Raw genomic sequence first — 137,712 nt, forward strand, 5'->3', positions numbered from 1 at the left:
CCACCTAGAAAGTGGTGATTTTTGGTGTTGGGCTGCAGGCACATCAAGAGGCTGGGTACAGATAAAGTTCTGCTTTATTAAAAAAAGCTGTCCGCTGCCAGGCGCTGCCTGTCTGCGCTGCCTCGGCCGGTGACTGCCTGCCCTGGTCCCTACAGCAGAAGGCTAGTGAGAAAGGGCTGAAGTGCAGCAAGTAGAGACGAGGAGGTCCAAAAAAGCTTTTTGGAGGGCCTCCTGCTGTGGCTGAATGCCCAAACTGAGTGTCGCCCAGATACTAAATACCGCAAAGGCGCAAAGCACACTGAGCAGGATAACACCATGCGCTCAGGCTTACGAGGCAAAGGATGCCATGCTGTGACCTTAGGAGCTCTTTGCTCTTTTCAGCAGCATTCCTGGTCACCCATGTTTAACTAATGCGCTGCCCCAGTCTTTGCTACGAACCATTTTGGTGGTCATCCTGGGATGAGCATGGAGGAAGCATACAGGAGTGAAGCAGGGACATCTGACGACGCTGTGCCTCCAGGGTTACAGTTTAAGCTGAAGTTGAACTAAAGGACAAATTGTTTTTCTTCACCACTGATCTTCTGAGAGCAAGGAACAGAAACTCTCGTTGATATGCTGTTGCATATTTACACTGCAAAGCGGCTCCAGCCTCCCCATCAGAACTGAGGTTACGGGTCACTGCTCTGCAATGCCTGGGGCTCTGTTGTTCATACTGCAATTGCTTCAAATGTGCATCAGTTGATTGCTGTATTTCTCTAACCCAAACACGCTCATTTAACCAGTCAGCAGATTTAGTTAATGACCACCATGTGTGCAAACGCTGTGACTGACTATGCCCTACCACCTGGTTAATTAGACCCAGGACCTGACTCGAATGGCTTGGACTTTCCCGGCAGCGGTGAGAGTGGGTGGACTGCTCTGCTGCTGCTTTCACGTGTAAAACTGGAAAGAAGAGTTTACTTTTTGCTTCACATGTGTACAATTTTCTTTCGCAACCTTTCTTTCTTCTCCTTGTCGGGATGCCAACTACTCTTTGAGAGGGAAGACTGTTAAATGACTCAGTCACTAATGTGCTGGCTTCTCTGTTTCAAGCAGTAATTTCGTAGCACCTTGCGTGAAGCTGTAATAGACTGGATGGTGAAAGTAGTGAGGGAGTTGATTTGCTCCTTTAGCAATTAATGCCGCCCCATGGGTATCCCAACTGCTGCAGGGTAGCTGGAGATCTGATCAGTTGTTGCAGGTTGGTGCTTAAATAGTAATTTTCTCCTATGGGGAAGCTGCAGATCCTGAAATCCTCCCTCCCCTCCGAGTTATGCCTGACTGCCGTGAAAATACGTGTCCACCAGAGCCGAAGAGCCAGACTAGCCTTGCTCTCAGAGGGCAGAGCTGTCTCCATCTAACTGCAGCTCACTGCAGGCTGGGATGCCTGCAGCAGGGATGAGCCACAGACAGGGAGTCTCCTTTTTTTCTATTACGTGCAAAAGCTGTTTGGACAGTGAGGTCCTACGAAGTTGGCCAAAGTCAGCTGGAGATGCCTGCAGTGTCAATCTAAGGCGCCCCATAATGCAGCGGTGCGTCCAAATGCAGCTGGTTTTGGTCAAAGCTTCTTTTCTTGCCGATCAGAAACATGAACGTTCATCCTGCTTTAAGGAGAAACAACGAGAGCCACTTCCATGTCTTCTGCCACGTGTGATCATGGGTCCACAGCCAGCGCTGGCCTCCTGTCTGCTCCCTAGCCAGACCCTGCAGTCACCTTGTGGAACTATTTTCTTTACGTTTTCATCTCACCAGTGCTGTTGGGAAACTGTAGCAGGGCAGGGATTCAGCCCAAATTATTAGGCTGCAGGAGGGAAGGGCAAACTCAAACTACTTCTTCAGCCAGGGAAAGAAAGACACAGCAGGAATGGGAAGTCCAGCCAGGATCAAACGTTTTCTGGGGTGAGATACCATCTGACTGAACCACTGTCATCTACAGAGGATAATCAATCCCGTGTGAAGTAAAACGTTGCCAGGGAGCTCAAGACACACACGTGCTGGTTCAGGGAGCAGCATGAAGAGGGGATGAGCCAGGAGCCCCAGCGCTGGCCATGCCCTCCCCAACGGGGCACAGACCGGTGGGGTCTCAGCACGGCTGGTAGAGCCAAGGGGGGGACAGGGTCCATCAACAGCCCCAGACACAGCGAGGGGACGAACCAGGGCCAGGGTCCCTCCGGAGAGCCCGGTCCGGAGCAGGAGAAGGGGCTGGAGACAAAGCTACAAGGCAGGTCCGTGGTCCATGCAGCAGCCAGGGCTGGAGGTAGGGACACATCTAACGCAGCTCGGACAGGGATGGGAGACCCATGCCTGAGCTTAAACGAAGTCCTGGGCCAGAAGGTGCATGGATGGCAGGTGCAGGGTAATTAACACCCAGTAGTGCCCGTGAGGCCCTGACACGCTGTATCTTAAATGAAGTGCTAGGGTTTTACATCAAAAAGTCATTCAGTGGTGCCTGGGGAACTTGGAGCAGGCTTTAGCGCTGGCTGGAAGGCTATTTTTGGAAAGCTTGTGCAGACAGTAAAGGTGTGGGAGTGAAAGCACGCACAGTCACACACTTTCTTCCACTGAAAGAGGAGATGGGGAGACTGGATGCTGTGAGTGATTTGTAGGTAATTACTGAGTGGGTGAAGCGAGGTCTAACACTCGCCTTGCTGGTGTTTCTCTGCCCACGTGGCTGTGTGCTCGTCACGTCCCAGTGGCTCCACAGCTCTGTCCTGCCCTCCCTCCCCCTCTCGGGCAGTTCCCAATGGATTCCTCCCCAAAAGGAGTAAAGAAATCTGCAGAGTGTCCAGGGGAGCTGCCTTCAGCATACAGTACCAGAACTGCTCCACCTTCCTGCACTGATCACTTTCCTCCACTAATTACCTTCCTTCCACCAGCTTTCTCATTTAAACCTAAGCATCCCCTAGCTCCTATCTTGGGTGACTTCAGTTTTTGTTTTTCTGCCCTGTGTTTAGGTGAGGATCCTCTGCACTTTGCAGTTTCAGCAATACAGGAACTGACTCAGGCTTCGACCCCTCAAATCAGCCTGTCGTGCTCTGCACCTCCACCCCAACCTCGCAGCGTTATTTTCTTTGTCTTTGAGCTTTTTTCGTAAGTAATGAAGCTAGTGTAGATGCTGTGTCTGTTGGTCTCTAGGTGCTTTCTGCGGCCAGACACATTTTAGCAGCTTCCTTGAAGCTACAGGCTTGACAGACCCTTTCTCACATCAGCGGTCCTTGGGGTTGGCTGACTCCGGAGCCCAACTTTGAGAGTCCATCATAGTTATCCTCTGACATTAGAGGGTAGATGAAGGCAAGGCCAGGAATAACAAGCAGGAGCTGTGTTTCCTTGCAGCGCAAGCTTCCCTTGCAGTGCTGAGGCACTTGCGTGGCTTGCCTTGTCCGCACTGGGGCTTTTCTCATCTCGAAATATCTCAGGGTGGCTGCATCAGATCTGCAGAAGAAAGATCTCTGTGCCCAAAAGCCTCTTTGGATTTTCCAGCTATATCAGCTGGTCCAAGAAAAGATATCGCCTCCTCTTACAAACCTGTCTTTTCATATTTCCTGAAACTGTTCCAGTAAGAGCAGCCTGGTTTAGTTTCTTTCTCCACTTGCCTTCTCACTTGACAAACGCAGAGTGCCTCAGCCAACGCTGTACCCGGCACCTTGCATCTGACAAACTCGCCTTCCAGAGGACCTCTCATTTTACCAACGAGGGTAAAATGCCCATCCAGCAACCCCTCCTGCTGGCAGCTGGTCCATGCAGTTCTGAAATATTTCTCAATTTCCCAGTTGATGCTGCTCAGCTTTAATTTTCGTCTGCCTGTTCCTGACATGGACTTTAAGGAGCTTCTTAGATCCTGGTGTTTCTTTCTGTGGATTTAGATTCTGTGCTAGAGTCAACTGTGTTTTCTTTTGGCTATAGGACAAAGAATAAAATCTGTCATCATAGGAACATCTTTCCAAGGGAGCACTTATATTTTTTTTCTTTTCTTCACTCTCACCAATTTTTCACAGCTGAGAGGAGCTGATGGCGTTCTCCTGTCAGACTGGTGTACCCAAAGAAGACTAAGCTTTCTGCTGCTCCTCATTGCTCCTTTAGGGATTTCCATGGGTTACTTTCTTCCAACCCGGCTTAGTTGTGTCCTGGAGCTTGCGGGGAGGTTGGCAGCTCTCACCTGTGAACAGTGCAGCTCAGTGTATAAATGTGGAAATAGTGTTCTGGGATGTTTAGTCAAATACTGTATATGATTAGCTATGCAATGTAAAAAAAAAAAGGAAGCCACCGTATTTGCCTGACAAAGCCAACTTCCAGAAAATCACATTGACTGATACAGATTATAATCTTACCCTGTAGTTTTTTTATCATCTGAAATCTCAAAGCACTCGTTTGGTGTGTTAGACCACAATGATGCTAGCTGAGGTATTTTACCAGATACTCAAATGTTTCAAATAGGTATTTCAGTCTCAACCACAGTCATGAAATCAGGACAAAGTGAATTTGAATTTTGTGTCCTCCCCATCTCCTCCTGCTGCTGCCTGGGAGCATTAGTGCCTTGTAAACACTATTTTAATCAGTGATTTGAGACACATTTAGATTATTTTTAATACCTAACCATCTTCACTGGCTGGTGGCCACACTTGTTCCTGCCTGTGCCCCCCCCCCCCTTTTTTTTCTGTCTTTTATTTATTCATGGAGTTGAATATGATTTTACTATTTGTTCTCTGCAAAATCCAATTCTTCTTTTGACTCTGCTTGCTTTATTTCTGCAACATTTGATCTCTGCAATCCATATCAGTGGCTGATGGACTTGCTTTGCTCACTTTTTGTAGCAGCGAGTAAATCTGCTTTATTAATTGGATTGCATTTATCATGTCCTTTAAAATACGTGTTAATGAAGTGGGAATCATGGCACAACTGCCAAGATACTTGCTGTCAGCCTCATGCTCGCTCCTTATGCCTTTGGGATGGCCAAGTGGGACTCTATGGGGAGACAGTTTCCTGGGAGCATCGTTCATAAGAGCAGCTGAGCCTGCCTGGGGGTGACGTGGGCAGGCTCCCATCAGCTGGAGCCTGAAGCATCACCCGGTATCAGTGAGCAGACACCAGCCGTGCTCCTGGATCCAAGAGGAGACCTAAAGAGACATTTTCACAGGACTTGGGTGTGCTGCAGACAGCTGGCTGCAAGCCAGGGAGCCCTTTGAAAACACTAGTGGGAGCGAGCATGAAAAGAGAGACCTCACCACACAGTGAGCTGAACGAAAAGCTCTTTATAAACCCTTTAATTGTTACGCTTCCTTATCTAGCAGCTCTCAGTTTCCTTCTTTTTGTTTCTTTTTGAGGTGCAATGATGTTGTTCTAGAGGCACAAAGTCTTTTTCATGTTGGCATGCTCACCTGAGGGAAAAGGCACTAAGAGATCCACCTCAAAGCACTCAAGTCCTTTGTGTCATGTTCAAATATAATCGTCTAGGGAGCTCTTCCTGGGGTGATTTGTGTCTTCCTTCCAAATATGAACTCCTGATAGTTTTTGTTCCTCTGCTAGAAGTGAGTCAATGTTCATGTTCTTCAGCTCTAAATCCCATCAAACTCACCAATACAGTGAGTTCTCAGAATTAAAACCTGTCTCTTGACATAGTCTGAAATGTAAAACCCTCAGGACAGAATCACTACAGCTGGTCTAAATCTAGCACATGAAACAGCAATGCCTCTTCCTGCAGGAAATTATCACCTCCATGCTATCTCAGCTACCAGGCGTTACATCCAGGAATATTTGGGTCCTACCTCACCAGCAGGATTTGTGAAAACCTCCCAGGCATTCATCTTTCTTACTACTACTTCTTTCCAAATCCTTGGATAATGGCCACGTGGTCATTATTTGGACATTGCCAGGATGTGTCCTCTCCCGTACTGTCTGCCATCCCTTCATTTCCATCCCTCTCAACCTCTGGCCCGGTTAGCTGTAAATGCATGTCCTTTGGTAAGACAAGAAAGGGAACTTTACACAGCTGAGCAGAGAAATCCAGTCCCTGAAGCTATGTGTGAAAGATAGTAGTGTCGATCACGTTAACAGGCTCACATGCATAGAAATACGGGCATAGCTACACACAAGGTGATCTGAATCAGACACAAGGTGGCTCAAAGGAACCTCAAAAGATGGTTGTAGCATCAAGCTGGGTTCACATCCCATTCCATGGGGACAGGATGCATAAATGCCTTTGTGTTTACTGGTGTCTTAGCTCTTATTTTTGCTGGCTCAACTCAAAACCCTCAGACCAGGGTTCAGGCTTCTGGGAGTTAAGGACCAGATTTGATGCCAAACCCTGGTTCGAGTTTCACGAGAATATCCCTAGGTTGTGGGAAAGATCGTTGTGAGAGTGTCCATGAGCTAAAGCAATGCCAGAGAGGAGAACTAAAAACAAAAGCAAAATTGTTGAGATGGTGACACGGAGCAGCACAAGGACTCACAGACAAAACGCTCAAAAAAAGCAGCAGAGAAACTGAGATGGCAACTGAGCAACAGGAGAATGAGCCTGTTTCAGGGAGCAACAGAGGCTGAAACCCACTTGCCAGCAGACGTCTGCTGTGTGCCTGCAAGCTGGCCGTGAGTTTAAGAATATTTAGCCAGGCAACATGTTTGAGCCCCGTACTACCTGCATCAGGCTACAAAGGACGGTTCTCTGCTTGTAAGCTGTGTCCAATCCTGCCTGCAAAGTGCTTGGTAAAAGTGCCCAAGTGAAGGTGGCAAAGGGCTACGAACTTACCAATTGATGAAGATGATCCTTCATTGTGGGAGCAGCTCGGAACACCCGGCATTTGTTTTCAAGAGTGAACGTTAGAATTTGTTGTGCTGCATGTTTGCCAAGCCTTTGAAGAACTAGTTTTACACGGTCAGGTCGGAGGATGGCCTGGTGTATGCCTGGGAAGATGTGGCTGAAGGCAGCCACGAGTATGTCTATGGAATGTTTTTATCTTTAACTGTTCTGAGGACTGGCAAACATCCCAGCCGAGCCAGATATGTGCTCCTGTTTTAGTAATATGTAAGTATACTGTAAGAGACAATAAAGAAGTCTTTTTGCCATTCTTTCGGAATCATCTCGTTGTCATCCTGAGTGCCTCTTTCATAACTGCACTTCATAGCTGCCCTGTTCCCTCTTCCAGCACCCCTTCCCAAACCTAGGTAAAAACCTGTACTCCCCATACCTGGATGTGGTCTGCACCCGACAGCCACTAGGCAACTGGCACGTGGTGAAATGACTGTTGCAGGCCCTGTCCTCAGCTTAAATGTCAGACTGTCAGAGAGTATTAAGTCAAACCGTGCCAAGTTCCTGGTTTGCTTCTGCTCCACTTCCAGCATATTAATGTGCAGGTCCAACTGCAGCCCCAGCTGGCTGGTCTCAGTACAGATGGGATCAGTGAAATATTGTAATGATCCCCGTGGGAAGACCTTATAAAGCAGAAGAGCAAGAGTCCAGTCGTGCAAAACACTGACCCTGGCCAGCTCTGGAGTTCAGCGAAGATCCCTCAGGCAGGTCCCAGATGGACTGCCTGGACCAGCCAGGCGTGGGTCCTGCAAACAACCGCATAAATGTTACTCAGCTGTGGCATCTAGGCTTCTACACTAAAAGCATGATTTTTTTTTTTTTTTGTTAAAAAAAGCAGGCTTTGCTCTCTGACAGATGCTGTTTTGGAAGTGGATAGCTGAGCCTCCTGCCCGCAGTGTGGTTGTGAACAAAATTCATGGTGCAGAAACACTTGCGTGAAAACCAACAGCCCTGCTCTGGTGCATTCTTCCAAGCTGTCCCTCTGACCTCACCTGCTTGCATGAATTACAAGCCACAGGAGAAGAAAGAGTCAGCATTACCACTGCGGTATAGGGAAAGGCTGCCAGCAAATCGGACAACTCTGAGCTTTTGCGTACCTGGTTACATCCACAAGGCAGGAGCCGCATCCTTGATGCTCATATTGAAACAAGGCAACGCTCCTGGTCCTTGCCGGTATGTGTTTGGGGATTGGTCACAGCCAACTGAGTTGTCAGAATGTAGGAAAAAATAACGTACCTTGTGGGGAGATTTTATGGGAACCTGGGGCACAACTCTGCAGGAGGTTTCAGAGAAGGAATGGGGGCCACAGCTGCCACACAGCTGGAATGAAACCCAAGCACAATCATAGCCAAGGTCCCTTGCCAGCAATTCAGGTGGTATTTCTGCTTCATGTGTGGCAACACCAATAAATGGGAGAAGACAGCAATGAAAAGGTAGACAGGCTTTTAATGGCATGATCAAGAATCCCCTTTTAATAACAAATCTAATGACAACTGTGTCTGATATGAACAAGAAATGGCATCATCATTTATTTTTTTTTAAGACGTGATCTTAAAGAAGTTATGACAAATGCCAGGTGGATCTGTACACAGACAGGGCCTCTGTGATGCATGCCAGATTTTATGGCCAAGAAATTTGCCATGCAGTTGAACCGGATTGTGGTTCCTCGGTCGGAGTCGTACATTCTGTTTGCAGTGTGTAAACATTCTCCAGCTGCTTTCCTAAAGAATGCAAAGAAGATATGTAGAGAGATTTAGCCTTGGGACCCAGTCGCATTTCCAGGCAGGCAGTACCAAGGAGCAGAAGTCCTGTCTCCAGGCCAAAAGACTTTGTCAGACTGTGCCAGAGGCGAAGGAAAACAACGTAGGTGTGCCAGATACAATGTCCGAGTGTAGAGTCACATGCTATCGTGTTAAAAGGAGATATACAAAATTATCTGCGTTTCCAGCTCCAATTCCTGTCCGGAGAAGAAGCAGCCCAGGTCCCATAGCACAGCGGTGTCGCTGACACTGGTTTTCGCACACACGCTGTTACACCTGGACTCCTCGCCTAAACCCCCACGTCCTGCGGAGCTCATCGCACCATCTGCAGGCGATGGTCCGAGAGCCTCTGCCTTGCACCCCGGCGGCCATTTACCCAAAGTGCTGAGTAAACGTCGGCCCCTGCCTCCTCCAGCAACCTTGCGTCAGACCTCCTTGCGCTCAGAGGCAATACGAGGCAAAACCAGAGGCAGAGCAGCTACTGGCAAGCCCCACGCCGATACCAGACCAGCAGTATCCTCGCCAAAGCAGAGATCTCCCCCCTGCAGCCCCCTCCGGTTTAGGAGCTAAGAGCAGGAGGAGTTCTCCCCTTGGTCCACACCGGGAACCCACATCTGGATTTGCTGTGGTAGCTCCCTTCCTCCTTTTAGCACAGAGGGCATCAGTGCGTACTTCAAACCTGCTTTCCAGACATTTGCAGCTCCAGAAATAAAAGGGATAATGTTCCTCCCTATAACCCAGAGCAAGAGGGACCTGCAGGGAGTACACAGTGACTTTGAAGACAAGATTTGCTAGAGGAGGTATATTAGGAATGAGGGGACTGGAGAGTTATGGCGTACCCATCACTGCCATCCCATGGGATTCTGGCTGTACTTGGGATGACAGCTCACCACAGCCTGCAACCAGGGCTATTCTCTGGCCTCACAAAGATACCAACCCCAACGCTCATGGAGATGCTGCCAACCTGCCTTAATGTCAGCTGGCTCTGCCGTTACTACCAGCATGGTCCAAGCCCCTCGGAGCGCAGCAACAGGCTGAGGAAGAGCAGAAGAACCATTCAGGGTTTTGTAGAGGACCTTGGGAGCCCACGGACACCCACCCAGTATCAGTGGTACAGGCACGCACCACAAGAGGAAAGGGCCTGGGCAGGAGCCCAAGCTCTCTCCCTTGTGTGCAGATGTCGGAGGAGCTGGCAAACAGATGGAATCGAAGGTGGTTGCAAATTCCCAAGCGGTCCCCGTGTGCTTTGTGAAACCAGCCTAGCGCTGCTGGAGCACAGGCATGTTTCAGTTAAGCCGGAAGAAATGCATTTGAAACCAAACTCGTGTCCACAATGGGACTTTTACTGTGTTCACAAGGTTAATATAACTGCAGTTGATTGACGTGTGGGGCAAGGCCGTAGGTGGGCATCGGTGTCTGTGCACATGGAATAGTGGTGGGATCATGCCATGGGTCAGTAAACTATACAGAGAAGAAGTGTGCTAAGGGACCATCGAGCTGCTACTGGAGCTGGTCAGGCTATCAATAGATACTTAGCCATCTTCTTACAGAGGATCTACACTGAGAAAATACCTCCATGTTGGAAAGGAGAAACATCAAGGATTTTTCTTGCCCCAACACAACTTGCTTTGGATTGAAGCGTTTCATGAGCAAACAAACCACGCTGGTGTTAGTCAAGGGCAGCCATGTGAGCAGGGACTCTCCAGACCCCGATCCATGCCACACAAAGACGTGTGGCAGTCCACCAGTTACTACAACTCTGATGGCGAGCATGACGGCTGCCAACCATCCAAGCTGGGGTGTTTTGCCCCCCGGTTCATGCTCAGGCGAGCGGAGCCTCATAGCTCACATGCGCTTTGGTAGAGTGGTACCCTGTTCCTCCATCCACATCCACCGCACACAGCAGTCAGTCCTGCACACATCAGAAGTCACATAGCATCAGGGCACTTCTTTGAAGGTTAGCAGGATCCTTTTCAACCTTTAGCCGCTATATATAATGGGCACTACTTATATTATATTGTTATAATAATATATATATTATAATATTCTTTACTTAGAAAGGGCAAGCAAAGTCTCCTGCCTCTCACAGATTCCAAGCACAACTGACTCAGAGAGGTCTGCTACCAAAACACCTTTTGCACCAAGACAAGCAGAAGTGTTTGTGCTGCCAACCAGCCGGGTCAGTTAAGCAGCTCCATCCATGTGTCCAAGCCCCTCCACAGCATTAACCTGATTCGTGCCATCGGTCCTTTTGCTCCCTCTGCTCAAATAACCTGTCGTCACACTGGCTTAGCGCTGAGAACTGTCTTTCAGATTTGCCACTTGGCACATCCCTCCCGTATCCCTGTTTCTTTGCAAACATCTCCTGGCCAGACAGCAGCCGTTGACTCATTTTTACCAGCCAGCGTGCCATCTTCTCAGCTGGCAGCTAAGAAAGCAGGCGGGACCTTTGCAGACCCCAGCAAAGTGAAACTCTCAGCAGAGCGTTTGCTTTATCGTATGATACCATGTGCTCCCAAAGACACTTATGGTCCCAATACACACAGGACCCCAAAACGCTCCCCTGAACAAGTCCTATTGGTTCTTGCCACCCATGCGCACGCACGCACGGTGGCAGCCTGTCCCTCAAAACACACACGGGCACAACCATCTGCAGCAAAGACACCGATGGGAAACCACATAGCGTCAGGCTGTTCCCCGAAATTCCCGCAAACGTGGGAAACTGCTGGGAAACCTGCTTCTCCTCCCCTGACCCCAAACAGTTTTCTTTATTCTTCCTAGCCATTTCCTCTGCTCTGGTCAGCTCGATCATCTCTTTGATCTTCTCTTCTTTGCAGGGAAGCAGCCGCACACCACCAGCAGCGTTTGAGCAGCCCTACGTGTCCTTGAGGCTTGACTTGCACACCATGTTTCACGGCAGAGAACAGCGGGGTCTTGCCTCTCCCGCCCTTCTGGGATGGGACAGCCCACCACGTCCTACGATGCCAGACTGGATTGTCTGGCACCCCTTAACCACCTAACTTCTCCCTAACATCACAGGCCTCATCCCTTCCTGCCCCTGGACATGATCTCCCATGTTTGCTCCGGCTATGGCAGGTGCCCTTCCAGCCTCCCTGGAGGAAGAAGAGAGGATGAGAGGGCACAGAGGAGTTGTTGACCCTTTGGCAGGGCTGTTTTCACAGTAACGCTAGCAGACAGCATCACTGCTGGTCCACCTGCCTGCCAGAAAATCCCTCCAGAGAGACACACAAGAGGAATGGAAACTTCTGCAACCAGGGTGTGCTGAGCACCCCAGTGACAGGAGAACCCTGAGGTCACGCTCACCACTGAGCAACTAAAGGGCAAAACCTTGAGAATCGGAGCCAGGGAGGAGATCCAGAGCAGCACCTGCATGGCAGGGGCTTTCCCGAGTCCCTCTGCTGACACCTGAAAGAGGGATCAAGCCATCACCTCCTGCAGCATGTGGGCTGCTAACATGGGAGCTTATGAGCATACCTGGGCCAGGCAGCACCCTGTGACCGGCTCTGCCAGCGAAACACGGCTCTGAGGATCACCTCTTGTTAGCAAATTCTTGATATCCACTTGACTGGAAGAGCCCAGCACCGAAGCTCCTGTTAAAAATAACTTCAGTGAAGGCATGAAAGAGGCAATGCGACACCCAGCCAAGATCACAGCATCACTTGCCACTAGGAAGGGGAGAAGGTCCAGAGACCCAAACCTGTTGGACAGTCAGACCCTGCAAGAACAACCCTCGGAAACCTTTCAGTGGCAGCACCCGGCAGCTCCCGCGCAGACTTTCTGGGGAGAAAGCATTGCTGCGGTCAGCCAACTTTTACTGCCATCACACCTGATGGTGTAGCCCACTCTCATCCAAAATGACCGGGCTGCGGGGCACCACGCTGTTGATGCATTTTCCTGCTCCCCTCCGTGCCAGGGACAGCTGGGAAGCAGGGCTGTGCTGGGGCAGGGAGCCTGGTAGCACAACCACGAGGAGAGACAATTCATGGCAGTCCTAGGTCTCTGTAGACCCAGCTACACCCTCAGCCCAGCCCCGTCAAACAACACTGGGAACGGCTGTTATTTTCTGCACTGGAAATCTTTCCCTGGCTTTCTGAAACCTGCAGGACCCATCTGGTGGCTCTCCAACGTGTGACAGCTTTGGCACGTGTCTGGCAGGACCAGGAATCTACAGCACCACAAAGAGAGAGGATACCTTGGTGTCCCAGCATCCTGCCTGCTACTTGTGGTTGGGTCATGGTAGGAAGACCTCTTAGAAGACAGCTAGATTTCTTAGAAAACCTTTTAATAAGAAAAAGTCCACACGTTCCTCTGAAAGATTTCACTGGACAGTGGCTTCGCAACTAAAAGCCTGCCTGATTTCTTCATCTGCCATTCTTGGTTACTCCGTCTTCCCTGCTTTCATGTGCCAGATGGAAGATCTCTGCCTTGGAGCTTTCTTCCTGACATGGGTATACCTGGACCATGGAAAACTCTCCTTTAAACTTTCTCTTGAATAAATACATTGATTGTGCTTTATTGGCCTCCCATGATAAGGCAGGTTTGCTAACCCCGTTAATAGTCCTGTATCCCTCTTTCCAAGCTCTTTCAATATCATTTTTGGCATGTGCATCTAAGACCTGGATGGAGCATCTGGTAAAGGCTTCATGACAAAGTGTTACCATCTGAGCACTCTAAAATGAATAGTCCCCCAACAGATTAATAGGAGTGCCATTATGGTTTCTATTTCTGGAATTTATTTCTTGGGTTTATTCTGTTTTCTAGTTTCTAAACATGCAGGGCATATTTAGATTGTAGTTTGACCCACAATTCAAACTCACATGAAGTTATAGTGCCACCAGAAGAAGTGGTCACACTCTCTGTCCTCTCCTTCCCCTACTTCTGTTGTGTGACCAGATGCTGAACCAGACTGATGAACTGAACCAGATGAAATCCAAACCAGCAAACCCGAGTGCTTGGTGTCATGCTGGATCAGCATTTCCAGCCACTTCACCAAATAGCTGCCCCAGCGTAAGGGGGTGGGATAGTGCAACGAAGCAGCTGGAACTTGGAAGGACCACTGCTTTTGGTGGCAACATCAGCTCAGTCCATCAAACCACAACCTGACCTTGGAGGTCCCAATGCTTCTCTGCAAAGATGAGGGCATGTTTTTAGACTAGAAGCTGTGCTTCTTACTCTACCAGGGTGAATGACGTCAATGGAAAACAGCACTTTGAGCTAAATGAAATAAATTCTTAGCATTGGTAACACTGAGACTGTCATATAAAGGGGCAATTCCTGTCACCTATTTCTAGACATTTCCCTGTTCAGAAGTCCAAGGAGTACCCTTTTCTCCCAGCCACCCCGTCACAGCTCTCATGCTCCTTTCCAGAACAGTTCCTGTAGATGTGAACAACTTCAGGATTACTCGGACTCGATGGCCATCAGTGTGACTGTATCTGTGTTCAAATGAATCAAAGTTATCACTGTCCAGATTCCTCTATCAAGCTTTGTTGTCTGCAAATAGTAAATATTTGCAGCGAGTTGCAGCTGTGGGAATGGGTGTACAGAGCAGCCATATTTCTGTTCTGCCTCATGCAAAGCCTCTTTTAGGCATGACAATGGTGTGAAGCCCCAAGTATTTGGGTCTGGAGTGTTTCCCCCTGTGAGGTGTGGGGAAAATTTTGTGACTACTTCAAGATCTCATCAAGCTCAGACAGTTATCAGTCCTCCTGGCTTTCATTTTCAAACCCTCCTAATTAGTCTGGGGGCTAAAAAGTTGGTTGGTTTAGTTCTAGCTGAGCGCTAAGCTTCTGCTCTGATATTGTTACTTGCTTTTATGTTCACATTGTTAGTTCTCACGCAACGTGTGGAAGAGCTGAGCACCGAGAAAGACATAAACCCTATCTCTGCAACTCAACCCACTGTACTCTCGGATAGAAATGCGCAAGGTACCCACGGCGTGCCAGCAAACCTCTCCTCGCAAAGCAGCAGCTTTTGAGTATACTACAGGCTAATAATTTCCCACCCTGCCGTGTAGGGGAACTTTCAACCACAGTGCCAAAACTCACAAACACCAAGAGCGTGACAATAAAGCACAAGGAATTTAGGTGCAAGGGGCACCCAAGCTAAAGGCATCCAGTGACTATTCACATCTTCAGGATGGAGCTGTGTTTGGTGGACTACAGGTCTGTGGCACCAACCACACTCGGGTCAAGAGGAACCACCCGTGTTGGGAGATGTGGTCTCCACAGATCACAGTTTGGTATTTGAGACAGAAGCGGCTGCAGTGTGCTCCCTTCTACATCAGTTAGCAAGGGCTCTTGATTTCCCAGCAAGCTAACACATCCCTGCTTCCATCTAAATACCCACCACGCAGGTGTCTGCCGAAACAGCAGCAGCGTCGCCGAGCAGCGATGCCAGATGGCCTCCTCCGTGGGCCATACTGGAGCAGGAGGAGCATCCAGCAAGACCTGCCTGTCTCCCATTCCCACCTGCAGAGGCATCCCTGGAAAGAAGAGAAAAGCCCCCCTCCACCCTGCCCCTGCTCTCATCTCGGCACACAAGGACGCATCCATCCCTCTTGGCTAAGCTGGTGACCATCCCTTGCTAACACAGGTGGCAGGAGGCGAGCCAGCGCTCAGGTAGATGGTGGCGGCCAAGGCTGGCGTTTTCCCGGCATGGAGACAGGAGGGAGCTGCCTGCGGGATGGGAGCCTTCCTCTCCAGCAGGCCTTGCTCTCGTCACCTCCGCTTTCCAAAGCCAGGGTCGGTGTCGGCGACTGGTATTGCTAACAGAGAGAGGGGAACGCCTGGGGAGGGAGGAGGGTCAGGCACTAGGCAGGCTGCCTGGGTCGCTGCTTGGTGCTGTGCATTAGCAAGCGTGAGCTGCGGGCTGGATGTCTCCCTTGAAGAAGGCTCCGTGGCTCAGAGGCTCTCAGGCCCGTGGGAGCTGATTGCGACGGTGTGGGGTGAGAGTGAGTGAAGCATTGAAGTACAGCTACTGCTATACACTCGTGGGTCCAGCATGGAAGGCTGTGCTGCAGCATCTCAAGTGTATACTATATGCAGAAGTTACCCAGTCTGTTGGGCTGGCAGAAGAAGATCATTATCTGGCAGCTGCCTTACTTTCCAGGGACACCTGCTTTCCTTTGGTTGCTGGACTCTGAGTCTGGGTTTTTCCTCTTTGTCGTTTTTTGGCCACACCAGGAGAGGGCAGGGATTCTCCTGTCAGCCCCGGGGCCGGAGCTGGGGGCTGAGGTCGGGGAGAAGGAGGAACTCGCTGAAGAGCAGTCCCTGGCTTATGCTGTCGGCAGGGAGAAGGACTTTCCCTCCGAGGAGGCAGCTGGCTTCTTGGGGAAGCGCTGGGGTTTCTTGAAGGAAGGACAGGGCTCCGAGGGGATGCACAGCTGGACCTCCGCGAGCTGCTCCGCGGAGGAAAAGAAGTGGAGCTCGGCGAAAGAGGAAGCCGACTTTGTATCTGCGCTGTTCGGCACTCGTTTGGGACGCTTCCAGCTGGTCTCTGTGCCTGAAGCCTGCAGGGGAAGAGAAGAGGGAGGATGAAGGGGAACTTCTGCAAGGGGCTCCAGGCAGGTTTGGCATGCATGTTGCTGGGCAAATACAAGGAGTCTCCGGCACCAGGATGCCAGGAACTATGTTGTGAACATAGCAACAATGGCAACTGTGCTGGAAGGTAAACCAACCCACAGGGATCCCCTCCTTTCACCCCACGTCTCTGAAAGAGCAGAATTTGCTGGACCTGTGGCAGAGCCACAGCAGCAGCTCTGCTCCTGGGCTAGACCTCCAGCCCCAAGGCCAGGCAGAAAAGCCAAACACCGGTGAATTCAGAGGGTCCACCTCCACTTACATCTCTGTGCTTATTTGATAAGAGACTCAGGTACCTCCAGAAAAATCAAGGCACAGGGATGTGTAGGGAATTCAGACCACATGGAGGTGGCCCACGGTGTTCCAGGTCACTGCCAAAGCCCATGCGTGTGCACCTCCCTCTCTCCAGCTCTTGGCATGGTGGCCATCTCCTGAGGCAATCACAACTGGCAACCTCGCAGCCGTTGCAGCTCTAATTGCAATAGCCAGGCCAGGTCTCCCTGCAGCGTCACGGCCGTGCCAAGCATGCTGCAAAACTGAGAGCTCGACACTGGAGGGATCAGCTGTTAGAAGGATCAGACCAAATGAAAGAGCTCGTGGAAAGGAAGAAGGCTTCAAAGCTAGGGCAAGTGAAGAGGGGCTTGGCCCTTTGGCCAGATTGAGCCAAAAAAGATGGAGAGGTGGGAATTTCACACACCGGTGCGCTGAAATGACTAGGAAATGGGGATGGACCACACATTCAAGCCAAGTGAAGGGTAAAGCAGTGGGAGGTGAGCAAAGCCCTGGCTGCGCCTCCTCAACAAGTCCAACGTTTTGCATTGCTCATCGTTTTGGTCTTACCTGTAGGCAACAGCCGCGTCCTGCGGGGAGCTACATAGCACTGCCATGGCGATGGCCATGGAGCTCTCAGACTTTGCTGCCTCTACTGGTGTTTTCACTGGCGTGATGGGCCGAGGAATTCTGCTCTTTGTGCTTATGGGTCTCTCTTCCTTCCCCAGGGGGGCGGCCTTCTCCTTCCCTGCCTTCCTTGGGATGGAGTCATCAGAGTCGTGGGTGTCCTCCTCAGAACCAGTGGCCGAGAGCGTTTCCGAGGCGCGCCGCCTCTCGTCACTGGAGGACGCTGAGGAGGAGGCCCCCGAGGCCAGCCGAAGGAGGCGGTTTTGCCTCTTCTCCATCACTAGGCGAGCCAAGTCAGGTTGCTTTGCCCTCTTATAAAGCCTCTCTTTGGCCGAGAGTGAAGTTGAAAGGTCTGAGCCGGTGTCCTCCTCGGAGAACAAGATGGGTATCCGACTTCTATACCTGGAGCCCAGAGGTCTCCTGGGGCCCTGCTGCAGCGTGTCGAGGAGGGTCTCTGCTCGCTTAAGGTGTTCTCCCACCGCCGCTGACTTCTCAAGGTCGGGCTCCCTCGTAACCGTCTTGCCAGGCTCTTCCAAATCCAGCGAGAGCGCCACTTTGTCGGAGAGCTCTGGCTTGTCCTCGGGAGGCTTCGCTACGCCATTGGGAAGGGCCAGCTGCTCCCCCACTGTCTCTGAGGTGGTTTCAATGGGATTAGCCGAAAGCGCGCAGCTCTCGGTCTCTGCCCCTTCTAGCCCCGAATGTATGCTTCCATTCTCTACCAGCGCCAGGTTGTCCTCCAGCTCTTCTTCGACAATGACCTCCTCAAACTGGCCTGGAGGGCAGTATTCCTCATGCCTCATCAGCTGGCCGCTGGAAGACATGACGTTTAAGTGGGTCTTTTCAGCAATATGAACAAATGTGCGCTCAACTTTGGTAAAGGGGGAGGAAGCTGTAGCCACTGCCACGGGAGGCTTTGGTTCAGATTTAAGGACTGAGGACAGGGTCCCTGGCTCGGATACATCCAGTTGGCTACCCATAGGCTGTGGCCGCTCGCTCTGAGGTGTCAGTGCAGCAAGAGTGCCCAGATCAACTTCTGGAGCCAAGTCTGTGGTCATCGGAGACTTTTTCAGATCACCTGGTGAAAACAGCACTAGTGTTTTTGAGCCTTCCTCCAGCTCCAGGTCCCCATCAGCAGTCGACGCTCGACCCTTGGATCCCTTCTGGTCATCAGCCAGGAGCGTGGATGGTGCGCACTCCTGGCTGCGCTCTGTGCTTTTTTGACTCAGGTCGCTGCTGGAACCGCTGTGCATGTCAATCTCATCCCCTTCCTCCTCTGCCTCCTCCTCCTCATCTTCCTCCTCCTCGTCCTCTTCCTCGTCTTCTTCCTCCTCCTCTTTTCCATTCATTTCCAGATAAGACTCCAGAGGTTTGCAAGGAGCAGTCAAGACAACATTTGAGAAATCAACTTTCTTTATCCGCTGGGATACCTTAGGCTTTTCCCAGTAGTCTGGCACATCTTTTCTGAAGTCTTGATAAGGCAAACTTAAAGGCACCGCCTTGGGCAGACCATTCATTTCAAACGACTTCAGTATATATGCCTGCAAGAAGACAGATGTGACAAAAGAAAAGGGTTAGTGTTCAGACATAGCATTGACACAGAAGACATCAGGATCAACAGCAGTGGCAAGCATCAGTGGAAAGCATCTAGTCCATCACGCTTCCAAAATACATGCCTGAGCAGTGATCACTCGATCATTCGATTCGTACAAACCTTAGAAAGGAGAGATTCACAGACACTTATCAATGCAGGCAAAAAAATGTACCAAAGGAGTTCCTTTGTTACCAGTCTTTAACCTGGACCTATAAGAGCTGTTTGCAAGCAATTCCTCAGGATTTTTTCATGTTTCCCAATCTTCTTCAGTATTTATATCTTTATTTAGGTATTTATACATTTACATATTCAATCCTTCCTTACTGGAACCATTCAGGAAATTGCTTTTATGCCCAGGCCACAGTGACCTCATGGGGCCCCTCTGGGCTAGATAAATTTCCTGATCACTTTCCAGTACCATCCAACACTGTCACGGGGGCTATAACGCTTGTAGAGCTCCTGTGTTCCCCTGCTGTCCTATTCGTACCTCCCTTCTGCTCCCACGTCCCTCCAGCAACTCCTAATTCTGTCTTCTACAGGCTTCTGCTTTCACTAAAATGATCAGCAAGTAAACCATGAAAGCTGACATATAAAGTATCGTTATTAGACTCTGGGGTGTCCAACCATTAAAAGCAATGGGAGGACAGGACAGTTGGTGGAGGCAGCGTTTCTCGAGCAGCAGTCTGTGGCGGAGAGACTGCCCGTAAGGTGCCAGGAGTGGGCTGTGAAATGATTGCAAATAATAAGAGAAAGGCAGCAGCTCACACACACATGCAGACACTTGACCAAATAAGCCAAAAAGGGCAAAATAAATAGGAAATGCCTCTCGAAGTTTGGCCTAATTAACAATTGGTTGTAAATGAAAACCACAGCAGCACCACTCCACAAAATGAGTTTTAAAAAAGCCATGTAGGTCACGCTTCTATTAAGAGGGCTGGAAAACAAAAGCCTCACCATAAACTCAATCAGTCAATAATGCACCACATGTTACCCTTGAAAAGTCCTAATCATGAACAGAAGGGCTCCAGACATCTGCGTTTTCAAGCGGCATTTGACAGCATCAGAGGATATTTAGGCTACAGGACTAAACAAGCACCCATTTAACTGTGTGAGCTACAGAGCTGCCAACAGCTAGCACATTCACCTGGCCATGGGAACAGATCTTTTTGTCTCTGAGGGGGGGGAAAAAGCCCTCAATAGCTTTTCAGTCTGATGAAACAATTTAAAATTGTGCTGAAAATCTGCATGTTATTCTGTGCAGAGCAACTACCCTATTAGTATGCCTAAAAAATGAAAGATCTTTATGCTCATGTGTAACAGGGACATTTCAAATAGACTGGTGGGCAGCATCAAGCTGTTATGCATGGTGATAAGTTGTTATCCATTTAAGATTTCTTCTTATATCTTATAAATTAAAACACAGGCTGGTTTTGGCAATGCCTCTGGAGTCCAAAGCTTCTTCTCTTCTTTCATTAAAGATGAAGCCTGGTGCTGAAGATGGCCCTATATTAGCCTGATTTGGGCTTTCACTGACCCACTCTACCTTTTGTATCAGGACGACAGATGTGGAACTTGGACTGATAAGAGGGACTTACCACCCTTTGCAAAGGAAATTACCCACTCGGCTTCCTCCCTCAGGCATTTCTTGGAAATTAGTCCATTCAGCAGCCTAAGACTGGATTCTGCCTGTTGGTTGGACTTGGTTTTCCCAAGAAATACACCCGCAGTGCTGTCCCTGGAGTCCTGATCAAACAGATGTGCTTCCCCAGTGGGACTGGGACCTGATAAAGAAGCCCTGACCAGCACCTTGCCTTGTGCTGAGCCTCCCACTGGAAAGAGTACCCCAGCCCCAACAACAGTTCACCTGCTGCTCCACTTCACCCCATTTTCTAGATGCTGCGGTTGATGGTACAGCTGGAGGATCGCTGGTTTCTCTTTGCATATGTAAACCTTCAAACCTCCTCTCAGCTTGTAGGCGCTTGTGTCATCTCATCTGCTTTCTGGTCAAGGAGAACTGAAGCCAGTCCTGCAGTGCACATCCTATATAGGCCAGAGATATGGTTTCTGTGCCCTGCAGTCTGTCCCACCAGCAGCCCCGTCTCCGGCACACCCCCCTTTCCTCAACAGCTCTTTTCCTTGCAAGACATCAGAAATTTGTCTGAGATGAGACTGCACTAAGCAATAAGATATGCCACGGAGCTGGACAGCATGACGTTGTTGTAATAAAAATACCGGTTCTTTCCTTCTGCTCTGGTTCCCCTTTGCTGTCATTGAGTCGTGCTGGAGTTACCTTTCTAACCTCCATGTTCATCCACCTCTGGCTGTACAAATTCCTTGCGGTATTTGGCAAATGGACTGCCTTTCGGTCTGCCATTTCATTTTCCACATGTATTTTCTATTTCCCTGCATGGACACTGCACCCTAAGCACAACAGCAATTGCTTGGCTTCTACCTACCTTTGGGAGACTTGGACTACTTAACCCATTGCATGCAATACCCCAAAATTGCCAGAATGCATTCCTTAAAGCAGCCCGAGACTGTGCTTGTTTTGCCACTGTAAATGCACCATGGAGAAAATTCAAAGAAAATCCAAAGAAATATGCCAAAAATATGGAGGACGGGAGTTACCTACAAACACAACTAAAAGAAACTTTGTTGAAATGTCTCTTGGGTCAAATATTATTTTAACACTTATTTTCTTACCTTCATTACTATCATCACCTGAAGCTGTTAACAAGGGAGACTGTCCTAGGGCATCAAAGTCTGAGACTGTCTTCACTCTTGAGTTAAAGTGATCAGCAGCTGGCTGCAAGCAGATACCCTGCTGAACAAAGTGTTCCCCGTTTGAACCCCTCACTAGAGATATTTGTGTCCTCTCTTGACAGTCATCATGTGTCTTCTGTACTACAGCACACTCAGCTGCTCTAGGACTAGTCTCCAAAGGTTGGAGAAGAGCTTTGCTGCTCTGCATTGGTAAATGGGGAGGAACTGTGGGAAGATGCCAGAAGATCAGGAGTGGAGAGGCTTATAAGGCCTGTATCTTAAAACTGTAGAGTAACAAAGGTGTAAGGAATCTCTGGAGGTCTCTGCTCCAACCACCCCTCAAAGCAGGACCAACTTAGAACCTGCTGCTCCAGGCCCTGTGCAGCTGAGCTTTGAGTATCTCCAAGGATGAAGATCCCACAACCTCTTTGGGATCCTGTCCTAGTATTTGAGGCTCTTCATGGTGAAAAAGTTTTTCTTTATATCTAATTCCTGTATGTATCTAATTTTCCTTTCATGCAGCTTGTGACCATCACGTCTCGTCCTTCCACTCTGAGAAGAGTCTGGCATCATCCTTTCATCAGGTAGTTCAAGGAAGAAATAAGTTCCCACCCCAATCCTTCTAAGGCGGAACAAACCCAGCTCTCAGCCTCTCCTCATGTCATACGTTTCTAGTTCCTAATCGTCTTGGTGGCCCTCTGCTAGGCTCACTCCACCATGAGCAGGAACTACGCTGTGAAATGAGGCAGCCACCCCATCTTAAAAAGCTACCAAGACTGTGAGTGAGCAGAGTTACACTGGGGCTGGCTGAATCTGAGTCAAAGCTCTGATCTCTGCCTACGTTCCTCACTTTCTCAGAAGACACATTGCCTGTCCTTGGACAGTGAAGCATTTTTTCCCACCTGCTTGGGCTCAGATCTTTACTCCCAGCTCTCTTTTGACTTGTCAGTGAATTGTCCAGGAATACATATGGCAGTATATGTGTCTGAGCGTGCGTTCCCCACAAAGTCTGCACATTTCACCTCTGTCTCACCATAAAACTTGACTGCATTTAAATTCAATTTGGCTAGTAACTACTTTGTGTAACAATATGTATTTGGAAGGCAATAAATATCCCTGCTTTGCACAGAGGCCAGAATTAGAATATAGAGAGGAAGGAGAGTCAGGTGAGAAAAAGATCTACCAGCTCCTGTTTGGCAGAGACCAGCCCCCTCAAGTCCATCTCTGCCCCTGTGCTCATGAACAGCTAAGTGGAGTCTGGGGGTTTGTCATTACTGTAAACTGGTCGGGTTTCAGATTAGCAGGATCCTTGGCACTGGGACATCCTCAGAAGAGACTCATACCACCCAATATGGGCAGCAGTAAAGTTCCTACATCCCAGTGATGCTGCAAATACTGCAAAAATCAGCAAAGATGTAGACTCCACTTTGCTACAGCAAGCTTACAACCACGCATGAGAAGTTCCCAAGTCCCCTTGTAACCAGAAATGTAGCCAGATGTGTTCTTCTCAGACAGCAGCATGGAGCAGACTCATGCTGGTGGGTTCAGGAGCAGTACTGGTATCCAGTTCCCTAACGTGGTCATAGATATCCTGCCCCATGCCAAGTCACACACACTCTGCCCAGGTCCCTACAGCAATGAAGAGTGATGACAGTATCATCTGCTCTGCCTGTGTGACTTTCTGGTGATCTCACGACTCGTGAGGGCACAGAGAAGAGATCCTATAGTTTGCCTATGTCCCCACAGCAGAGCAGTCTGTGGCATGGCACAGAGCGGGGCCAGTGTCCACCAGAATAGCCCACTCTCCCGAGCAGCTCCGCACCGACGTGGGGGAAAGGGAACAGTTTCCTACGTGAGCCTAATCAATTTTCCCTTAGACTGTAGAATTTGGGATATTTTTTTTTTTCTCTCTCCCATCTCTTGGTTTTAAGCATTTTAAATGCAATAATTTGGGAAAAAAGAAAACCAACCAAAAAACCACCAGGTACAGGAAAAAAAAATCACAGTATTTGCCTAACATAAAACCAGGAAACGCTGCATCTCTTTTATCTACTGTTCCATTTCAGACCATGCTCTAACCCATGTCTCAGACCGTGGGTACCACTATGGCATCAGTGCGTCCTTCTGCAGTGTTTGACAGTCGTACACATTTGCCGCATACCAACAGCCTTACAGAGGCAAACCAAAACACACTTTGAGGCATTCGTCATGGAGCAGAAGGGCTTTGGACCCTGCTAAAGGCAGACTCAGGAGAATCCTGACCCTCCATACAATTCACCGGAGAAAAAAGGGACTCACACACTATACAACCCTATAAGTCAGAAACCACAGCTTAATCCTAGCTCTTCCTCCCAGACTGCCCCCTGCCTGCACAAACTGCTCTCTGCCTTGGAGGAGCTGGGGTCTTGTGCTTCTCCTGCAAGGAGGAAAGTTTCCACCACCCTTTCTACAGGTACCAGAGCCTTTGCATGCACCCACGACCTGCAGCCTCCTTCTTCAGCCACTTTCAAAAACCCCACCGAATTAGTAACTGTGCACTTCACACCAAAGCAGACAGGGTCTGTCTCCGTGATTCCTCTTCCAACCTGATCCCAGACAGACCAACAGCAATTGGGTTTGAACCACATGCTGCTCTGCAGCAGAGACTGCTTTCAAATAGGAGTCATGATGAAAGGCAAGCACGGTCAGATCCACGGAGCAGCCCAGGCAGGAGTACGTTACTTGCAGGACAGCCACAATTTTGCATCCATCTCCCTGGGGTTTTGGGGGGGTGGAGGTGTTGGAAGTTTACCAGATGTTCTTAAACACCTTGTCAAATGTCTGATGGGAGACAGCCGTCCACCCACCCTACGCACACTGTGCTGCCAGCCAGGGGAAGATGCCCAGTGTAAGAAACCAAGAGAAATGTGATAAACTCTAGCTTAAGTTTAGCCAGTTCTGCTATCAAGGCAGAGCTCTAAAAACTTAGATAAGTTGGGGCTAGTTGTAACCTGCTGCTGTGATACGACTGGGTTCAAGTCAGTGAAATTGGTACCAGCCTAAATTTATGTAAATTGAACTCACAGGGTGGCCTTCCCAAAGTACACGGAACACATCATCTCTAACAGTCACAGAACTTTGTTTCTATTCCCAGATCTGTCTTAACTGCAAGTTTTCAGTGATCACATTAGGAAACGATAATTAAACTCTCACTGTTCTACCAGAGCTCCTTCATCTCCCTGCCCAGTGCTCCCATGTACCCAAGGATGAGCAGGGGACACCTTCCCAGAGCTGGAAAGCAAAGGGAGTAGAAAAAGAAAGCAAGAAAGCAAACAAAAAACCCAGCCATCACCAAGGTGCTGCCTTTGATTCTTTAATAAGGTTTTGGTAGTATACAAGCTTTTTTTTCTTTTTTTTTTTTTTTTTTCCGATTGTCTGGATTAACATACATGGATTTAAAAAAGGCACAAAATCCATTGCACAGCTTCTGTTTTGTTTGTTTTTGATGACATTGCCTGTTCATTGTGGTTTCAAGTGTAGGATTTTACAGTACTTTGCAGCATTTACAGCATGGTCTACATACAGGTAATCAATGCATGCTTTTATACAGGAGACAGAATTCAAATTCTCTCTCAGTATTTCTATATACACAATAATACAGTGTTTTTCTTCTGAAAAAAGCTTTAAATTGGTCTTGCATGCTCAGTGTGCCAGAAGAATTAGTGCAAGCATATATTACAGTGTTATTGCAGTACAAAAAGGGGTTGACCTTAGGCTCTAAAGGGATTAGATACAGGAAGAATAAAAAGACTCAAGGAAAACAAGCTTTGGATCCCTTTAGTCAACTACGTCCTTCCAAATGGATCCCTACTCAGTACCGCCTTTAAAGCTACAGCAGGCTGCTTCCCCTCCGTCTCCCTGCTGCCCTCCCCCTGAGACGAACTTCCACAGCTTCTTCAAACCTTCTGTCCCTAGCAATCGATGAGGACTTCTGGCAACTCGAGGAAGCCCTTCTGCTCTGCCTCCTAATGCCAGAGACCTGCTTGAAGGGGATTTTCCTGAGATCCACTGCTTCAAGCAAACTCAAGTCCCAGCAGATGAAGTTTCTCAAGCCAACTAGGAAGCACAACAGGTTACCTACAGCTTTTGTCTCCTCTCAGTAGAATTGACTACAGAAACCCACATTCACCTCCTACTTGAAGAGCAGTTGGTCAAATATGGTTTGGATTCTCTCCTGCTTAGCAGCAACAGAAGTCTAACAGGTGACACAAGGTAATGCAAAGAAAGGATATGCTGGTCCCTGAGATTCTTCATGGGAGCTGGAAAGTCCGAGAAGCAGAAATCAAGTTCCCAACATGATGTTAATTGTTCCATTGGGAATGGGAAGAGGCCTTAGTCCTGAGAGATGCAGATGGCACACAGACAGCAAGAGCCATAGTCCAGCCTTCCCTGTAACAGCTTTGATTTGGATACTATCAGGACCTTAGCATATCCTGGAAGTGACATTATCCTCTGCCAACATAGACTAAGCTTGTTTGAGACTGGGAGATCTGGCAGGATTGACAACCGTGAGTGGAAAAAAACCCTAGAATCTGAGTTTCTGAAGCAGCTCTTTCCTCAAACCAGCATCAGATGAGGTAAAAGTAGCAGGGGTTTAGAGCTGCCACACTTGCTTGCAGGTTCTCCATGTTCCAAGAATCAGCACCATAAATGTCAGAGAGATGTTCTTCTTTCCAGCATCTTAGCATCAAATGTTCCACAGCCTTTCTCTTCATTTTTATTTTTTTTACCAAGGTGAATAGGACAGTGCAGTCCTATGCTGGATAAGTGCTCTGCTCCTCCCTATTTGTGCTTTCGTATGTTGTTAGGTTTGTGCCAGTTTTCCTAGCGCCTTGGATGGAAGCAATAGCTCTGTAAAGGTGGTACGCCTGCCACTTAGCTTCCCACCTCTGCACCCACCAGTGTCTGCAGCAAGAGCCAATGCAGAGCTCCCTGTCTGAGCAGACACGGGGACCACCTCATTTTTATCACTCATAAGAGACTCAGGAAATGGCGAGCAAAGTGGAAGGAAATGATAATCCAAAAATTGTTCTAGTCCCTAATTGTAAAGGCAACTTAATAGCAGCAAGAAAGAAGAAGAAGAAGGAGATTCTGAAAGCTAAACATCTTCCTTAGTCATAAAAATAACCAGAAGTCAGCAGTGCTGAATAAGAACCTGATCTGGCTTTTTTTTTTAGGAAGGACCAAGAGGAAGGGGCAAGAGTCCCATGGAAATCCTCCTTACCTGACTTGTTCAGAGGAAATTTGCCATTGCTATGTTTCATGTTGCCAGATCAATTAATTGCACTCATAATTAAACTGAGAAACTTGTTGGAGTTGTTGGAGGAAGCCCTGGGGTTTCTTAGGAGGCAAGTGCACTAGATGAGGTAACCGACTTGAAACACTTTGCATTTGAAAAAATAAAACCTCCAAACATAAAGCAATTTTCTTTTCAAACACTAAAAGACATGCAAGTGAATGTAAAATGGGGATTGCTTCCAATCCCCAGGTTACACGGTTAGCAGCTTGTTTAAAATGTACATTCATTGTAACATCATCTTTTCAATGGCAGATGTAATACAAAGGAGTTGCAATACATCAAATAATACTTAGAATCATTTCCCAGAAATTAATCTTTGCGCTGTCCCATGGAACTGCAAATGCAGGTCTGTGTGTTATAGCGACCCAAACACAAAACACATGGTATAAAAATGCAACGAAAAGGAAGGTAGTACCGCAATGATCAGCATTTACACATTTTATTTCATGTTTTAACATTCCCCCAAATAGGTGTTTGCATACTAATAAATTACGTCCCAAGTGGCAGCACCGTTCCTATCGCCAGAATACTCTGCCACCAGCTGATGGCGAATGGAGGGATACGTATGCTACAAGACACTGAATTAAGAAAACTGGGCTGGGCCAGGTTGCCAAAATCAGACCTGCAACGTGCAGAGGAGGCCAGGTGTGCCATCTGAACCAGACACCACGAGGATACTTTCTGTAACTGATGGAGATTCGTTCTTTGCAACAGCCTTTTGAGCACTTGGATGCGCGCAAAGTGGCCCATTACTGGCCCAGAAACGCTTCTGTAAGGCATGACCACGTGTGGCCGTTCACACTCCACGTGTGGGTCATGAACACATATAAACATACATACATACAATCAGAAATGGAAGCTCCAGCAAAAAGCATCCCAACACCACCCTGGGGACAAGAGTGAGATCAGGAAGCGCATCTGGCTTATTTTGGTCAGTCTCTCCAGAAACTGTCATCTCCTCCAGTCACTCTGGGGAGGGCTGGCAACTACAGGGGAAGTAGGTCAAGAAGAAAAGCACCCCATGTTCTCCAGCTGAGAAACATCTGGGGCAATTTATTCACTATAAACACTAACAGGAGTTTAGGGATTTGCAAATCATCCATGATTTTCAAGGCTTCAGACCTTGTCTGCTAGGAAATGCAAATTTATTTTCTTCAGCTAGCCCCTCGAAGCCCATCTGTTACTGCCAAGCAGAGCTAGACAAATGTACAATAGCTATCTCCAAATAGTTCTTTCCCATTTGTTACCAAAGGAAAAACAAAAGAGGAAAAATAAAAACAAAAGCTTCTCTTTTGAATAGATTGGGATAAAAGAGCCCTTTCTTATTCAATGTGAAAGTCGCAAAATGGTCTCAGCTCCAGGTAAAGTTCTGAGAGTGGCGTGAATAAATCTCCACTGACAACCATTAATAAAATGTGTCATTCATCTAACCCAGCAGTTTACAATAAAAATAAATTAGGTCATTGACGCCGTATTATGTGGCTGTAATACGAATGTGACTGGATATCACAGAGACTCCACGTAGGCTAAGGAAGAGATGCTAGACCCACTGGACAAACACGGTGGGTATCTGTCACCAATCCCTCCAGATGAGAAGTAGAAAATCTCCTTGTATTTTCGAGAATAATCTTGTGCTGCTGCCAAGTTCCACATATACACATCATGGAAGATTAAATGATGGAGGTGTGAGAATGAAGGACATTAGAAAACACGAAAATGACTGAACACATCTTTCCATGCTTTCTGATCTTCAGTCTCACAGTGCATCCTATTGTTGAGCTATTTTACAATACAGGACTAAACTAGCAATGGTTGTATTTTCTTGCCTTAATTTATTTACATAGGATCACAGCACCAGATTCAAATAGTGCATTTTTACATGAGAGAGCAAGTGAAGTTCCTGGTGATTTGCAGTCAAAGAAATGCCTCAATGATATTTGTTATATTTGGTATATATAGGTCCCACCCACTGTCCTGACAATTTCCGCATCATGAAATAATATTCTGCCTCCTGAAATGCTCTCTGTGCAATCAAACTCTCACTTCTGGCTTCATCCTGACATGTTCTGAAAATGCTTTATTTGCTGCTGACTTCCTCCAGCGGTCCTGCATGTCAAACAGCAGGGAAGTGACTCACAGGAAAAATAAAGCACTTGGGGATCTTTTGGGTTAAGAGGCCATAGGAAAGTCGGAGTACTGTGACTATTAGTATTGTTTCTGAATAAACTCTGGAAAGGCTAAAGTGACGTGTTTGCCCTGGTTTCCCACCTGACTGCAGAACGCTTCTACTAAAAAAAAAATTATCAAGTCTCTCGGAAGAGGCCGTACACTTTGGGGCAGTGTAGCCAGTGATAAAGATGGTACCAAAGCCTGGTGATGCTACTGAAACAAAAGACAAATGAGGTAGTTAAACACTCCAGAGTAAACCCTTTGGAAGAAATGTTTGAAGCATGGAGCAGAGAAACATCCCAAATGACATTTGTTTTGCTTCTCATCCTGAAGTGCTCACAGCCTATAGGAGTTAGAAAAGAAGGTTTATGTTAACTGGCTTTAGAGTCACCTTTGGAAAAGAAACGCAGCCCAGCTGCTGAAGAGTCACTCAACCCCTCTGCCTCGTGAGCAGGCTAGGGAAGCTGTTGAGGACGCCTTTGCTTATTATCGCTGCTCACTTTGAAACAGTTGGCCTCTTTCCAGAAGTCCTATACGCAAAAAGAGATATCAAAAATTGATTTTTTTCATCTCAAAAAGGAAAAAAGATTGTTGACTGGTTCTTAAAGGTGTACTGCCTTCTCACGTAACACCCAGGTTTGACTGCCGCAGAAGCAGCTTGGGAGAGCTAGCTGCCAAATGGGATCGCAGAAGAAACACGGAGCTTGTTTAAAACAACAAGATATTTTGACGGCCTAATGCCAGTGGCACAGGCTAGATAAGGGAAGAACTGTCATTATATGGGCCAAAGTGAAGAACACCAGTTCTCAAGGTAAAAATCCACCACTCTGTGATACCTCCAGATAAGACAGGCAATGAGAGGAAACACCAGGGAGTTAAAGTTTACAATTAATGAACAAAGCGTCAGCTCTGTTGCACTTAAAATTGCCGTCCTAGCTGTTTGAAATACCCTATTTCTTTCTGTTTGTATTTGGATTCCTCCCACCCCTAACTCCCAGGCTGGAGAATGGGGACAGCAACTGGAGTTGAGACATTTTCTCACCCACAGAGACCAGGCACCAATTGAAATGGAACGAGACAAGCTCATGACAATAGAAATGGTGTTTACGTGGTTTGCAATCACAGATGGTAGCTGCGTCTTAAGGGAAAGAGCATTGCCAGCTCTCTAAATTTAGCTGCTCATGTACACAATAATCTGGGGGAATTTGCTAAGTCCTAAGGATTCCAGGATTTGAAACTCGTGAAACTGTCCTGAAAATGGAGGGTATCTTCCATTATCACCTTTGAAATCAAACTGCCTTTAAACAACACGATCACTATTCCTTGCACAGACTCCATGTAGAGCTGAGACCGCTCCAAGTGCCAAAATGTGCCATTTTTCACTGTTTCCTCCGAGGAAATCAGAGACGGGGAAGGCAAGAGGCTGATCAAAGTGCTACAGGGACGGTATGGTGCAACATGAGATAGGCAATGGGTAGGAAACGGGTGCAGGAGGCAAGCCTCGCATATTCTCGGGAATGGCAAAGGCGGGAGGTTGTGCAGGTACCCAGGGATGCAATAAGGATGCGAGGGATGAGACACCAGGAATGGCAACAGAGGTTAAACCACAGGGGCAGGTGAATGTATGGAGTGGGACACGCACTGGCAACCAGGGGGGACTAGAAAGAGTTTTGCCATATGGGGAAGAGATGAGATAGGCAAAGGGGAACAAAGAGGCAACTAGATCTAAGAGAGGTTCTTAAGCAGTGAGGTGAGGATGAGGGGGTTCTGCCTCCTCATCACATTGTACGTGAAGCCTACCAACAGCTCAGGGCTACAGCTGACTGCTGTTGTTCTTGCACCCAGATTCAGATTTAAACATAAGCTAACGGGGTGGCAGCTGAGCAGCAATATCTCCGCTTATGGAGCAATGGATGAGATCCCAGAGGAGAATGCCAGCCAGTCCGGGAGTCAGCTGCTTTATCTCAATCCAGTCTGGAGGGCAACTGTTCAAGTACAGCTTCTTCAACCTGGGCTGGGGAGGCGGCAACCGCCTCCCAGCACTGGAAGGGAGAAGGTGCGCTCAAACTCTCACCCTCGGCTGAGCACCTAGTAACTGAGAGCTAGAGCAGCTTCCTATACACTCCTCAAAAGTCATTTGGACGCAGGATTTCAGAGGTGGGCTGATCTGCCTCTGTCCTTGGGGATCCTTAAAGAATCACCCCATGAACTACAGGAAAAGAGCTGTAGGAAAGGTCTTGGAGTCAACATCTGTCATGAGGAAAGGAAAGCATCAGTCCAGGTTGGAAGTCTCTAGGATCCACAAAGACACTTAGCCCAACAAATACAACTTCTGAACCAGTTTGTCCCTGTCAGAGCACCAGTCTTGCAGCAGCCTTGACCACCACAATGTCCAGGTTCAGACCCACAACAAAAAAAAGGAGTGGAAGAGCAAGAGATACTTTTCATCGTGAAGAGGTAGCATAAGGATGGGATTATATCACCCATACGGCTGCCTTACAGGGCATTTCTATCTTACATTCTGTCATCACTGTAACAAAAGAGACTTTAAACAGTGAAAGAGGTGATGCAACGTTAACTCTTCCACTTACCTGCCCCTCAACACTGCCAAAAAAGTATGGGAATGGTGGACAAAGTCAGGTTCACACCAGGGTCTTTGTCAACATGGGTGTATCGACAGGTTACTCCTAACGCAGATGCACTGGCATCTGCAAAACTGTCTCTTTGTCAGTATAGCTTATTTTCAGCCAACCCCCTCCCACCAAAACCTTCTCCACTGAAAGTGAATGTGTGCTGGATAACTACATTCACCCAATTCGTGCTAGCTCAACCCAAGCATTTACAGTAATGTTTTCACAGAAATCACATCTCATTAGGTCCTTCCTGTGGGAAGGAGTCTGGGGAGAGAGTGATAAATTGGAAACATCTCCCATTCTGCATAGAAAGAAGGTGAAAGGAGCCAAGAGACCAAGATATAAAAGGATGGCTTTTGTATGTATATACATTCGATGTGCATTTGCTCACTGAAGTACAGCATGAGATCCTAGCAACAGCTACCTATCCTTCGGATGCTAATGATGTCTGTATTGTAAAGGTGTGGCAAATGCTCATTTCGGTCCTCATTTTGGATTCTGAGGAGAACAAGTGCTATGTACAATGGGAAGTAAAAACAAGAACGTCTCTTTCAGGATGCAAAGCCTGTTCTTGGATCCTTCTGATGAACACAATTTGCCTAAGAGTTTGATGCTGAAAGGGAATTTTATTTCACTAGTATTGATTTACACTGACTTACCCCAGCTGAAGAATTTGAGGAACCTTATCAAACATAAGAGGAAAAATAACTAGGGCAACTAACTTTTCAGCCCATAGCCCCATGATCACTTTTTGTGTCAACGGCCCTCCATCAGTTGCTTTTATCCCTGCTGACCCTGGCTTGCCAGTGCTGTCAGTTGTGCAAATGGACAGTGAACCAAAGCAGGAAAATGAACCAAAGCTGAAAACAACTTTCCTTCTCCCCGTACAGGTCCATGCAGCCACATGAACACGGGCACTGGCACAGGAGAAAGGGCTGAAAGGGCTCGATGGGATGGGGTGGGGGTAGGAGGGTACCTCTTAGAGAACTGACACTTCTGTTCCCCTAACTTGACCATAAAAGCGCAGACTTCAATGAGAAATGGCTGCTTGCCACTTCCTTTGAGCTTTCTGGTTGTTTTGGTTTTTTTTGACAACTGATTTTGGACATATTTACATTTATAATTGCAGTCATTGTAAATGAAACACAATAAATAAATGCAATATAAATGTAACCTACAGAGGTTTTTCAGAATTGCACTGTAACTAGTTTTAATATTAATTTATTACATTTCCATATATATAAAAAGAGAGCTATTTTCACATTTCTTTAATTTGCCAACTGTTCCTCAACAATATGTGGATTCCATAGTAATTATTACAGCATTAGATGAAGATGTTAAAAAGATCTGCAAATTGACTATTTTTAATACTCTTTGCATACGACTGTAACATCAGGATACCAGCCATTAGCACCAATTAATTTGTTCAGAATTAAATTGTAAAAGCCATACTGATCATGAAATAAAACCTCCCATAAAACCCAGGCAACAGCAACATGTCCAATTACTCTGGTATAGAGCCCAAATTTGATGGTTTAACAGGATTGGTTTAGAAATCAATATCCCACCTTATAGAATCTGAACAGTAAAGAATTCAATGTCTTTTAAAAATGTATTTCAGCGGCTTACCACCCACCTATGTCTTTAAAATGAGCATCTTCTAGTTTGACCTTTGTTACTTTATCTTCCACCTAGACCCTTATCTTTGCCTGGCAGATTAAAAACCCGTCTTGCTCTCTTCAGGCAGGTACTCCTAACAGCAATCATGTCACTTTTTAGTTTTGTCTTTAATGACAGACTGCATTTCTTCAAGCTCATTCTACAAGGCAGGTTTTACAGAATCAAACAACTCTTGTATTGCTTCTGCTTTTTTAGGTTTTGAAAATCTTTTAAAAAAATTTCCATACAAGACTTGGATATGATGTCTGGTAGTGATCTCACCAGTACAAAAGATCTCCCCTCTGCTCACATCTTCATTTTCCTGCTGATACATCAAAGAATACTTTTTTTTTTTTTTTTTTTTGCTATAGCAGCATAATGAGAACTTACATGCAGCTAATTATTTCCCTTAAACTCCCACCTCATTTTGGGAGACAGCACCTCCCAGGGCACAGTTTCTCCCCCTCTGTGCGTGTGACCTATATTCTTCGTACTCAAAACATGACCTTGTCCCTGGCTGAATGCAGTAATTAGTCTGAATGCAAGCAACTTATCAAGCGATCCAAATCTTTCTGCAGAGCTGGCCTGCCAGTACTATTTTATCAAGCCACCCATCTTCCTGTCACTGCAAACTTCCTCCTCAGTGATTTCTTTTTTCTTCTTGACAGCCACTAAAGGCAAAGAATAGTGCTGAGCTAAGGGCGGGAGATCAGGAGTCCTGATGAGAAACATCCCCACTTGTAAGAGATACCAACATATAAACATGTTTTGTTTGGTTAGTTGGTTTTCAATTTATTAATAATTTTAACTAGAAGAAAGCCTTATTGAAGTCTATATAAATCAACCACCTTTACCAATCAGACTTTCGAACTTAGAAGAACAGTATCAAGTTTACTTGGCAAGAACAGTTCTATATATAACCATGATGAGTAGAATTAGATAGATTACTGCCCTTTAAATTTCATGTATGGAGCTACTTATTGGCTAGTCATCGTTTTTGTCTGAAATGGGCAGGTTAGAGTTTATAAATACCCAGTTATCCTGTTTGTTCCCTTTTCTCACTGGCAAAACTAAAAATTGTTTTCTAAAAAATAGAACAGTAGAAATTTTTGTTCCTAAAATTGACCTTGAAAAGTGAACATCAGTGTTTTGGAGACTATGAACTAAGAATTATTAAGAGCTACTGATTTTAAATCTACTTCTTTCACAAATTCCATTTTCTCTGCAATCTGCTGTTCTATTAAAGTCTCTACTGAACATGGAAAAAATAACATCAGAGCAGAGTCTGCTTAAGGAAATCCCTTCTCATGTCACTTTGAGAAAAGCAAAGCCTTGCTCTTTCTGGTTTCTGTGCCTGACAAGAGAAGAACTGCCAAATAGGATTAGGCTACCAGTTAATTCAGTCCAAGTTTTTCTGGCAAGACCTAGAGCCTTTTTTAAAAATAAAACTGATCAACAAATTGCAGATCAAAATTTTGGCTGGGCAGTAAAGTGTCCTGTTCACTCACGTTCTTGGGGCAAATGAAAAAGAAATGGATGTCGCTGACTCAAGAATGACTGTGGGAAGAGACTGGTCATGCCTACGTTCAGTCTTCTCAAGGAGGGTGTGTTGACCCCTCCATCTCCATCCCCGCACCCACCGGGATGCTCTGTGGGATGTCCTGCGGCATGCAGACCCACCGGACCAGGTCCTACGAGCTTCAGAAAGCATCACCCACCCCGTCTGGGGTTGCAGCATCTGGGGTTGCTTATGGAAGGGTGACTCTGATATTAAGGGAGCCTCAGGCAGGGCAGATACACCTACAGCAATCAGTGTTTGGAAGGAAGCGTTCATTGTAACTGCACGGGCAACACCCTACCTATGCAGTAATCCCTCCGTGTCACAACTTTCTTCCAAAACCCATACTTATCCCATGGCATTTTCACATCTGCCTGAGCTTTCTATACATTTTCTTGTCTGTATCCTGTGCTTATATGCTTTCTGCAGAGTATTTTACTTTGGACTCGCACTTTCCTAAAGCCCTGAGCACCAGCAATGACCCCTTCTCCTTTAACCCTAACGTCCATACTGCCTCTTCTCCCAAAAGACCAGACCAAGGGCTCATTTCAATAAAAGTCAGTTACTACATTCACTTAACTACAGAAGGTCTTCATACTGCCTGGTGTTTTACACTGCAGCTATACTGAGAAGGGCAATATAACCCTGCGAACCCGGGAAATACTTCTGACAATTTAAATTAACTTTGATCTCCCTTTTCCTCTGAGATTTAAGTCAGTTTTAGACAAGGGCTCCAGGGGCTCTGTACACCAAGTGCTGAGGCCAGTTTATTTCTCGAGTGAGCTCTGTTATCACAGGCATTTCCAAGCAAGGCCAAGAAGCAGGGCTGCTCTGCCACTGAGAAGCTGCAGGTGCCTAAAATTTCTGGAATTTAGAAACAGTGTAATATACAGCTGGATCAGTAAGAAAATTCTTGCTATCCAACTCTTGACAGTCAGCGCCTCTGGGGGAAGGCAGGCAGATTTGGAGCAGCTTAGGAGTGGAGAGCAGACAAACAGGTCCACTGCCACGTAACAGAGGCAAAAGCCAGAGAGACAGAAATATGTGGTCGCTGCATGGAAACCAAACTGCAACAAAAGCAAGGGGATTTCCAAAGCCAAAGCAACAGAGAGATACATGATCGTAACTCCACAAGAGGGACAAATCCTGAGGTCCTGCCTCAGGTGAGCTTCCAGCGGGAGTCTGCCTACATCTAGATGGGAGTAAAACCGCCTGCAGATTTGGCCCAGTGTAAGATACCAACAAAGATGTTCGAACCGCTTTGCCCCCGGGGGAAGGTAACGCTTGCCGATACCTCCGCGGCCTCTCCGCTCCAGTCATAATTTGACAACGTTTGTGGCTCGACGGCGCGCGTTCAGCCCTGCCCTTCCTACCCGCGAGGCGGCGGGACGCGCGAGCGAGTCTCTGAGACGGGCCCTGGCATCCACCTCTTTCACACATCGCACGTTCGCCATCCGCGTTCTCATCTTCGGCCGCGCTGCCGCCCCTCGCCGCCGCCCCTCGCCCAGGCTGCTGGGAGGTTTAGAAAGGCAGACGTTCTCGGTCTCTGCGGGGTCTGGTTGCAGGGGCTTTGGAAGTTACAGTACCTTAGGCCATGTGTTGTCTGGGATTCAATATTGCATTAAAGTGGTGACACACTGTGGGCAGGTGGGATCTATTATTGCATTATGGAGGCTGCTGCTTCCCTGAACAGGCTATGTTTTGTGTGTGAAGCGGGCCCACACCTGCTGGAGCTGGGACCTGGAAATGCGGAGGACGGAAGGCATGAGTCTGTGGTTTCCTGCCGTGAGGGGCATGTGCCTGCGGTGGGGCATGCGTACGGGACTGCTCTCCGCTGAACGGCTGCGCTGTATGAAAGTGCCACCAACGTGAGGGTAGTGTTCTGTCTCCAGGGTTGAGGAGGAGAAAACGGAGGACGCCAGTCTTCTCAGGGGGCTGTACCTCGGGAGGGAGTGCTGAGAAGGCCTGTCCTCCTCCAACTGAAAAAGACCAAGAAGAGTGGAGGAAAAGGTGTCAGGCAAAGACTTGACTCGCCCCTGGTTTGCGATGCGCATGCTGCGGACATCTTCGCTGGCGGATGAAAAATGCTTTTGCTCTACGCGGGGCGTACTTACTGCTCTGCGTCTATAAATTCCCGGGGGTCCTACGGGCACCGCGGGAGCCTGCCATTACAGGGGGCCTGCCACGCTCTCCCCAGCCACACGCGGGCACGAGCGACACCAGGGGTGTCAGGCTCCGCTACGTCAGTCCCCTCCTCTGGCTCTTCGGGCCACACGCCTCACCTCTCTGTTCCTCTGGCATCGCTCATCTTGGCACGTCATTAGGCTATTCATACATCTCACCTAACAGGTAACAGTCAAACTCTGAACGCACTTGGAAACCACGCGTACGAGAAAAGGTGAAACACCTAAATGGTGCTAAAATGATTATGTGTATTTAAAAGCGAGGGATTCTCAGGGGCTCTTTCAAGGAGTCTTACTAAAACTTGGTCCAGGGCTTTGCAAAGGCAACTTTGGGGGCTGTTAGTGGACTTTTCCTTTTCCCACACTTACACTGCCGGCCTCCCGATACACTTTTATACTCAGTACCTGCAGGGGGAGCGTTAATGCTTCCAGTTTGGGTAAGTGAAGTATAAGCAGCAGCTGGAAAGGCAGGCAGAGTATAATTCTCCTTTCAGTGAGAAATTCAAAACACAGAGCCACGGGAGGACATGAGGAGAAGATGCACTCTTAGGTCCCCTTTCTGCTTCTGTGATGCTGGGATGGCCGGGAGAGGGAGGGAAGTATACTCACAGAGGACAGCTTGTGCCAGGAGGAGATCACAGTCCCTACCTTCCCTTTACACACTGAATGGAAGAGCAAGGCGTTACGGGAATGACTTCGGATTCTTCACCCTGAAAATGCTAAGCCCTTCCTCCCCCTTCTACCTCTGCTCTGAAACTAGCACTTTCACAGGGGTCAGCAACCTCAATTTCCAAAACCAGACCATTTTTCCTGGAATTATATTTTTCCTTTCAAATCCATTCCCTTCCTTGTGCTGCATTTCTTTTCAGTAAGCCTCTGCAGGTTTCAAAATGTAATTAGGAAATGTGAAAAGGCAACATTGTATTTTCTTAAGCCAACACTGCTCTCCTTACCTTACTAGAGATGTTGCCCTTGCAAATGATACGAGAAAAAGAGCTGAACTTCATCCAGTCTCATCTCTTTCCTGTCACCTTCAATATCTCTGCAGTGCTTTGAGGCAGGTATCTTATCTTCATAAGCGTCTGAGAACTACTCAGCTTGTGGTGGGCATTAAATGTGAAAAGCAATTATTCACAGTCCTAAAAGTACGGCGTGTCACTGCATAGATCAGACTCTTAGATAATAACAATGTAATGCTGTCATACAGAGTATTTGAGAGACAAATTCTAGACAGCAGCTCTAATTTGTCATATTCTCTTCTTTGCGTAGATGGTGTAGAAATTCAGTCTTGGGTGCACTGTTTGCAGGCTGCACAACTAAGTATACTGGAATTCTTATTACTACTTTTTTGCTCCATGTTTGGGCTCAGCATATTGTATAATTTCCAAAGTATGTATCATCCCAACATGGTAAAGACTTCTCAGATCAAAAAGGATCACTCCAACTACCCAAGTGGACCTCCTTTACAGCACAGGACCAAGGACCTTGCCCAGGCCATGAAGGGGCAAATTGCAACACCCCACCAGCAAGCACACTTAGGTATTGCTGCCTCCTGGCTGAAGCTGAGGTTACATACACGCCACTTTTCTTCACTGATGCTCTAATGCTTAAATTACACGGTCAGCGCTGGAGGTGCTGCCCCCTTTTAGCCTGTTGTCCTTGGCCACAAACAGGCTGAACCACGTTCCATCAGGCCTGTTCTGCTCTTGTTTGGACAGGAGTAGTATGACACCTCTCATGTGAAGTCCCAGAAAAATGTGAAGTTGATAGAGCTCAACATATTTTAAAGATATAAAATGTAATTAGGAATTTCTACTGAGCTTAAGGTTTTCATTGTTGTGACCTGTATATCTATAACGAGCATATGTGAGAATTACTTCTCTTATAGTATCACCCTTTGCTGATCCTTTATTCCTAACACATGGATGGACAGGGAGACTGAATCTAAAGAGCGTATGGGACAGAGGCCAACTCTACATACACCCTTCTCCATCTGCTGGCAAGCTCTTCTCATGCGGAGGGAAGCCGGAGGAGCTCAATGTCAAAGAATTGCATCATCTACAACAGGCACCAAGTGCAGCTCAAGGGGAATTACACCAAGTGAGGGGCAATGAGAGTCTGCCCCTCTTCTGCAAATGCCCATTTCTTACCACTGAGAAATGGTCCCTCAGGTCCCCTCAGAGCAGCCCACAGACGATGCTGTAGAAGGGAAAGCAAACCAAGACCCATAGCACCTTTTCGTATCTCATTTTTCCTGCTGCCTTCTTCCCCCAGCCTACCTCTTCTGCCCAGGGTTATAAACCTGAGGGCCTGACATGTTTTGCTTCTACCTGTTGCTCTATTATTTCAGCCCAGCTTTTCTTCTTTCTGCCTCAGAGCCAGTGAAGTTGTAGTTTCTGTCCTCTCCTGCTGTCTATAGGCACTCTGGGAGGGACAAAGATTTCCCTCCTTACTTTTCCAGGGTCTGGGGCCACAGAGGCCACCGGGACCAAAATAATACCCAGAGAAAGCCCTGCTCAGCGTTCAGTCCTCAGTGCAAATCAGAGTTCCTCCAGGTAACAGACCCAGGGCAACCCAGGGCTCTACACCACATGAACCAGAGAGGCAGTACGGATCACCCGAAATGCTGGAGCCCTGTCCTTGTAGTGAGGCAGCCCCCTCCTGTGTCTCTGTGTCCCTTTCTGAAGAATAATCATTACCAACTTAAATCAATAGGGGAAGAGAACAGCATACTGGGGTTGCTGAAGTGGTTTGTCCTCTGATCAGCTGTGCTATTCCCAAGGGTATTGGGCAACATCACAACTATAGCATCCCTCAGATGAGGCGATGATGAAGTTCAGGAGCATGGGAGCACCCGTGGGCTCAGCACCAGAACAGAGAATATTTTCTTGGCTCAGTGAGGGGCTCAGCACAGTTTTTTACAGAAGAAAACCAGTGATTATAGGTAAAGTTGGACTCCCAGGTGAAGTTGGCCCAGGAAGCCTGTGCAATGTGCTTCTGACTGCCTCCTGTCTTACCCATGGTATTACCGACACAGGTCTTCACGCCGAATATGCTTGCGTGATCTCTCAGCAAAGATGCCAATGGTGGGGTATGGCTGGAAAGGACTTATAAGCTCCACAGCTGCTGCCCTCTCAGGGTCAAGACACGGAGAACTTTAAATAAGTTCATTTTTGGCATTCTCCTGGCTGTGGAAGGCTGGCTGTGGGAGAAAAGAGGCCTAATATAGCACCAAGGGAGATTTTTTTAAGATTGAATCTAACTACGCAGCTAACTTGGTGAGGAAATACACCAGTGCCTTTTCACATTGGGACCTTTTCTAAAAGATGAACTCTTGGCTCTGGGAGATGGGACTGTAAGACATAGTGTAAGCAAAATGCTCTCTGAACTCTGCAGAATATATCCAAGAATAGGGAAGGAAGAGTTAAAATGATCTCCCACTATTGCTTCACTTTTCTTGTGTTTTTTAGATGCGACATCATTTGGACAGGCATGTTTTAGGCAGGCAAGTCTCAAAATATTTTGCACAATGCCAATTGCACTAGCAGCAAGGGAGATTCAGAGTCAAGAAATACCTATGAGCACGGACCTACAGTCAGAAGTAATTGCTAAAACTCATAAACAAATGAACATTTTTATTTCTTTCCAACACAGAGGGCAGCAGTAAGTTGCCGTCTCTGCCAAGTGTCAGTGAATTTACCCAGCATATTTAAGAACTTGACAGGTTTTTAAATTGTATTCCTAGGTGTGGATATAAATAGTTTCCAACAATAACAGCAATCCTATGTCAGGATTAATATGTAAACAGAAGTGCAGGTTCAATCTTTTTTTTCCACTCATTTTTAGCTATTTCTGTAGCTTTATCTGCACATTAATGCATAAAAATAAGCAGAGATTTATTAGTACATTCCTGAAATGCATACATTGAAGTAAGCCCTAAGAGCCCTGTTAAACAGCTTGCTGGGTGCCTGCTGCTGCACTGAGCAGCGCACAGACAGAAGGGCCTGAACAGGACATAAGTTTCATGACAGACCTGTTTTCCCTTTATACCAGGGCTTCCCATGAGGTCTATGCTCCACTGCAGCTGTCTTCTTGTCAGCTGAAACTGGGAGATATCTAATATGTGAGAATATTTGGGTCAGAAATTCCCCCAGGGTATTCAGAGCCTCCTCTGTACTTGACTTTACCCACAGCAGCATCTGTTCATACTGTGTTGCCTCTTACACCCACACAGTTTCATGAGGACACCACCATCCCTCACACTTGTACTACAATATCTTTTTTCCAACAGATTCATATATTTGAACAAACATCTGAGCTCTAAACGAGGGTAGCTCAGGGAACTACAGGCTGGTCAGCCTGCAGAGAGCATGGAGCAAATCATCCTGGAAGCCATTACCAAAGATATGAAGGAGAAGAAGGTGACTGAGAGCAGTCAGCACGGATATATGAAGGGGAAACCATGCCTGATGAATCTGATAGCTTTCCGTGATGAGATAACTGGGTGGGAGGTTGTTTATTTCAACTTTAGTAAAGTTTTTGACACTGTCTCCCATAACATCCTCATAGACAAAATGATGAAATATGGGCTAGATAAGCAGTGAGTTGGACTGAAAACTGACTGAGCTGCGGGGCTCAAAGCATTGTGCTTTGGGAAACAAAGTCCAGCCGGAGGCCAGTCACTAGTGGTGTAGCCAGGGGTCGATACTGGGGCCACTACTGTTTAACAGCTTCGTTAATGACCTGGTTCACAGATGATACAAAACTGGGAGGAGTGACTGACACACCAGATGGTTGTGCTGGTATTCAGAGGTGCCTGGACAGGCTGGTGAAATGGGCAAAAAGGAATTTCATGAGGTTCAACAAAGGGAAGTGCAAAGTCCTGCAGCTGGGGAGGAACAGCACACACTAGGGGCCAACTGTCCGGAAAGCAGTTTGACAGAGAAGCACCTGGAGGTCCTGGTGGACATTAAGCTGAACACAAGCCAGCGAGGTGCCTTTGTGGCAAAAAGGGCCAACAGCCTCCTGGGCTGCATTAGGAGGAGTGTTGCCAGCAGGTTGAGGGAGGTGGTCCTTCCCCTCTACTCAGCACTGGTGAGGCCACACCTGGAGTGCCGTGTTCCAGTTCTGGGCTGCCCAGTACAAGAGACACATGGAGATAGTCCAGCGAAGGGTCACAAAGATGATGAAGGGACTGGAGCACCTCTCATTTGAGGAAAGGCTGAGAAAGCTGGGACTGTTTAGTCTGGAGAAGAGAAGACTCAGGGGTGTTCTTATTGACATTTATAAATACCTGATGGGAAAAAGAAGATGGATCCAGACTCTTCTTAGTGGTGCCCAGTGAAAGGACAAGAAGAAATGGGCTGAAATTGAAATACAGGAAATTCCATTTAAACAGAAGGAAAAGTTTTTTTACCATAAGGGTGATTGAACACTGGAACAGGTTGCCCAGAGAGGTTGTGGAGTCTCCATCCTCAGAGATATTCTGATTGGACACCATCCTGAGCAACCTGCTCTAGTTGATCCATCTCGGAGCACAGGATGGGACCAGATGATCTCCAGAGGTCCCTTCCAACCTCAACCACGCTGTGATTGATAATCCAGAGGTCACTGTCTTTTTGCCAGTAACAAGTAATGGCTTATATATTGGAGCCAGAGAATGGAGGAACAGAAGAAAGCATTAGAGCAGGGATTACCCATTTGTTCTCAGTACTTTACTGACACCAATGGATGATCACCAGTTTTCGGGAGACCAGAATGAGATCCCAAATCGGTACAACAAGGCCTATGACCTTAGTCATGGTAGTTCTGCATTTAGTGACTTTTTTACCTATCTTAAAAGGCTCAGTTCATATTCAAAGATAAGGAAGATTTATTCTCACACACACACACACACAATCTAATCAGAGTTTCAATCAAACCCGGAGGAAGCCCAAGCCTGAGCTACAGGAAACATCTGTCAATGCTAGTGAGGCCTTCAGTATTTTCATTAGTTAAGTCCTTGGTCACCTTCTTATTAGCATCCCAACCAACTGTCCCTCCATCTCTGCTGTACCTAAGGAGAACAGGCTTCTGCTTTCCTTGAGACACCAAGTCATTTTTCCTTTGAGAGTTAGCAGTTGGTTTTGTGACAGCAAATGGAAAAACACGAATGTCACTGCAAAGCTGTGTATATAGAGGCAACTGAAGGGTCCAGACATCAAAGGAAGCACAGCTAATTCTTGGCCAGCCAAAGAATCCAGTGTTGGTCTGTATGTACAAAGCTAGGCCCAGGAGTAACTAAAGGGTATTTCAGAGCACAGGAGCAAAAAAATGCACGGTCCGCTGGAGAACCAAGGCTCTCTAATGTATTAGCAGTGATCACCCACAATCGCAATAATCTACCTGTTTTGCCTGCTTTTTAAGTATCACTGTGCAGTGATAAGGAGCCTTCATACTGTATCACACTCCACTCCCCCAGTCATTTCACATAGCAGTATAACATGCTATGGCCAAGCAGGCACCTCCAGCCTTCTTTAGCTATGCTAAATATGTCAGTGAAGTGTCCCTGCTGGCTCTTACAGCTGGTTCTTACCAGCCGGCTCTTGCCATGTTCATCACATCTTGCAGATCTTGCACATCTTGCACTGACCAGCCCAATAAGTGTACAGACAGAGCAAATTCAGACACAGACCCTTCCAACCCTGCCAACCTCACCTATGCAATCTCTAGATATCTGGGGCATTCAACATATTGGCTTTATGCAGCAAACACTACCTAGGAACCTTGCAACTAGACACAGTCTCCGTGAGAAGCATGGACTGCTACTATCCCGTGCTCAGGAGGACAGTCCCACTAGTGCCTGCTGTCAGAATTTCTATCCTTTCTGTAAATACTGCAGCTTCATACACCTTAGTAAGGAACATCTTGCCTGGCAGGCAAGGATTTGGTTTGATTCTTTTTATATAGTTTCTTGTATCCTTCATGTTTTGCTGCCAAAACTAACAGTCCTTTTTTTCTTGTACCTCTCCAGGATCCAGAGCAGAGAGGAATCTGGGCAAGGTCTGAATGGAGGGATGTTCTTTTAACATGCTCCAGTCCAGTGAACACTCCCTTAGAGAATAAGCTCAAGAGGGAATGGGAGATGAAGTTACCATCTTCTGGAGGGGAACAAGCAACTGCACAAGTGCCCCCTGTAGAAGAGTATCATTGTGTCCATGACCCGAGACTCTCCTGCTCTTTGCTACACTTATGGATCCCACGTGCATGAGAGATCTTCATTAACATAAAAATAGAAAAAGCCCTCAGGAGAACAATTTTATTGTCTCTTGCAGTGAACGCTCTGGGACAGCCTTCTTCTGAATGTCTGAGAAATGAAGATTAGGTATGACAGAGGAACTCTGAGCCTAACACTATATCATGTTTTTCCAGGTAATCTAATAAATTACCTCCCACTAAAAACTGAACTTCTTTATATCTTCAGAGGACCACAGAAAAAAGCAAAACCAAAATTAAAAAGCCCTCTACAACTATCTGGAAAAAACACAGTAGATAAAGAACATTTCTGTGAGTAAATACCTGGTAACAACAATGCCAGTCACTGAAGTAAGTTTGTCGGGATGTGTGTGCTGGTTACTCTGAGCTTTTTATTAGGTATTTAGAAGAAAGTTTAGTTTCAGGGAGTTATTTTATGGTTTGCATTGCTGCAGTCCTGCCCAGTGGTGGTGTGAGATTAGGTCAGAGGGCGTTCTCTTGCCATACACTGCTCTTGCTGCTGAGAAACTATGTGGAGATTTGCTAGCGACATCTCCATACAACTAAGTGGTTATTAGCAAAACACTGTGGGAGAGCAATAAGAGAACTGATTAAAGATACTCACAACCACAGCTGTGCTCTCCTCTTGTCCCTGTACCAAAACGGATGAAAGACCTTGATAACAGCATGTCCTTGGTAGGGGACAACGTTACTAGCTATAGGGAGCACATTTAAGGTGTTCACAACATTTGCAAGCACTGTCAGAAAGAGTTTCGCAAGAGCATGCATGCTTGGAATCACAGAATTCTCCAGCACAGCTGAGGTTTCCTAAGATGATGCTATGCTAGGCAACAAGATACAGACCCAGGGATCTTACCTGTCTCTGAGGACCAGTAGGTTCAGATTCTCGTCTCCTTTGTCGGATAGCTGGTGCTGAATGTAGGGGGGAGTGGGCTGGACTTCCTATTTGCTGTTCGTGTTTACTGTCAGATACTGTTTGAGAAGGTCCTTCATGTCTGTGGGAACTGTCCTCCTCAGTCACAGGCTGCATACCCCGACTTCGCCCATCATGCGTCTTCGGCCTGACTGCAGCATCTGCCCCCAAACGCCTTCTCTCCTCACCCTCTTCAATAGGTCTTAGCTCCTCAGGCTCCTCATCCGTGGTTCCAGAGGTGCTTGGCTCAGCACCTGGGTGAAAGTCCTTCAGCTCTGTCTCCTTGTCAATGATAACCCACTCCTTGCTATCAAAGTCCTCCTCCTCTGCGAGTGGCACTGAACGGAAAGCATTGCTGAGGGCTTCATGTTCCACCGAAGCAGACACATCCATCCGACCACTTGCCTGCCGGTCAGCCTGGCCAGTATCAATGGACAGCATCTGGGCTGGCTGGGAGGAGCATACAAGCCGTGATGGAGAGCCAGGTAAATCCATTCGAGATCTAAAGACAGAACATGAAGCCATTAAAAATACATCAGGTTTGCACTCAAAGTTAGGGAACATAAAAGTTGAGAGAAAACCTGTGTAGTCTATCTCACTCATTTCTTGGTACGCTTCATAAAGACAAGCTTAAGCAAAAATATTTCTTTAGAACCTACAATAGCATAAAGATCTTCCCCCTAAAGTGGTTCAGTATGCCAGCCAATTCATCATCTCTATTCTTTGTAGATGACAGGATGATAAACAGTTTCCCCCAACAACACCAATATACTCTTTCCCCTTTGTTAAGTTCTACTGGTTTGTGAAAAAACCCAAAACCAACCAAAACACCCCTAAATCCTAAATTTACTATCTGACTTAACAGTGTCTCTGCTGGGCTCCTATAATCTCTTCAGCTGCACTGTGCTATCTCTAAGGCGGCCACATGAGTTCTTCGAAGCCAGCAAGAATCTTTGATCCCATTGTGCATAGATGACCCCAAAATACTTTGGAGGAGCAGGAAGAAAATATGGCAAGCATCCTTTTACAAAGGGTAGTATAATGAATGTTCAGTGGCTCGCGGTCTAAATAGCAGCAGCTTCTGCAGACATGCAGAAATACCTTTCAAAGAGGCTCTGGAAGCAACCTGTGCCCCAATGGCCCTGGCAGCATCTCAGCTGGAAAAGCCAGTGGCACTTCTGTCTTTCTGCTCCACAGTGTTACGATCCATGCTTCTCATTTGGCCTGCATCTGCTGCTTGCTTTGCTTCTCTGTTTATCACAAAGCCAGAGCGTCCGCTGCCCAGAAAAAAGACAGCTGCAGTGTGTTTTACAAAAGGATTTCAACAAGGACCAAAGACCAGAGCCTTGCAGACTCTTCTGGGAAAAGCCTCCCATGCATGAGGGGAAACAGAGAAGTGACTGACCATTGGGTGAGGGTTGCTAAGCAAAACTGGGTATCTTTAACACAGTGGAAGGTCAAAGCCAAGATGGAAAGAATTACAAGCAAAAATGAAAAATTTTTGACGAGGGAAGGGGAATTAGAGAAGGACGTGCATGAGAGGTTGATGTAGAGAAAGTTGTGAGCAAAACCAAAGATCTCAGCAAAAGCTGTCTGACGGATCTGAAAGAAATAAGGCTGTATTTGTTAAAGTCTTAAAAATGTATGACTGTGAATAGGGAATACTAAGTATGCAAAGTAAGAATGCAAAATGGCCTACACTCTGTGTGTGAAGAACTGGATTTTAAACAGCTGTTGCTAAAAAATAAAAGAAACTCTGGATTTAGCCAATGTCTTCATCTATTCCCCAGCAGAGGAGAGACTCTGGGAGTGGAAGAATTTACTGCAGAAAGCCAGAAGAATTTCCCACTGCTGGGACTCGGGTCTGTGTTGTAAAAAGACAAAAACAGAATAAAAAGAAGATTGTGTGGCAGAGTGGAATTATATTTGCACCATACTTGGTGCAAGCTACTTGGAAGATGAAAAAAGATCTTGATTTTAAAAACAGGAGTTGAGGGAAGAAGGCAGGAGAAAGGGATGTGTTTGGATAATGCTCATTTTCTATATTAAGTTAGCATGATGCTGAGTAGACAAGGAAGAGTGGGAGAAATAAAGGAAGGAGTTAAAAGCATTCAGTGAATATACAGGGCTAGTGTTGCTGACTATTATATATAGCTTTTTTCCCTTCCTATTTTAAAGAGCTTTTCTTCTGAGCAAGCAAAAGAAGAGGTAGTAAGAACCAAGAATTGTTATTCAAACCCTAAATTATTAACAGCAACACAAACAATCTTTCCTGAATTACAGAGAAGCATTACAGCTTCCCCCAACCACCCAGAATAAAACAGTAACTAACAAACTGGGGGTAGTGCTAGGGGCTCATCCTCTCTCTAGTTCTTTTTGATCCTTCTTCATTTTCAGCTACCGTCTCCTTGTGACTGTTCCTCTTGGTTGAAGTCTGTCAGATTTTCTCTGAGAAGAAGACCTGTCTCTCTCCTACCTCTTTTAGAGGCGCCATTTCACCAGCATGTCCTGCAACTACAGTCCATGGCCCTGACCTTCAATGGGAAGAGGAAGACAGAGTAACAAAGGATGTGAAGGGGGTTACCAGCACGAAGGGCTTATGTCTTGTAACACGTGTTCTCCAGCACGCAACACTTTAAAAAGCTTCTTTCCATTATTTTTATTATTCTTGGTTTTTGTTTATTTCTTTGCTGTGGATCTGAGAGAAGGTATTTCTATTACCCTCAAAATTAGGGTGTAACATGTACTTTTCATGTGCAAACAGGCACAATACTATATGCTGAGAAATGAATACTATTATTACTGTTAATGAAAAGTAATGAAATAATGAAACCCATCAGATCAGGATCTGCCAGCTAGCTCCTAGAATACATGCATCCCTGTATGTATCCTAACAAGATCCATTCTTCCCTCCCACCTCAGGCCAGCCAAAAGCTTTCTGACTGTTTACATTATCTCTGACCTGATGCTTTGCCTTCCCTCTGACAAATGTCCCTCCTTCCACCTGTGGAGTTCTTCCCATCCAGGGACAGGATGAGAATCATTCCCACTAACTCTCCTTATTAACAGACATGAGTGTCTAGTCAGAAAGATCATAAAGCTCATGAACACCTCCACCCCCAAATGAACTTCCAGTGCCTGCTGATCTAGTGATCAGGTTGGTCTCAACAGTCAATCCACAAGACACTGCTAAAAGCAGTAGGAGGCTACAGAGGGTGAGCAAACCTTCTTTCATGTAGATCTGCTTTGCCATCAGCAGTGGAGAGGCGTTCTGACTCAGGGCTGTTCACACGGCGGTATCTTAGGGAGCGCACTTGTGCAGTAGGGGACTCCGGAGGCACTCGGACAGGGGAACTGGGGCAGACACCGTTTCTCTGCTCCTCTTCCACCATGCACTGAGTCTGTAGGGGGTAAACACAGAGAACCTCAAAATCTGTCCAAAGACATTGCTTTCCCATCCCTCACTGTTGCTCTGTGCTTTCTTCAAGGATAAAGTTTCAGCTGCATTTTCACAATCTACACAAGCGATGTTTGAAGGAATGCAAGGGGCCACATGCCCTGGCAATTACCCAGTATTAAGACAAGGTATGGGTTTTAAATTGATTCAAATATTTAAACATCTTTACAAGGTGGCCTTTGCATTTCAGTTACCCTGAACAGTTGATCCAAAGGAGTTATCATGGGCAAACCTACTGCATACACAAACCCTAACTGCTTATCTATGTCAATATTTGTCTATGCAGTGTCCATGCATTATATTGCAATGTACATACTTTTACTTCAGATGAACTTGATATGACTAAGCCATCTCCTAATTCCCAGGGTGGTTTGGGGTTTTTTGTTTTGTTTTGTTTTTAAGTCTTGGTCTTCTAAACAAAGTCCTCCAGGACATATACTCAACCACAACATCTGTAAGAGCCTTCCACAGACCCAAGGTCATGCAGGTACCTGAACATGCTCGTGGACACTTGTGAGCATTGGCTGTTCATACTCTACCAGTACATATTTTCTGGTTTCATATGGCCTTAGTGAATCTGATTGTTGTTTTTTTTTAATTTAGCAGCAGACAAAGGAGCAAAGTAGGTGACTGTAACACAGCTGCCTTCTGCCTTCCACTCTGCTGCTTTCCCTCGGAAGAGGAGACCTGCTTAGGCAAAAGTGTAGAGGCAGAATGGTCCAAGGGCTACAGCAGCAGTCTAGGATTTGCATTCAACCCTGTTGTGCTGCCAGCCATACAACATCAGCTGCTACACTGTGCGGATGTGCATTGAGGTGCCAGCGCAAGTTCCTAGTATGGTGAGTGTTTACCCTTCTCTGCAACATGCCCTTTATTCACTTGTCCTCTATTAATGCCAGAGGCTCTGAATGTAAGCAGGCTTCTCAGTAAAATGCTGCTGGTCAAGACAGTTGCCTTTGTGTGTGTACTGTGTTTACGGCAAGTCAGTCAGTGTCCATAAATTAGCAGATCTAAACCATCCAGGCTGGGTTTGGAATGCATAACTAATGAGCCTTTGCAGCTAGGGAGAGTGGAGGAGAACTTTCAGGCATTACAGGAAAAGCAGAATAGATGATAATGATTTAATCTGTAATCCATTCAGGCCAGCAGAAGGTTAGTGACAAAGGAAGGTCAAATGCGTTTGTGAAAGGAGCAAAGTGCTGATGTAACTGTAGGGTAACAGGCAACTTGGTAAGATCCAAGAGCAGAGAATTGGGGGATGGTGTGGGAGAGAGGGAAGAGGCTTCTGAAAAAATACAGAATGAGAACTTTGATCCAGTGGAGGAATGAGAACCAGAAAGGTCAGTGACAGTAAGCAAGGAAACTGTCCTTAGCACAGAAATGGGAGAAGTGGGACAGAAGGAGGTCTGAACTGTGTGAACAGAGAAATAAAGATGACCTTAGAGAGGTACTGGGGAGAAAAAACATAGCAAGATCTACTCATCACCTAAATACAAAGAGCAAGACAGGGAGAGCCAGAGTTACTTCTAGTGCTACAAGACTGGAAGATGAAGGATGGTGAAGCTGTGAATAGCAGAAGGGTGTTTTACACACCAGCTGCCCTTGTGGTTCTGAAGACACAAGGGATGCCTGAGATAACAAGCAGAGGTGAAGCTGTGCCCTTACATATCAAGTGTGCAGCCTCCTTTTTTCCTCCATGTGATGACTGTGACTTAAATAAAAACTGATTCTCTCTCAGAGAACAGGCAGACGAAAGATAATAAACCTAGCAGAGCAAAAGGACAGGCAAGAGTCAGACTAAAGATAACAACCCTCACAGAAAGAAAGGACAGACTTCTTCAGCTTTGGAGAGCATGATGCCCTGGGCTCTATTTCATAGACTTCTGCGTAGCTACTAAGCTTGTCAGAACTGAAGTGTTCATTGCCATGCTGACTAATGCCCTAAGCTCCTTTGCCAGTAGACTGGCAAGAAATAGCATACCCCTCGGCAGGACAGTCACCTGGTCATGCTGTGGATCTTGCAGAAACCTCTCCTGCCTCTAGCTGCTGTTATGACAGGGCTTGTGAATGACAGCGCTGGGTATCTAAGACATGATGTACAACTAGCACGCGAAAAGGATGTTTAGGACTCCCTTGTGCACATCTCAGTCTGACTGAAGAGCGTCAAGGCACCTGGTGGTTCAAAGGAACAGAAAAACACATAGGAGTTACCAGGATTTTTCTGCAATACTCTTTTTTTGTATGTTGTGGAAACAGAACTGTCCCACTCTACCAGGCTTTTCTTATTTCAAGTGCCTTCAAATGAGAACTTAGGGGAATACACACAGTTTACCAGTGAGAGATGAAGAAGCGACTTGAACTTGGTTTATAATTCTCAGTATTGGGGAATGCCACTGGTAGTGTTCCATACAGATAACACATTGATCCAAATTATTTGCACTGGAGAATTTTAAGCAAGTTAGATGAGATTATTTCTTGGCCATGAATAATGTTTTCTAATAAGACTAAGGACAGTGGAGGTATCTACAGTCCTGAAAGAAGGACTAACTTTGTGCCAGTAGAGACTGAAATTAATTCTGGCCAGACCCAGAAGACTGGTAGATTGAACATGCTAATTCACAAATGTCCATTAAAGACAGGTTTGTGAAGTGAATCTGATATGCCCTGATAATATTTTAAGTCTGTTTGATGAAGGTTTCTCTGCTAACAGATTCTGTATGTATCTGATGTCATGCCATGTGACATTCTGATTTTTAAAGAAGAATTGAGATCAACTCAACAAATACTAATTTACTTACAATATGTAAGTTGATCTAATAAATAAACTAACTGCTAGATTCTTGTACTTAACATTTACTATAGAATCATCATTCAGTGGGAATGCCTCCAGGAAATTAGGTAACATTTACAAGAAAGGACTCAGAAACATCTTAGGGATTAAGAGGAAAACCAACTAAGTATACACTTTATGCAAGCTAAGAAGTCTAATATGATCTTGGAATGCAGAAATATAAGAATATTAAGTGATAGTTTCTCTCACTCTTCACAGGGGTGAAACCATCATTAGATGCTCCTTGTAGATTGTGCTACCCTTAGAAAGGAAAGTTAAAAAATTGGAAGAGAAAAATTAGTGATGATTCCAGATGTAGAAAAATACAGCTTATGAAGACATTTCTGATGAAATTTATTTTCCCAAGAGATTAGGACACAATAAAATTTTGATTTATAATTTCCAAACCTGGGACATTTCTAATACTGTATCAGCTATGTAAGAACTAGAATTCCATTGATTGAAATATCAAGATCCTAGATAATGATATAATGATTGTACGAAAGATTCACTCTAGCATTACTGGCCCCCAAAATGTCATTTGCATAAAGATCCAAATTAATCCCAATGGCTTTTACTCTGTGAGAAAATTGTTTGTAATCTTCCATTTCCACAGGAAAATTCCACAGTGCTTTTCAGGCTGCACTATATAAGATGCTACATCAGTGAGCCCATGTGGCTTCTAGTAGTCTATGAATCCATCACCCTAAATACCAAGAGCTACAGGAAATAAATACATGTTCTTTACTTTGCTGATGCTGATCCTGAGTTTGTTGCGATTCACATCTGTCTCTTCCCAAACTTCAGCCTCATTGAAAGCGGTGTTTGGAGTCTGACCAAGACCTTCCGCTGGCCGGCCTGACAGGATGGGAGGAGCATTCTCTTGATCACTTAGATGTTCACCCTGTAGGACATCCTCAGTGTTCTCACGAAGCAAGTCCCCAGGTACCGGAGTGACATTAACCACCCTACGGAAGAGACAAGAAGAAAGGTAAAATTATCAGTGCTTAAAGAAGGAGGCCTCTCACACTGCCCCACAGAAATTCCTTAGCAGCTTTTAGTGTATTACCAGGCTGAAAAAACAGGCAGTGCATCTTTATCCCAGATATGACAACCTGAAACAGAACAGGAGGATTCCACCTAACATGCAGTCACAAAGACAGTGGGATGGATCAGTAAAAGCATCACAGGACCCTTGATACGCAGGCTGCGAACTTCTTCAGAATTGCCCATTACACAATATTTATCTTAGAAGAAACTTCCCCTTTTTGCATGAGCAAATGAGGCTTAATAGGCCTTTTACTGGGTTCCACCACCTTAGATATATGTTAATATACATAAAATCAAAACAAGTCGTGTCTGCCATGCAGCTCCAACTTCCCAGGATCATAATGGCCTCGAAATCTTTCAAAAATGAACTTGTTACTGAGCTTTTTCTTGAAGATGTCCATAGTCGGACTGGCGCAACCGCAATACTCACCCAAACATGGCTGCTGTTTGCCTAGTGTTTTGCTGTGGTGGAGTAGAGGTGCTAGTGGACAACAAGATATCTGTACCAGCCTTCTCCCAGTCAAAGGCTTCATTTTCAGTGATGCCTCTTTCCTTCATGCTGTTCTCGAAAACGGACATGATTAGCTGGAATAAATTTACAAAAACAATTTATGTTAAGTAGCTGAGGGTGGCTCTCACAAAAAATCTGAGGTATGAGCATGAGGACCAAGTGCAGCTTCTAATCTCCATCTTACCTATGAAAAGTACCAAGAAATGAAAGCAAATGTCATAAAATCATATCAGTTATTTCTCAGGCTGGTTTTGGCTTGGTAACTGAAGTTTCTTTAAATCTACAGAAAATTTTCTTTAAACCTAAAAAACCTATAAATCTACTGATTGGATGAAATCTTGCAGTTGGCTTGTTACTTTAACTTTAAAGCCTTAACTTCAGCTCAGCTTTCCTGTAAATTAGACATATGCAGAACAGCACATTTGATATGTAGAGTTCAAGGGCTGCCAGAAGATGTAAACAAGACAGGAAAACGCAGTCCTAGGATGCAGACTCGTTGCAGTGTCTGGCTTAAATGCAGCTTGGTCAGAAGCCCTATGATATGCTTATGCACAGTTGTCATGGTTTAAGCCCAGCCAGCAACTAGGCATCACACAGCTGCTCAGTCAGTCCCCCTCCTCCCAGTGGGATGGGGAGGAGAATCAGAAAAAAAGTAAAACTTGTGGGTCGAGATAAGAATGATTTAATAATTAAAGTAAAATTAAATGTAATACTAACAATAATAATAAAAAAATATAATAACAGTAGTGAAAAGGAATATAATATAATAAAACAAAATAAAAAAACAAACCCAAGAAAAACAAGTGATGCACAATGCAATTGCTCACCACCTGCTGACTGATGCCCAGCCAGTCCCTGACCAGCGATCGGCCCCTCCCGGCCAACTCCCCCCAGTTTATATACTGTGCATGATGTTCTATGATATGGAATATCCCTTTGGCTAGTTCAGGTCCACTGTCCTGGCCGTGGTCCCTCCCACAAGCTTCTTGTGTACCTGCTTGCTGGCAGAGCATGGGAAACTGAAAAATCCTTAACTTAGGATAAGCACTACTTAGCAACAACTAAAACATCAGTGTGTTATCAACCTTATTCTCACACTAAATCCAAAACCAGCTACTAAGAAAATTAACTCTATCCCAGCCGAAACCAGTACAACAATGTGGCCTGCCACATTTGGCTGCAGAAGAAAATAAAACTGGAAAAAGGATGATACAATTTTCTTTATAAGATTGCAAGTACAAATGCTCATGCTGACATGGTTTATGCTTGTTGCTTTCTAAGAACAGATATTCTTTAGGAGAGAATGAAGCTACTGGCAGCAGTGCTCTGTGCATCAATGCGTTACGCAGGGAAATCTGACATTCTGCTGCCAAAGGGAAAATGGATGCTATAGGTCAACACAGCCGTATGTGAGGTCCTGCATTTCTAATAAAATTATTCAGTTAAATAATGCAGAACTTAAAGGATTCAGCCTAAAGTCTATATGGAGAGAGAATATGGTGACAAACACATTTGGCTTATGACATAGAATTAGCACTAAGTTGTGAATAAACATTACCATGAACAAACACCCTATTTGTTTACATTTATATTCCAGTTCTGTTTATCAGCATGATCAGGTGGCCAGGAGAGCCTGCCATTTCCTACTACCTTCCACCAAACTCCAGTAAAATGCCTATTTGCAGCTTTCAGTTGAGCCATCTTCTTCCTCCTTTTTTTGACCTAGAATTAGGTGCTCCACTCCTGCAGTGGCACTATGTTTGATTAAAAGAATTCCTAGAGCTGACTATCAGTCAGACCAAGGAACAGGTAACACTTCTCCAGAGAGTGGACATAATATGGCAATGGTAGGAGTTTCTTTGATTTGAAAGGGATTTTACTGTTGTGACAGCTTAATATGATAGGATTGTGCTTCTGCTTGTTAGCCTCATGTCACGATGCCCCCTTTCACCTCTGATGGAAACAGGAGTTGTGCTGCTGCTGTTGGCAGGGTATTTCTTGCTCAAAACTGAATGTGAATAACTGAAAGGTCACAGTCTTGCTTTAAGTAAATGCATTTCTGGTATTTAGTAATCTTACATGGATGTTTTCTCATGAATTTGCCTAATTACTTATTGAATACATAAGCTTTTAGACTATTCCTACCTTATGGCAAAGAATGCACTAATTATGTGAACCATCTTTGCTCACTCAAACCTGCCACCTGCTAATTTCATTTGGCAGTTCCTCATTTTCATATCAGAAGAAGCAGAAAACAATCATTCTCCATTCACTTCTTGCCATTCTGCCTTTGATTTTAAAGATGTCATGTACATGTCAGTCCTCTCTTTTTTTTCAGTGTACTGTTCTAGTCTAATTAGTCTTTCCATATCTGGAAGTGAATCTATCTCTAGCCTCCTTGTTACCCTCCTCTAAAACTTCTCTGATTTCAAGATATTCTTTTTGAGGTGCAGGAGTGGAACTACACACAGTATTTAAGAGTATGCTTCACACAGATGTACATTGTAGTATAAGGGTATTCTCTGTTTACCCTCTAATACTACTCTAATTATTCTTAGGATTATATTTGCTTTCTAACTGCTACTTTGGCAAGGATTACTGTCAAATGACTTTTAGAAATTAATATCCCCACATCCACAAAGACTCCTTCCAAGAACTCCATACATTTGTAGACAGATGCCCTTATAAAAGCTGTACCGACTCCTGCTCAGTAGATCATCCTTACCCATCTGTCCACTAAGCCCAGTCTTTATCACAGTTTCTGTTTCTTTGTGATGTACATGTCAGTGTCAGGGACTGGGATCTTCTGAAGCCATTTAAAAACTGGTACTGCTGCTGGCACCTTCCACTCCTTTGATACTTAAGCAGTCTGAAGTAAGAAATAGCATGCTAAAATTAGAAGTTCAGCTGTCTTATTCTTAGCATTCCTTCATGCAGTCAAGGACCCACTCAATCAAAACAACTTTTGTTACTTTCTGCTATAACTTCTTCTGTAACCCTTGCTTTGCAGGCCATTTGGGGTTTTACAGACCTCTATTGTATTCCCTGTAGGGTCTGCTTTTGCAGGCTGAAGGATACTAGTGTCAGTCCTCAGCTGCCATGATTCTCAAGCTATTCCATGGTCTTTTTGAGCCTTCTCAGCTTTCTCTGAACCCTTTATACTTCTGATGAAAGGTCAAAGCTTTACAAGGAGCAAAATAGAGTGGGAAAGTGCACAGAACAGTCCCAACAACCACGGTTCCCAGAAGTCATGCAAAGAGTTACTGGATCCTATCTAGGGATCCTCTGCCTGCAGACACAATATTATCAGCGACCAGAAGAGTCTCCACAGTCACTGCAAGCCTCCCATACTGAGTTTCCTTCTGCTGGGCCCAAGAACAGCTAACTTGGCAGAGCCAGGAGGAAGATGACAAGCAATCCCTCAGTTACACGGGATGTCAGATAAGGAGCACAGCAAGAGCCCTGGCAGGAGGTGTTACAGATGCAGAGGGCTGGAACTCAAAAGATCTTTAAGTTGTAAGGGAACACAGGCGATCACCTAGTCCCCCCCCTACTCAAAGCAGGGCTTACCTTCCAAGTCAGATCCAGTTTCAAAGTCAGATCAGCTTGCTCAATGCCCTGTCAAGCTACATTCTGACTATCTCCAAGGATGAAGATCCCACTACTGTTTGACATCCTCCTGGTGATAACTTTTTTTCCCCACATAGCTAACTGCAATTTCCTTTGTTGTTGTGGATGACATCCATTGGATCTCATCATTTCACTGTGCACCTCAGAAGAGTCTAGCTCAGTCTTCCCTACAGGTAGCAAAAGGCAAAACCAGGATGCCCTTTGATCCTTCCCTTCTTAAGGTCAAAGAATCCCACTTCTCTCAGCCTCTCCCCTTATGGCATGTGCTCTAGCTCCCAGTCATCTTGATAGCCTTCCTCTGGCTCACCCCAGTTTGTATTCTTTTCTTGTACTGCACACAGTTTTCCCGATGTGATTTAACAAGTGCCTAACAGAAGGGAATAATCACTTCCCTTACACTACTGGCTATGCTTTTCCTAATACAGCCCAACATATGGTTCATTTGCTTTGTCACAAGGACACACTACTGTTCCACGGTCACCACTATGACATACAGGTCTGCAGAAGAAGAGCTCCTCCCTAGCCAGTTAGTTGATCCCCAGCCTGTACTGTTCCGTGTGTTTATCCCATCCCAAGTGCAGGACTTTGTATTTGCATTTGCTGAACCTCATGAGGTCCCTGTAAGCCCATCAAGGTCTCTCTGAGTATCAGTACTACTTTTGAGCATATCAGCTGCTTCTCCTGAACTGTTATCTTCTGTGAACTGGCTGAGAGTGTGCTCTGTCCCTCTGTCCCATCATCCAGGTCTTTAAGGAAGACACTAAACACTATTAGTTCCAGTACTATATCCTGAGAGATATCATTAGTGGCTAGCCACCAGCTGAACTTTGCATTGCTGATCACAAACCTCTGACACCCAGCAATCCAGACAATTTGCCACCAACCTTGTGGTCCACTTATTCAAACCGTCTCTTTACAATCTGGCTACGAAGACATTATGAGAGATTGTGTAAAGTCAGGGTAGGTAACATTCACTGCTCTCTCTGCATCCATAGAAGAAGTCACCTCGCAGAAGGCTGGTCAGGTATGCTCTGTCCTGGATAAATCCATGCTGGCTCTTCCCAGGCCCCTTCTAATCTTTCATGTACCTGGACATGCCTTCCAAAAGTAGTTATTTCATAATGAGCCAAGCATCCCTCTTCAGCAAGAATATAATGCCCACCATAGCTATGCCTATATACCCCACTCCATTAAGAACTTTTTAGTTTGTATACCACGGACCTAAGTGTAGATAGAGGCTGACTTGCCATATTTTCTTGGCAGTAACAGACCTAGCCTTTTGGTGTCTGGACAGAACACAAAAACAAGGAAAGTGATGACAAAGCATGTGCATACATGAACAATATAATTTTTTTCAAAAACTTTATGAGTAACCATTTGATGGGGTTTGAGGCTAGATGAAGAGACTTCAGGGAAGGCTGAGCTCAGGTGATGAGGGAACGTAGGAAAAGATAGTAGATGACCAAGTAACATCTTCTCATAAGACTTCCTTGACTCAGGAAGATATTCCAGTTTCTGTCTACTGGTTGAGAATAATGCATGTCTGTCATTCATGCACAAGGTAAAAAAAGTTATGTACACCTAATTGTAAGCTAAAAATTAGGCTCAAATCATGAAGGTACCAGACAGGACTCACCTCCAGTACACCCAACAGGTCTACACCACATGCAGACAAGGACCTATGAAAGCAACCCGTTATCATGGTGCCTGTAGTTGGCCTTACTTGGAAAAGAGCTTTCAAGTCATAGGGAAGTTGTGGTGGAAGACCAGCAGTTTGGATAGGTCCCACTGGGAATTCCTCCTATACAAAGGAAATGTTGGCCATTCTGGAACCCTGGGAGGTAACACGAAAGACAAAAGGCAGTATATTTCATTCAGACTAGCTGCATTGTACAGCAATCACTCCACCTCTCCAGGATCCAGAAAGAGAAAGGAGGCAATGGCTACAGATACAGATCAGATCCTCTTCCCCAGCTACAGGGTAAGCAGAGATCCACAGCACCCCAGTGAGAAGAAATACAGAATTTCCCCTTGGAAGGCTATCAGAGTCACAGCGGAATGGTATTGAAACAGGGGCAGAGCATGGACTGGATCAGCTTTTCCCATTTAGGGCTGTTCAGACTCCTGAGCTTCTTATTGGGCCAGATTTAACAACAGAAAGGGATAAGCAGTAAAGAAAATACACTGGATAAACCAAACTGTGGCACAGCAATGGGAACTAGGGAACCCTTGTGGTACCTTTCCCCCCCCGAGCACTGGACAAGGATTCATGACTCAGTAGATGTAGGCTGGTGAGGGCATGGCTTGTCAGTCCATGTGCCAGGTCTAGACCATGTCACATCAGAGCGCGTCGACTTCCACAAGACAAAGTGCAATTCCAACTCTTTGAATATCAAAACTACTGGTGGGATAAAGAAGAGACCCAACATGTTTCTCTATTAAAGATGTTAATGCCCATGAGGACATAAAGCTTAATTGCACATTTTGTAGTAGCATACCATGTTTTGGGCTGATGACTCACAGAATGGGAGAGAAGCAGCCAATTGTGCAGAAATTACCCATTAAATGGTCATGATACATCTTGTCAAATGCCTTCTCCTGACCAAGGTTCAGGAAATGAATCACAATCAATCCTGAAACAGCAGGTGAAAAAGGTCCCAAAACAGTTATGGATTGTCCAGATGCTCCAGCCTTGAATTCTCTGGGGCTCATCTAGGAAGACACACATGCATAAAGTTCTGCACATGCATAAACTTCAGGCATGGCAAGTTGCTCTTGCTCAGGTTTCTAATCTGCACTGTAATCCCCAACACAGTATTGAAGAATAAATATTAGGCACACCTCTTAAGTGGCAGGGGTCCCCTTTTGATAAGGGAATGCTCCTGATACATGTTTGTAAGCCCTAGAGGGACACCTGGGGAGAAAACACTAAGGCCATGATGGAAGAATTCCAATAACTTGGCCAACATGAGAGGTCTCAAACTGTCACTGGTTGTCCACAGAAAGCCCTTCCCAAATGCTCTGACAATATCTGGTATCAACTGCATCTGAAAGGAAGAGGTCCATGTACAAAGCTCTTATCTTCCCACCTCTGCTCTGGATGTGTACAAGACAGCCATTGTCTTATACAATCACAGGTGGTGTGATCACTTTTTCTTGGGTGAAATGCAATTCACAATCCACCAGCTGAGGGAATCTGATGGGTTCCCAGGCAAAGACATTCCAATTTGTATAATCTTCCAGGACCAAAGGTCACCATTTCTTTTCTGATACTCACTGCAAAAAGATGGATCTCTGGGGAGAGAAGCTAGCCACCTCCCCAACCACACCTGAAACTATCCCACTACCAGTTGGACCCAGCATGCAACTGTAGCAGAAAAGATTTTCATGCAACTTTCTCACATCCTATCTTCACTATGCCAGAGAAAAGGCATGTCTCTCTTGCTGTCAAATGAGTCAGAAAACCCCAAAGTGTTGCTCTAATGCCCACATCCTCCTGCTGTGAAAGTGCTGAAAGTTTGATCCTAACCATGAACCAATACTGACAATGATCCATTAAAGGGATAGGCCTGATATCAGAGGCCATGAGCCCAAGAAGTGCAAAAACACACGGTGTAAGTAAGATCCATCACATGACAGCTCAACTCTATTTTATTCTACCATCATTTTCTTCACCTATGCCTAGGCAAAGCTTGTGCCATCTATGTTATTTTCATGCTTTAAGGAGGATTACGGTCTTCCCAGTCAGAGCTGGTAGGGGAAAAGACAGTAGTTTAATTATTTAATTGAGGCAAATGAGAGATAATCATGGTGGCTAACAAGTGCAAAAAAGAAAAAAACCCAATCACATAGGGGCAAGAATGCAAGTAGGAGAACTGGAAAACTAGAGAGAAAGAAGATAATCCACACAAACAGAAAAAGGCATAAGCAAGGCTAGGGGGTAGATGGGAAAGAGAGAGAGAAATATGGCTCTGAGTGGTGGGAGAGGACTGGGGTCCTTTTGTTTGTTTGTAATGGGGTTTTTGGGGTTTTTTGTTTGTTTGTTTTGCTTTTTTTAAACAACAATACGGAGAAGGAAGGATGGGGGGGGGGGAGTCATGGGGTTACTGAGATGAAGTATGTGCATTGCCTTCCACCTCTGAAAAATTCTTCCTGTGACAGTGATAAAACAAGTCTGAAGATAGTAGATGCAGTTGCTTTTTCTTTCATGCATCAGTTAAGGTGTGCTGCACAATGGTGGTGAGGGCTATAGATGTATTTCACCCCTCTCCCTTTCCCATCCTTCACACTAGCATATCTGCTTAGATGAACAATCCCAGATGCTGACGGTGGCAGAGCTGAAGAAAAAGATTGCAAACTTCAGGGCATGGACCACTTGGAGCAAGGTGGACAGCAGCAGCGGCCAGTCCCCTATTTGTCCCCATTTACAAAGGAGCAAGAAAGGAGGGGCTGACCCAGTACGGCTCTTCTTACATTCATGTCTGGCCTCTTTCTAAAGCCAAAAGCATCCTATGATATCCAGCACCCTGCAAAGCCAGAAGACATACATCAGGAGACGTTAGAGAGAAAATACATCAGAATTCAGACAGTGAGGGAGGAGGGAGCAGTCAGAACGATCTTATTATTGGATGCTTACACGCAGTGTTTATGCATCATTCCCCACTTCAAAATGATGGAGGTGGGAGAGGAAGGATTTTACCAAAACCTCATGCTACTGCAAAAGAAGCCAAAGCTTTACTTGGTACACAGAAATAGGAGCAATCAAAACTGCATTTCCACTGGATAAAACAGATAAAATATTAGGAAGTCTTGGGAATGGAATAGAACATCATAACTGCAGTTTATCACTTCATGGGCTACATACGTCTTGAACATGCAATGCTGGCAAGTCCCCACCTCACAAAGGTACAACTGGACAAGGTTCAGAGGAGGACACAGACCAAAGGTGTGGAAAGGTTTCCTTCTGGGCAAAAAGCAAGTGAGTAGACTAGGATCCTTCAGTCTGGGCAAAAGAGTAACCAAAGAGCAATACTGTGGAGGCCTGTAAGATTCTGCGTGGCTGGGAAGCAGCAGAGGGACTAGGGACCAGCTTTCACAGGTATGTCCGAGATGTCAGGGGCATTAAATAAGGCTGGCAGGTGGCAAGTTTAGAACAAACAGAAGAAAGTAGTTCTTCTCACAGCAAGCACTTAAGCTGTGGTGCCTCCCTGCCACATGATGGATGCTAAAGGTTTTACATTAATTCAGGAGAAGACTGGACAAGTTCATGGAAGACAAATTCATTGAGGGCTCTGAAATACAGGGACATTTTTGGTTTAGGAGATTCTTGAGCCTCAAGGATCCTTGATCCTGGAGCTTTGAGAGTTTTCTGGGGAAATATCACTAAATACTCATTCTTCTATAATCTTCGCACAACTAACACCATTGGAGACACGCTACTAGGCCAGAAAAACCTTTTCTCCAGCCCACTGAAGCTGCCCTTTCATCATAATTTCTCTCAAAAAGGAGAACTCAGAGGTCGACTATTGCTGGGTAGCTATATGAAACACCAAACCCGTCCAGCTAAAGGACAGCATTCAGTCATAATCCTCACCTAGTGATTAGCATACATCTTAAACTGAAATATATTAAAAAGTTAAGAAGGGAAATGGTGACCTGTAAATTCAAATTACATTCATATATGTTTTATTCTGTTTCCTTATTTCTAATCCTGTCATTCCAATTTTTAAATAAACCATGACTTTATATATTAGCAGACATACTTTCCAATTTCCTTAATTTCCCTGAGGGTCTGGTACTGGTGACAAATTCAGATGTCACCTGATATAGTTTTTAATCTTTCACAATAATAAATCCAGTTAAATCAATATTAAGACATCTCTGGAGCTGAGATGTTTGGAGAATTTGCTGGCTGGAACAGGCCTCCAAGTCAAGCTAGAAGAATCAGTGTTTGGTGGCAAGCTGCAGATGCCAGACTTTTGTGGGGAGTTCCCTTTTGGAAGCTTCTTCCCAGAGCTGCACCTGCAAGAAACTGAAGGTAAAGAGGCAATTCACAGCTTCAGACAAATCCCCTACTGTGAAAATGCTGTTCATGATTTGTACTGCACTAAAATTGTCTGGAAACATCTCCTTCCATTTCCATCTGAAGGGTGGCTTTTCAGTACTGTCAGAACACAATTATTTTAACTGGAATAGAATATAGGAGGATACAAGTTCAAAAGGAGCTTTGGAGATCTCTAATCCAACCATCTGCTCAAACCAGGGCTAACTGCAAAGTCAGATCAGGTTCCTCATTCAGTCAACTTTTGGAAATCCCAAGGATGAAAATTCCACAACTCCTCTAGGTACCCGTTCCCTACTTAAGAACTCTCATTCTGATTTCCCCCCCAAGATTTAGTCACAATTTCCCTTGCTGCCTCTGAGAAAAGTCTGCCTCTTTTCTCCCCGCAACTGTCCTTGAGGCAGTGGAAAACAGCAATCAGATCCCCTCTTTGACTTTTCTTCTCCAGGCTAAACAAATCCATCTCCCTCAGCATCTCCTCAGTCCACTTCCATCCCTCTACAGCCCTCCATCTTAGTGGCAAATGTTATTTTTCCACTGTTCTACCCAGAACGTATTTGCCTTTTTTTTTCTTTTTTAAAAAGTCGTGGTTGCTATGCTGCAACATGTACGTGGCTAAAATACAAAAGCATTGTTGGAGAGAGTTTGCTGGAACACCCTCCTACTATTTTCCCACTCATTTGATGCACTATCAACAGGAGCAGGCACTCATATAAGACTGCACAGATCTGCTAATAAAATGTTGTTTTCATCATTCTGGCTTTAATGTACAGAGAAAACCACTGTGATAAAAAAAGGGACAGAGAATCAAGTTGCCTCAGTTATATTGTGTTGGCTGAGCTATTGTAACCGATCACATACATGCTGATAGCAAACAATGAATGGGAAAAAAAAAGTATGTTAAGATGAGTATTAAAGAAAGAGATAATAATAGCTAAGGCCCATATGAGTCTGCAAGAAAACAAAGGGGTTGGTGTGTACTGTTAAGCTGTTGGCATAGGCTCTGCAGACTTTGGCGTGCTGTGATAAAATTCTGTCACATTTGGAGTATCTCAACACTTCTGTGTTTTAATGAAAGCCAAAAGTACTCTGTTGCTTGGGGAGAGATTTCTGGTCTGGAGCACAGGATTATTTTGGACAGGGTGGTGGAAGGGGAAGAAAAAACTTCTGAGATGTTGAAGAACTGTCCAGTCCAACCTTTCTCTCCCAGTCCTAGGAAAAGTATTCCTCAGCCATATATGAACACGTGCATGGGAATGTTAGAAAATTCAAACGCCAATCCAGAGTGCCATGCATCAGATCGGTAACAAAGAAAGGCACTTACCTGATAGTCTGGCTTGGTGAAATAGTCTAGACTTGCAATATGGTCCAGAAAAAGGTGGAATTCTGAAGGCATGTGTTTTAGCAGCATTCGGTGTTCATACTTCTCTTTTATCATGCCAACCTGCTCCTGGAAAAAAGAAAATATCTCAGAGCCAGGAATCTCTTCTATTGCTTCGCATTCATACAGTCTTATCATTCCTGGAATACCATCTAGTCCTATCATTCTTGGAACACAGCCTCTTCTTAGACCCAGTGCTGCGTCTACACACTTCTCCTGTGTGGTGTCCCTAGCAAAGCGAGGTTGATCACTGAAGGCAAAGGCCAAAGGGGAATCCTGAGTCCAAAACACTCTTCGGAAGCTGTCCCTTTAGCACAGCCTTCTGCACAGGTGACCTGTTTCTTTCCAGGGATTTTATTCTCTAGCACAAAGCATTTGCAAGACAACATGAACAGTTAGCTTTATTCTGTTTAACTTTCCAGTTGCAATTCCCATTTGGCTTGTTTGACATGGCAAAGCGTTATCCTTCCACCTTTCTAAAGGCCCTGTTTATCTGTCAGAAGGACAGCTCAGCCTTTCCGCTTTTGTTGTTTGCTTTGCAAGAACAAAGTCAAAGTCGCTTGATCAAATATGATTAACAATGTGCATAAGAAAATATCTAGTTACTCCAAATAAGACAAGCTCCACATTGTGCATCAGAACCCACAAAAGCAGGTTAGCATCTTGCAGCAAGATCTGATGAAAAGCAGGCTCTGGCTTTACTTCAGCAAAAAGATGCACTGAACTGTAGGAGGAATAGTAAGAGTCATAATAATAAAACTGTAGCACCCTATCTTAAGCACAGACACTAGGTTTCCTACCTTATCTTTGATCTTTCGCCATGGAAGCTGACCAACCGCAAACTCCACCAACATGTAAAAGAGGGACCACAGATCATCATGTCTACCCATCTCCTGGAGAAAAGAGAGATGAAGACTGAGGAGCAAAGTTCCATGCTGCTCAGTAGTCCAAGTGTGCTCTCCAGGTGAGCTACCTCATTTTAAAAAGCAGGAAGAAAAGTCATACTTTCTATTCAACGATTAAAGAAGCCAGATTAAAGATGCAAAATCAAGCACTTACTAAACTTGGCAATGTCTAATACAGTCACCTGAATAACCTCATTTGTTTTCATTTTTGTGAATATATTAAGAAAGAGGTTTTTACCTATACAACAAAGCACAAGTTTTCCATAGGACTTTCCCTCACTGAGTATACAGGAGTAGAATATTTATTAATGGGACGTGGAATAACCTAGATTAAGAAAAAAACCAAACTTTGTAGAAAGTGTTTTTTGTCACTATTTTTAAACTAAATATCATTCAAACTCTTTTCACAAGACAGCATTTACCCAAGGACTTTTGCAAAACACTCATCATCAAGCACCACAACAATTTACAGATTTGTAACATTTCCACATACCACTCTCCTCCTGGCCTAGCAAATAGGAAACTGAAACATGGGGATTAAGGCTGAATTTGTCAAAGCACATACAATAATTTTTGGTGCTCAACATCCAATGTCTAGAACATGATTTCTAAGAATAGCATGCATTATAGAGCAATTTTTGTGTCTAAATATACCTTCAGCTGATGCCAGCTACAGCTGGCACTATCCAGCTCTTCCAAAAATTATACCTCAGGTTTCTCAGTGTCTCCCAGGAAATAGAATGAATTCATGATGGCATTCAACTGCCCTCCCCACATCACACTTTCCATCTTCTGCATACAATAACTTCTTTCCCTAAAAAACCTTGAAAATTCCTCATATGGCACAGGTCATCCTACAGATTCATCCCAAATAAGGCCAAAAACCTGGAGGTAATGCAGGAGGGCTGATAGTTTCCATCTGGTAAGGCACATAGCGCAGAACCAGAGGACTTATGGTTTACTGTCTACACAGGAATGTTACTGAAATAGGATGAACGAGTGTTTTGAGAAGAATGTTGGATGAGACTTCTGGAAGCGTTTAGAATGAAACAGGCCAGACGCTATGTAAATAGTGGCTCATTTTCAGGGAAAAGTAAACCTAGCTTTCACTAGGTGGCTCTTCACCTGATAGCATGATGTTAATATTAAAAATTCCAGATGGAGAATGGATTTGGGGACTTTGCATTTGGTAATTCACAGCCAAGTGCTTCTAGAAACTAGCAGCAAGCAGCCTGGCACTTAACCTGATTTTCACTTTAGTGTGGGGTTTTTTTCCCTTAAAATGCAACAATTACAATTATTAAGGCTGCCAACTAGAGAGGATCCAATAACTGAATCATAATTCTGATTTTACGGTCAACAGCCTTGACCACCTAATGGAATTCATTTGACATACTAACTTCTGTAGGTAACAAACCAGAACTCACGCCTCTGACTTCTCTGCTCCCAAAAACAGGCTTCTGAGGAGAAATAACCTTGCTGTTAACTCCTTATAACACAAAAATACTCACTCGGTTTTTGTGTGCATTCACCGAAGCGTAGCGGACCGTTCCTCGAAAACCAGCAACATTGCGAGGCTGAAGGGAGACAACAGAAAATATCAGAGACAGAGCAAATTACTAAATCCCCTGTGCAGCTAACTCCTGAGAACCTCTCGTCTATACTGTTATTCCATATGTACCCAAGGGATACAAAGCTCTTACTGCCTTCATCTGCTCTAGCAGCCAGCTAAACAGACAGCATTCTCCAAGTCTGCATTTCTAGAAAAGCTTATTTTACAGAGAGGGCAAGGTGGTTACAGTGATAGGTTAGAATAGTAATAGTCTAGGCACAGAGCTAAGAACATTATCCAAGATCGTATTTTCCTTTTTAAACTCCAGGTCAAGGGAAAAGCTAGTAAAGAAGTGCAAGTGCAAAATTGAGTAATGAATAACATGAGCTAAGCAAAGCTTGAGTGCAGCCTGGTCAGGACAAGAACGGGGATCCCCTACTCTGACACACGGTAGGTGACCATATGCGTTTGCTGACACTGATTGTCAACATCCTCTGTAACACTTAAATTAATTAAGAACTTCTGACTTTCAGAGTTCTTGCTTTTTTCCAGATTCTTCCCAGTATATCCTAAACCATGTACATTTATTTTCTCTTTCTCTGATTCTCTTGTTCTTTGGGTCCTTGGGAATTGGAGGCTTGATCTAGTGGCCTTGGGAAGAAGGCAGTCCTCTCATGACTATTCCTCCAAGCTGGAGGCTTTCTCTGTTCTGGGGGCTGAGCAACACTTCCAGCTCCTTCTACTGCTGCCTCCACAGGAACATCAGACCATGCGAGTTCACTTACTAAGGATGTCATTGTTCTGAAAAAACTGCATTTAAATAATGACATCCACCAAATCCTTTCAGCTTAGCTAGAAGCACCAGAGTTAACAGCAAAATTCACGTGGCAAAACCCGGTTCAGGTCCAGACACCTTCCATCATAAGGCTAAGCTTGGGCAAAGAACTACTACTCTTGTAGAAATTTGATCACATTAATAACAACTCTAATTTGGTAACTTGTCCCACTTAGGTAATTTGATTCATGTTGTTCCTTCAACTCTGCCTACGCTTTCAGAACTGAGCCTAAAACTCTGCACTTTTATTCCAGGGCACCCTTCTGTCAATTTAAATACGTACAATTCAGTTGCTTCTTTTTGGGTACAGGGAAGTTGCTCTGAGTTTCAGTACTCTCAGAAAGAATAAAACTTCAAATGTTTTTTAAACAAATTCACCAACACTGTGTCACTAACACAGACCTGAATGGTGTATAATGCAGCTCTTAAGTTATAGTGACTCCAAGCAAAAAAAGCTACAAGTCTATCTTATGACTTCTTTATGTTAATCAAATACTCCACAAGGAGAACCTGTATGCATATCCCATGCACTTTAAGCAGCATTTAATCTTGCAGGACACCAGCCTGAGCTGTAAGCTACTTATTTAGCAGCAGGTAATAGTCGAGAGATTATATTCATGATCATGTACTTCATTCCTCCCGGAACATACATTTAGGATTTCCACTGACAAATGATTGCAAAATATTTTTCAGAATTCCAGTGAACTCACTGACTTGAGTTCCTGAAAAGCAGAATACTGGCCACTGGAATACATCTGTTGGAATCAGCCATCACCATAAATGTCCTCTACATATTCAAAAGCAAGAGGACATTCCGCTTTTCCATCATGAGTGGAAGCTAGTGTGTTTGGATACTTTTCATGAGCCATAAAATAAGAGCGTATTGTGAACAATTCCAGTGTGCAACCCGTAATGTTTTCAGAACAAATATTGTTCAATGTTTGCAGTCCATGGGAGTTTGTCTTTCATGTCTTTCCCTACTTCAATGTCTTCAGTTATCAACTGTGTATGTACTGAACCAAGTATACCGCATGTGCTGGTTTCGGTATGGTTGGCAATGTCTCTGAAAATCTTTTTAGATCAATACTTACTATTTCTGGCAGACAGGCTATCTTTGCAGTCTTTATTTGGATCTATTCTGAAAACAACTCTAGGCAGTTTGCAAATGTATTCCCCTCCTCTTTCAGAAGCAAACCAAAAGCCCAGCCATCTTTTAACTGTGCATCTGTCCCACAGCCAACAACCAAGCCAGTCCAGCAGCTGAACCCAAAGGGGTCTCGCTCCAGTCCTCTCTCGTGTGGTACCTCAGCGAAGGGAGAGCACTGCAACTGAGCAAGACTTTGCAATTGTTTTGATAGGACGTTTAGAGATTTGAACAAAACAGGCAGATGCTAACTGTGTTAACAGCATCTTTTTCTCATAAAGGTTTCACCTCTTTTAACCTTATTTGACTGCCCTGCCAGTCACAAGGCAATTAGTCATGCCTTTTGATTGCATCACTAATCACTGCGATCAAATATTTCCATGGCTGTGGAGATACCTTGTTTTTCATCCAAACAAACAGCTCCTGCCTGAGCATTTACTGTAGCACATGCTGTACACCCAACTGTTATTGACTTTTTTTCTGAATTCATCAATTTTCCAGATGATTTCTTTACACTCCTCATTTCTTCCAGTGAACAAATTTCATACCACCACTGCATTGCCCAGCAGTGGAAAAGAGCCTGGATAAAGCATCTTTGCTGTCCAGACCGGTCCACATTTGAAACAGAACTGAAATTTTAACAGTTAGGAGCTTCAGACTCTGGAATCATATATAACCCAACTGATTTGAATCCCCAAAATTATAAGAAGGTAATAAGCTAGCAGGCTGAAATACAATTTTAAACTATACATGATTTATTTTTAAATTTTTCTACATCAGTATTACTATCAAAAATCTTACTAAGGCTAAAGTATATCTCATCCTGCATTCAGATTGTGTCTAGCACAAAGCTAAAGTAACTTATTACACAGAGCTGTCAGGGAGATGACAGAGATATGAAGTATATTGCGTTGTGTTAGAACCTGTTTTAAAATGACTTTTAGCTTGGGAGAATGTGTTAGATCGCTACCACAGAGCAAAAATTATACTCTGCGTTCCTTTTAATGTATTAGCAATGTACACTACTTCACAAAGACAGATTTAGGTAACAAAATCCTGTATGAAGTGGATGCATTGTTCCAAACTGTGCTCTTTTGCACCCATCAGCTTTTCATCATTCTCCAGTTCAAACACTCATGATCATTTGTATTTTAAGTGTCAACAGTGTCTCCTTTACAATTCACATGAAATCTGCCTTTCCTGTATATGCTCCCTCTATTTCAGGAGTGCTTGTATTACGTCATTAATCTGAATCCCTGCTCCTTACACCACGTTCATACATAGAGATTAAAATTTTTCCTCTTGCCTCACTGGTCCCTAGGTTGGTATTTTGAACGTCCCAGTTTTCATCTTCCTTCCTGAAACCTTGTATTTGGATGCCAGTACTTTCCTCCTGCCGTTTTTTATGCCTGTGGTACTCTCGGGGAACATGACCACTGGTTCCTCCCCAACTTTCTGGAAGCCTGTGGAAACACCTCATGAGATCCACCACCTCTGCCCCTGGCAGGCCTGCTGTCATCTAGGATCATTAACCCACCTCTCCTGGAAACAGGAAAAGGATTTCCAGCAGTAAGAAAATGAAAAGAAAGTTAGCACAGATCAAAGAGAAGGTGGTAAGGGGAGAGAGGAAATGCCACAGATCATGGGAAGCACTTGGAGATATATCTTGAATTGAAATGACTTGTTGGAAAAGTTGTGATAAGAAGGAAAAGTGAAAGGAAGCTTTAACTGAACTAAAAGGAAGTATCTCGGTGACTCCTAGGAATCTCCTACTTCTGTTAGTTAGGCTCATAGGGGAGATGCAGGAATATGCATCTCCACCTCTTCTGTGGAGACAAATTCTGCACCCCTTAAATGCGTTTTGACTTGCTAATTTAAACAGCAGCACTTTGTAGAATCGTTAATGACAGCAGCATATTTTATCCCAGTGGGGAGTCAGAAATGAATAGAGGAAGCTGGAGCCAAAAATGTAAGATAAGAGAACTCCCCTCCCCTTGCCTCTGAAACCACAGAAGTGACAAAATCACAGTCTCTGGCACCACCCAAATGTCTGCCAGCCCCTCAGGCAGAATCCCAAGTGTTCTAGGCCTCTGCATCATATTTAGGTAGCTGTCACGATCCTGCTGAAAAACAAACATATCATGAGGGAAAAAAGAAAACCAGGTGTAATTCGGACTTCCATATATAACAAAAGCACAAAACAAAATGAAAACCCAGAAGCATGGTGATGGCTCACTCACAACTCATAGCAGAGATGGTTACGAGCAGCGGATGGGAAGCCAACGCATCAAACACAGCCTCAAAAGAAGAGCCCAAAAGAACTGTAAAACAGAGAGAAACCCAAAGAAAAACATGATAAAAAACAACAAAATGAGAAAAAAATTAAACAGAAATGAATCAAAAAACAATTCAATATTGTATCCCTCCAGAAACCTGGGTCTCTTGTTTAGCTGTTGCCATCTCCCAGCATCCTTCCCAGGGCTGTTGGCTCATGCTGGTTTTAGTTTCATTTAGACACAAAGTGTTGAGTGAGCCTGTGTGGTTTCTGAGTGCTATGTAAAGTGGTGAGAGGGGTCCCTCTAGAGACTAACTTTGCCCTGCTCACATATCACACCTAATAGTATAAAAAAAAAGCTGAGAGCAGAGATGCATACAGCCCAACCACAGGTCAGTTGTACGGTTCTACTGTGATTTTCCTTCCTAACATTATCTGATACCTACACCTCCCTTCCTCCCCCAATCAAACTGATCTAATAACCAACAAGGGGAGCAAGTTCTAACATTAGTGCATAAGTTTCTAAAATGAAGAGAGATGTCCCCCTTAGGTTTCCACCCAAGATATTTGGCTTTTTCTGCAACCACCACCTTGCCTTCTCACCAGCAATCTCTATACAATCACTGGCTTTCCAACTTTACAGGCTTCACAGCTGCCAGCTTCAGGCATCTTCCCCTTCCCTGGTGACTGCTGTAGTGCTCCAACTAGAAATAGCAGGGTCTGGTGGGATGCAGAATGGTGGTTTGAAAGAGAGCAGAATGAAAGTCAGTGCTGCTTTCAGGCCACGTGCGCAGTCACTGTATCTTAAGATGTCAATTACGCAGTATAGAAACGTGAGGGCCACCCTGATCAGAGGCAAGAGCCAATATTATACTGCATAACCTTAAAACTCAATTCAGTAAACTGAGGAAAAGACCTTGGCTGAGAGATACTTATTCCAACAGAAATCAACTAATAAAAAGCAATCAACCCAACAGAGTGTCTTATTCGAGTCTCAGTATTCCTCTTCCCTAAAAATGTGCAAGTTCTAAGAATTCCGTAGACTGTGCGTGAAATTTAGTTTTGAGAAAGTTACTTAGTAGTCTCCCACTATTCCTTCCAAAGCAAAAGACCTGAAGGAGGTGAGTTAAAATGCCATCTTTCCTTCTTTACTTTCGGAGAATTCAAGATTTCCAATGGATTTTAACATCAGAAAAGTCCAGGGTAATAATTTTGTCTTTCTGAATAGCATGCACCAACCATCTCATTGTGCGGTTCCTGTGCCAGAATATGTGCTCTAGATGAGGATGCCTTTCTCACATTAGAAACAGGGCTAAGAATGAGCATTTTTAAATCAAAAGCTTATTTCAGCTGTAATCCTATTTTTCAATTATCATTCGATTTTTATCAAGAGAATTTTGGCCTCAGAGCTGCACTTGTTTCTTACATGCACGGTCCCATTGGGGAACAAGTAGCACAGAATATCCCCATGGAAAGCATGGGGAGTGCTTAGTAAGACAGACAAGTTTTTCATGCACTGTAACACAGAGCAGGGGAACCACTGAAATGGCAATATTTTGGAGAGCGTTGTAGAGCATTAGTCACATCTCATTTGGGATTTACAGCTCATAATGCTTTCCTGGGGTCAGAGGGAGAAGACAGTCCTTTTCTACCAAAAAGAAGACAACAAAAGACAGTCGTGGCAATCACCGAGATGCAGCAGAGCTAAGCTCCAATCTCTCCACCCCTTGCACAGACATGAAAACCATACCTCCCTCCTTCCAGACTACACCCTCACCCCTAAGCCACAGGGTGCTTTGAGATGCAAGTCTAAGAACATCCATGTTGGAAAGGATCCCTTTTGCACAGAATAATTGAATATTTATTACCAAGAGAGAGAAAGTGCATGACAGGCACTCTGTAACCTGGCAGCAAATGCACTTACCTGATGGAGGGGAGACTTGACCTGCAATCCAACTCAACATTCACTTGCCCAGGGAGTGAAGCCCCTGTTCCCTCACCACCAGACACAGTAACAGTTTTCTGTTCCCTCTCTGTAGTCCAGTGGGAAGAATAATCAGAGCTTCAAGTGGAACAGCATCAACTGGAAGGAATGACACACTCAGACATACTGTATCCCCCCTGCAGCTTGGCAGTAAAGGCACTCGGAAATGGAAAATGGGATCTCAGTTCCCTGCAGGCATATATGGGATTTGAGCCTGAGTTGTCCTTCCTTTTCCCTCACCCCTGTAGCACAAGACCTCTAACCAGAGCGCTGCTACACAGAAGAAAACCACCAACAACCTGATATAGATGATCTGAGGTCACGCTCACTGAACCAGGGCTTGCAGGGGAGGAAAGCAGAGAAACAGCTAGTTATAACAAGATACAAGAGTCCCTGCTTGCTAATAGATTTTCAAATCCACCAGCTAGTCTGCTTTTAATACATTAATTTCAATTGCACTGGCTTTCAGTAGTTGTAATGTTTTAAACCAGAATGTGAACTTGCTTCTCAAGTCCAAATTTGCTACTCCAACAGTGAAAGTAGCAATGAGAACCTTTACATAATTTTCACGATGATCTGTTTTATAACTAACCCATTCCCAGAGAAATGGCATTTCTATAATATATTAAATGTGCAATATTTTTAAAGACATAGGTCCATTTTTTCTTTTCCCCACCTCTGTGTGAACCAGTGTGACTATGCTGTGCTTTCAGCCTTTTCTCCAATCACCTTTTTACAATACAAAGTTTGAGACAAAAATCATAACCCTTCCTAAGCTAATATAGTACTCTGAGTACTGCAGGTCCACAAATCTGTTTATTCTACTGCAAAATGTTCATCTCCTACATAACATTACCGCTTTACATATATTTCAAGTACAAAGTAAGTATAAAAGCTACTGGGCTTCTATGCTTGATTATTTGGGGGTCTTACGAGGTAGGATTTAATATCCTTTGTGTTATAGCTCATTTTCCAGTGGGGGGAGAACTATTTAGTAGAAAAACATACCATACTCTCCTCTTCTAATACCTTGTTCACTGCAGCGAAGTTTATTTTTAACACTATGCACAAACATTTGGAAAATAAATACCTTTTTCTCAATTAGCTGACAAATTTCTGCAGCCTTCATCATGCTCGTCTGAACAGGCTATGCACTGTCCTGCCTACAACATCTTCTTTCTGCCCACTGACTCACAGAGCCGCCCTCGCACATGTACAGTATCTACAGCAAGGCACTGCAAACTACTGCAGTGCAGTCTGAGCCACGAGGAGATCGAGATGTAATCAATGGGCTGCAGCTGACTAAGCTAAAAAAATGCTTGCTGAGCATAACGGCCCAGATCCTGCAATGGGAGAGAGATTCCAGGAAAAACATAGCCTCTCCTCTATTTTCAAATAAATAATTAAGACCAAGCTGCTAAACCCTCGACCACTTTCAATTAATATTTGTGGAGCCACAGGGAATATATTTCTGAAGGCAGGGTGTCACAGGCAGAGAAAAAGTACAATGCTTTCTGCACTGCACGCTAGTTACAAAACTAGCAGACCTGAACAAACACCAGTAATGATCAAGGAGTTATTGTCCAAAACCTGACCTACATTAGCACAGAAGACCTTCATAACTCAGAACACCTCCACTATACAAGCATATGCTGTTCATCATATTATCTGTATAACAATGTTCATGTCTATTTTCCCTTCCAAGTTCAAATTTTCTTCTCAGCCTTAGTTCTCTGTATCAAACATGTTCTGCTAGTCCAGCTCTCTGCTATAAAAATTAATGCAAGATAAAAGTTTTAACTTGTGCACTTTCTATAGAAGATAATTCCACAATTTAACAAACCCCAACTTTTCAATTCATTCCCCAGTTGTTTAGTTCTGTTGTCCTAAGATGCGCATCAACACTGACCGCTTATACTGCTACATGGCAAAGATGGGTTGTACAACCAGGACATCACAGTGAACAAAACTGCTCATGTCTTTATCTGAACCATGGCAGGAGACTGCATCTAGATGAAATAATAGTTAAATCCCTAAAATGGTCTCTGCATCCTGTAATATCAAATTTGTTATGAAAGGTCTTGGGATTCACCCCAAAATGGATGTTTTCATGGGAGGGAAAAAACCAACCAAACCCAACCAAAACCACAAACAGAAAACTCAACTTGTTTCTCAAAAGAGTACCCTCTGCATCTGAAAGCACTTATTAACTAGAGCTGAACTAACAGATACCCTCCATAAGCCATCTCTCCTTAAGCAGATCTCCAAGCCTTCCATGACTGAGAAACACGTGGCTTGAACTACTGCCCACTTGAAACCCACTTGGATGGAAACCCTTGTGCTGATAACAAAGTATTTGACACATGAGCATAACCATATACAAAATTATGCTTCCTTGCCACTGAAGTTGTATAATAGCACAAATCCTGGGAAGATCCCATGGATAAAAAGGTACTGTGGGGTGTGGGAGGGTGCAGAACGTAAGCTTGAAAAACAAGGACAGTGGCCTTGGATGAGGCAATGGGATTGCTTTAGGTATTTAGGGAAGGAAAAACTGCTTCCTATGTATCAGTAGTCTGGACAAAGGTCAGATTGGTCCAACACAACACTCCCCAACCTACTTGTATTTCCCGATTTTCTCCTCCAACGTGGCAAAAATGAGGTGCAAATGTTCTGCAGGAACACAATTGATATAGAAGAAAACACCAGTTCTTTCTTTCACCTCCATTTTTTAAATGTTTCTAAACAGATTTTATATTTACCCATTCCACAACTGCTGCTAGCATCACACTATGACCAACACAAAGAGAAAGGCTCTTTGCAAGAACAAGGTCAATAGATGCTCAGTCCACCACAGATCTGCCTAGTTTTCTCTCAGGTATGCTATGAGAACTCTGAAAAGCCACACCCATCTAATCAAGGGTTACAACAGTGATCTCTGATTTGTCCTGTATTCCCTTCCTGATGCCTTCTAATGTTTGAGCACCTTCTTGAAAGCTGTTGAGTATCAAACCCATGTTTTCATGAAGCTATTCCATAACACCAAGGTCTTATCAGTGATACCTGTCAGCTCAGAGGCCACTATCATATATGTGAAATTAGAACTGTTCTCCCCGCCAAACACACACCATGAGCATCACCTTTTATCTACACAATTTCACCTGCCAGTTTATAGCCCCCCCACTATTTTCTATAGCTGGCCCTTACTTTACCACAGCACACTCTGTCCCATTGCTGCTATTTAGACCAGTCTCTGACCTGCACGCATGTGCTGTATTACTCTTCCCAATGCATGCTGACTACCTGCGGCAGCAAGTGATGCCTCATGAATAAATGCATCCCTTTATAGGTTTAAATTTATCACTGAGTATCTTGCTCCTATGTAACCAAAGAGAACAGAGGCGCTCTCATTCAATTCTCAAGGCTTCACAGTATTTTACAGACTTTTATAAAATTACTTTTATTCACCTTCTTGCTCAGGTTATAATCACAATCTTTTCGATCCCTCTTCACGAGAGTTTGTCATTACTGTCTTCTGAATACTGTTTAGATCTGCAATACGTTCTTTGAAACCGGATGGGTGATATCTTATGCATCATCAACTGTCACCTCATCTAGATTTGTATAAAGGCACTAAAAAAGGTTTTGTAGCTTTCATCATCCTATTCCATATGGACTATAACAGTTGCATCACTGGCTTGATGCATCTCATCTGGTAACCTGCCTCCAGTTCTAAAGAAGGTGCTTCTGGATATCCTACAGGTAGGGTACATGTAGTCGGGCAGATGCAGTCCCCTTGCTTTCTGTTTAATCTGGCATGTGCATTACTAATTTTTAAAAGGTATAATGTTGGTTCAGACCCCATGCACCAGAATGAATACTTGAAACTCTCCTGAAGAACAACATCAGTAGAAATGTGGCTAGCTGGGATGTAAATAGGAAAAGTCTACACAGCTTTTCTAAGGGAAAGTAGCGCATCACCAACAGTGTTCTCTGCAACATTTGTGCATATAGACAAAGGCAACCTAGCCTATATAGCACATCTGAATTTTCAAAAACGTCAGTCCCTGAGAAAGTCCACACTCTAAGAAATTACACTGCAAAAGACAATGCTTCTCTCATTTGAGTGGTGGCAATTACAGTTGTCCATTAAAGAGGCAACAAACTCTTAAATACCTGCACACGACAAGAACTTTATGATACAACCTGGTCAAAGTTGTGTTTTCAGTTTCCCCTCTGCTATTACATTATTTGTCATATCATAGACAAGAATGTTTCGAGATCAGCCAAATTCAGAACCCAATTTCCTTTAGATCAAAGTTTAACTGTGAGATTCTTGATGTTTAACAAAAACTTTGGCATGAAAAGCATGAAAATGTTGATTTAATTTTTTCCTCTATTTATGATATTTGTAAGCAGCACAGTAAATAGCCAACTAACACAGCTGTAACAGTTGTGACAGCAATTAGCAAAACAAGGGTGCAAAGGGGCCCAGAAACTTTGCTTGGGACAGTGCGGGCCTGACAGGCTGCAACGATGGTGGTGATGGGCCATGGGGCTTGGTCCCCAGCATGGGCTGACGCAATTATCTTTAGCACACTGGAGACCTGAACCCAGAAAAAGCCCCAAAGGGAGGATGTGGCCATCCTCACTGGGCTGCAGAGAGCACCCGGTGCCTCTGCAGTGGCCTCATTTCTAAGAGTACTCTGGGTGAGGTGTGGAGTTGCTAGGTGAAGGAGCTGTGGTGAGGTGGGAAAGGAGGTGAGCAGACTGCGTAGCATCAGGGAGGGTGAACAAGAGATCGACACAATCTTCACAGAGCCTCTGAAAGCGAAAATCATGAATGTTGCAATGCAAGGAAAAAGGGACAACTGGCAGTTATGCCCAAAGGACCAACAGATGAAGACTCCCAAAAGGAGGGAAGCTAGCAGCAGAAGGGAGGCTCCTGCTCCAGATGCTCCAGATTTAGTAACCTGGGAACTGGTGAGGAGGAACAAGACCTGTCAGGTCTTGTTGACCTGAACCAAATGCTCATACCAAGAAGCAAAGGTGAGTGATGGTCACTGAAGACTCCTTCCTGCAGGAAATGGAAGCCCCATCTACTGGCCTGACTTGATGTCTCAAGAGCTTTGTGGCTTGTTGGGGGCCTGGATATGGGACGATAAGGACAGATTGCCAAGGTTTGTGTGGCCCTCTGACTATTAACCCTTGCTGCTCATTCATGGGAGCACCAAAAGCACCTGTTTTTCAAGGGCTGACCTTGAGTATACTAAGAGTGACTACAGATTTGGGGGCATGGGGGGCCGGGTGCTGTCCTCCTAAATCCTGCCAGTGATTGGGAAAAACTTAGGTAGAAGTGGATGCATCCTGCAAATCAACACCTAGCTATCAAAGACAGGGCTTTGGCTTCTATAACCATGGGTCCCTCTTTAAGGAAAAAGGACTGCTGGTGAAAGAAGGGACCCATCTGGCAAGAGCATCTTTGCGAAGGCTTTGCATCTAGGGTTGCTACCCTAGTGAGGAGGGCTTAAAGCAGGTACAATGAGAGAGGATTACCATAACCTGAAGAGAAATGGAAGAACAAAGGCTGTGAGGAGGTGCCATGGTTGAGGATGATACAAGCTCTCATGTCTCTCCTGGGAAAGCAGCACAACTAGTGGCCCACCTCAGATGCCTGTCCACAAACACCTACACACGCGAAACAAACAGGAGGAGTTAGTGGTCCATGTGCCATTGCAAAACTATGATCTCACTGGGATTACAGAGCCTTGGTGGGACAGCTCGCATGGCTTGAGTGCTGCAATCAATGGAAAGAAGGACTGGGTAGGCAAGGAGGTGTGTTTGCACAAGAGTGGCTTGAATGTATGAAGCTCTCCTTGGAGCAGGTGATGAGGAGACAGTAACTACTGATGAGTAAGTGATCAGCACCAACTAACACAGGTAACATAATGCTAAGCATCTGCTACTGACTGCCAGATCAGGAAGAAAAAGTAGATGGAAGCCTTCTTAGACAACTGAAGGAAGCCTTGCAATTGCAAGCCTTGGTACTCACAAGGGGTCTTGAATAATTCTGCCTGGAGAGGCAATATGGCAGGGTGAAGCAATCCAGGAGTTTTCTGGTGAACATTGAGCAGAACCAGAAAAACAAGAAATGAAGGTTCAGAGTTACAAAAAAAGGACAACACTGAACAGGAGCACAGTTTCTTCTCTCCAGCATTAGGTCATTCACCCAAAGTTTGGAAGTCTCAGGTTCAGTAACCTCCTCTCCTACAGGAGTTCCTGTGTTCTCACCTGACAGCAGAGTACCACAAACATTGTATATTTAAGCCACAGGCAGAATGGGAGCAGTCATATTGCGATCTCTCTCATTGAAGCTTTATAGCTTTGCACAAAATCAAGACATATTCCCTGGAAAATGGACCTCAGGAGTCTCACAGCCCTGGAGATGGCCCTGTTTACTGTGACTAAGTAATTTTTCCACTATCTGTTTCAGTAAATATGTAAGTATTGAGCACCAAAATGTTTTACTAAGGGTAATGGACCAGGAATACTTTGTGAATTATCAGTGACAGTGCTCCCTTGAGAAATGCGAAATCCCAGGTCAAACATACCCTGCTGAATACAGATCACAGATCTTAACCAGTACCTGCAACCTTTCAAACAGGAGAAGGTGGGGCTTGGAGGGGCAGGAGGGAGCAGTGAAGAAATCAGCATCTCCTCTAGCAGTTTTGTCAAGCCGCCTGTCTTTTCCTTCATTTCCCTGTCCTCACAAGTGTTTGAAAACAAAACCCTCTGGAAAGATTAAATTCTTTCGCACTAGCAGTCTGTCCTGTTTATCATAATAGCCAGAGTCCCTTCTGCTAGCCAGGATGTTCAGTCTGACCCCAATGCCAGAAATGCTGATGGTAGCCAAAGTAACAGCCTTCAGCCAGGCCCTAAGCAGTTCTCAACACACAGCGGACACCAAATGGCTACATGACTGATGCACATCTGCTCTACCTGTCCAAAGGAGTAACTACCAAAGACTGACTTCTACAGCCCTCAGGGGAATATCAAGTAATGAGACTGCTGAGAACAGCCAAGTTCCCCTGATTGCAAACAGAGGGGAAAATTGTTACTGATGCTTCCTTACACACAATCTGGCCCCAACCATCTTCTGTCTTTATAGTGCAATATGAGTTTCTACAGACTGTTATCCAGGAGATTTTTGCAACATCTGGCAAGGGGCAAGTGGTAGAGGGGTGAGACTGTTCCCATGAAAGCAAATCTGTGCAACAACAGCTTTTTTTCCAAAAAGTAGCATTTCTGCTAATATTAGCATCCCACATAAGGTAGAACAGTTTTGTTTTCCTAGAAGCACAGAATAAATTCAGATTCAGAATAAATTTGGATTTCGTTAAGCTAAGTGGCCCATAACTTTATAAATGCTGAGCAATCAAGTTGAACTGTCAACTAGCTATCCTCTGTAAAAGGAGGTTACATACAAACCAAATACATACTACTCATCAGAAGCTTAGCAGAATAACAGCTCCCTAGGTAAAAGCTACTGTGGTAACCCTTGAAAGAGGGTCTGGAAAGCCAGAGTGGTAACAGCTGACAATGGAGGAACTAATGCTCCATGAAGATCATGGAGAGTAGAAATGATCCCACCTCAAAGCTTTAATCAACCTCTAGAAAATCAGAACGAGACCTTTTAGTGACAGTCTATGCTATCTGCCTACTAAGGAGCTCCTTGCCTTTTCACATAAGAAATGCATGCTCTTTGGCATCAGTGAATTGCACATAAAAAGTAAATACATAAAATCAGTGCCAACACAGCTTTCTAGAGGATTTTGCTCCACAGAATCACTGGCTTTTCCCTTTTTCAAAATCAAACTTGTTTTCAAAAAAACAAGAAAAGTGACCAAAAATAAGAAGGCAAAAGGTAAGTAAAAAAACCAAAATAAGACCAAAGCATCCTAAAGGCCAGGCCCATTATCTGCATTACTAGCAAGTCATTCAGAGTCTTTCTGAAAAGCTGACAAACAAGACTGAGGTTATGAATTTCAGAGGATGTGAAAACAGCAAATACTTTTTATGGTATTATTCATGAAGTATGACAATGCTTCTGAAACTGTAGGAAACTGCACAGAACCTACTTGAGCAGAAAATGTTTGTTAATAAATGAATATGATTGACAGCAAAATTCAGACATGCTTCCAGAAGAAGTGAGCTCCTTCCCCTACCTATCTTGTGTATTGTACCTCAGAACCAAATCACAAAAAACCTAGGCTCAAGATGATCATGTTATAAATTTGGGAATTGTATTCTTCATGGATGAAGGAACTGAAAGAGAATGGAGGAAGAAGAATCTACCTTATTGGCTTGAAATAATCTCTTTGGTGAAATAAAAGATAAAGTTCTTAATTAAAAAAAGAAAAAAAAAACACAAAAAAATCTCATTTCACTTTTTGTCATACTGCCCTTCACCCCCATCTCCTTCCTAATCCTCAGTGCATTATTTGGGCACCAGTGACACCGTGCTTCTCTAGGCAAATGTCTCAGTCCAGTAAGTGGGACTCAACAGTGGTATCAGGCAGCAGGGACACAAAAGGATCGAAAAGCCTGGTGACTATAACAGAATGTTAAAAGGGATTCAAGTAAATAAGTATTTTTTTTATTGTATCATTGTTGTCAAGAAGCCTCACCACCTGAAGTGTGGCATGGCAGAATAGGTACATTAGGTATATGAGACTTTACCCCATCTGATCCTCCTACATCCCAAACAAACCAAGACCTTTTACCACTTTCAGCAGAGCATACTCCCACCCCTCTGGAGATTCCCACGTCTTTTTTCAGGAAAAGATTATGTGTCATTAGTCCTTCTAAAAGACCCATCTGTGACAAGCAAGCAGCCAACCACCAGAGTTAAGACCAACTTTCTCAGAGTCTTGCGTCCTAACAAAGCCCCACCTCACCCATATCAACCCAAGCAGGACACAACTTGCGAGAAACAGCTGAAGAATCTTTTGCTCTAAAAAATGTCAAGGCTGGATGTGGTGCTGTTTCCAAAAACAGGGCCTGGGAGTATTCTCTATGGATGTAGCAAAATAAAAGCAAAGTAATTTTAAATTAGTGGGAGAAAGGAAGAAAAGACAGGATCCAAAAGAATAGACATCTGGAAAAATTAGCTTCTTTAATTGTAAAGAAAGAACAGTATTCAAACAATGGGACTTGAAATACAGACATAAAACATAGTTGCTTCACTGAAGCAATGAAGAAATTTTGCAGAAAACCAAATGCCAGTTTCAATCCATAATGGGCTTGAATTCTGACTGCAGAAAGAGGAAAGGAGTGGGGCTGCATTTTGAAAACAGCAATATGGAGAAGGGTTATCCCCAAACTAAACGGCATTGACAAGGAAGACCAGTAGTACCTAGTGTGTGTCTTTTTAAGAATAAGATGCAGACACACAACCTTCAGGGCTGCTCCCATCTACAGCTAATAAGAAAAGGCTTACAATGTCCAACTGAAAAGACTTATAAAAAAAGAAGAAAAAATAGAAGAAAAATCCCCCAGCTCTGTTTATCTGCTAAAGACACAAAATCCACTCACTGATCTTTGCTTTATTCCCACTCCCCAACCATATCCTGCACTACAGAGTCACAGTCTCACACTGTCAACCATTATCTTGCAGATGGAAAAGATGTGCAGACCAAAAGGTATAAGCCTAGGATGATAAACAGAGAGATTGTCTTGAGCCCTCCCTGCTGGCGCCGTGTTCCGAAATAAAACTAGGAATGCTCTGACTGATACCTAGAGCATCTGAAGCGTACTGCATCCTTATGAGTGACCCCAGATAACACAGTGCTGGTAAAAGGACTGAAGATAATGCACATGTCACATGGCGCAAGTTATGCCCCCTGCCCTTACCTCCCCTCCAAGCAGGCACGCTGTAATAGTCCTGCTAAGAAATCTGGACAGAGGGCAATATACACAAAACAGGCAAGGGTGAGAACAGCATTACAGGTTGCAGTTCACAGTAAGCTCAGCCTCAGAGATCAGGTCAGCCTCTAACTTTCAGCATTTTTTTCATAAAAAGCTTTAGGAACGCACCGACCTGGTTCCCCAGATCGCAGAGAACTGAACTAAACCAGTCCTCTGGGACTACAGAAATTCCATGGCCAGCACTGGCCTCACCCTGTTTGCTTGGCCATAATGTACTCAGTAAGTATTCCAAGCCTGTGGAAAACATGATTATTCTAAAGGGAAAAAAAAAAAGAAAAAAAGCCACACACCTTGTAAGACAAAAGCAAGCATTCCTTCTTAGAATCCCAACTCAGTTGAAGTCACCTGCTGCTTCTCACCTTGCAGAAAATGCAGTCCAATATAATGACCAAGCATAACAACCACAAAACAAACAAAATCACAAAATCTTTCCATGCCTAAGCAGTTGCAGAAGTGGAAAAAAAATTACTTAAAATTTACTTACTGGCCGGACTTCACCAGTAGTGTTGGTATACTGACGGGCCAGACCAAAGTCTAACATGTAGCACTTCCTATATGTTGAAGGTAAGCGGCCCATGGCAAAATTGGACTAGTGAAAGAAAGAAAGAAAGAAAAAAATCAATTTGATACTAGCAACTTGGGTAAGAGTGCATTTGTTAACAAAACTTTATCATATAGCCCCATATGCCTCTGGTGGAAACATAAGTCAAAGAGAAGAATTTTAAGATACATCTTAAACATCATGATTAGAGAATCACTGCCATGTTAAGAAGTTCACTTTGCAGATAAGTGACTGTGGAGTCTCAAAATAACTAAAATTCACATTATCTTTGCTAAATTTCAGCTGCTATGAGAAAGAGCTACATTTAACACCACTAGCTCTGCAGTTAGAGCTCCATCACTTGCATAACAGGCTGGAGTTATTGCAGACAAATGCTTCTGTTTGTGATTCAGCTACTAGCATGCATTATTCTGCCCTAACTCCCAGAATCCCCATGCGCATGAATCCCCATGCATTACCTAAATTTATTTGAACATTCAGACATCTAAAAACCACTGGGTTTGGTTCTGAGTAAATAAACTGACAACAAGCAAATGGAGCAGCTCTTTTTTAACCCCTATCTTAAAGTTATATCCTTTACCACAATGGATGGCTGCTAAAGGATTTCTGGCCAGTCACATTAGTGACTGATGCCTCACCTAGGCAGATGACCAACATTGTGACAGTGTTTCCAACACTGGAAACTGTGCTCCAATTTTTTTGGTAATTGCTAAGAAAAGATGAAGAGGACTATTTAGCTAAGTCAAATACATGAAATAGCATTTATTCAAGTCATGGGTCATAGAGCCAGACATCCTTTCTGAACCCCTTTTATAGTAATAATTGGTTGGACTCCAAACGATTGTTCAAAATTAGATTGCTTTGTCATGTGATCTTGACTGGTACAAGTCTGACTGACACCTACTAACCCACCATGAAGCAGCCTCTACTGATAAAAACTAGTTTGCTATGCACTTAAAGGAATGACAATACTACATTACTATTCTGTACTTATAGAAAATAGCCAAAGTGTTGGACAGTGCGAGTGTGCAAGGGGGCCTAAATGCCTCCACTGAGACCTGCCCATATTCAGACTGTCTTTATTGACCCAAGCAGAACAGACAGACATACAACCAAAAGGAAAATTTCCAAAACAACATACAGGCTTGATGTCACGATGCAGGAATCCCACAGAGTGAATGGCTTCTATTGATTCCAGAATCTGTTTGCCTAATCGCAGCGTTGTGCTCAGCGTGAAAGTCCCTCGAGGCTGACTCCTTCTGAGATCTGCAAGATTTCGCCCCTGAAATAATCAATAAAACACTTAAACCATCACACTAAAGCATAGCATTTCACAGCTGCAAGTTCTAACACGCATCCCCCAAAAGCAGAAATGCTAATCAGACAGGTGCTCATCTTATGCCTCCTTTATTTCTTGTATATGATCTTCCAACACCTCCTTTTAACTTTTAAGTGATGTATTTCCTGATAAGAAGATACCAGACCGTTATCTTGGGAAGTCAGCTGATGTGCTATTTGGGAAATAGGCATGGCATGGACAGCAGTGCCTCAGACTGTATGAGCCCAGCATCTCCTTACTGTTAAACCCTGACTATACAGAAGGTGATTTAAGAACAACCTTTGTCTGTTCTCTGGGCCATCTAGAGATTAAAGCAGTACAAATATGATAAGCAGGTCATGAAGCCACTATCTATTACAGCTCATAGAAGCAGTTTCATCAAAAAATCCCTAGCACACAAGTGTCTGGCTCAAGCTCAAGTCAACATTGTTGTGGCAACACCACAATGGGGAAAGGTGTCTATCAAGAGAATCATACCCAAAATCAGGAGAGGAGGATTCTTCCACTGACTTAAAAAATACTTATTAAAAAATCGGTAATTTACTTCCAGTTAATTAAATTTCTGGGGAGAAAAAAGTCTACTAGCTGTGCATGAAAATAAAGACTATTTAGCAAAAAAACCCCACACCAGACTAAACACCAGACAAATCACAGTATTCTTTGATCTCTGTCATCTCAGATTTGTCTATACCTCTTTAGATTTGTAAAGAGAAAGAAGGTGTTAAAATGAGTATATTCTATGGCAGAGTACCCCTCTAATCCACAGAACTAATGCATTTATCAACTGATCAAAAACATTAGGAATAAGAGTCCACTGTTTCAGAGAACATGCATCAAGAACAAAAGTTATAGGGACATGCTGATTATCACTATACTATAGAATCTCTTGATTCTGCTTCTGCAAAGACATACATGCTTATAATACAAGTCCAGATGTATTCAAACAAAATTCACAACAGAAGATATAAAAAAGATTCCAAACATTTGACAAGAAAACACAGATTGTTCTCCAAACCAATGAAATGCCATCCATTCATCCACCCATTTCCAGTTCTCAAGTTATTTACAGACTTTAAGGGGCCAACTGCAACTGGCTCTTTTAATGTATGACTAGTTTCTCAAATTGGTTTGACCCGTGTTTCACTTCAGGGCTCTGTCCCTTAAACAACCACACTCGATACAGGTCAGCTAATACAGATACAGCCAAGCCACAGCAACCGGCCCAGGTTTGCTCCTTAGCATGAACAAAATAAGACTAAGCTACTTCTCTAGTGCTTATCTTTTTTAATTTCTGTGACAGTTTACTAGAGGCAGCACAGATTTGTCACTGCTATCCTGAAAGATCCGAGTTGCTGAATTGACAGCAGATCTTTCTTTCCACTGTAAAGTGGTTCCTTGGACACCAACTCTCTTATCCAATGATAATAGGGAAAGGCAGATTTTTTTCACAGCCGCACACTGAAATCTGCCTTAACTTTCCCTAGCTGATTTGGGAGACAGTCTCAGACACCTGCTCTCCAGAAACAACCCAAGGCACGTGAATATCCTATGCTGCCTCCAGGAAAAGACAGAAAATGAGCATTATTTTCCAAATAAACACCATCAGGCTGACTAAGAAACAGCAGATTCAATGAGTTGCAAAGCTTAGAGTGGACACCTCAGTCCCAGTGACTAAAGAGAAAGGGAGAGAACTGCAGTATACAACAGTCAGAGGGACACATGATAAACCATGTCTCAGCAGACCTTGAAGTTGAAGGAGAAGTTTAGCCTGAAGAGTGATGGTGCAAAACTAGCTAATGCTTTAAGTATCAAAGTCTTCATTTGCAAATAATGAAAGGCTTTTTAGCTCTGCCTACTCTATGAGCTCAGCTACATAGTCAAGAACAGGCTAGAAAGTAAGAGATTCTCTGCAGAGTTTTTTTCCAAGGTATAGTCATCTTCATCAGGCTTGTTAAGGACAGGATTGGGGGGTTAGAAGCCTTGCTGTTCCATGAGCTCCAGATTAGCTCTTTCAAGAATCATATTCACACTCACACTGCAGCAGCAGCAATAGCCAGGGCTGGTTAGAGAGCAAAAGGTTTTTTCTATCTGTAACAGCAGTTAGGATGCCAGCAGTGCATAAAAGGCAAACCCAAGCACCAGGAATTTACCGGTTTTATATTTCTGCCTTGTAGTAGAACTATGCTTCAAAAGAATCAAAAGTTTACTTTAAAGAAGTACTGGGGTCTGCTGGTGTCTATTTTACTTCAATCAGCATTCACCAATCAAAAATAACCTGCCAGTTTATGCAGCAGCTTACTTCTCATTACTTAGTGCTTCAACCTTCCCACTTTCCGTCGGCATGTTCTATCACCCAAGTTACACATAAAGAAACATGACATGGGCTGGAAGGTCTTCAGGGGAAGGGTAGGCTTGTATTGTATAATCACACAGTGCTTTGCACAGCAAAGCCCTGATCATACAAGCTGCAAGAGAGATAGGACAAGTTCCCTGTCAACTCTTATGACAGGTGCTGAAACAGGCCAGCTTCCAAGGCAACTGTGTCAGAAAGAAGCACCTTTAGTTTGAAAGTATTCCCCTCGAGCCAGGGACAATCTCCCTCTCCTTAAAGGCCTTTCTTCCATGTGTTTTTGACTCAGCCATCTCTTCCCACTTGTTCCCCTCCAACTCTTTCTCCTGTGACTGCATGCTGTAAAAGAAAGCGCTTTCGTGAAAAAGAAAGCTGTTTTCATGACAGTACCACCATATCTGGGGTCTGAAGATCTAACTATATACGTTTTTTTGGTGAAATTTCATGCTGAACCATGCAGAGGTCCCTGCAGCTCCTGCTGTTAATGTGGCTTGTGTAGACATTCATGTAAGACTTCAGCTGGCTAACTCTGATAGGAGTAGCTGGCTGTCTAGCAGTGCAGTCCCCATGTGCTAGCTACCCAAGTATTTACCCATACTGACTTAATATCAGCAGTGTTCAAACAGGAGAAAACACTTTCACAGCAGAAGCAAAGCTACTGCTGAGCTTGGTAGAGACAGGGGAGCCAGAGATCACTCCTTTTCACAGAGAAGACTGTGCTGCTGGTGTGATACCACGGGCTCCCACCGCACTCTGAGCTCTCATACAAGACAAGTATTTTGAATGCTGCATCACAGAGCTCAGCAGGAGATATTTCAAACAGCTGCCACTGCTGTACGATACTGTGGGTAGCTCCTGCAAGCATTCTGAATCGAGTGCTTTCCCCAGAAAATTGAGAGAAAGCCATCTTAAACAGAGAAGGAGAGCTATGAAATATCTTAGCGCATCTTGACAACTGGAGCTATCCCAAGGGATATCACAGCAACATCACCCCTTCTCACTGTCTCCCATTCCACCCACTTTTTATCTACAACAAAGTCTCTACACCAGTGCTTGGCCTTGTTCTCTCACTGTAAATCCTTCCCTGTGATGCCATCTCCATGGGACAGGGTGGAGAGGGGAAGCACAGAACTCACCTGAAGCTGCATGACCACGTAATTAAATTTTTCATTCCTTCCACAGCCAATAAATCTGCAAACATGATCCTTCCCTGAAAAGAAACAGAAACATACAGAATGGAACATGAGATAACAATCCTGTGATCACGATTTTTAGAAAAATGGTTTCTGATCAAGGGCTTGTAACCATAAGTGACATCAGGCAGGGAGCTTTGCAGAACAGACTGATTTTGTTTGTACTTCTCAGTCTCGTAGCTCAGTATAGTACTGACATTCAACAAGAAAACCACCTGTGAAATAGCCATGAGTGGAAACCAGTGTCAGGGATCCTTGAATCCTCAAACTGACACAGGGCACAAGTGAGAGCGTGACAAACCAGTTTATACCACCACCACGAGCATGCAACACCACCACAGCCACCACAATCCCTGAACTAAACCACGGGTAGTGCACATGACCACATGGTTTACAGGTTCACTGGCAGCACACTTAAGCTCTTTACACCAACTTTACTCAGTAAATGCTGGCTTTTACACACCACCACTACACTTGCCTATTAGCATTGCTTACCTTGAACAGCTAAACTAATGCTACTTTAACATGGACGAACTCTAATTTTAATAGTCGGAAACATCTAGAGAAGAAAGATGCTTATGGAAAAACTCCATTGAAACATTAAAGCATTTTCATAATAAAAAGAAGGAAATAAACCTCGGCAATTTCATGTTGAGTTCTGGCGTGGTGTTAGAAGTACAAACCACACCTATTCAGGCAAAATCAAAACCAATCAGCCCCCACACCTCCCCAACACTCAGCTAGTCCTCTAGGTTCATTCTCTGTGGTACAAAAGTGCTGCTGTTGCAACGTCTACATTTCATCACATGGCACCAGGCAGGACCTAACTAAAAAAAAAAAAAAAAAAAAGGCCAAACGAACAGAGGCTGTGGTTTCAGATCCTGACCTGTAAAGGATTTGTGAGAGCGTGCTCTCTGTATTAGCAAAAGGGAAAGTATGATCCAATAGCAGGCTACTGATAACAGAGTAAAGGTTGATGCACACCACAATGGTGAACAGTTGGTGTCTGGTGGGGTTTCTAAGCAGGGAAGAGGGTGAGTATCATTACATCGCTTTACCCTGTATTTCTTTGCAGCACTTGAGCAATGGTGATCTTAATTAGTTTTTAAACCAAAGCTTATTGTTTGATACTTCCCAGTTTTAAAATAAAAAAAGGAAGAACATGAACACAGACAGAAATCAGAAACTGCACTGCCTGTAACACCCTCGGGACCCTGCTACTGCTCTCATTGTGTGCACCATAGGCATGGGGCATCAAAAACTTTTGGGGACAGCAAGATGTGACCTGGAGGGCAGCAGGAGACAAAGCAGCAGCTTTCTCACTGGAGAACCAGAGCTTTGACTGGAACAATATGTACAGCTGTGGAATATGCTCCATCCCAGGGCTCTCGGTAAGATCATATCAAGAGCCCAGCAGCATCCCACAGCAGAACACCCACACTCTCTCTCCTACCACAAGGAGATAACAGAAGTGCTGGCAACCAGAACTGGAGGGACAGAGGCCTTGGTTACCCCTTACTCCCTTTGGAAGAACAGGCTTAAAACAAACCAACCAACAAATCCTAGTATCCACCTGTATCTGGTTAGGTAAGCAGGAAGGTTATGTGGCTGCAGATCCTTCATGTCTCTGGCACAGACGTAAGGACCTTGTCCAGTTTCAGCACTGGGTGTGCAAGACCATGCTGAAACCATCAAGGAGTGTCACAAGCCACCATATTTCAGGGAAAGATACTCAACGATCAGGAAAGTACGCTCTTCAGTATACATCAGGGCAGTTTGCAGGCTCTTCCTCGATCCAAAGCCCATGTCCTGTGTGTGCCCATGAGTACTGGGTGCCACTGGTTTCCTACTCTCTACAAATTCATTGCAAATTCAGTATTGATTCTTACATACAGGTTTTTGGTTTTCTGAGCGAACTCATTGAGACACTGTCTGGATGTAGCACACATCCTGGCCTGGGCATGACCCAGAAGGGACCATCAGGTAGCCTCAACTGTCCTACATGTCTTCCAACCACGGGTCCCAAAATGGATGGCTATGCTGCCTGCCAATGTGAAGGCAGCCTCAAAGCCAGATTTGTGGCTACAAAGTCAACGCATCTGGATAACCTCAGAAAGAACCAGTTACGTTTCTTTAGGAGCTTTTGGTACCTGTGTGCTTCAGCAAACGAGCAATCTGCGCGGGTCTCAGACAGGATGGATGGGGCAGCTCAGGTCCACACTCATCCCAGACCAGACTCCTTTAAGTCCGTACAGATTGACACAGACCAGCCTGGCTTACTTACAGACATGCTCTGAGTCCTGCTTTGCTTTGTTTTGCCTTTCAGAGCACCAGGAGATGGATACTGAGGCAACAGCCAAAACAATGACTGTTTCTACTGGCAATGAGAGCTACTGTGTAGTAAAAAGGGTAAATTACTCCAACTTTTACTTGTTTTTATTGTTTTAAATCATTGCAAAGCACTGATATGCAGGACACCATGTGCTTTTTATTGCTGTAAAACTAAAGGAAAGAACATTAAAACCAAATCTCTGACAGGGAGAACCTGGCCACCTAAATAAATATTTCAGCAAAACAGGAGTGGTAGTGTCCAATAGACTTGACTATGACTTAAGGCACATCCCTGCTAATTCAGTACTGCCTCTTCTGATGTTGAGTATATTCCTGAGACTTTTTTTTTAAATCAGTTTCCTACATAACATTATTGTTTTCTGGATAACAGAATTATACAGAAAGAAAAAGCATTTAAATTTTCTATTTATTATCTTTGAGAATTGTATGCACATTTAGGCTGACAACATGCTTCCGCTTACTGTAATTTTTTAAAATTACGAACTGACAGTTCTTGATGACCTACATCCCCAAACTGACTTGATTTTATACTGAATCCTCCTTTCCAGCCTAAAGTGGGCTCATACCTGACCTGTTCGTCTTGGGAATTTAGGCTCTCCCTAGAACAGCTCTCCTATGCACTATTGTGCAACACAAGCAACATCAGGAAAAGAAGAAAAGGGGAGAGGGAAGACTGTACCAATTCCTGCATGAAACAAAAGGAATATAACAGAGTAGAGAAAGCAGGCCACATTTAGAAGTGGTGTATGTACAGCCAGCTGGTCATATAGATGGGATAAATGCCTGCAGCATCAACCCCTCTGGGTTTCTGAAGCTTTTACTCATTTTACAACTAAAGGAGGCACCAGGTTACAACTGTTCGCTCTCTCAGAGGAGTTCATGCCATGCTGAAGTAGCAGATGGAGGCTGACAGTCAGGCGTGACTTTGGGATTCCTGCAGATCAGTCCTGAGGCTGATCAGAATTATGAAGCCCACAAGAACAATCTTGTTAATAACCTCCTGTGCAGCCAGGATGATGGGACTGTCATACTTTCCTTTAAGGCAGCAGGAAATAGCCCTCTTTCCTCACACCTGCCCTCCTTAAGCATGAAGATCATAGCACAGAGAGCAGCAAAGCATGTTTCAACACAGAAGAGTAAGAAAAGGGAAAAAAAGATTTTTCAGGATATACTTAGTATGGGGAGCTTCACAACCATTTTACTGCACCAACTGCCAGATCACACTTGCTCCTTTGCTAGGCTGTTTCACTGAACAGCCACTCTGATATTACAAAAGATCGCTTTAGGAAGTAAGTCCTATATCTGTGTTTATTACCAAAACAAAGCAGCTATCTTCCAACAAAGTAAGGAACAGAGCAAGAGATTATAAAGAGTTTTGTCCTGTTAACTAACTAACATAGGTTGGTGTCACGGTTTCAGCCCAGCAGCCAACAAAGAACCATGCAGCCACCCTGGTGGGATGAGGAGGAGAAAACAGAATGAAAAGCTTGTGGGTCGAGACAAGGACAGGGAGGGATCACTCACCAATTATGGTGATGGGCAAAAGACAGACTTGACTTGGGGAAAAAAACCAAAATCAATTTAATTTGTTACCAATCAAATCAAAACAGGGTAATGGGAAGTAAAACCAAATCTTAAAACACCTTCTCCCCACACCTCCCTCCTTCCCATGCTCAACTCCACTCCCAGTTCTCTCCACCTCCTCCCACCCGGCAGCGCAGGGGGACGGGGAATGGTGGTTGGGGTCAGTTCCTCACACAGTGTTTCTGCTGCTCCTTCCTTCTCAGAGGGAGGACTCCTCACTCTTCCCCTGCTCCAGCGCAGGGTCCCTCCCACGGGAGACAGTCCTTCATGAACTTCTCCAGCGTGAGTCCTTCCCACGGGCTGCAGTTCTTCACGAACTGCTCCAGCGTGGGTCCTTCGCGTGGGCTGCAGTCCTTCAGGCACAGCCTGCTCCAGTGCAGGCTTTCCCATGGAGTCCCGGCCATCTTTGGGGGCATCCACCTGCTCCGGCGTGGGCTCCTCTCTCTCCAGGCTGCAGGTGGGCATCTGCTCCCCCACTCCCCTCCATGGGCTGGGAGGGGACAGCCTGCCATCTCACCGTGGGCTGTGGGGGCATCAACCTCCTCCGGTGCACCTCCTCCCCCTCCTTCTTCACTGATCTCGGTATCTGCACCGGGGTTTCTCTCACCTTCCAATCTCCTTCCCTGCTGCAGGTTCCCCTTCTTAAATACGTTATCCCAGAGGCGCGACCACTGTCATTGCTGATGAGCTTGGCCTTGGCCAGCGGTGGGTCCGACTTGGAGCCAGGGAAGCTTCTAGCACCTTCTCACAGGAACCACCCCTGCAACACCTCTGCCGCTACCAAAACCCCGCCACACAAACCCAAAACAGTTGGAGGAATAAGTCAGCCTGATGCTCATAAACACTGACCTGAGAAAAGTTTCAGAGAACATGTGTTTTATTTTGTTCCATATGCATTAATTTTTCCAAGCATTTAGTTAAAGCAATGTTTTAATGTTCACCCATCGAAAAATATTCTTTCTACTGCTGCCTTTAAACGAAAATGAACATAACAATCTCCCATATAATACTGGGTAAGAAATACAAATACTTTAGTTACTAAAATGGTCTTCACCATCCTTGTTCTGAAGGAACTTAAAAATTACAGTCAATAACCATGTCCTCATGTATAGAAATAACTTCAAGTATCTGGGAACCCCTTCCACCTTAGGATAGATATTCATCACCTTGTAGAGATATGATTAAACGCCCCATGTTAATACTTAAAAACTTTCATTACATGAAAAACTTTCATTACACAGCACTTAAAAAATTAAATGATGGTTTTTTTGAATGTATTTTTCCACATGGATCAATTTCAAACTGCTGGAATCGAACATTCCTGCCAATCTTCTAGTCATTTAAGTTCTTAAATATTCCTAATGTACTTTCAATACAGCAATAAAACTAATCAAATAAATACTAAGAAAGAAATATGTGATGCTGTTGCAATTTGAAGTATCTATTTTTGGTACCAGACTCCATATTTCCTGCATTTTCACTTGCAGAAAACAAATAACCACTATTCTCCCCAAAGGAGTTCAAGAATTTAATCTTTTAAATTTATGCTAAAATTATTTTGTGATTCATCTCCATAGATGAGCTGTCTCATTGCTAATAGTCCACCCAAAACACTGAAGAAACTTCTACTGCATAGATTATCATAAATCTCATGGCAATTATTGTTACTTTTATAACTGTTACCTTACCAATTCTTGCATTTCCTCTACAGTAGACCAACCCTGACATAACAGCGCGAGTCCAGCAGTGCCCACCAGGATGGTCGCAGGAAAAGGAGAATGTGACATTCAAAGAAAGTGTTAGAGAACTGGGTTTGTTCAGCCTTACGAAGGCAGCAGAGTGGGATCTAACTGCTGGTCAGAGCCAGGTAACAGAATAGTGCTGAGAAGATGGAGCCAGACTTTTCTCAGAGGCGCACAGAGGCATTGGACAGGAGCTGCAACATGGGAAATTCCCATTAGGTGTCATTTCTTTTTCACCACGAGGGTGGTCAAACCTGGACAGAGAGGCTGCAGGATCTCCATCTTTGGAGATCATTCAAAACTTCCCTGGAAAAGGCCCAAAGCAACCTGATCTATTTCTTTCTGTTTGGAGCAGGAGGTTGTACTGGAGACCTCCAGAGGTGCCCCCACCAGCCTAAATTACACTCTGGATCTGTCCATGTCAAACACTCATTTTTCTTTAAGGTCTGCCTCTTGCATCAGCAGCAACCTCTGATCTCTCTAATCACAAGCTCAGCTTAAATCCAGAATCATCAGTCAAGTTTCTTTTTATTCAGGTAATACATGAAGTATCAAAACCAACAGTATACTGCTGGCCAAAAATAACCCGCCATGGCACAGCCATCCAGCAGCTCAACCCTGAAGGCAACTGCGTAGGAAAAAGCCCAAGTGCTTAATGACATAACCCACTTGAGCACTTGGCACTGCCACGGTATCTATTATATGCACAGATGTGGACATCTAGCTATACAATTGCTCTCACTGGCATTTGGAAAGCTGCAACTATATCTCATGCTCTATGTTATAGATATAATATACATTTTACAGCTATCCTCTTTTTTATTCACCTGTCAACACCAGTATCAGGTTTATCAGCTTACCACAGATTTTGTATTGTGGGGATATTGAATTCACTTCTGTACAAATATTCTAAAGAAATGGAGGATCCATCAGGACTAGAAAATGAAATGAGAGTTATTTTTACTATCTTCTAACTTTACTTGGAAATGGTGTCTGTAGCTTGGCAAAGCTGACTAGCATACAGTTTTCTTTTCTTTGCAGTTAGCAAGTTTTATCTGGCCAGACAAACTAGCTGACTTCAGGGACTTGTCAACTCAGCTGGAGACAAGGATTTTTGAACATGAAAGAAAACAAATTCTATGCTGGAAGTAAGGCTTAAAGAACCACATCATACAATAGTAATCAACTAGGATTTAATCAACTGGGTTAGCCTTGCCAGTGCTTCTGTAATAAATGAATGAGCTAATGGACATAAAACCAAAAGGCTTCTAATCGAACCGTAAAAGGTAAAACTGCCTGACCTTGCATGGCATAATTTCCTCCACTTGTTTCCCAAGACCACTAAAAACTAAGATGAGCAACTGATAATAGATCCCACACAGGGAAAGGCAGAATAGTGAAGGAGTAAGAATTCAACACAGTCTCAAAAAAGTGTGTTTTAAATCATCCCATGTTGTTCCCACATCCCATGACACCACGGTTGACAAAGAAAACATGTGGCCCAAATGCCAGTTCATTCAAACATCCATATGACTCTTCTACATGGAAAAATGCAGTGCTGGGCAGAGAGGCCAGAGCTACATCAGGTGTATGAATCTGCCACCCTGTGATAGCCTAAAAACCTGCCAAAGGTAATTTACCCTCGTTTCCAGCCTTTACAGATAGCTTGCTTACATCAACCTAGCAAAATACTGTAGAAACATATAAAACGTGTCTATAAAAGTAACAGAAACTGAATCACAGATTGTTAAGGCACCACTTTAACATGAAAAATTCACATACACAAAAAGAAAAGACTAGGACTAGTAAATGAGAAAAAACAAGCAAGATCCCTTTTCTTCCCTTATTTTGTTAGGAAACCCTTACCTGTCCAACCCCTGGCAGTAAACGGGAAACAAGCAACACAGACCTGCTTCACTATCTGCTGTAATAAAATCAGGTACTCAAAAACTACAATGCCTGTGTCCAGGCTGCATCTTGCACAACTACTCAATATGCAGAAGATCTCTGCACTGCAGAATAAAATTCATCAGAGTCCTACGCAATGAGATTGGTTACACTGAAAAGAAGGCATTTACAAAGAAAATGACACACTGAAGAGCGCTTAGGAATATCTGGCTGCTGAGTGAGGTCAAAGGCAAGTATATGGGGCCTCGTAGCCTCAGGCCAGGGCAAAATTGTCACTGCAGATGAACAGCAAACAGTGCTCAGCACCAGAAAAATCTGGCCATTTTAACTGACAATCTGACTGTTAGGCTGCTCCAAGGAGAATCCCAGCAAAAGAAACTGAATGCCGTGGCCACATCCAGATTTTGGGGAGCCTGCGGACCAGAAGGCATCTGAAGTGCACGCCTCGCAAGCGATCTTTTTGCACCACCCTAGTCTCACAAGCCCTCAGAGTGCTCCCAGAGAGACCTATCAAGAAGTGGGTAAGGAAAAATTACTGAATTCAAAGCATCTGCTGCTGGGCCTCACACATCCCCAGCTGAGCATCTAGAGCAGACACAGTGCCTGATTTGCCATGTAAAGATGGTTTCCACACCCCTCTCTGCAACAGCCCAAAAGCTAGAGAAAATAATCCACTGGATTTAATCAGGGATACTGGTTTACTATTTCTGCAATTAAGGCTGCTGTTGGAAAGGCAGACTGACACTGAGATAGCCCAAGCCAAGCACCTCAAAATCTGTGCAAGAGCTGTTCTAACAGAGCTGTTGCATTTTGATTAACCTCAGAGACCCCAGAGATGGGAAACAGAGTCCAGATAGTATTTCACAGATGCTCCTTTGCCATCTGAACATTGCTCCACAGCAAATCCAGGGTGGGAAAAAAAGTCACAAAGAGAGCAGGCAGGTTTCTGTCTGTCTGTATTCTAAAGGGTTAGAAAAGCATTGAAGATGTGGAAAAACATCTGCTCTTCTAGAAGTGACAGGACTCTTCCTTCCACATGTTCAATCACAGGAAACCATCCCATTTTTTCTCCCCATAATTCCAAAGAACAGGAGTCTCAGAGTCCTGATTTATAATAGCAATGAGGTTTTAAAGCAAGCCCCCATACTGCCTTAAATCATTGCAGTTACCGTGTGTCAGCGTTGTTCACAGAGTGGCTTTGGGTCACGTAAACTTTTCTGAGCAAACAGACCCAGAAGCTCCGTTCCAGGTGCACACCAAACAGTCCCCAAATCCTAATGGAGACAGTCCAAACCAACAACTGGTCCCTCAGACAGGGGAACCAGATTAAAACTAACCCAAAGCAAATCCCCCAAACATATGCTGTTTATAATGTAAAATCCCCAAGCCATATATGTTGGAGATATATAGGCCTGAGCAACTGCTTCTATCCACTGATCTGCTGGTACTATACTGCTCACTAATGTAGACATAACTTAAGAGGGTGAAACACAGAAAACCCAGCCAAGACCCTTCTTGCTCTCTGGATAAGCAAGTTGCTAGTTCCCTTAGTCATACACATCTTATTTCCATCTGCTTTTTAACATATGTGATCAAAAGGCTCATCTGCACAGCAAAACACTTGCATATACAACTGAACCAGCAACCTTCTATGCTGGAGACAAGTTGTATCTGCAAGAAGAAGTATTTTGCCAATGCAGCTTAGGCTTGGTTTCAAAATGCTTCACTGCAAAGTAGAAAAGCCCAATAAATTAAAGTTATGTGCAAATGGTACAATCATATACAATTATCTCACTTAAAGATTATTTTACAGTAGTGATTAAGGTAATAAAATGAGAACTTGGCACTAAAATAGTATTCTTCTGACAGAGAAGCTGTATTCATGCAGAAGTTCCCTGTGCAGATGTGCCAAGCTACCCCTGAAACAGTTTCTGAATTTGTTATAGGTAAGATTTTCATCCCTAGTAGGGTAATTCTCTATTAGCTGTCTATAAAATAATTTTTCTTATTATCTTTTTTCATACTATCACTTTATTATCTCTATACTTACCAATTACATACACACATTTCTTATTGCTGTACACTATGAATTTTTCATATCATTTCCATATTGCTTGTTACTTATTGCACATTTTAGAGATAAATGTGTATATTAGAATCTATTACTGCAAAAGTCTAGTCTCTGATGCAGTTCCTTGGACTCTCCATGACACCCGGTACCTGGGAACTGTACAGCAGCCTTCTTCAAGGAAGGCAAATTTTCTGATCCTCCAGGTAAACTTAGTCCTGCCTACTCCTTCATCCATGGAAGGGACAGATAAGCCAGAGATAATCAAGCCCAATAGGAGTGGTGAGCAAGTCCTGTAGTCAGGGCCAAAAGGGTTGCTCAGGCTGGTGTTGATAAAGAGCAGAGGACTTTACCTACAGCAGACAGTGGGTAAACACATGGTGCGATCTCAAGTAAAAGACAGGTCCAAGGTTGTAATCTGTAGCGGTCACTGGTTCTACAAGGTATGGTTGCCTGAATGCCACCATGTGGTGAGGATCTGGAAAGAAAGACTTGTTTTCAAATGGTGACTCCCCATGGAAGAGGCCTGGCATCATGAAGGATCCCATCTGCTCGTGCTGCAATGATGATACGGGTAAAATCAGGCACTGTGGAGGATGCAGGCCTCCTTGAGCAGCAAGGACTGTAACACACATTGTGATACTGAGGTCAACATTCCTAATGGTACCAAAAAGAGAATGCAATTTCTCTGTTCCCCAAGCAAGCTTACCAACACACACTGAGAAAACAGCTTTGGTTCAACAGTGATAAGGCCCTGTCAGAAAAGGGGAGCAACAGGACAATGTAAGCCAAAGAGTGCTTGACAAAGGTGAAAAAAAATAATGTTATCTTGTGGTGCTCTGATTAGAATTGGCCAGATAGAGTAGCACCAGACAGAATGTCTTGAGCCTTTCAAGCCCAGCCTGAACAAGGAAATACTCTACAGCAACTCTGTGGGACCAAGAGGTTCTGATTTTCACTAAAATAGTTCATGGAAGGCAAGAAAAAGACAGAAATTTTGCTGGAAACTTTTTGGGTAAATGTGCAACAACAGGACAACTGAGAGTTTCAGCTCATCACCTGCTTGAGCAAGAAACTCTGTAAGCTGACTTCTCAATCATGTTTCACCCAAAGCCTACAAGGGCACCATTGCTGGTACTTCCCAGCCCCAAGACAGTATGAAGATTTGGAAGGTTGGTCAGAAGATAATCTATGACCCTTGCAAGTAACACGTCAGAAAGAACTTTGCCTTTGGCAAAGACATTAATATCTAAACAGATAAAGAAAAAGCACTATACAGCTAGAAAAATCAAATCAAGAGCAGAACAGAATGATGCTACAGGGCAGTTGAGAGATACTGAAGTGGCAGTGATCTCACATAGCCAAGCACAAGTATCACAGAACCGTTTACGTTGGAAGGGACCTCTTGAGATCACCTAGTCCACTTCCCCTGTTCAAGCAGAGACAGCTAGAGCAGGTTGTCCAGGGCCACATCCAGCTGGGTTTTTAATATCTCCAAGGACAGAGACTCCATAACGTCTCTCCGCAACCTGTGCCAGTGTTTGACCACCCTCACAGTAAAAAAAAGTGACTACCCTCACAGTAGAAAACCACACACAGTGTTTATTAGAAGGTATAGAGACTCTCTTAGAAGAGTCATTAACTGATTCGTTCCCCAGTTGTTCTGTGTGGACTGCCAGTGCAGAAGGGACATTGTGAGGGACCTGCAGCTGTGTTCCTTATGTGGCTATTCCAGAAAGTGTCCCAGAAAGTCTGACTGTTGGCAACAGCCTGCAGTCCAAACCGATCAGGAGCTACTGCACTGAGAGGTCGGGCTGCACCCAAATCAGGTTCTGAAATAGGTCTGCAGTATGGGCTAATGGCCAGCCTCTTCTATCCCAAACTCTGTGAAGCTCTAGCTACTTGCAAGACCCTGATGACAAGCTCTGAAAAGAGCAGCAACTCATTAGTCCTTTAATGCTGGTGTGATACCTAAATAGAAAACAGTAAAGCCACACTATTTAAGAACTGCAATGCTCAATTCTACCAGAAAAGTACAGAGGAATTTTAGACAACACTGTTCCCTCACTTTTCACCTGGAAAACCATGAACCAACTATATCACCTATGGCAATACCAACTTCCTCCATCCACCAGCTGGTTGGATAAAATCAGAATCTCCCTTTGTGAAATGTTTCTCACGTCTTCACAACAGCTCACAAAGAAAACATACACAATACATGAGTCCCCACTGTCTCAACCTTATTTATTATTTTAACTTTATCATTTATTTCAGTAAGGCATTTGGGGATTAACCTTGAACCAAAAAAGCTAAATTCTTCACAGAACAGCTTGATTTGTAAAAATATGGCTGAAGCAATTTGTCATTCTTAAATGCAGGTTAGCTGATGCATAGCCAATTCTGCTTCTTCTGTCTTTTCTGTCCCTTAATATTTGCTAACTGCTTTGCCAAGGGACTTTCCTAATTCCACATGCCACCACTCCTTCTCCCGTTACTTGGATCATGCTGTGGACAACTGCGGGTGTTTTTTCAAGCATTTGGTATTCTCAGCTATTTTCCAGAAATAAACACTGGCGGCAAAGCACGAATATTAGTCAAGTCCTTGCACATTTTCTGATGCTAGTTCTGATTTGGTGACTTCAGGTCATTCCTTTCAAGCATTCTCTGCCCTGGAAGTAACACATATTGACACTAGCCAGCATGATAGCATTGCCTCTTGGTAATCAGCTGTTCTACACAGTCACACCCTCTCTTAATTCAGAGCAGTTCCAAGTATACAACCAAATGAAAAAAACGAAATCTCTGCCTTGCTTGCCCTCACTACATTGCTTTCAGACCTCAGCCACCTGCTCTGCTGTTCTCTGGGAGCTCTATGTATCCAAGCCTTTCACGGATCAACAGAAAGCTTCCTCCTAACAACCTGGGTTGATTTCTCCTTTGTTTCAGTTCTCTTTACACAGAGCAGCTGCACCTATTACAATACAGTGTATTCAAAAAAGGCCTTATCAGTCCTCCTCTTAGAAGTGCTGAACTGTGGAAAACTATTTGACCTTCAAAAATAATTCACTGACTTTTACCTAGAGGCTATCTGTCACAAACATTGAGTAACACCAGTTCCACAAGACCTACAACAGTCTTACCCTCCAATTCAATCATATCTCTGGAGATTTTGTGCAAGGGCAGAGGTATAGACACTGACATAGGGCCATAACGCTATCTCTGAAACATGCGCCCTGGTGATAAGGGCTCACTGCTTCATGGGAAGGCATTTCCTCAGCCCACGTGGGAATCCTGCAAAAAGGAACATGCCCTTAAAGACATATTATATAGAACATGTAAACTGTACCTGTCAATAGCTGGCCTTGCCTTCACAAGGAAATCCATGCACAATGCACTTCAGCAAACAGTTCTCAGTTCCTCAAAGGCAGATTTGGAAATTCCTTATTTACGTCCTCCCCTAGCAATCAGTTTTTAGTAGAAGCCCCCTCACCGTTCCTTCAGCCAGGAACAACTGCAGCGAGACTGCTCCCTTGCACCCTTTGGTGTTAAACTGTATCTCATCAGCATCGCAAAAGCCTTTGGGATACCGACTGGCTTCTTTCACCCTATTCTACTAGTTCACTCCTGAGAATGACTGCGACTTTAAAGATCAGCAGAGGAAGTTTTAACTTTCAGCCTTAATTTCACCTGAGCACACAGAAAACAGTGTTCTGGCATAAGGCAAGTACCCCTTCAGTGTAATTTCTTAAGTGGAAGCAGGGTTGGACATGAGTCAAGGAAGGCTCCCATTTTGCTGCTTCCCAGTCAGTTTGAAACCTGCTTTTAAGCTTTGCTTAGGTTCAACTATAGAAATCAATGGTCCTAGGGCTGACTTCCACATCCAAACCAATATAAAACTGCGTTAGGGAAAATTAAGAATAGGCATATCATTCCAATTAACATAATTCAAAACCACCACTCCCAAAACTAGAAGACCTAAAAATCACTTCACATTTTGCTTTCAGGACAGTCATGTACATGACAAATTAACCAGCTGCCAGTTTCCTTATACTTCACATTATCCACTTTTTGCACTCATCTACTAATCAACCATTTTACTTGGAGACTCCATGATGCTCACAGTGCTATAGTCACAAACGTTGCCCCAATCTTCTGGGAGGCAATCAGCTACCCTCATTTCTTAGTCAGACATCGCTTGGTCTGTTCCTTATTATCTGATCAGCATCGCTAGACTGCACAGACCAGTGTACCAATAGTTCAGTTTAAGTCTCCCCATTGTTCTTATAGCCTGGCTGACAGAAATAGTCCCTGTAGTTGGAACTCACTTGAGTAGGACGCTTTGCAGAATGCAATAACTTTCTGAGCTGAATGAACTAATGTAACATCACATATAGATAGAAGCTGAAGAGAAAATTATAAAAAACATATGCAACTTCGGATTCTAATTGTTAACATGCACGGTGACCTTTAGCAGTTCCAAAGAGCTTTCTGCCTTACCTTGCAGCTTTTTCAGGACAGCCACTTCCATCTTGAGAACTTGTTTGGGCTGCTGAGCTGATTCCACCTTCAAGGCCACATTCTCACGGGTCAGCAGATCCATTGCCTCATAGATCTCCCCAAAGCCACCGCCACCAATCTTCTTCAACTAGAAAAGTACAAAGAGGTTTGGTACAATGTATAAGAGAGACAACATCAAATTGGCTCTCCCCAAGCCAGGCACTAGCTTCTTTACTGCAGAGGGAGAACAAACTCAGCTCCCAATCTGTGCTGTGCCTGAATACCTTCACTGCACAGCTAGGCAAAAGCCCAGCTACCCACTTGACTGTGCTATGTATAAATTCTTCGCTGTAACAACAAAGAACAAGCCTAGCAAGTGATGACACGTGATACATTAAAAAGCAAATGATAACGCCTATTAGCTCAATAATGTTCCTGCCAAAATTCAAGGAAAGACCCTTCAAGGAGATAGTAGAACCACTATCTAGACCACAGTAGATAAAAACTGTCAATTCCTTTCAACAAACATCTCTGCAGTAAAACACAATCATGGTAGCTGGAACTAATGCTTTCAAGAAATAAGTTAAATGAAGTTTACATCTCATTCACAGGATTTTAAATACAGAACAAAACATCCACGGTAATATTTTACAGGATGCTTGACCTGCTCTGCTACTGAGGTTACTTCAGTATCACATTTCAGAGAACTGTCAACTGCATTACCCCAAAACAGTTACATACAAGCTGCAGGTACAACTCCATTGTTTCTCATTTTCTCTTTTTTTTAATTTTTAATTTTAAAACACACCAAATGATGCTTTTTGTGTCTCTGAGCAAAATTAAAGACTGTTTCACAATAGAAGGATATCACTACTTGGAAATCAAAACAATTTCAATTGACATAAACTCAAAGCTAAAGATGTCTAAGTTTCAGCATATTTGATATGCACCTACTAGAGATAGATCGTCTGCCTGTTCTAGAGTAGCCACCCACTCAGAGAGCAAGCTGGAATCCTCTGCCTTTCCTGGAAGGTGATTCCTTGATTCCCCTTCTGCTGAGACTTGACAGCATATGCACATATAGTTATACATATGCATGTATAAGACAGACTCCTAATGTGTTGTAAGTGTCAATGTCTATGCCAGGAAAATAATTTTATATTTGTTTCTCTTGGATATATCTAAAGCATACTATGCTGCCCAGGAACAAATTCAGGTTTACAGCAGAGCTAGATCAGGGCTCCTTTGATCTGCTTAGCATTTGTTCATTGAACCTTGCTGCAGAGCCCTTTCCTTCAGCATTTTGTGTTCCCTCTGTTCACAAGTGCTCAGGAAGCCCCAAGCGCTGCTTCTTTCCAACAGCAGCAATAACACTTGAAGGGAAAAAGAAGTTTAAATCAGGCAGATAGTCAAACATGTATCTTACACAACGTTTAATGAGGTTTAGATGATATTTTAGTGTCTTCTGCTCCACAGAAGGCCTGTCCTGTGCATCTGTCCAGTTTGCTGAACAAAGGGCCCTGCCTCTCAAGGGCAGGGGTTTTTTTCCTTCTTAAGGTGACCCAAACCATTTGCTTTTCTAGCTCCCAGGTCAAGAAAAACAGCTCTGCATGAAGAAGGTGCTATTTTCCATATTAACAGCCTGACTATTGTCTCTGAACCCTTTGAGAGTTGCTGTCCAAAGCCATTCTTCTCCTTTTACTTGTTTTCACTCACAACCTTCCACTGGGCTAAACAGGCATATTCGTACAGTAAACAGCCCAATAAAGTAGGTCACCACATATTATTCATAAATTATTACAGTGCAGCCCTACTTCTACTTAGAAATTCACACTAAATGAGCTGGCTACTAAAAAATCTTTCTATCAAAACAATGCTCCCTTCAGCATAGCAACAACATGCCAGCTAATACCTCAGGATTCAGTACACAAGATTTTCTGTTGCCTGATGTATTAATGACACAGAAGGGAAAGGGACAGTAAAAGCTGCAGAAGGCAAGAAGTTTAGTCAGGATCTGGAAGGACTTTGAGGAAGATTAAAAAAGTCTCAGTGAGAAAGTGGGTAACATAACAAGCAAAAGTCAACAGTAATAAATATAACACAACATAGCTGGAATGGAGAAGAAACATAGGCTACCCAAACATCTTGCTGGGCTGCAAATTCAAGAAATGGATCTGGGGAGAAATACTGCTGAGCCAGCACGAAAGCACACATTGATCCTTTTCCATTCACTGGCCTTAACAGGGACAGCTCTCACATCCAACACAGTTGTCAAAATGCAAAGCTACTACAATATAAATGGAACAACACAGTAATATAATTGGGATAGCGGCACTATAAGGATCTGTAGGAAGGTTAGTCATGTACAATGCACAATATGGATCACCTTGCTGCTAGAGGCTTTCACTGGGTTAGGAGTGGTTCGTTTCAGGGTGAAGAGAATGATCAGGAGCCTGGAAAAATAAAGGACAGACTAGGACTGCTACCTCAGAAAGCAAAAAAGAACATGTGCATCAGAAGCAGGTTCGGGAAGGTACAGGTATTAAGACTGCTCACCTGGGAAAACAGCGAAATCAGAGGACCCATATAAGTCTACAGAGCAACAAATGCGAGATGACGTGAGATTAAGATCAGAGCTTCTACTGTATCAGAAAACTAATTTTATACACACATTCCACCCAATGGATGCACCTCACTGTCCAAGAGCCCTCAAGCTGTCTCTTCTCCCCCACATCCTTTCTCACCCTCTTATGGAAATTATTCTCTGGCATACTTTTCCCAGCTGGGACCAGATGGTCCCATTTATGATTACCAGCACTGCCATCCTCCTTGACTTTTCAGCAACATCCAGTGGCCACCGGCACCCATTTACTTTTCTTTGTTGCATAGCAAGTTGTTATCCTGCAACTCAAGGCTTTGGCTGAGGTCAGCAGCTCACCACATGGGCCTTTCTTCATTGCTTGGGTACTCTGTGGGAATTCACTGTCTAAGGTGAACTCAGCACAGCCTTCTGCTGGACACAAAGGAGAGATGGGCATATACCACTCAAGAAAATAAACAAATAATGAAACCGTTAAACAAAGTCAAAGAAGAAAAGGGAACATCTAACAAGTATCACCTAAGTGGTAATCATGAATCACCAGCCCATGCTAAGCTTCACTGCTCTGGAAATACTCTCTTCTCATCCTATTTCCTACCTTCCACCAGTCTCTTTACTGTTAAGACTGGGATACAGGCTGACAACACCAGCAGGATTCATTCTACCTAAATGCATGTGAGCTGGGTGTCCAGATTTCCCCTAGAGCCTGCGCAATCAAGTGAACAATTCATCTGATGAAACACAGGTATCTATCTGAACTTGCACACAGACAACTAAAATTAAGTAAGCGGCATCTCAGACATGATTTCAGTCCTTTCAGCATCCCACTAACAGCCAAATGACTATACAGCTCATTGCAGAGCTTCTTCCGTATTCTGAGAGGTTTCATGCCACGTTAGGTCCTTGGAGCAAACTGTTAACAAAAAGCCACTCTACTTGACCCCTCAGTGTGGCAGTCTCCAACTAGGGCATTCCAGGAATTCCCCAAACGGGACTGTCCCCCAGGACTACCGACATAAAACAGCCATGTCCTGATGGGGGAAGCAACTCCCAAAAGCCCCCCTGGATGTATCAGTAGTTACACAGGACACAGATGGCTCCCTTTGAAGTCTATTTAAAGGAGACTTCCTGAAATATTTTGGATTTATCCTGAAAAGACTCTTGCAGCACAATCCTTCAGAGCCTATAAAAAAACCAACCCAATACACAGTCTTCCCACTAAACAGAAATCAGCACTCACAGAGGGACAGTTCAAAAAACCAAGCCCCCCCACTCCCAAAACAGCCTTCAATTACAAATTTAATCTCTCATTCAGCAAGCATATAAGACACCACTGCTCTAAACAAAATCTGCCTTCCAAGGATATTATATAAAGACTAGACCTTCCCAGGAAAATGCTCCAGGATCAAGGCACGAGGAGTGGTTCAGTCTCAGGATTGGTGGCAAGGTCAGGAAAAAGAACATGTGCTCTGAATCCAGAGCAAAGGACCAAACCTAGCGACAGCGACCTATGGTGAATTCAGCCAGGGTCAAGGCTGTCACCCACGGGCTTCAAATGTTGACAAGGTCAAACAGTGACTACTGTGACTGCCTTTTAGGAGCACTTGTATAGTCAAGCCTGCAACTCCTGCAGTCCAACTCAATGGGCTACTTGATCCAGAAATGCCTAGCAGGCCTCATCTGACTTAACAACAGGTAAGGAAGAGCTGACCTACATTCACCAAACTCCGAGAGTCCACTCAACTTGCTCAGGAGGACTGGAGTTATACTGATCTCGGGGGAACACTAACATATCAAACAGACATGAACTGAGAAGCCAATCAAGGAGAAGCCAACCAGCCACATTCTAAATCATCTGAAGACCTGCCAAAGCCCACTTACAGCAATTCTGCACAGAGTGAGACCAAAACAGGCCCCAAGACTGACAAAGCACCTTCCTTGTCCCAGCTTCCCTCTTGGAACCATAAATGGCCTTTGTGACCAAGACAAGGTGAAGAGTCCACAGAAGTTTGTGTGGCTTCCAGCAAGGTTTCCAAAACAAACAGAAGGACAAGTGTAACCAAAACTTCAGTTCAAGAACCTCAGAAACCTGGTAGAAACCAAAGCATGGATTGCACCTGACAAAAGAGCATACCTGCGTACAAGGGTTGCCAATTGTATTCAAAGCTCAGTGCAGGAGCTGCCAACTGAATCCCCAATACAAAGCATTTAGGTGAAAGAGAGATACATCCATTCAGCCTTAACATCTATACCCAGTTCAAAGCAAGTACAAGTTATGCTTGACTTTGTTCCCCCCCCGAACAAAGCAGTTCACATAATTCAGACCACGTGTGGATCAAGTCACCCTCTGGTGTCTCAGCAAGTCACATGGTTCCAGTACTGTCCAAATTTCATCCAGTCAAATCATCAAAAACATCTGCAAGTAAAGAATGATGACTCAAAAGAATGCTTCTTCAAGTCCAAAAGTTTTGATAAAAAGTATAAGCACTCCCGGTCCATGCCTTTCTCCAAAAATAAGAACGAAAATAGCATTGCTGTCAGACAGCCAAACTTTACTGACTTGGAGCGGCAGGAAGATGAACTACCAACAGGCTAACTGCAGAGAACTAACATCTTCATTTGTCAAATCTTTGTCAGCCAGCATATAGGAGGAGAGGAGGAAAGGAATTCAAGGAATACATTACACTGATCTAAAATTAGAAATTGGTTCAATACTGGAAGTAGGCCAGCACTAAGAACTACAAGGTTCAAGCAGATGCCCAGCCAAAGACAGTCACAATGGGAGGACAAATTACACAAAAAACCTTCTGGCAGCTGAACCCCAGCATCACATAAATATGCCACACACCTGCTTGAGCAGGATCCATCACTCACAGCAAAGCTTGGACTGTCTGGCTTGCATGCTATGGGTTAGATTCTGAAAGGTCTAAGATAAAATAAAAAAATGCTACTACTGATGTTACAGCTGTATGCTCACTTTAAGGTACGCTCCCTTTTTCATCTGCCACTTGGTCCTATGCTATGCATTTCCTTGAGCCAACAGAGGTATTTTTATATTTTTTTCCAGACTACTTCGAGCCCCATACAGCTTGCAGTTCTGACTGGTCCCACACCAACATCAAGCACAGCAAGGGAACAGCACAGAAGGCCTGCCTAAAGGGTGTGCACTTTTAGGGGGGCAGAAATGACTGCTCAATGAGAGCTCACACCACACGACTGAGCTAGCAAAAGGCCAAATTCCCAGCTATACTCAGAGCTGAGAATTAGAATTTCTTGTTGCTATTTACGCCCTTTAGCAGTCATGTAACTTCCCAGGGCCTTCAAGTGGGGTAATGACCTCACTGCAATATTGAAGACTACTGTGAGCCAACATTATAAAACATAAAAAGCTATTTCTCTAGTTAGCGGTAGTTGTTGTTAACAACATAGCTGCACATTTCTATATTTTCTAAGGCAGAGTTAGTGGGTAGAGCTTGTAGCAGTCCCCAGTCACAGACTCATGCAACAATGAAGTCAGTGAATCCCACATTTAGTGCCTCTACCAAATTTAAAATTAGTTTGAAATGCTCCCCTATGAGCATAACTGAGCATATTTTAGGCTTTATTTGGAGTTTTTGGTGCTTTTAAGAGTTCTGCTGTTTCCAAGAACAAAGTTACTTTGTTTAGACTGTGTTAAAAAACATACTCCCACCATTTACATAAGTTTCAGCACGCCTATCTATGAAGGAGAAACTCAAAGTTTGATGAACAGTAGGAATGGTACAAGCTGAAGCTAGCTAGGATAAAGGAGAATGGAGAAGAATGATTATTTGCAGCCATGCACCTGAAGCAATCGCTTAGCATCAGGACAGTGTCTAAATTCAGCTTTGCAAAGAACATGCACCAATCTGACCAAACTGTAGGCTCTGGGGAAATTTCTGTTTGTGCAGGAAGGGTCAGATGAAAGCTGCAAGCGCTATTTTTTGAGAAGTCCATAAGCACAGAGCATGTTTCAAGCCCTATACGTCAGTTAACCTGCACATGTATCATCCTGCCAAAACAAGTGTATGTGCTCCAGCCCAGAGCTGCAAGAGCACAGCAAGACTTTACTTCAGCTGTGCCAGAAAGCTTTGGGAGGGGGATAGGGGTTGTCTCCATTTTGGTATCTAATCACAGAGAAAATTGAGATTCTCCATCTGCTCTCAGGAAGCATGGAGAATGAAGAGCAGTTTGAATTGCTTAAATATAAACAGGTTGTTCAGGGGTAGGCCCAACAGAAAAGTTAAGGCTGCGGACAAAGCAGGAGCAAAGTGCTTGGATGAAGAGAGGCAGGCGATGGGGGAGTAACAAGAACACAGCAAGGTGGAATTGTCCAGGGCAATAAAGAGATACAGGCACCAGGCAAGTCTAACAAAAGGATAGTATGTTGTCTGAAGCAGGCTGTTGAAAATAACCTATCCACAGCCTGGAACTGAAGCAAGTTCAGAGTCCTGAGTGTCTTTAGTCCTCTGCTCTTCAGAGTCCACTGCAAAACTCACAGGGCAGCTGTACTGTAACTAGTTAGCACAGAGAAATAACTTGGTGCTGCTACTACAAATCACTTGTAGTTAAAACGAGTAAGGCTTCTGCTGCAAGTTTAATGATCAGACACTGCTGGTAATCCAAGTTATAAAAACGTACACAATGGCATACATAGGATTTAAATTTTTCTTCAGCTCTTTAAAAGCAAAGCTTTTAAAGCCAGAAAATAAAAATTCTCAGAAAACACATACAGAATTTCAAAAAGTATAAAGGTACATGATCCTTTCACGTGTTATATTCTAGTTTCTTTAACTGAGGTGATAATATAATGCTACTTCCCCCACCATCCCAGAGACCTCATTTTACAACTAAAGAGAAAGCCTTATACGTAAGAGGAACTGCACTCTCTGAACAAATCTGGTGGCCATGAAACACATGTCTAGAGGACAAGATTCTCCCCATGTCTCTACCACAGCATTCTTGCATGATTCTGGTCAAGATGCTGAAGTCTCTAATCACAAGCCATCACTAATCACATGCTCATCTGCTGAGTGCCTAAGGCAAGACAGCCAGGTCCAACCTATAGAAGAAGTGGTGAGCATGCCTAGATGCCCATGATGTCTAGTGGAGATGTGCTTTGGTCATAAATGTTAACCAGTCTGTAAAAAAAATAATAAAAATCAAGATCTAACTAACCTTAAACCCCTATCTGTAAAAGCAAGCAAATAGTTCGCTCTTGTATCACCTGGTAAAAGCATGAATTAAAAAAAAAAAAAAAAAAAAAAAAATATGGCACAGGTACCACAACAGTAAGAAACATAAAGATCTGAGTTTAAATGGCCAACTCATGCCATGAATTTAAATGGATAGTGAGATCTGCAGCCATACAATGAATTCATAAAACATTAAATGGCTACTAATTTAGTGTACCCCATACAGCTTGCTCAACAGATGAGACAGTTGTCCCATGAAGAACTAAAACTCTTAACATGTGATGATATGACTTTAAAAAGTATCCTAATAAATTTACACAGAAGTTGTACCAACAAGCTAATTACAGAATTTCTGACTTTTGAAGTAGCTGACCTTTCAGCCTTAAACATTTGCTTTTAAACTATTTTATTTTATTGTAATTTATTTATCGGCATGCCTGTAAGTATTCTTTGCCACAGTGACTCAAAATCTAAGTTTCTTACCAAAAGATGACTCAGCCTGCTGCAACAGTTCAATCCTACCTAAAAATCCTTGGCAGGTTTAGTCTTCTAAAAATACCAGACAGTCTAAAAAGCACTAGAGCAATATTAAACATCTTCTCGCAGTATCTTACTAACATGTCAAACCATACCATGCCACTGTTGCTTGCTAGAGCCCAGGATTAACTAGACAAGTTTCTGTACTACTACAGGAGGAGGAGATCTGTTTGGGGCACCAAAGGAAGCACAAAGCCAGAGCTACTCACCACTTTCCAGCGATCTTTGACCACATAATTGGCCGGAAGAATGTCGACCTGTTCCCCTCCTCCGCTCATGTTTGGTTCGTCCTTGATGACTGCTGCTAGGCACTGCATTTGCCAGCCAGAGAATATTTTAGTAGCTCCCAATTTAAATGAGCCATTTATCTGGGGAAAAAAGGGGCGGGGGGAAGGAATGACAAAATTAGTACAGGTCACGGCAGAAGTACATGCTACATTTCCACAGGTTTTGCTTATGACTAAATCAGAACCGGTCTCTTAGGGAAGAAGGCAAACTCACCTTGCAAACACCTGAGCTCACTCCATGCATAAACTTGGCAGACGCAACCATGCTTCAAGTCAGCAGCACAAACTAAAAGGGTGACAATTACCGGCTATACCATGCAGGAGTCCAGTGCTCTTGAGCCTGACAGCCAACAAGTCAAAGAGAACCTAATGCCAAATGCTGCAAGAGCTGTTATTGTTACCAGGCAAAAAGGTCTTGCTTTAACAGAGCAGCTGCTACATAGGCAGTTTTTATGGTTTTCATTGGACGACATCCAACACAAATCAGAAAGGTTTGCCAGGTATTGCATCCAATAAGCCTAAAAGCATCTGAATAGGGTAGAAGGGCCTTTACAGACCCAGGATTACAGAGACTATCATTGTGATGAACAGCCAAGCAAAGAAGATGGGGATGGTTAGAAAGGGCTTCAGCCATGTATAAATTAGTCGTCCTCATGGCATACACGCAGTGCTAAAACTAATCAAATTGAAGTACAGAGAGATACCTTTTTCCTACAGTGTTTGCATTCTACCTCATGCCCCTTTCTCCTACTTTTATAGGGAGCTCCAGACAGCCTATGCTGAAATTAATTTTGTTTTGAGGTTTTTTGGTTATAATTCTTCTACAAAAATGACTTTCAGATACACGTTAACTCCACTTTCCTGGAAGAAAATGAATTGCAACAGGACTAATAAAAGATCTTCCTAATGCATTTTGTCTCTTCCTGTAAGATGTTTTTCTGGCTTTAGAAGCAGGCCAGATCTTTTATTAAGCATGGATCTTTTATTAAGCTTTTGGCAGTTCTATCATTCCTCCACCAAAATATGAAATATTTTCCTTCCTAAAAATGAGCATTACTGTAGCACTCTGACTGCAGACTTAAGTAGGATTAACAACATAAATACCAAATTAGAAAAAAAGACTAGAGCTGGTCATTCAACCATCACACTTCTTCAGGCCCAAAAAAAGGAAAAAAGTAACCAGTGAATTACAAGTTCAAGTAGAGAAAAGAGCTCATTCCTTAGCAATAAAAGGACTGAGAAGGAAGGCTAGGAAGTGACCAGCATGTAGTGTGCACACGGAAGCCGCAGACGGAAGTATGTCAAAAGTGCAAGACATAGAAGATGATCAAACAAAACATGAACAAAAGATCTCAAAAGACATCTTCTCAAAAGATCTTCACAAAAGATTTCATTCTACATATAGAGGATAACTACAGGGAAAAAAGGAGCAGCAGACTAATGCAGTAAGAGGGCTGCTGAGAAGTGTTCATACGATCCGACATCTGCTAAAGTACAATCAAAATGATAGAAGAGAAAGAAGAAGAAACTGAATAGTAAAGAAATTCAGAAGAAAGGTGCTGCAAAACGCTCCGAATTCTCATTGAAAGAGTCCTGCATCTGTATGGGTAGCAGCCCTTTCAGTTGCCAGGTATTGAAGTAAGAAACTGGAAAGCTCTCCAATGAGAAAGTACATGCTGTGTTTCACAGAACAACATTTGTGCTGCTTCTTCCTAACAAGCAAGTCTAATGCCATCCGCAGGCTCCTTTATGCTCACTAGAATATCCCCAAGCTACCAGTGAGCTCTGCATATGCTGTGCACCCAGCCTCCCTGCACATCACTGCAGACTGCACAGGAGACAGAATCCCCACAAAAATCTCTTCTAAGGCTGGCTTTTCTTCTGTTATTTAAAGAAAAGTCATGTAATTATAGACTGTCCCAAACCCTCAACATCACAAAAAGACAAAAAAACCCAACATTAACATACAGGTACAGAGGCAGGTATCCCCTCCCTAGTGTTGAAGGTCTCTTGGCATGACTTCATGAAGACAAGTACAGCACAATGCAGGCTCTGGATTGCAGGGGATACAAAGACAGCTGCAGATCCAGGACGTGGCGTAGTAGTAGCAGCAACAAAGACAGATAGGATGGAGTTTAGGAGTTTTCCAGAGAAGGTCAGCCATGCGCTTTGAAGCAAAACACCTAAAAAGTACGGTACGTGATGTACGCATTAGTGCATGCATGTGCGTGACAATTTCAGTCTAGTGACTTGTGGCGGAAAGTAATCCCAAGGAATAATTTTAGAGGAGAGACAGAGCATGAAAGTCTACAAGCACTCAAAACTAGACAAGGCAGACCTGCTTTCCCTGGTGCACTATTCCACTGTCTTTTATCAACGTTATAATACATGTGTACAAAGATAACATGTTTGTTATTTAAAGGAGTCACATAAATCTTCACTGGCTTTGAAACAGAACAAAATCCTCCTGGGCACTACCATGCATAGCAGCCATTTGGCAATACGGAATTACAGAACTAAGTTTACGGATATGCACTGGTACAGCCAGAGCGATGCAGCCAAACCAAAAGCCAATTTTATTACAGCCTGAGGCAAATTTCAAGCTGTTTTAGATCATAGTAGCAGCACAAAGCAGTGTTAGCATATCAAAAACTTGTTCCTGAGGCAGTACTAATACTGCAGAAACATGTTCAGGCCTATGCACCAAGGGTTTACCAGAGTAACGCTGAAGCATTGCCTATACCCATGGCAAGATGTAACACATGTTAACCTAGATCTCCAGAAGTGTCACAAAGAAAGGGCAAAAGAAGGGATAAAGTTACCTTTGTGCAGAAAACATAAGCACATTTAAGTGATGCTTTTAACTTCTGCATTATTGTAATTCCTTTTAAATCAATAAAATATAGTGTAAATATTGTTTGACTACGATCAAAGCCTGCAGCCAGCCCCCTGCTAGAGCCGAATTCGCTGATGTAGCTACAGAAGGGAGGTGGCGAAGGATGGTCAGTGGGAGAGAGGTAAGGCACTACCGCCTCTTCCCCAACACACAGCAGAGAGCATCATTTCTGCATGTTAAACGTTAAGCAGTGTTAAGTTCCTGGAGGAGAGATTGAAGGATTACATCGCTCTTGAACTCCAGTAAAGCTGTTCCTGATTCAAAGGGTGACCAAAACTTTAAAACATAGAGACCGTAGAATGTAAAGATACATAATTTTGAAGATGGTGACTGAGAAGACAAGAACTTTCCGATTGTCTTTTCCTGTAGGATGTCAAGAAATTATTGTAGCCCTCTCCCATGAAGACAGGCAAGAGAGCTGAGCAATCCTAAGATACTGTAAAACTGGCTTCCTAGAATTAGCAAGTGAAGCAGAAATGAAAGCAGCTGTGAGAAAGAAACAGTGACAACAAGAGGACCAAATCCTGTCTCTTGGCCAACCTCAGCATGAAGAAGTGTGAAATCAGCTCTTGCATACTGCTATCTCTTCCAGCCCATACTGGAGAATCTTTATAGTTTTATAAATTTAGTCTCGGACTTTAAAAAAAAGAAATTCAAAAAAACCATGCTTAAACAGGCTAATAGGCCCCACTATACATTCTGACCCGCTGCTCTGCTAGCTGTTCCTTCTATTTGGCATCAAGACAGTTTTCAATTCAACAGCACTCACAGGTAAATGGTTTCATTTTTAAGGCAGCTTACAAAAATCTGATGTACTATAGCAGCAATTATTTAGCCGACATGAAAATCAAGACCCAGCAGAGAAGCATGACTGGGATAGGCAACAGTAACAAACTTAGGAGTAAAGTCTGCAAGAATTTCAGTGCAAGGCCTGATGTTGCAATTAGTGTGGCAGAGTCTTACATCAAACGCATTTGCCTTGTTCACACGCGTGTTCATCAGGAGACAAACTAGACCAAGCAAAAGTAACTTCATAGAAGTTGTTAAGCTGAAGAAATCTTCGCTGCAGATGCTAAAAGCTTACATAGATTCAAAAAGTGACTTGACAAATTCACTAAAAATAATAATTAAAAAAATCCATTAAACAGTTACATACAAATATTCCATCTCTAGCTTAGGAAGCCTTCAATTCACAAATCGCTGAAGGTGGCAAGAGCATTCTGCAGAGTCATTTTATATGCTTTCCCTGCTCTTATTCTCTACCCTAGATATCCACTACTTGGCCAACTTAGGATGGGATACTGGCCTAGATGGACCTGTGATATGACTCAGCATGGCCAGACTTGGGTTTTTACCAGTTACTTTCAGAGGAAGTAGTGCATAAATAATATATATGTCTCCTTTATCCCTTCAAGGAGGTCAGAGACCAAAAAATAAAGAATCAAAGAAAAAGTCTCATATAAACAACCCAATTACCTATCTTACAACATTCCTGTTCATGCAAGCAACATTTTAAATAGCTTTACTGGAAAAATTATTTCCTAATTTTAGAGGATCATAGCACTTTTAAAATTAAACTCATAAACACGGAGCATTCCCTGTGGAAATTCCTAACGTATATGTGAGATCTCTCCTATGTTAGCTTACTTCAGTCTCAATATACCATGGTAGCAGTGCTCAAAATACAGCCAAACTCAAACAAACATCATGTTGGAAACTCATCAGACGCAAGGTAGTTATTAAACAGCAGAACAAAGCTATGGAGGTCTGTCTCTCACCATCTTACTAAAGGTCTTGGATAATCTTAAGTGCCTTAATCTCACTGTGGAGGAATTGCAATATCCCACTTTATTTCAGGACACATCCTCACCTCTGGAAGCCTACAAATTAGAACAATTAGAACAAGTGAAGTTTATTTAGACTGCTGTAGCCCATGACCCTCTTGATCAAATTCCCCACCACGAACACAAGATCCACCTTAAGAGCAGATCCCAGTGGTTGTTTTAGAAAGCTGATGCAAATCACAGATTTTTAGGTGAGACAAAGCTGGATATCTGCAAAAACAAAATCAGTAACCCCAGTAACCTGCAGTTTAGAAATCAGATCAATCTCCCCCTCCAATACTTGCATGGGAGGAACAAACAAAAAATGTTGTAAACAGAATTTAAGCATAACTTAGCTGTTCCCAACATGAACTTTACTGGCATTAAGTCAAAATGGAACAGATGGGGTGGGGAATAAGAGGAGAATATAACAAGTAGGATTGAGAGTGCTCAGAAGGAAGAAAGAAAAACAGTGGAGTTTCCAAGTGCAACTGAGCAGCAGAACTGGGGCTCAGTTAATGGCAGCATTAACTGCGCACACTCGGCGTCCCTCACTGTTTTACAAACGTCATCTGCTTCCAACACACAATACCAATTATAAAAATGAAATCCCTCACATTAAAACAAACAAAACCCCCTTAAATCTTTGTATAAATAAGTTGTACCATGCACTAGCGTTCTGTTATTAGGGTAGAAATGCTTATGACAGTACAGGAAACAAGTTGATTAAGAAAAATACAGTGCACTGGACTAACAGCCCCTCAGCCCTGGAATACATCATACCTCCTGCTGAACTTGGAACAGCAATTAAAAACAAGTCATACGCTGTTAGGGTAGGTCTGACAGCAGGAGCTCGAAAGGTTCTGAATTGTTCCTTGAAGACACATATCTTCCTTCATTGCCTGCCTCTGCTGTAGCAAACCCTGCTTAGAGAGCCGGCTCAACTCCTAGCAGCTGCGGCTTAAAGTCTCCTCTGTGACATATTCTTCTCATAGGCATGCAAGGGCATCAGCCTTAGAAATTCTGGATTTGCTATTCACAGCATTTCATTTCTGTAAAAAACAAAACATCTAAAGGTGAGGTTGCAAGATACTGGGACTGTTTTTCACCTTTGAAAGGTTTATGACTGTTAAGGAGTGATGTAGCTATGACTGGGAAAAACAAAAACCCAAAACAAAAAACCACCCCCCAAAAAAGCTGCAATCAAGACAGACAGGTCCGGATTATCTCCTAACACGAGGCTGCACTGAACAGAACATACATAAATATATTAAATATGACAACAGATGCACCTTGACAGCATTATTACGGCAACCTGGTTGCACAGCCAACTGAATGTATTATTGCCTGCACAGTGACTTACAAGTAACAGCATACAACCTAAGCAAAACAAACAACCCCCCCCAACCACATAATTTCATACTGTCAGAGACTGTATTCACATACATTACAGAGCAGTCAGATACACCAGTGATTTCTGAGCCAAAATCACATATCTACAGGGAGAATCAGCACAGTTAATTATGACAACAAATCATTAGGAACGCACACCAGATAAGCACGCCTGCACTACTGGCAGTTTACGCGATTCTAATCCTCTCCAACTACATTTCAGAAGCAAAGCTAAAAAAAAGGGGAGCAGGAGAGTTTGAGAGGGAAGTCTATTACCTTCCCCCAGTCTCCCTGACAGAGTTGCTCCAATTTTTGATCTGAGCAGAAAATTAAATCCATCACCAGGAAATCCCTCTAATATCATAACCAGCTTAACCTCTGCTAATTTAACAGGCAACATTATGGTCTGCTTACCATAAACATTTAACTGCAGCTCAAGTATATCTACCTGCAAAGTCAATAGAGATCACTACTTGCAAAGCTTGAGTAGTCTGCTGGTGGCCAAAACAATTATACCTGAATGAAAGCAAGAACTAAGCAGAGGTTATACGTATGGTATCAGACTCAATCTACACCTGACACCACCAGAAACACCACACAGAGGTATGTTTTCATCACCTGATCCTGGACCAGTTTAATTGATCCTTAGGAAATGCAAAGTGTCCCTCTTAGGCAAGTCCTCTCCCTTCTCCCTGCAGAGTGCTTTTGTGGGGAGCCTGTTACTCATCCTCCTTCAAACGTGGCCGGTCCAAGTTGCTTTTCATAGCTGTGGTCAACAGTATCTTCCTCGAGTCCTTATTCTTGGAGAAGAGTATTTTACCTTGGGTAACGACTCAGCCATACCACAAAATGATAACATCTGTTGCTCAGTGGTCTTCTATATAACCTATTATATTAGGTTATTAAAAGGCTCACAGCTTGAGATCAATCATTTTAAACCTCCATTCCAGGGAAAACAGTGCTCATCTTACCCATTCAAATAATTTTATGATAGATGCAGTCACCACAATTATCAAGGATCAAACAAACCTGTAAAAAAACTAATCAGAGGTTAGGAACATAACAGTAAGTTCCTGATCAGAGCTTTGGTATTTTGATTCAAATTTTGGAAGACAGGGCATTTTGCAGGGAAAAATCACGTATTTATAGATTTGCCACAGACTCCATGTTGCCAAGCACTTTCTGAAATTTAATAAAAATTAGCAACTTAGCAAGGCAACTGCCACTTGCTGCACTGATACGCTGTATCGGACTAAATGAGAGACTAAGTGGGACAAAATTTTTGTGGTTTTCAAGCCCACTGTTGATCACAGCAGAGATCCTGTTTGTAATTACACAGAAGAGATTTCCTGGGATTGGCAAAACCATTTTATCATGCCAACTGTTAGCCACTTAAATCATCTCCCTATAGCCCTTCTGTAACCATTTTTCCCATTTTTGTAAGGAACTCTCCCCCCTAGCTGGAGCATGCTCCGGGAAGCATGTTCAACCTTCCTCTGCCCCCTGCAAACCTACAGTTTCATTCTCTGATCTGCAGCCTCACCATTTTTCAGTTTGCAGACAGCTGGTGATTTGCCCGAAGGTGATGTCCTCATGGCTGACCCACTTTTTCTGCTACCCTTGGGAAATCCCAGTGCATTCTCAACCATATTCAATGGTTCCCTGAGTTTTTTTCTCAAAGACAAAAGTCCCCCAGAGGTGTAAAACTTGATTTTAGATTGGAAACTCAAATTTCATTGCTATTTGAGGGATCTACAGTTCTAGAGGAGTTTGTTTCCTTTGTAGTTGATATCTAAAGATAATATTAACAAAGACGACAATAACATCAAGGCAGATAATGGCTGTGGCCTGCACCTGTTTCTCTCTATGCCTGAACATCCTAGAAAGATTATGAAAACTCTTGTACATGCAAGCACGGACTGTTTAATTTCTTTCTGCACTGCTGTGTGAGTGAGTCAGCTTCCAAGCAGAAATGGTGTTACTAAGATTATGGAAGAGTTTTACAAGCTGGTCTGGGCTGCCTCTATATAAGCCATTTCCACATGTGTCAATGATGCCATCTAGCCCACATCTGTCAGTATCTGCTTGCATTCTCCCAGCCCATGCAAGTAATTGTTTCCTATCCATAAGCTTTCCTATCTGTTGAGTTAAGCAGTTCTATGACTTAAGCATGTGTCTTCTCATTCTGCTATCAGATCTTACACCAGCTCACTGCGCTTGACAGAAAAATCTCTTGGAATATTATTTGCAGGAAAAAAAAAAAAGTCTTCAAAATGTGTTCTTCAGGGCAGATGCATTGTAATAAATCATATTTGTACTTTGAGCCTTAATTTGCCAGTGCTATGCCAGGTAACTGGATCCTGAGAATTTCCTATTACAGAACACAGATGGTCAGAATTTGTTGCTATAAAAAAGCATCATAAACCTTATGTCATATTTGAATATAAAAATAATTTTAATTCTATTCATAGCTGTAATAAAGTAATAGAAAAGTAAATTTTGTACCTCAGCTGGCCAAAGCTCATAACAATTTTTCAAACTGGTCTCAACCTGAAATGGGTAATTGCGCATTCTATGCTCAACTTGCCAGAGTGAGCTGGCTACTGGCAAACGTTTCTAATAATACTCCACAGACAGAACAATTACTGGTTCAAGTCCAGCCCAGGATGTTTGGAGGGGGAAAAAAATGTGTATCATTTCATCGCAATCAGAAACACAGGTAGCAAGGTTAAAGAAAATCTGTTTCACAAAAGAAGCAACAACCACACTAAAAATACCAGCTTCTGAGTTGCCATCAAACTTGAAAATAGGCTGCAGAGACCTACCTGACCAGAGAGCCCTGAGCCCTAGAACCCAAATGCCTCCTAGCATTTCCATCACATCAACTGTCACAAGAGTGAGAAAATACTCTACTGCCTGCCCTTTGCATTTGCACCTTTTACATTTTCTTTTTTTCCTGTTAGCTCAATAGACAAAGCCTCTTAAGCCTCATCTCTGCTTAATAAGCAACCACGCCTGATTCTTTCTAGACATAGAGAACAGCAGAAAGAAAAAGTGCATCTTCCACAAAACGCTTCTTAATACAACCAACTCATGCTCAGACATCTATGAATAAGTCATACAGGTCATGCATACAGAGCACAGCATCGCTACAGAGAGAAGCAGAAAAAAAGGGAGGCAATTCTGTCCTTGCCTACAACTGGGGAGAGCCCGTGGAGTCCAGTAAAGGGCCAGCATCCATGCCTTACAGTCACTAGGAAAGTCGGAGCTGAACAACAGCTGAAAAATGCCTTCCACCCACCTGAAAACTAAACTCTTTAAAATGCATGTATCTTATCCAAAAGGCACACTGAAAAGCAAATGAATGTAGTGTAGAAGTATCTCCCAATGACAAAAATGTAAGAAAATGAAGGGCTCTCCCATTCCAGCTCATCTGCTAGAAGCTGAAGCCTGACAACTGCAAATTAGTTTTTCATGGGAGTTTTCCTTAAGGACAGGACCTAGAACGTTGGTTTCTAGATCCCTTGCTCTTTTCAGATCAAGGTTGGGCACCTCTTGCTCTTTTCTGATCAAGGCCTGGCACCTTTAAAAAGGCATGCTTTAGCTACTGCAAATTTTACTAAAACCAAAACCAACAAAAGACCAAACCTCACATTTTTGGGTGCTTTGACACTGATGAAGGTAAGTTGAGAATCAATGGAAGCACTGTTACACTGCATTACCTACATTCTCTTCTCCATAAAGCCTACAGACACTGATCCTGGATCCACAGCTTCAGGTTCCTGGTTAGCCAATCTGAAAACCTACCTGCAAAGAAGAGAAACAGTTCCCCTCTCTCTGCCAGCTCTCTGAACTCCTGCACACAGGATTTCACCATGGGCCAGTTCAGTGACTTGTACCAGCAGAAAAACTATTCCCCTTCCTAATAAATAAAGTTATTTCCTTAGCTTAGAGCTCCTTGAACTGGTTCATTGTAGGGTCAGTCAAATGCAAGTGCCAGCACAACGGAGGAGTGGTACCTCTGATCCATTTCAGGTTCTGTCAAGCTGTGTTGCTCCATGTCTGTCTGCTCAGCAGGAAGCCTGCGGCCTTCCATGAAATCACAGGATTCAGCCACTTCTGCTTAAAAGCAGTGGAGTAACTCTGCCTGAGGGCAACTTTTTTTTTATCCAAGGAAAGCAAAATTTAAAGAAATCAGTTAGTTTTGATAACTTACTTGCGTAACCCCTAAACCAGTAAATTTTAGAGTCTAATGCAGCTAGATGCTTTTTAAATAATTCAAGATGCAATTAAACCACAAAGCTCTAAGTCTCCTAACACAATGTCACCACAAAGGTGACTCCTATTCTCTGACTGAGGTACTTCAGCAAGCAAGCAATGAGCAACTTTCTCTTCTTCATGAAATGAGGGAAACAAAACACACAATTTAATGGCATGTCCAATCAAAAGGAGCATTACGCTGATGCCTATATGAAGGTCCAAGGATAAGACAGCTACACCATCCCCTTGTTTGAGTGGGCAGAGGAAAGGGAAGGCTGCAGAGGCAGCTCAAGATACCTGGCAGGCAGACAGCTGAATTAGCGAGGTGAAAGAACAGCGAGTTCTTACAATGAACAAGTTGAGGTACAGTACGATTGAGGTCTACAGAACCAAGTTCCGCATGGAGAAGGTGCACAAGAAATGACTGTTCACCGCTTTTTCCAATGCATTAAGGAAGCAGCAGCCGGCAGCTCTAGCAGGTGGCATCTTTGAAACAAATGCAAAGCACGGAGGAGTTGTGCAACGCCCTGCTGCAAGACACAGTGGAAGTTAGCATTTACACTGAGTCCAAAGAACTGGACAAATTCATAGAAAAAAACAACTAAGAAAAGCAAAAAAACCAACCAAACAAAAAAAAAAACCAAACCAACCCAGCCAGCGGAGGACAACTGAATACGATGACAAAAATTTCTGACCAAAAAAATCCTCGAACTGAAAGCAACTGAGCACTGAGAGAGCACTCCGGGAAAATGGCACTGCCCACCAACTCCAACCTCCGGTTCCCCCCTGGGCATTCAGCGTTGGTCACAGTCTCAGGTAACATCCCAGGGGTTTTAATCCAGAACAACCGTTTCTGTATCACCCCAGGGAGAAGCTGGCAAGCACGATCCATATAGCTTTCAATGGTATAAAGGCCAAGAATGATAGCCTGGATGAAATCCCAAGTTCTCTAACTTCTGATGCAGGGTACAGAAAAAACAGGCAGAATTTTAGAAGAAACACTCCCCCTTCCAAAGAACAGTTTCAGCAGTATGTGATATTTAAATGGGACCCAAAAAACCAAACAGATGAAACACGTCTCAGCAGTAACGTAGGGAACTAGGATGCATAGATTCAAGGGAGAACACGGAGGTAACATGTACCCCAGGAACCTGTTAACAGGGTGGCATTCTCCGGTGCTCCAGGGAACAAGGTACACAGAAAAAAGCCAGGTCACTCAAGGGGAGCAATAGAACTACATAGTGAAGAAAAAAAATAGACTCAAAGGAGATAGATAAATGAATTGTATCAAGCCTAAATGGAAAAAATGTAGTACTAAAACTACCCCATAAGACCAGAATAAAGCAGCAATGGTGATTTGCCATGGGAGAACAGATGGGGTGTGCCTTTAGCAAACAGGCAGCAATGGGGAACTTCAGTTTCCTTATGGAGATCAGGACATGTCACCAAGATGAAATTTTAAATACTAACTTTATAACTCAACAGTAACTCAACTTTGTTGAGTAAGAACAGAAATATATCACCTTTAAAAAAAAAAAAAAGTCTTTGGCCAGTGCAACTTCTGCTTGGTCCTTTAAATTGCTTCATTTTAATTGTAACTGACTTACTGTACAAACAAAAAGTCTTTTAGAAATAGAAGATATGCGCAAAAGAAGAAAACAGCACAAATTCTTCCAAGTTAAATATTTTTTTCCTGATGATTTTAAAGAAATGAAGCAAATTTCTACAGATAAAAACTGCATATTTGCCACACATACCTGACCAGAGGCCAGCCAACCAGTCTGCTGGATGACAGACAGACAAGAAATAGAAAGACTGAATAGAGAAAAGATAAGAAAGAAGATGCCAAGGATTTTTGGTTGTTGTTTATTTTAAAGAGCTCTACAGAGGATCTGAAAAATCAGTCTTACTTCTGCACCAGACATTTTCAGAAAACTGAAAATGAAAAATAAAACTAACTGGCAGGCAGGGGGAAGAAGTCAGGATTTATAGACCTACTAGGAAAGGCTAGGTGCTTTTAGGAAGACCTAATAAGCACACAGATAGGGCCATCTCACGAACAATGTCTCTGGATAGCCAAAACCTTCTGGTGTGGTATCAGACCAAAGGCCTTAAAAATTAAGATGTCCCAGGATAAAACAAAAGTTTCTCTAAAACTAATAACTGGCTAAAAGAGAGGAAAACACACAGGAATGCATAGCTAGGTTTCACAACAGAGTGCTGTTACCAGTGGAATGACACACCTTGCGTACATACAAAATTATTCAGGCTAACAAATAAAAAGACTGAAAAACTGCAGACTGCAACACCGAGAAGGGTATAACTAGGGCAAGCATATTATATATGTCCTCTTAGCCTTTCCTTAAGCATCATCTCTTGGTCACTGGTAGAAAAAGGACTGGTGCAATATGGGGTTTTGGCCTGAGCAGTCGGGTTTATAATCCTATAATCAAAACCTTTTCACTAGACATCAACTTCTCCTTATCCCTTTTGCAGTCTTTTCATATCTGATTGGTAGGCCACCAAAGCTTTCTACACATACAGCCTCTGGGCTGACGGTGAGCCTCCTAACATTTACTGTTGCACGGAGAGCGAGGAATTTACTTCCATCTGTCACGGCTGACACTAAATCTCTTTCTTAAGGCTAGGCTGTCCCATTTCTCCAGAGAAGAGGAAGCCTGCGCCCATAAGCATACTCTCTGTTCCCCGTTGCACCTGTACGGCTGGAGTTAGCCCATCTGCAGTTTGTCGCTTTCATATTGTTCACCAAATTAAAGATGACATGGCTTGACACCAAAAGGAAAGGGTTTCCAAGCACATCTTATTTGATTACACCTACAGTCCATCATGCTGTCAACATTTTCCTTCTCAACTACAAAAGAGACCCTTGACCATGTAAACAGCTCTTGAGTAGTAAAGAAGACTTGATGGAAAACAGTATGGAACTGGATAAGACCAAAAAGGATTAGGAGTCTGATAAAAAAGCTATGGTGGCAATTTTTTTTTTTTCCTCCATCAAGTATAATGTATTGGTGTATCTGCTGGTCTCCAAAAAGCAGAAGAGTTCATTTGAAAAAACATTTGATACATTGACTTCCAAGTCACATTGCTATTGCTAGATTATTTCCTGTATTTTCTGGGATAACTGTCGTGGGTCACACATCAATATGCGGGCACTGTTGTGGAGAAGACCAAGAGTTGGTCCTGCATGACATGGAGGACTGCCATTGCCCAGTTTATAGCTGGTGAGACTCTTACAGGCAAGGGAGTCTCAGTTTGGGTTCAGATACACGGTGTAAGAATCACATCATCTCCCTCACCTCCCACCTCTCCTTCCTAACGCTTCAATAAATGTCCAACAGATTCTCCCATTCTTCTTCTGCCCTAGGGAGGGAGGGAGGCCATATAGCTGGCCTTCCTTACTGCTCTCTCCCAAAGCAGCCTTAACATTTATTCCAATTGGATGGTGTCCCACAATGACATTTAAGGGGATTTCAGAATGTCTGAGAGGAATACCGACTTTTTGGTTAATTCTGATGGAAGAAGGGGAGGGAAGCACTAGTCATGCCCATTCTATATCTTATTCAGTAAACTAGCAGAGCTTAAACACCCTTTTAGCAAACACTTCCACAATCGCCCCAGCAAATACTGGGCTGTGCCTTGTAACGTTCAAAGGAGAAGACACCAACAAACCCTTAAAAATGAGGGAACAGTTTACAAAGCCCTTGAGGACTTTATCAAGGCATGTTCCTCTATAAGGCCCTATTTTCTGTCTTTTGGTCTGTTTTCAAAGCGAACCAATGTTACTGGAAGGTCATTATGGAGCTCTGGCAAATTAATCTAATCTAGGACCTTCCCAGGATGGGGAGCCATTCCTACAGAGTTTACGTGGGCCCTGCACATTGACACATACCCAAATAAGACCAAGGCAGAAAACTGACAGGACACAATTGAAGAGGTGAGGCCACAACAAGACTCACAAGAGAGTAGCGGGCTACCTAATAAGCTATAAAGTGATGTGGCAATCTTTCTGTAAAAGAGGGCAAGATACAGGATGAAGGGATCCCAGTACTAAAGATGAAGAAGAAGGAGGGATTCGGCTCTTCCTGGATCTCTCTGATCACTCACGGTTTGGAAAACACCGAGTACCAACTGCTTCCATCAGAGGAGAGCTCCATGCTGCCTGCTGCAGTGTAGGGATACACTTGCCTTCGCCACCAAACATTGGGGTTGGGATGGAGAGGGATGGAGAGGGAAGGAAATCCACACACGAGTCATGAGCGCCACTTCGCTAGCATCAACCCTGGGAGCTGGTGAAATAGATTTCCTAACACCAGAGACAGTCCCTTCTGGAGGACCAAGGGCATTGATGGGGATCCAACTTTCTTCTTGCTAACTATTCCAAGAAAAAAAGGTTAGGCAGGTATCCACAAGTCTGTTCCCGATGAAACTGTCCTACAAGGGAATGATAATTCCAGTTCTAGTTCCAGGAACTTTGCCCATTCCTGAAGGAGTGAGATTGTAGTAAAGCATGCAAAAGCACACAGAACACAAAAGTAACAGCAGTGGACACCACATACACCATTCATGAGCATCACATCTCAAAAGTTTCTGATCCCACATACATCAGCATGAGAATGCTTGTTATGAGCTGGACGATCACTGGCACACAAAGGAAAAAAAGCCAAAACATTAACACATAATTCGTAACCTGCCCCTCTTATACTGAGAGGTAGTCTCAAAAGAAGCCAATACACTGAAACGTGGTGAATAACTATTGGTGACACAGTGCTGATGCACACTCCCCTTTAGTCATAGCACCTGTATAGGCACAGCACCTATAAGCATTAGTGTTGAGGGAGCATTAGCACACCCTATCTCACACATAACATCAGGCAAAATTTCACTCATACAGAGAAAAAGTTCTCAGGCTGAAAATCTCTGTTGTGACTCACTGAGAAGTTTGTTGCTGAAAGGTAGCATTTTCAGTGACAGTATGAGGAATATAAAAGAAAATCATGTGCAATGGTAAAACTAGGAAACCTTTCCTTCTATCATTCAAATTGTCTATACTCCCTCCTTGTAAGCCTAAGGAAATTAAAAAATATAGAAGAAAGAATTTAATATACAGCTGGTTTGGACTGCTCAGAAACAATGATACCGACAGGTACTGAAATCCCTACCCCCCCAAAAAACACAGAGGGTCTTGAACTTGGCACGCAAGTAGTTCAGCAACACTGATGGAGTGGCAGTGTCACTTCAGCGCTTCATATAGCGTACTGGTTCTTCGTTAGAATACAAGATGCACTTCAAGGTCACGGTGTTCATCTTGAAAGTTCTCAGTGGGTCAGACCCACGTTACTGGACACCTCCTCTCCCGGTACGCAGGGAAAGCACAGTGACTAGTCACATTCACCAATGCAAACTTGGGCACCGTGAGCACACAATGACAGGAAGACTTCACGCTCAAAAGCTGCGGAAGAGACGGCAACGCACGCCAGAGTGAAATCTCCCACCCCGCGAAAGGTAATGAGGAGAAACTCTCAGCCTCCCGCCTCAAACCCAAGCACCAAAGAGTTATCCCAAAATAACACACTGAACACGCTCCCTCCCCAAAAAGCCCCTCCAAAACCGGCTGGCTCCCTAACATTCGGTTAGACAGGCACCTAGTGACACCGGGAAGGATGCTCATCCCCTCGCCCCGGCGGGGGGGCAGCTTGGCCTCCCCGAAATAACTGACACCCTCCCTCAGTTCCCCTCACAGCTCCCCGCAGGCCCAAGGCCTCCCGCTGCCTTCACACCTCGCCCCCCACCCCGACACCGGGGACCGTGACGGGCGGCAGAGCCCCCCGGTATCACCCCCCCACACACACACCGTTCCCTTCCTCAGCGGAGCTTTTCAAGGCGCGGGAGGGAGGGAAACGGGGACGGGGGCACCCCCCGTTCAGGCCGCCCGCGGGCCTCACACGACGCGACCGTCGTCCGCGCCCCTGCGAGGCCACCGCCCGCCCCTCCCCCGGCGGGCATCCCCCCCCCTCAACCCCGGGCCTCGCCCTGAGCCCCGGAACCCGCCGGTTCGGGCAGGAGGCGGCGGGGAGGGGGGAACCGCCGCCGCCCCGGGGCCCCCCCATCTCGGCCCGGCCCCTCACCTCGGGCCGCCCCGCCTCCCCCCGCCGAGGAGGTGGCCGCGTCCGCCCCTGCACTGCAGCTGCCGGCACGCCGCCGCTCCCCCCCCCCACCTCCACCACCTCCCCGCCGCCCCTCTCGGCAGATGGTTCGCCCCACCCCGGCCCGCCTTCTTATTGGCGGGGCCCACCCGTCACTCCGCTTCGGGACCGCCCAGCCCCGCGGGCACGCTGGGAAATCGAGTCCTCCGCGCGGGAACCGTCCCCTTCCGCAGCCGGCACCGGGCGGAGGAGCGAACTACAGTTCCCACAATGCCCCGCGCGCAGTCCCTGAGCGGAGCGGCCCGGCCCGGCCCGGTGCGACCGGCGACCCCACACCTCCCCAGCCGCCAGCGGGACGCCCCCTTCCCCCGCCAACCACCGCAACGGCCTCCGCCGCCCCCCACCCCCGGTCCGACCCGGCTCACCTGGCCTCGCCGCCGCCGGCGCCTCCCGCTTCGGCCGGCGTGGGCAGCGCATACCCCGCGCCCCTCAGTGCGGCTCGCCGGGCTCGGTGCCGCCGGCCCGGCTCGTTGCGGCTGCGGCTGTGGGGCGGGCCGGCCCCGAGCTCATCCTCCCCCTCGGAGCCGCGGCGGGCGGCGGGATTCGCCCACAATGCACCGCGCGCCGCACCGACAGCATCAGCCTGACATCACCCGCGGGCCGCCCCCGCCCGGCCGAGCCCGCCCCGGGCCCGCCCCGACACCACCACCGGCAACCGGCTACCGGCAACCGGCAACCGGCGTGGGGTTGGGCGCCGCACGGCCACCGGCACCGGGCACCGCACTGCCGGCATACGGGGCTGGGCACTGCACGGTCCCGGGAGCGGGACCAGCATCCCCAGTATGCAGCTGGGCACTGCATGGTCCCGGGATTGGGACCAGCATCCCCAGTATGCGGTACTGCACGGCCCCGGGATTGGGACCAGCACTCCCAATATGTGACTGGGCAGTACACAGCCCCGGGGACTGGGACCAGCACCCCCAGCATGCAGCTGGGCACTGCACAGTCCCGGGATTGGGACTGGCACCCCCAATATGCGGCTGGGCATTGCACGGCCCCGGGATTGGGACCAGCACCCCCAATATGTGACTGGGTAGTACACAGCCCCGGGGACTGGGACCAGCACCCCCAGTATGCAGCTGGGCACTGCACAGTCCCCGGGATTGGGACTGGCATCCCCAGTATGCAGCTGGGCACTGCACAGTCCCGGGATTGGGACCAGCATCCCCAGTATGTGACTGGGCAGTACACAGCCCCGGGGACTGGGACCGGCATCCCCAGTATGCGGTTGGGCACTGCACGGTCCCGGGATTGGGACCAGCATCCCAATATGCGGCTGGGCACTGCACGGCCTGGGGACTGGGACCAGTACTGGCACTGTCTGCACAGGGCCAGGTGCTGCATTTTGACCGGGACCAGCACCCTGGTCCTGGGACCGTCTTACCAGGACTGTCCCACTGGGCCTGGGACTGTCACCAGCACCTTCAGCGTGGAGGTGGGCACCACGCTGTTGGGACCAAGGCCAGAGTCAGCCCATCTGCCTGGGGCTGGGCATTGGGTTGCACTGGGACTGGCAGCATCACCAGCGTGGGGATGGCACTGCCCTGAGCTGGCAGTGGAGTCAGCCCCAGCAGTGCTGGCCTGGGGTTTACTCCAGTGCTCTGGGGTCAGGACCAGCCCTAGCACCACCAGCAAGGGACTGGGGCACTACACTGCACTGCCAGTGCCAGCACCAGCATAGTCTGGGCCGAACACCACCCTGGGACTGAGACCAGCACCACCAGCATTGGGCTGGACGCTGCACCATCACGACCAGCACCGTCCCCATCTGCACAGGGCCACATCCTGCCCTGCCAGGGCTGGGAACAAGCCCAAGAGCCCACAGGTGGGCACAGCACCAGTGATACCATAACTGCACCACACAGAAATGGCTTACATGAGTGAGCCTCTCCCTGCACACAGCTGAGCACTGTGCCTGTCCCCGTACAGTCCCCTGTTCCCCCCCGCCCCGAGGTACACAGCTGTACCCCTGCTCCAGGGATGTGCGATTCTCCACGCTCCAGCTCACCACTACTCAAGTTGTACTCAGAGCGCAGATAAGCACATGGCTCCTAGAGATGTGCTGTGCAGCGCACATGGCTGGGCTTTCTTGTTCCCTTTCATCCCAGATGTGCACTGCAGATCACTCATATCCCCAGCTGTACCTCGTACCTGTGCCCCAAACTGTGGATGTGCACTGCCCTGTGCCCTATAGATGTTCACCCAACACACTGCAAGGGGTGCTGCTCCCAGACCCTCTCTGCAGACTCACAACACGCCCGTGCCTTCCCCCTGTCCCCACCAGAGTGACCCAACCTGTTGTTGGTCCCTAGCTGGAGATACCCATCTGATCTCACATGTGGGATGTCACACCAGCTTCCACAGGGCTGCAGTGCTCCCCAATCCTTTGTGGGACGTATCTCCTAGCCAGGACTCTCCCCCCTACCAAAGCAGTCACTTGGGGCCAGGGTGGTAACGAAGGGGATATGTTAGGAAGATTGACATCCCTGGAGACATGCCCGTGCAAAGGCGGACCCACCACAACCATGGCCACCCCCAGCCGCTCAGACTAGGGAGAACAGGACTACCAGGCCCCTGTGATGTTCCTCCACCGGCTAGAGGTGGCCCTGCGCTCCCTGCATTGAGGGCTTGCTCAGTGGAAGCATCCTGCAGAGACTTTGGGGAGTCTCCAGCCCTGCAGCAGCTCATCCCGCAGGTCCCAGGGTGTAACACAACCCTTCACAGGCAGTTGCATCCTCATGCCGAGGCCCCTGTCATTCTAGGTCTATGATTGTCGGATGATTGACAGTTGCTGCATGAGCCCTTTGTGCTGCAAGTCAAGTCCCCATCAGTTGTATCCCCAAGCACTGGCTCCTGGTGCTGGGTTTGAGAGGGCTCGAGGGAGGCAAAACAAAAGGAGAAGGTGGGGCAGCTGCCTTCCCCTGCAAAGGCCCTCTCACATGCTTCTCAGTGCCCTTCAGACCCCTTTTTCGGCAGGCTGGTGGAGCTCCAAGCACAGACCCAGCAGCAGAGTTGGATTGGAAGAGACTGTCATGGTCTTGAGTGCACTAATAAGCCTTACTGGACCTTACCAGCCTCACGGGGGGTCTACCCACACCCTGCCCATGGGCCCATGAGCTCCATTTCAACTTAGCCTTCAGTCCTTGCCTGAGCAACGCTGTGCTGATCTCCAGCTCAGCCACAGCTGTACCTGTCCATGTCCCCTGACCTGTGGATGGAGTTCCTGGCTCGAATTTGAAGCTGTCTTTTCAGTATGGGCATGCCCAGGAATCACTGGACAGCATCTGAGCCAGGCTACCATCACTGGACCTGGTCCTGGTGTGTAGGTTGACTGCCTGGCTTGATGTCCCACCTGCCTTGATGTCCCACCTGCCTTGATGTCACGCCTGCCTCGACATCATGCCTGCCTCATCACCACAAACTTGCCTGATGACTTGAGCTCTTGGTTGAAACTGGCTACCACTGCTGCATCCACCTTGCTTGGGTACTGCGCTACTGGGCCCCAGCTGGGGAGACCCTTGCCTTGCTGGCAGGGCTAACTTCAGAATTAGAATGGGGACTTGTCCAGGTCAGTCTGAAAGATCTTCAGGGGTGGAGAGACCACAGCCTCTCTGGATCCCTCCACCCCTCTCCCAGGAAAGTCATTTTTCATGTAATCACATTTATGTTGCAACTTGTGCATCTTTAACCTTAATGGAAAGGGGACAGAATACCACTTGATGAGCTGAAGCTGAAGCCAAGCGGGAGCTGGAGGCTTCCCGACTTCCTCAGTTGTTTCCACCAGGCAAATGTCTGCCCATGAGTGGACCTCTGCTACATGTGGACACTGAGCCCAGAGCATCAGTACCAAACTGGAGGGGTTGGAAGAGTTTGGTGCTGAAGCCTTCAGTCCCCCCTCAGGGTGGGCAGCCCCAGCTGCTGCCCAAGAAGAAGCATGATGGGATGGGTCATCAGCAAGGACTTTCTGAAACAAAGCACATAGCAAAACCAGTGCAGACTGTGCTGGTGCAGGAGAGGAGCCAAAAGGCAAGGAAAATTCAGTGTTCATCAGTAGCAACGACAGCACTGAATCCTTTTGGTTTGAAATCCAGCCTTGGGCAGGAAACTCTTGAGAATGGGACAACTGATGGCCTGGTCAGGCTAATGATGAGTGCGATGGAGAGTATGGGCATGAGCAGGGAAGGATACCTAGAAAAAGCAGTGATCTCTTTTGCTACTAACTGCTCCAGCGTGATACTGTACTGGCGGTGGCAAGGAGTTTCCAGAGGAGAAGGAAGCCAAAATTGCGTTAGGTACTGGGCTGTGAGCAGTGCCACTGAGACATCGGTTCTCCGATGCCAAACATGACATGACCTCCACGGACTCCTGACCAGAGGAGCACCAGACACCCCAAACCCACACCCTTTGGGGTGCTCCTGCACCGTGCAGCCACCACCGTGCACATGGCAGTCGCCCGTGCCGTGCGTTGCAGCCAGACTTCGCACGGCAGATTTCTGCGCTCTCCTGCTTCTTGGTGCGAGGCTGGGTTCTGCGCCTTGGTCCCGTGCTGCACGCTGCACCTGCTTCTGTGCTCAGCCGGGCACTGGGTCTCCCAACAGCCTTATCTTGCATTTATATCACACATCTTGAAACATTCTTGGGGGAGAAAGGCATTTTTGTTCATGATTTTTTTAACACTTTAAAGTGTTGTTTGTACTGTGTACAGCAGATGCGAACCTTGCAGCCAATTTAAGGGAAATATGTGCAATTTCGTGAGTTAAATGTTCGAAAGACAGTGCTATGATCTTAGAGATGGTTTTTAGTCTACATCTGTCTAAAAGCACTTTAGTTATCTGGATATTTCTAAGTATTATTTTTCTCCCTTGTCAGTTACTGAGCATTTATTACACATTCATAAATGGAAGTGCAGCAAATCTTTATTTTTTCGCACTGTTTAGACTTTTATTTCAGGTGTGGATAGATGTGAGCAGATCTGGCAAAGATTCATATCCCTGATTAGCTCGAGTACTCCGCTCCTTCAAACCCGCTGTAGTTCCTGTTGCTTTGGACCCCAGGTCCATGCTGATCTGTGCCACTGAGTTAAAGTGGTACCTGAATAACTGCATTTTAACTTTATTTCATCCCTGCTCTAAACCTCCCCCTGAGCTTTCGCCTCTGCAGATGGAACTGAATGGACCCACAAACCCACTGCGACAGATCTGGGTTAATTGTGACTTGGGAAGATTTCTAACACAGACCAGCATGTACATGGCTCTCTAATGATGTTTTTGCGTGGCCCTGCCTTTCTTTGTGGGGCCAGATATCAGCTGTGTGCACGCCATGTGGGAAGACAGCTGGAAAGTGCATTTAGGTGCAGAACAGTGATAACCAAGTAGCAGTCATGGATTTCACCATCTTCTTCCTCTCCTTTTTATGGAAATAAGGAAAAAATAGTGGGACGAGCAATTGGGAAACATAATTCATGTCAAATACCTGCTTTGACAGAAAAGATAGAAAGGCAAAGCAAAGCGGTGAGAGGGCATTGATGTAGGGTAGCTGTGCCTGGGAGAGGGGCAGAAGCAGAAATCCCCTGCTATTTTCTCTCTTCCCAGTGGCACAGGACTGGTGCTCTCCGGGCTGTCACACCAGAGAGAGAAAGAGGTAGTCTGTGGGGTAAATGCAAAATGAGCCCATGGAGAGTTACTGAGAGGAGATTAACCTTCCTGGCGGAGTCCTGGCTCTAACCAGGATGGCTTCACCTGAAGGCTGAGGCTTCAAACTGTCTCCAGAGATGGATGTGGAAAAGCCAGCCAGGCTTGCTAGGATGCCAGGTGCTCTTTAACCCGGCAGGGATGAAAATCCTGTGCCCGAGTGCTTCCAGTCGAAGGTCCCCATCCTGCAAACACCTCTGCCTTATGCTGGCACTTTTGGGGCTTGCACGCCACATTGAGTAAGCCTCGTATATGTTGGCAGGAATCAAAGATGAGGCCAATATCTAACTGCTGGTAGCAGTAAGAATAGGAGTAGAAAGATGTGGGAGGTTGGGGTTTTTGTTTTGTTCTGTTTTTCTTTCTTTTGTTACAGCTCTGATCAACAGATATCCACAGCCAAACTCACCCCTTACTCAGACTACTACTGGCTTGGTTGATCAGTGCCTGCCGTGATATCAGCACAGAAGACCGTTAATATACAAAATTCACTTTAACATCCCAAGCACAAACACAGGCTGGGCCTGTGGCTTGAGAGCAGACCTGCAGAGAAGGACTTGAGGGTATTAGTTGATGAAAAACTGAGTATGAGCCAGCAACGTGCGCTTGCAGCCCAGAAAGCCAATTGCATTCTGGGCTGCATCAAAAGCAGCATGGCCAGCAGGTCGAGGGAGGGGATTCTGCCCCTCTGCTCTGATGAGACCCCCACCTGCAGGACTGCATCCAGCTCTGGGGCCCCCAACACAAGAGGGACATGGACCTGTTAGAGCAATTCCAGAGGAGGGCCACGAAGATGATCAGAGGGCTGGAGCACCTCTGCTATGGAGAGAGTTGGGGTTGTTCAGCCTGGAGAAGAGAAGACTCTGGGGATGCCTTATAGCAGCCTTTTAGTACCTAAAGGGGACCTACAGGAAAGCCAGAGAGGGACTTTTTACAAGGGCATGTAGTGATAGGACAAGGGGTAATGGCTTTAAACTGAAAGAGGGTAGATTTAGGTTAGAGGTAAGGAAGAAGTTCTTCACAGGGAGGGTGGTGAGGCACTGGCACAGGTTTCCCAGAGAGGCTGTGGATGCCCCATCCCTGGAAGTGTTCAAGGCCAGGCTGGATGGGGCTTTGAGCAACCTGGTCTAGTGGAAGGTGTCCCTGCCCATGGCAGGGGGGTTGGAACTAGATGATCTTTAGGGTCCCTTCCAAGCCAAGCCATTCTATGATTCTTCTATGATAATGCCAAAGGCTGCAGCTATTCAGCAGGTGACCCTGTTAGCTGCTAAAATCTTTTGCAGGACAGTGAGGTTGCCTGGCTGGACCGGGAGGCCTGGCTGCAGCAGGGAATGACTTCTTCTGCCCTGGCAGCCACAAACTTTTGAGAGCTGCCACAGAGAGGTGTCATTTGCAGATCACAGTAACTGGACTTCTCTAGAGCTGGTAATGCCAGCATCGCTGTTTGGACTCTATAATGCCAGGAGAGTCTTCCGAATGAAGACACAGCAAATGTAGGAAGCAATTCCATAACCTGTCTTTTATCCAGCACCAGCCTTTCCTGGCATACTCAAGCGCCGTACTTAATAATGAGAATTGCCATAACACCCCTTGGTTCTCAAAAGTCAACAGCCTGATGCCAGCCTTCACCACCAGAAAGTCATAGCTAGGACAAGTAGGCATCACAAAATCTCAGGGACTCATCTCCTCTCTTCTCAGCTCTTGGAGGCAAGAAAGGAGATTTGGGGTTGTGCTTGTCCTGCCCAGCAGCCCAGCTGAACGGGGCGATTAGGTGGCCTCCAGGCTGGATTACATCTGAGTTGTGTTGATGATGGTCATGGCTTTCTTTGAGGAAAGAGACAGTCAAAACTTGAAGCTGGGGGGGTGGTCTGATGAAGCAGGAGAAAAATAAAACTTGGTGGTGGAAAAGGAAAATCAACTTTATGTGGAAGAAAACCAGGGAAGGGCACCATTCCCAGAAGATTTCGAGGTCTGCAAATGAAGCAGCTAGCTTTTCAGGCCAAAGAATTTAAATTCAGGCTTAGGTTTTTTTGACAACTCATTTGCTCGTTTTGAGAAAAGCATTCCTCTGCAATCCTGGGGGGAGTGGTGGTGGTGTGTGGTTTGCATATAAGTAATCGTTGATAGAAAACTTTTGAGCAATCCATAAGCAAACCAAGTGAAAGCCGAAGAGCTCTCCATACTCCTGTCTGGCACCAGGTGGCATACGTGCTGTTGTTTGTAAGAGAACATTTAGGCAAACCGAAACCCTGGCATTTAAAACATAAGGAAGGAATACTGAGCTCTTTCAGCAGTGCGGTAACGCCTACTTTGCAAGGAAGTTAAGAGTATATTTATTCTCGTATTTTAGCTATAAAACACAGTCGCAAATGTCAGAAGTGTCAGAAATCCAAATCCTCATAAAATCTGTATTATTTACCTAGATAAAGCATCTGGTGATATTTCTAGGATAGGAAAAAGTTATACAAAACACTACTTGTCTCTATCACTGCCAGAACAAGCTTCAGCTTAGCGTAAAGAGTAGCTTCAAGTTTTTAATCTTGAACATGAAATGTGCTTTGTCTGCCCAAACTCTGGGAGTGAGTCGAGTCGGCGCTCGGGTAGTTTGGCACTTCTTAAGGATGCCCAGACCTTGCTGCTCTAATATGAGTTCTCGGACTCGGTGCTGGGAGGCTGGACCAAACTGCCTAAAAGAATTCATTTCTTCATGCCAGCAAAGCGGTCCCTGTTATGCACGGGGAAAGAAGCTCTGTGTTACTTGCTGTAAAATCTCGCTGCTCGTTATTGAGGGTTTTCCCTATAAAGTCAGGGTTAAATCTGGTCCTGAGATTAAGATGGAGGAAGAAGCGTCGCAATACCAAAGCCAGGAGCTCCACGTTGTGTTAATGACGATGCTCGCAGGGCTGCCAAGCGAAACGGTGGACGCGTCCCCACTTGGAGAGACCTACCCCATTTCGAGCAAAGGGCGGACAGGCGTACGACACGTGGCAGCGCGCGAGGGCACAACGTGTTTGTCGCCTCCCCACGCGTCTGCGCGCGAGGGCCGGGAACGCCGTTTGAGGCCGGTGCCGCCGCTGTGCTGACTTTGTGGTCGGCGTGCGGTGACGGACATCAGTTTGTCGGCAGGGCAGCGCGCGTTGTGTGCCGAGCGTTGCCGCGTGTGCCGAAGCGCGTGGCTGTACCCATGTGCGTGGTGATGAGGGTGCGCGCAGGGGTGCAACCTCTGCCTGCGTGTCTGTGTGGGTGATGTTTCCAGGGTGGTGTAGGTGCAGGGTGTACCTCCGCGGGTGACTATGGGGGTGCAGGGGGGTTGTTCCCAGGGCCATACGGACAGCAGGGTGCATTTGGGTAGGTGTTTCTCTGGGTTCAGCGTACCTGTGTTGTGCTACGGGTGTTCCCAAGGCTGGGAGGGTGCAGGCGTATCTCTCTGGGTGCGAGGTGCTCCTGGGGCCATGCAGGTACGGGGGTGTCTCTTGGGGTTCTCCTGGGGCCCTGTGGGTGCGGGGGTGTCTCTGGGGGTGCTCACAGTGCCATGCTGGTGCTGGGGTGTCTCTTGAGGTGCTCCCAGGGCCATGCTGGTGCAGGGGTGTCTCTTGGGGTGCTCCTGGAGCCCTGTGGGTGCTGGCGTGTCTCTTGGGGTTCTCCTGGAGCCATGTGGGTGCTGGGGTGTCTCTTGGGGTCCTTGCAGGGCCATGCTGGTGCAGGGGTGTCTCTGGGGGTTTTCCCGGGGCCCTGTGGGTGCTGGGGTGTCTCTTGGGGTGCTCCTGGGGCCCTATGGGTGCTGGGGTGTCTCTTGGGGTGCTCGCAGGGCCATGCCAGTGCAGGGGTGTCTCTTGGGGTTCCCCCGGGCCCTGTGGGTGCAGGGGTGTCTCTTGTTGTGCTCGCAGTGCCATGTGGGTGCAGGGTTGTCTCTTGGGGTTCTCCCGGGCCCTGTGGGTGCTGGGGTGTCTCTTGGGGTGCTCCTGGGGCCCTATGGGTGCTGGGGTGTCTCTTGGGGTGCTCGCAGGGCCATGCCAGTGCAGGGGTGTCTCTTGGGGTTCCCCCGGGCCCTGTGGGTGCAGGGGTGTCTCTTGTTGTGCTCGCAGTGCCATGTGGGTGCAGGGTTGTCTCTTGGGGTTCTCCCGGGCCCTGTGGGTGCTGGGGTGTCTCTTGGGGTGCTCCTGGGGCCCTATGGGTGCTGGGGTGTCTCTTGGGGTGCTCGCAGGGCCATGCCAGTGCAGGGGTGTCTCTTGGGGTTCCCCCGGGCCCTGTGGGTGCAGGGGTGTCTCTTGTTGTGCTCGCAGTGCCATGTGGGTGCAGGGTTGTCTCTTGGGGTTCTCCCGGGCCCTGTGGGTGCTGGGGTGTCTCTTGGGGTGCTCCTGGGGCCCTATGGGTGCTGGGGTGTCTCTTGGGGTGCTCGCAGGGCCATGCCAGTGCAGGGGTGTCTCTTGGGGT

General features: G+C 45.0%; 1 protein-coding gene across 3 annotated transcripts; it reads right to left on the reverse strand.

The window, feature by feature from the left end:
• Window positions 1-8,279: 8,279 nt before the first annotated feature.
• On the reverse strand, window positions 8,280-111,076 carry TTBK1 (tau tubulin kinase 1). Of its 3 annotated transcripts, XM_075042390.1 has the most exons (14): window positions 110,916-111,076; window positions 102,358-102,505; window positions 88,150-88,223; window positions 84,466-84,606; window positions 83,247-83,351; window positions 66,497-66,562; window positions 64,881-64,973; window positions 64,024-64,149; window positions 52,928-53,082; window positions 52,196-52,415; window positions 48,386-48,561; window positions 45,104-45,662; window positions 17,043-18,637; window positions 8,280-16,132 (listed from the first exon to the last, which is right to left on the reverse strand). In XM_075042390.1, exons 1-14 carry the CDS (start codon window positions 111,021-111,023, stop codon window positions 15,706-15,708), a joined length of 3,993 nt encoding a protein of 1,330 aa, XP_074898491.1. In that variant the 5' UTR covers window positions 111,024-111,076; the 3' UTR covers window positions 8,280-15,705. The 3 variants fall into 3 exon arrangements, with proteins under 3 accessions (XP_074898491.1, XP_074898492.1, XP_074898493.1); XM_075042391.1 differs by lacking the exons at window positions 83,247-83,351; window positions 84,466-84,606; window positions 88,150-88,223; window positions 102,358-102,505; window positions 110,916-111,076 and adding exons at window positions 70,757-70,837; window positions 83,053-83,071; XM_075042392.1 differs by lacking the exons at window positions 83,247-83,351; window positions 84,466-84,606; window positions 88,150-88,223; window positions 102,358-102,505; window positions 110,916-111,076 and having other exon boundaries at window positions 64,881-64,970; window positions 66,493-66,958.
• Window positions 111,077-137,712: the final 26,636 nt, after the last annotated feature.

The sequence above is a fragment of the Buteo buteo genome, chromosome 12, assembly GCF_964188355.1.
Source record: "Buteo buteo chromosome 12, bButBut1.hap1.1, whole genome shotgun sequence".
NCBI classification, from domain to species: Eukaryota; Metazoa; Chordata; class Aves; order Accipitriformes; family Accipitridae; genus Buteo; species Buteo buteo.

Coding starts and splice junctions, on each gene's coding strand:
- TTBK1 (XM_075042390.1), bottom strand. CDS start 111,023: ATGCAGTGCCTAGCAGCAGTCATCAAGGACGAACCAAACATGAGCGGA. Junction 64,974..66,496: donor TGAATGCACACAAAAACCGA/GTGAGTATTTTT, acceptor TCTTTTCTCCAG/GAGATGGGTAGACATGATGA. Junction 53,083..64,023: donor TCACCAAGCCAGACTATCAG/GTAAGTGCCTTT, acceptor AATTTATTCCAG/CTAATCATGTCCGTTTTCGA.